At 45.2% G+C, this 141959-nt stretch overlaps 5 protein-coding genes and 2 long non-coding RNA genes across 14 annotated transcripts in view; 6 read left to right on the forward strand and 1 right to left on the reverse strand.

Moving 5' to 3' along the window:
- The first annotated feature begins 615 nt into the window (after positions 1-615).
- fam219b (family with sequence similarity 219 member B) lies at positions 616-8809 on the forward strand. 4 transcript variants are annotated; one of them, XM_027032068.3, is made up of 6 exons: positions 620-817; positions 1664-1775; positions 2057-2138; positions 4975-5046; positions 5396-5441; positions 5873-8809. In XM_027032068.3, exons 1-6 carry the CDS (start codon positions 746-748, stop codon positions 6020-6022), a joined length of 534 nt encoding a protein of 177 aa, XP_026887869.1. In that variant the 5' UTR covers positions 620-745; the 3' UTR covers positions 6023-8809. The 4 variants fall into 4 exon arrangements, with proteins under 4 accessions (XP_081572255.1, XP_026887869.1, XP_081572256.1 ...); XM_081716130.1 differs by having other exon boundaries at positions 649-788; XM_027032069.3 differs by lacking the exon at positions 620-817 and adding an exon at positions 857-1466.
- A 797-nt stretch (positions 8810-9606) lies between these two features.
- Positions 9607-42947, forward strand: LOC113591534 (AT-rich interactive domain-containing protein 3B). 2 transcript variants are annotated; one of them, XM_081716132.1, is made up of 10 exons: positions 9607-9806; positions 11120-11788; positions 24882-24956; positions 25156-25228; positions 35079-35262; positions 35836-35919; positions 36023-36294; positions 37147-37416; positions 37639-37728; positions 37981-42947. In XM_081716132.1, exons 1-10 carry the CDS (start codon positions 9771-9773, stop codon positions 38157-38159), a joined length of 1932 nt encoding a protein of 643 aa, XP_081572258.1. In that variant the 5' UTR covers positions 9607-9770; the 3' UTR covers positions 38160-42947. The 2 variants fall into 2 exon arrangements, with proteins under 2 accessions (XP_081572258.1, XP_026887867.2); XM_027032066.3 differs by lacking the exon at positions 35836-35919.
- A 134-nt stretch (positions 42948-43081) lies between these two features.
- LOC113591539 (semaphorin-7A) lies at positions 43082-53598 on the reverse strand. 2 transcript variants are annotated; one of them, XM_027032073.3, is made up of 14 exons: positions 53090-53598; positions 52633-52778; positions 52095-52136; positions 51626-51724; positions 51351-51426; positions 50531-50638; positions 49924-50063; positions 48800-48978; positions 47979-48093; positions 47631-47808; positions 45592-45707; positions 44990-45135; positions 44036-44079; positions 43082-43737 (listed from the first exon to the last, which is right to left on the reverse strand). In XM_027032073.3, the coding sequence occupies exons 1-14, from the start codon at positions 53196-53198 to the stop codon at positions 43388-43390; spliced, it is 1848 nt and encodes a 615-aa protein (XP_026887874.2). In that variant the 5' UTR covers positions 53199-53598; the 3' UTR covers positions 43082-43387. The 2 variants fall into 2 exon arrangements, with proteins under 2 accessions (XP_026887874.2, XP_026887873.2); XM_027032072.3 differs by having other exon boundaries at positions 51351-51429.
- A 141-nt stretch (positions 53599-53739) lies between these two features.
- Positions 53740-98340, forward strand: LOC113583413 (uncharacterized). 3 transcript variants are annotated; one of them, XM_081716131.1, is made up of 15 exons: positions 53740-53896; positions 57099-58096; positions 62790-62958; positions 63156-63322; positions 81600-81742; positions 82832-82912; positions 93351-93403; positions 93703-93837; positions 94190-94327; positions 94498-94631; positions 94782-94902; positions 95009-95148; positions 95266-95301; positions 95431-95466; positions 96458-98340. In XM_081716131.1, the coding sequence occupies exons 2-15, from the start codon at positions 57182-57184 to the stop codon at positions 96632-96634; spliced, it is 2445 nt and encodes an 814-aa protein (XP_081572257.1). In that variant the 5' UTR covers positions 53740-53896; positions 57099-57181; the 3' UTR covers positions 96635-98340. The 3 variants fall into 3 exon arrangements, 2 of the variants coding, with proteins under 2 accessions (XP_081572257.1, XP_026875559.3); XM_027019758.3 differs by lacking the exon at positions 53740-53896 and adding an exon at positions 55149-55588 and having other exon boundaries at positions 96458-98338; XR_014124226.1 differs by lacking the exon at positions 53740-53896 and adding an exon at positions 55152-55588 and having other exon boundaries at positions 94782-94832; positions 96458-96523.
- LOC145658663 (uncharacterized) lies at positions 71797-77883 on the forward strand. The gene is made up of 2 exons (XR_014124356.1): positions 71797-77481; positions 77677-77883. It is a non-coding gene; the product is annotated as an uncharacterized LOC145658663 (long non-coding RNA).
- Positions 98341-118649: 20309 nt separating the features above from the next.
- Positions 118650-123088, forward strand: cyp1a (cytochrome P450, family 1, subfamily A). The gene is made up of 7 exons (XM_027021200.3): positions 118650-118745; positions 119297-120186; positions 120301-120427; positions 121145-121234; positions 121461-121584; positions 121670-121756; positions 122148-123088. Exons 2-7 carry the CDS (start codon positions 119347-119349, stop codon positions 122455-122457), a joined length of 1578 nt encoding a protein of 525 aa, XP_026877001.2. The 5' UTR covers positions 118650-118745; positions 119297-119346; the 3' UTR covers positions 122458-123088.
- Positions 123089-140486: 17398 nt separating this feature from the next.
- The window catches only part of LOC145658588 (uncharacterized), a 6187-nt gene continuing 4714 nt past the window's right edge, over positions 140487-141959 (forward strand). Inside the window, exons 1-2 of the long non-coding RNA XR_014124196.1 lie at positions 140487-140742; positions 140967-141340. This is a non-coding gene — a long non-coding RNA (uncharacterized LOC145658588). The remainder of the gene's footprint in view (positions 140743-140966; positions 141341-141959) is intronic.

Here is a 141959-nt window from a genome sequence, read left to right on the forward strand (position 1 = left end):
GTGCGCATTAGTTCCACCTTGTGGTCATCCTTTGCAAAACACTGCTTCCACTTCAAATTCGTTTGGTAGTTAAATGTTTGCTAAACGTTGAGCTATGTAACTTAGAATCACATCTAATCGCATATTTTCATTTTTATTTCTGATTATATTTGATGAATTCATATATTAATAGTGAAAATTATACACATTAACCCAAATAAATAAAGATTTAAAATTCCATCATGATTTCTAAATTCATAATGACTTATAGTTGGTATAAGATTCTCTAATTATTTTTTTTTTTTCATTTACAATTTTTGCAAGCCTAATACATTTTTATATATCTTTGTTTACGGAAAAACTCACGCAAACAAACGCAATTTAAAACTGGCCTCAAGTAGGTGTAACTGGGGTCAGGCAAAGCCATTCAAAACCTGGCATTTTATCCAACTACAAGTGATTCTTCAAAAGCCTTAACCACTAACCATAAACTACAAAAATCTCTTATGCTACGCTGCATTTAGTATTACATCAAAGTATGTTTGGAACAATAAGTAGTATTTTATACGTACGGTAGCCAGCTAGGCTAACTTGCTTTGGTACTTTTAATTTGAAAATACACCTTCGCGGCCGCCCTGTTGGAAAGCTCCTGTTTTCATCACGTTTCTGGTTTTAGTTGACCTGTGTAAACATGACATGCATTAGGATTATATGAGACATGACTTTTGCCTTTGGGGTTTTTTTTTTTTTAGTTTTTGGCTGAAACATGAACGATATCATGGAAGAACAAGAGACAGACAATCTTGCTGGTGATTCTTCGAAGTCGACGCGAATAACGGTAGCGTTAGCTAACAGAATCTGACTAAAATCATAACGGTAGCGTTAGCTAACCGAATCTGACTAAACTCATAACAGTAACGTTAGCTAACCGAATCTGACTAAACTCATAACGGTAACGTTAGCTAACCGAATCTGACTAAAATAACGGTAGCGTTAAGTAGCTAAACTCATTTTTACTGGCTCGCGAGCTAACAGTAGCTAGCCTAATTTGACAGTCGGCTAACTAGCTGTATATCTAGCCAGCCAACTAGCTGTCAGACAATCCAGTTTTTCAGCCTTGATCATTGTTGAGATGTATAGGTTAGCTTTGAAGCTAGCAATGTCAAATTATATCTAAATCTAGAACTATGTTGTTTCCATGAACCGCCATACGTGTCGCTGGTTAGGTTAATTAACCGCTAGCTTGCTGGCTAGCTAAGTTAGCTATTTTGTCAAACAATGCAATAAATTGTAGCTAGCTATTTGTAGCAAACAGGCTACTTGTTGATTTCATTTCCAGCGTCCAATTTGTAATGAGTAATATGCGAAATACATAGCTAGCGTTAATTATTTTTATTCTGGTTCGTCAGTAAACTCGTAAAGCCCTTATGTGCGGTACGCCAGACATTTTGTCCTTGCCTTCCATGTCATCATGGATTGATTACTAGGTAAGATAGATAGTTATCCAGCAACTCATGATGTAGCTACTTAAAAAGTCTGACAGACAACCAGACACACACACACTTTTCTACCTTACCTGGGCTAGGTTACCTTAGTACGTCCTACCTTGCCAGAAGCAGCTATGATTTCGATGTCGCATTGATATAATGAAACAAAGTATGTTGCTACATTTCTTTACCCGCAGAACGCGGGTTGTGGCGACAAACCCAAGGCCGTTCTAGATGGGGGAAATAAACTGGTTGAGAAGAGAGGACCGTATCTTATGTCCAAGGTTCCAGCTATACACATGAAACTACGTGAGGAGTACTTCTCTGTTATTGCAGAAATAGCTCAAATAACAGCTAAGCTTCCACTTCAATAGAGAGATGTCCCCAGTCGCTGCTGGCATTAACTAATTCAAGCCTGTTTGAATGTTATTCCTTTGTAAATATACTCTGCGTACTTAGTTAATACAACCAATCACTTGTCTTTCTTAAATATGAGATTTTCTGTAGCATCTGGGGACTGATTAATCTGATTAAAATAGTGTTTCTTTGGTTGTTCTGCTGCTACTCTGTCTGTATATGAACATGTGCAGAGAAACACAGAGAGATGGCGAGGAGAGCGTTAAAGAAGAAAGGCAAACCCCTTGTACTGCCACTCAGGCATGGTGCTAAAACGTGAGTGAATTCACTGTTGTTCAGTGTTTTCCCAACAACCTTTTGCTTGTCACATTAGTTTTGCTAAAATTTACATTAGTTTTGCTAAAATGTGCTAATTGTCTTAACATTGCTTGCTTAAGATACACTGGACAACAACAAAAATGCTTCTGAATTAATAAGGTGCAATTCTTAATGATTTCAATGTCCTAAACACGGATATAACCATGAAAATTAGTTATTGGCTCTTGTTTTAAAGATAAGTCCATGTGATCCATAAGAGACATTGTATTAGGTCCAGCTATAAGATACAATTTTTAATATTTCAAAATACTGAGAAATATTGTATCTCATCATGATGATCATACCCAGGAAGGTCTGTTGCATCACTGTCTGACATAAGATTACGCAATAGGGAGATAGATAAAGCAAGACACCATAGGACAAGTAATTTATTTCTGTTACTTCTTGTGCTAAGCGTAATGTTAGATGTAAATTCAGCTGCGTTAGGTTAAATGTAATTCCAGCTGTGTTATAAACACTACTGAAGTAATTCAGATAGTGTCCATCAACAAGTATCAATGGCTCATAACTGTATCAATATTGTGGACAATTCTTGTTACATTTGTGGAGAAGTGACTTTTTCAAATCAGAAGAAGGACATTGCTTCAAATGCAAAAGTGAAGAAGGCATATCATCTGTATTTCGGATGCAAGATCGGTGACTTTGGCCCCACACATATGTTGTTGTACGTATGCAACAAATCTGTCACAATGGATCAATGGAAAAAGAAAGTCGATGCTCTTTGCCATTCCGATGGTATAGAGGGTGCCCAGCAATCACATAACTGACTGCTACTTCTGCATGGTGCCTCCTGTTTCTGGAGGCATTACAAAGAAGAAGAAGTGGGCAATAGCATATACAAATATACCTTCTGCTATCTGACCTGTTCTGCATGGCAAAGGACTTCATGTTCCCGAACCTCCGACAGAAGTTTCTAATGATCCTTCAGACGATGACAATGGAGACTAAATGACTCTGGAGTTTCCTGGACCTTCGACGTCAGATGATCATCAGGAAACTGATCCTGACTTCAGTCAAAGTGCATCAACTGCACCACACAGAATAACACAGGAAGAACTGAACAATCTCGTTAGTGATCTAGAGCTGTCCAAGAGCAAAGCAGAATTACTAGGCTCAAGATTTTCAGCAATGGAATCTTCTTCAGGAAAATGTACGAGTGACATTGTATCGAAAGTGGCATCTGCAGTTAGAGCCTTTCTTCAGAAAGGTAGATAAGCTTGTGTTCTGCTCTGACGTCAACAGCTTGTTGAATGCCCTCGGAATCCAACGTTACCCGCAAGAATGGTGATTGTTTATAGACTCTTCAAAAATGAGTATAATGCAATATTGCTGCATTATAGAAATCGTCTTCCATCTATTCTTGTCTGACACGCCATGGATATGAAAGAGACATATGACAACATGAAGCAGCTGCTGGATTGTCTTGAATACAGTAAGTATGGCTAGCATATCTGTTCTGACCTTAAGGTAGTTGCTCTGTTGATGGGTCTGCCGCTGGCATATACAAAGTACTGCTGTTTTCTATGTGAATGGGACAGCAGAGCACGTTCTTTGCACTATGTGAAGAAAGAGGAAGTCCCTGAGGAAGTCCCTGAAGATTGGAGAGAAGAATTTGCAGCATTCAGCACTGGCAGAACCGGACAAAATACTTCTACCACCCCTACACATCAAACTCGGTTTGATGAAGAACTTGATAAAAACCATGGATCGGAATGGATCAGCGTTTAAATACATGTCTGAGAAATTCCCTCTGATCAGCGAAGCAAAATTTAAAGAGGGAATTTTTGTGGGTACTCAGATCCGTCAACTCTTCATAGACGAGAAGTTCGACTACCTGCTTAAGGGTAATGAGAAAAAGGCTTGGGATGCCTTTCGTCTGGTGTCAACTAAACTTCCTCGGGAATGTCAGGGCTGGAAACTACAAGGAATTGGTTAAAGACATGTTGTCAGTGTATCTCAAACTTTAATTGACAATGTCCTTAAAGATCCATTTCCTTCATTCCCATTTGGAATTTTTCCCTGAAAACTGCGGCATGGTAAGCGACGAGCATGGCGAACGCTTTCATCAGGACATTTCAGCATTTGAGAAAAGATACCAGGGGAAGTGGTCCACTTCTGTGTTGGCTGATTACTGTTGGGCGCTAGTCAGAGATGATCCTGAGCAGGTCCATAAACGACTGGAAAAGCAAAGTCACAAATAGACAGGACTTCTCTTATAGTATGTGTTATTTCATATTTTTTCTAATGCATAAAAAAACTGAATTTCTAAGAAACGGTAGCCAAGTCAGCATTTATATTGTCAAATTCGTGCTCAGCACCTTCAACCTAATTAAAATTGGCTAATTTTATCTCAGAAGCATGCCTTTTGTAAAAATTTGTTGTCCAGTGATATCAGTCAAAACTGGCCTTTTTGGACTTCTGAAATTAGTTGCTAAACTTTGTTCTGCAATTCAAGTACTTTCATTATTTCGATTTACCAAATTTGTGGAAATGCAACAAAAAAGCAATAGCAACTGAAATTACAACCAGGAAACATGCCACAATGTTTTTTCTTTCACAGACAAATGTGTTCAAATGGTTACATCCTTTAGCAAACACACAAAGAACTGATGCTTGTTAATGTTTAAACAGAACTGCACTTAACACTTAAGTGTTTTTTCTTCACTTCACAAAGCCACCTGTACTACAATAAAAGATGAGTGAGTTTAGATCAGTACGCTTGTTTTCTTTTCTCAGTAATGAGGTGAATGATGTTTCTGGGTTTCCTTTTTAGTGTGAAGTTCAATAAGGGATATGCAGCACTTAGCCAGGATCCAGAAGATGCGATGTCTTTGGAATCGGACAGGTATATCAATAAGATACACTGAGGTGCTTTAATGACCTCACACTTTAAGATCCACATTCACTGCATGAAGCAATCATGGTGGCCTTCCAGCTTTGAGAGTGTGAACTTGCCTACTTCCTCATTACTGCTGATACTGGTAGTTGATGCCTTCAGTACTTTGCCAAGAACAGCCAGACTTCTCTTGTGAACACATCAGTGTCTTGCATTTTGGGGAAACCTGTACTTTCATACAAAATCCATTAACATCCAATCTCCAGTTGCAGCAAAATTTTGAAAACTACTGTGTATGTGCATCCCCGTGAAAGTAGACTTCTGTTGTGTCTTTCTGATGTCCTGATTTCTCCTGCAGTGATGTCGAGCTGGAGCAGAACTCATCTGGATACTCTTCTGCAGAGGTGGGATGTGGTGGTGAACGGTTCAGATAGTGATTAAAAACCACTCAAATGAGAGGGATGATGAACTCACTAACATACAGCAGCTGGTATTGTGTGCTGGCACTGTGGTCAGCTGGAATGCTAGGGTTGGTTGGTTCGATAGTGTGGTGTGTGCTTTGACCCAGATTCAGCTGTAGATGACGAAGGACTCCAAAAACAACTGCCTGAGAACTGCTTTTCACCTGGTGACATCTCAGAGACTGGTTTACAAAGCCCAGTTGTGTAGTACATGTTGTCACTTTAGCGTGGCATGACTCAGTGATGAAACAGATAACAAAAATAAAAAACAACAAAAAATAACACAGCTACTGTGTGAGATTCCCATTCCAGCTTCACCCATCCCCACTCACCTCCTTCCTTTTCCCATTCTCTCGTCGCCTCTGCTCCTCAAGGTGCACCCGGAGGTCAGTCGGCAGCTCCTGCTTGATGGCTATCGGCTGGATGAGATCCCCGATGACGAAGACCTGGACCTTGTGCCTCCCAAAACTGTTGCTTCCTCCATCTGCTGCTGCCTGCCCCACCCGTCCTGCTCCATGCAGTGAGCCCTGCTCCACCAGCAGTGCCCTTAAGCCTTGACCTTAACCTTCAGCCCGTAGCCCACTGTGCTGGCCAGCACGGCCAATGTTCTGGTCAGGATTGTCGCCGAGGCAGTGTAAATCCTAATGATTTGCTGTGTAAGGTTCCCAGAGCCTCTGTGATGATCTCGGTCATCTCCTGTCTTTTTCCAAAGATCATGACTGAATAGAGCTGTCCTCTTTGTGACCCTTAATTATGCGTTTCTTCTTATGATGACTTTGCATTGTGCTTCTGGTGACACTTTTTGGAAAAGCATCAAAATGCAAAGGTCATTGTAAGTTGGCAGGATGTGTGCAAGCCTTCAACACTAGCCTTGTCTAGTAGGTGACACGTTTTGTTTTTCTTTCTTTTTTGGGTACAACAGTCACCTCAGTAAACTTCAGCTTTGATCCAGGTTACATGTCCTCCTCAGGCTAGCTCATAATCCCTCACCACTCTGAAACTGTTTCGCCATCCTTGACATTACCAAACATTTGTTCACAAACAAAAAAATGCGTGGTCGTCTTCCTCTTTTTTTTTTTTTGGTTTGTTTGTTTTTACAGTGACCTTTCAAGGGACTGGTCAGGTAGCTCGAATATTTAGGTCAACTCAAGAGAGATTTTGTGGGGATTTTCACAAGACACCAGAAGTCTCATCGGCTGAGGACTTCACGCTTTGCTCATTCCTCTGTTTCTGCTGAGCAAACGCATCTTTGTGATTTAAATGGAGCTGAATCGGGCATGTCAAGTCATGGCAGGCAGAAATGCCATCTGACTAACAAGGCATCACTAACAAGGTTATTTCATTAGTGAGTGGGTTTTGTGCAGGGTTGGAACACTTACCTATACACGTTGGCCTTCGTACTAAAGTAGCCACATCGTAGGCTGTCTTCTCCCAACTCAGTCCTCGGAAACACTGATATAGTCCACGTCTTTGCTATGTACGAATTGTGCTCTTGATTGCTCATATCAGCTGGGATAGATCAAATACATTGACTGTCTGGGTGTCCCTGAGGACTGGACCGGACAAATGTCCCTCCTTTTTGGACAGTTTTAACCAGGTTGTAAAGCGGAGTTCTCAGTCTGCCACCCTGCATGGCTACAGCCCAGAGTGCTGAGCAGATGTGGCAATCTGATCTGGGCATGGTAGGGAAGACCCTACACAATCACATCTGCGACGTTCAAAGCCTGGAGCTGCACAACATTAACGGTGACATGGAAGGAACACGCAGGGCCCTGCCTCCAAAAAGATAATCTTAAATACTCACTCTGCTGTTTTATGATGCTTTTGGGAAGCCCAGCCCTGATCTGTTACAAATGTAGTGTTATGTCATGGCCTGGACACTCAGCCCGCATACTACATGTTTCTGTCATTTTCACCTGTACTTGAGGGAAGACACCTCGCTCTGCTCAAGCATGTAAGGCTGTTTTCTCTCCTGGTCTATGCATTTATATTACACAAGCTTTACTTTTTAGCTTGATGTTAAGCTTTAAACGTTTGCTGTAACACTAGCACTTTTATTTCTTTTTTTTAAGGTTATGCGAATGTGAGATTCTCATTTTTGCCCTGTTGAAAACCTTTGTGTGAGTACACAGGGAGGCGTGCTCCTGCCCCCGTGTGTAATACTGGACGCTGTGTAACCCAGAACAGCAGGGAACTATATTTTAAAGCCTCTCTACAACAGCATGAATACCAACATGGGCTGGCATTGAGTTTACCAACACAGACGGCCTGTAAATGTTAATCTTATGTCCACCGCAGGAGATCTGTTACTCAGAAGCTGCTGGAGTTTTGAAAAAACAGCTGACCACCTGCAGTGATTTTGGACTTTTTCTGGCAGAAAACAGCTGCTTGCAGTGATTGACTTGAGTGCAGTATTTTATAAACGCACTGTGTTCTTAAGGTTTAATTGTTACTGGTTTGTGGGGAAGCAGGTCTAGTTTCTTTCCTTTTGATGATGTTATTCACGTACTTTTCGTTTCTGTCCAGTTTTGTGAACACTTCTTCATCTCCTGGGTTTTTGAAAGTAATGGGGCATTTCTGGGTGCAGCACACGTATTCTCTGAGTGGAACGTGGTCGGAGTGAGCTAAACCACTCTCCCTGCTAGAGCAGCCAGAGTCAGCACAACGCAAACACATGCTGCTCCACCAGATGGACCCCACCCCCTGACAAAAGAGGGAGAGGAACTGTTGGATTTGACTTACAGCTTCATACTCTTGGCTGTAACCATTCCCAACATTTTACTATTATAAAAATAAGAATGAAAAAGAGGGAAACCAAGAATTAAAGGTATTTCCAAGGATTTGCCAGGTGCTAGCTATTGTCAGGAAATATGGAGTCCATCTTATACGATGTGTTACACATATAACTTGAGAGGGAGGCTGGTTTCATGGTATGTTTTAAGTTACTGCAGGTTTTGGATGGAGAAAAAGAACTTTGACTCTGTAGCTACTGACTGAAATATTATTTACTGTGTGTTCTGTGAAGGGGTGCATTTTGAGTAGGTGACTTGCACATAAATGTTGCACTCAGACCACAAAACAGTCTGTTACACCACTGTTCTATGCAACTAACTGGACAATCTGTTCACATAGCATATGGTGACTGCTAACCAATACTCGGTTTAAGATGCAATATAACGTTTTGTTGGGGGGGGGGATTTGTATCTAAATGTAACCATATTTTTGGAATAATAACACACCTGTGTAGTATCTGACCGTTTATTGTAAGCAAACTGATAAATATTCCGTATTAAAGTTTACTTCGGATTCTGTTTATGGGTGGAGCTGTTTTTCTCTCTGCGCTGCTTGAGGTTTATATTTAAGCAGTCTTTCAGAACCTATTACATGTGCACACTACGTGAAAGTCGAACAAGTAAGATATGCGATTATTACCTTCGTTTTAAATTTGCGCATTAAAACTTTTAGATTCGTCTCGTCAAGTTTGCCACGTTTAGGTTGAGTGTTATCCTGCACCTTCCATGTATTACAACTAGGTGGTGAACTTGAGCTACACGAATTGCTAGAAGCCCGCAAGCAAACCTATCCATACCTGTTCAAGGTGCTTAGGGTTCGCTCCCTTTCCACACGTGAATATGACATGTTCAAACCTACTTTCTGAAAGTATTTCTGCTCTTCGTGAAACAAATGCAAAATTATTAATTTTGTTGATGGCGCTTGACATCACACGGCACGCTTAGTTCCATAATGCCTCAGCTGGCGTTTGTGCCTGTTGCAGAAATGACAATACAGCCCTGATCATAGTGAGACTAATAAAAGCTGGAACATGTCGAGTACGCTGCTCATATGCTTAGATAAGCAGTAATAGCCGTAACCACGCCGTTCGCGGGGTCATGCGTTTTGTAACTATTCACCAAATTAATCCAGCGCAGGAACTCTGGAACTTGTTGCTATCACTGGGCGGGTCCTATTGATGATGTGCGCTGCGGCCGGGGGGGTGCAATGCAAGGGGAAGAACTAAAATCGAGTGAAAAGGAGTCGTAACCTGAACGCGAGCCGTATAAGATATGTGATCGGGCTCTTTTCGTTTTCTTCCCCCCCCCCCCCCCTTTTAAACACAAATCAACGTCACGAAAGCCGATTTTGGCGTCCGAATATAGTTGGTTAGGATTTTGTAACGGAAGACGTTAATTGTATGCACGCTTTTCCGACGCGTTGTTGGCAAGTGAGAGAGCGCTCGAGAAGGGAGGGAAAGGATAAACCGAGGAAGAGGGGATGGTGGACAACTCCGGCAGCGGAAAGGCACAAATGGTGAGTCGCCTACCGCGACAAGCTCTGGCACCGTGCCCGGCACGAGTGATTTTTAACTCCCTCATGTGCACGCGGTTTTTAAAACTCTATCCCCGGTGTCTCCGAATGAGACCACATCGGACTTCATTCAGAGATTTGCGAAAATGTTCCTACTCTGGCGAGAACTTGTAGACTGCACTCGGTGGCGCGTGGTTCACGATATTATTGTTCTGTCCTTTTAAAACTGAACACCGCGTTACTACGAGCTAAAAAAAAAACAGCCAATCGACCGGGATGGCTATCTGAAAGTAATTTTTTTGTATGTCTGTCTTCCATGTTGTCCAGGTTTACGGACTAAATGTATTCTGTGGCAGTTGCGCACATCATTGAGCTGTTTGTGGTCATTCATACGCGCGCGCCTGGCGCCCCGCCATATGCATTCACTCAACGTAACGCATGTTGCTTTGATTAAGGGCGAGACAGGAGACCTTCCTTTGATCGGACCCGAGCTTTTAAACAAAACAACGTTACCGATGTTACGTGATTTTGGAATCATACACATTTCTAAATAGGCTTTTAAAACTGTCATAACTCAACTGGCCTCCGGCGCGCGGGGCCCCATGTCCAGTTCAAGGCTCGTGGCCTCGAGAGCTGTCAGATGGTTTTTAGGCTTCGGAAAGCGTTTCTCGATCTCGCGTTTGCTTTAGTGTATGAACTCTGCTTAGTTTCTAAAATTTGCACCAAATGCATGTTTAAGTTGTTCTGCGATAAAAGGTGGTCATATAATTTATTGCCCCCAGTCTGTGGAAGGTTTGCCACATGATTAGGCCCACGCCTTAGCGAACGGAAAAGCTGGTCGGTCGGCCCTGCTCTGTCTCGCGCATTAGATCAGATAAGCTGTAAGACTGCTTCACGGCACTCGGCAAAGACACGGATATATTGAGCTCAGATCTTCTGGCGCTGGGGTTCGTGTATTTGGTGTGTCGGTAGGCTTTGTCAATAAAGAACGCTTGTCTGTCGTTGGGAAAGGTGTGTTATGAAAAACGGGTCTCTCGGATACTACGCTCGAGCCGTTTTAATTGCTGTATTAAATATTCTTGTGAGAAGACCGTAATGTTGTTGTCTCCTGACTTAAAGCAAGGGCTCAAATACACTCATTCAGAAGTGTCCCTTTTAACATTCACCAGCTCAAACGCGACCTATGGAAGCTGTCCTGTGTAATTGCACCCATCTGCATTAAGAAGCTCAGCTTCCAAGACGTAATTTGACTTGTGCTTTTATGGCAGGTCATTGATGTCTTTGTTGTTTCCTCTCTCTCACTCGCTTGCTCTCAGGAGGGCAGTTTGGGGGGTGGTGCTTACCCCCAGGGGGGTCCGGCGGGGGTGAAGCTTGAGGCCGTGATGGAGCAACTGCAGAGGCAGCAGCAGGCGCGCCTGGACACGGAGCGGAAGGAGCGGCGTTTGCGGGAGGCTCACCTCATGTACGCGCAGCAGGTCGCTGCCCAGCAGGCCATCCTGGCTGCCGCCAGGGTGTCCGCGGCCAGTACGGCTGGCAAGGCGCAGAGGCTCGGGGACGCAGGTCCAGCCCCCGGGGCCGAGCGTGGCGCCAAGCAGCAGGACGACAGGGGCCACGGCGGGCGGGACTCAGGTGACGATGACGAGGATGACGACGACGAAGGCGCCGAGGAGATGATGGAGGGGGACGGAGGCAGCGAGGATGAAGAAGAAGAGGAGGATGAGGAAGAGGAGGAAGAGGAAGGGCCGGTGAGCGGCTTGGAGTTTCTGAGGAAGCAGACCCTGGCTCTGCAGCAGGGCGCGGCGAGGTCGCAGGGGCCAACGTTTGGGAGTTACACCGGGAGCGCAGTGCCTGGGCCGCGGAGGGAGCCGTCGCCCCCTGTCAGGGTCAAACAGGAGCCCGAGGACGGCCTCTCTCCGGCGGGGCCGCCCTCTGCCACCTCCCCTAACGGTCAGGCTGACTGGAGCTTTGAGGAACACTTCAAACAGGTAAGGGAAGGAAACTCCATCCTCCCCACACCTTGATTAGAAGGGCAGGCTGTTGGGACACGATTTAAGTCATGTTTTAAGTCATGTTTAAAGAAGTGCTTTTTTTTTTTATATAGAAATAATGGTTTTACCTCTGATGTAATTCGTGACCCCAGGTGGGCTGACAGCGTTTTTTAGCATGTCACCTGCCCTCCTGTCTCGACTGGGGTATAACTCTGTACCCGTGTGTTTTGAAACTCGAGTGTGTGTGAGTCCGAGCAGAGAGTCTGAGTCATGCTAAGCTGTTTCCATAGCCATTCTGCTGTCAGTCACCAAAACCTGGAAGTGTGTCCTGGCAAGAGGCCAAAGCTCGACATCACTCTTTCGCTTTCTCTCTCTCTCTCGCTCTCTCTCTCTCTCTCTCTCTCTCTCTCTCTCTCTCTCTCTCTCTCTCTCTCTCTCTCTCTCTCTCTCTCTCTCTCTCTCTCTCTCTGTTTCCTTTGCTCTTCGTAGAGGTTTAGTTGTACTTGGCTACCCTCCAAAGTCTAAAGAGATTTTGGGCTAGTTGTGACAGTTATGGGGTGAGCATGCAGTACTGTGCATGTATGCATGTGTCTGCGTGTATGTCTGTGGTTTTGTGTGTGTGTGCACATGTCTGTGCGTCGTAGTTGGCAGCCTGGCCCAGAGTTCAGTGTCCGTTTTAAACAAACTAAATTCTAGTCTACAAACAAGCGAGTGAATGGTGCCCAGAGCCGAGCCCGGGGCCTAGAGGGCTCACCTCCACGAGCCTGGAAATCTGACGGCTGCAGCCGCATCGCCATGGTGACATCATGGACAGGGCTGTGCACCTGAAGGATCAGGGCGGAATTAGTTCTTAAAAACAGTGGGTGAGGCCAGTCCGTCTTGGGGCATCCTTCCCAGCGTGCACCAGGCATGATGTCGGAGAAGTTGCCAGGCTGGTTCAAATAACTGAATCAATCCCTAAATGATCTAGTGACACTACCACAAAATGAGGCACACTTTAAAAAATATTTCCCAGGGAAAACAGCAGCAGCTTCGTGACAAATAACCAGGTGGAACTTTGTCAGAAGATAAAGCTTTTCGCTTCTGTCTGGCAGTAGGATCCGGTGCTCAGTCTCGTGTTGGTAAAGGTGTGGCCAGCAAGGTCCCTGTCGCCAGGCATCTCTGGCTCACAGGGTTGCAGCAGCTCTGTTGTACAATCAGAAACAGTTTAGATGGTTTTGGGGTGGTTTTCTCTCTCTGTCTGTTTAATGGCTGGCTGTTATATCACACGTCGCCGGTTAATGATCCTCAGCACTGCCCCCCTGCCTCTTTCTCACTCATTTCTCTCTCTCCCCATCCCCCATTTCTGTCTCTTCTCTCTTTCTCTCTCTCTCTGTGTTTTATATGGTATTGACTACATGGCGGTCTCCGTGAGGCCCCCAGATGCCACAGATTCCGTTCTGAAGTGAACGTTTGTATAAAAGTGGCAGTTGAAGGCGTGAGTTCCCCCCCACCTCACCCCCCCCCCCCCAACGCTAATGGGCCTAACCTCCGGGGGAACTCGCCAGCTAGGGCACTGACCTCCGGGGGAAGCCAATTCTAGGGCACTGTTAGCATTAGTTTGTTAATGCTAACTTTTAATACAGCTAACTACTTTATGCTAACTGTCACAAGATTCTCGTGGGATAATGTCCGTCATAGAGTTTTTGGTTGAAGTCTGTGCATGTGCACCATGAATTGGAGGCTGTCGTTTGAGGTATTGATTTATGTCCTGTGACCTCGCCCCTTGTCTGACCACAGGAGTACATAATGGTCGAACAAGCAGGAGGGACAAAAGCAGAGTGTGCCCTGGTCACCCAGCTGTTGGGGTGGGGGGGGGGTCTCACCCAGCAGTATGGGGAGCAGTACAAGCTTTTCCCATGGCAAGGCGCAATGGGGCAGCCAACTGACCCCGATGACCCCCTGTCTCCTGTCCCCAGGGTCCTCTGCGGTCCCCCCGCCTGCTGGAGCTAGTGCTACCATTCTCTCTAATCCCACGCTGATTAATAGGTTTTTAATCATGGAGGAAGGGGGTGGTGTATGAGACACACTAACTGCACCATATGTTTGTGTGCATGTGTCCAACGCAAAGTTTAGAATGATGGAATTAGATTTATAGTAGCGATTAACGTTTGTCCACTTCTGGTCTTGAATCGATCTTGTTTTATGATTTTATTATTCTCCAGCCCTTGATCGCTATACCTGTGCCCCGGTGTTTGGTCACACACCTTTCTCAGTGTGCCTGGAGTGGATTTTTCACTGTATGAAAAATGCATGGGAATTTCATATGGGAACATAAATGTCCTGTTCCATAATAAAATCTCAAAAGATTTATTTCTTGCTCAAATTTAACTAAAGATAGTTATTTACAAATAATCTAGAACGACAAGAATAGAATGTCATGTTGGATGTATTTTTTTCCCTCTGCTGTGTTGTTGTAGTAAATATGGATATTAGGAACATATAATAATCCAAGCTCAGTCAGCCCTACCTGAGTGCCTAAAGAAATGCCCCCAGCTGCCCTGCGTATCTATGGTTTTATCCCAGTATCAGCCTTACGTCAGCCCCTGACGACCCTCCTCCACATGCTTCCCTGCAAAGAGATGCGAAGGCCAGTTTGTTGCATAATTTAGCCATCTCTGCGGTAACGGGGGCTGGGGGCTCGTGGTGCAAGTGAGGAAATCGATGGGGCTTGCGCAAGAGAGGACAATTGGCCTCATTTGTCCCTCATCAATGATGGATGGAGCAGGGAGCAGGAAAAAGACTGCAAATGATGAGGCCCCGCCCCCATCCCGAGACACCCCGGCTGCCAGAACAGGGTGTTTTAATCTGCAAGGTAGACTGTAGATGTGTGAACCAGAAATGGCTGAGGTCGCGACAGCCCTTGCGGTTTCCACAGAGTAGGTGTTCCTGTTCGAGTGTGTCGCAGGTGTGTCTTCTGACCTAGTTGCGATGCCTCCAATGCCGAGCGCTCGCGCCGAGATGCAGCCGCGCCACACGTCGTTTTTCCAGTCGGGCGTGCTCCTCGGCACCCCACCCCACCCCACACGACAAGCTACGTCTGTCATCCGTGCACCGGTGCAGAGGCATCCTTTGCAGACACCTACCAGAGGCCTGACCTCTGCATGAATGAACTGGAAGGGTGCAGCTGATTCAGAACATGAGACAGCATGTGAAGGCACTCTGAACTACTGCTAACTCAGCATTGAGCGTTGATGTTTCTCTCTTTTTTCCAGTATAAAATTTCAGCATTCAGTATTTTTATTAAGGGGTTTTGGTACGATGATGTACCAGCTGGTTCCAGTTTTTGGTACTGACAGGTTATTTTAGGGTTGCTTTTTGCTGGTTATTTCAGGGTTAGGCTTGGTTTTTGGTGGTGAGGGGTTATTTTAGTGTTGGGGTTAGCTTATGCAGCTTTGACATCACGTTGCACTGGCCCTTTAGTTTTCCCGCAGCCAGTCAGGATTACGGGATCATTTTATTTTCTTAGGCCGAGCCTTTCGGAGGTCGTCCAGCAGCACCTGTGCACTGCAAGTAACAGTTTTTGGTTTTGGAGGCAGACGCATCATTAGCACGTGCCTCACTCCACTGCTTCGCAACGCCTACCCGCCTCCATAGCGGGGGCGGAGCCTTCGTCTCCGAGACCAGCTTGGCGCCCTTGTTCTGCGGGGCCCACCCACCGAGCGCATCGCTCTCAGATGTTTCTAGAAAAGCGATGTTTAGAAGCACACACCCACGTGCAGTCCCAGGCTTGGAGAGAGAGAGGGGTTCACTGATCTGTGAAGATTATCCAAGTGCGTGCTTGCTGTGCGCGTGCTTTTTACAGTTGTTTGTATGTATGGTGGTAATACCTGCACTGCGTGCTTGTCTCTTATAGACACGGTATTGGCCTGCAGCCTGTCCAATTCTGCCCCTGACATTCACTTGCTGGAGATTCCTCACAGCCAGAAATAGAGGTATTGAATGCAGGAAGATGATGGCAGAGGGGGGAGGGGCGTTGGGAGGGCGGTGTGAACTCGGTGGGGGTTAGAACTGAGGAGTATTGCTGTGTTTCAACACTGCCCTGCCCCACCCAAGGCAAGCATGCCAGAATTAAAGAGTTAACTCTTCAAACAGCAGAGCGCTCAGTGTCTGTGTGGCTCTGCACAATTGCCAGCCAGCTTCTATAATTCTGGGATTCCAGGTTCAGGCTGTTGCCGTAACAACACACGTCCAGTCTGCTTGCTTCCGTAACACTGAGTAGCCGTTAGCATGTGGATGTCTGGTTAGCCATATGTGTCCGATATCTCCACTCCATGTAGAAAAGTCCAACACATGTAATGTATTCATTTTCTCTAGTCAGAAAATAAGCTTGCGCCCATGTTTACATCAGCTAGTAAACATGTGGTCCTCAACCAGCATTCCTCGCCAGTCGGATCGGCTGACGGGCAGGGAGCTAGCTGGCGTTTTCAGTCTGACTCGGTTACGTTGCTTCTTGAAATGGGAGCAATTGAGTGTGGTGAATGATGGGATGGTTAACTGCGGAGCACAGGTATGTGCTGTTGCAACGCCTCCATCAGTTGTCATGCCGTTGCCATGCAAATAAAATACCTGAATGCTTAGAGATCTCAAAAGTTGTTGTTGTTGTTGTTGTTGGTGTTGTTTTTTAAACTCTCCCACACTCCTCCTCTGCTGCGTTTTAAATAGTGTCCTGCTACCATGTGGCTGCATACTTCTCCTGAGTCTCGCGCTTTACGAGAAGAGGGAATCTTTCGCTATATCCCAGTCCCAGCTGTTCATTCAAGCTGTCCGATACATTTGGGCGCGGGGGGCTTGCAGAGAGAGCAAGGACCCCATGGAATGGAATGGAATGGTCCACGCGCTTGTTACCAGGGCGAACGTGGTCATTTGGCACACGTGCACTACCCAGTCCTTCAACGCTGGTGCCACTTTCAGATACTCAAAGCGCAGTTCTTATTGCTCACATCGCATCATTCAAATCTATATTAAAAAGTACCATACTGGTTTCACCTGCTCATTTAATCTCTCTGGGAGATGCTCTGGCAAAAAGAACCCTGACAAATGGACTTCCTTTTGAAGAATGTCAATGATCCCACGTCCGTGCTGGCCCGCACCTCACCATGTGCGTGTTCCGTTCGTGTGAAGCTCGGGCTGCCCCCGGTTGGACCGAACCGGCCCCTGGCTCGCCGGCGGCGCTGGTAGTCTAGCGTGGCCCGGCTACCCCCCTGCTGTGTGTGATCCGGAGGTAGGGTGACGCTGATTGCTGGATGTGGTATACCCCTCTCGCCCACCTGTCCCATGTCTTCTCAACTTCCCTGGCTTTCATACGTTTCATTCTCTCTCTCTCTCGTGCTCTCTCTCTGACCCCGAGACACCTCCCCCGGGATGGCTCAGAGTAGGCCTGCATGTCTCGTGCGCCACATTGGCAGGCCTCCAGTCCAGTGGCTGCTTTTCTGGAAGCACTACAGGCTTGCCTGCGGTGCGGGTGGGTTGGTGGGTGGGGGCCTCGGCAGCCTGGTTTGGCCCGGGGCCACCAGCTACTGAGCAGACGAAAGAAGGAAATGTTTCATTCCATTGGCTTCGTGTGACATCGACCCTGTCGTGCTGCCAGCCTTGCTGAGTGTGCCAAGAGCTCCCATGGAAACGAAGCTGCTGACTCAGAGTGGGAGCGCAGCGATTTTTGTGTGTGTGTGTGTGTGTGTGTGTGTGTGTGTGTGTGTGTGTGTGTGTGTGTGTGTGTGTGTGTGTGTGTGTGTGTGTGTGTGTGTGTGTGTGTGGCTGGTCATATCGATGTTGAGCGGAATGACGCATTTTTCACCAAACACAAAAGTGAAATGCTTGTGGAGTGATGTCACCCAATGCACAGTTCATAGTAAAAAAAACAAACAAACAAACAAAAAACATTCCTGTTTCAGCGGTGTCTCGGCTCATCAGAACTGCGTTGAGCCAGTGTGCCCAGGACACTGTGCTTGTGCCTGGCTGAAGAGGGATGGCTCATTTGGCACTGGTGGCACTGGGACACAGTCCGAGTGGGACTGGGAGGAGGAAAAGGTTGTCCTGTGCTGAAATGATCGCAAAAATGTGCTCCCTTTTCAACAACACTTTAATAAAGTTAGAAGACAGGAACTGCTGGTTTAACGTGCGTGCGTGTGTGCGGTTTGGGGATGCGGGGGAGGTGGCATCTACCCACGCACTAGCATGCACAGGTGTGTGAATGTCTGGGTGTATGTTTGGGGGGCTGTTTGAATCTGTTTGTTCTGAACAGAAATTTCACTGCGTTTGGTCACAGCGGTGTCCAGAGGCACTGCATTCTTCACACAGAAACATTTTTGAATTTCTGTTAACATCAAACGTACAGCCCTTTTCAGTGGTTGAGTTTGTCGATAGATTCTTTCCTCGCTCTGGAGCGTTTCAGCGTGGGTATAGTAGGCCCACCTGTGCTGCCGGTCTCCAGAATCTTCTCAGTCAGTAGCCTCTGGTAAATCGGTGGTGAATTTTGTCTCCTACCGAGGAACTTTGCTGCTTGGCCTTTGGAGTAAGTTTTAGTGGTAATGTTTAGAGACTTCAGTATGTCTGGTTTTTCCTCAGTGCTGGGTTTGGGTGTGGTGGTTTTGTTTTTCTTTTTTTCTTTAGATAGCTGAGAGACACACACAATGTATACCCCTTTGTGAAGAGGAGGCCCTCTTCCAGGAAGAGGTGTAATGTACCTTAGCCCTTGACAAACAGATGCTGGGCTCCCAAGATGGGTCAGTGCCATCAGTTCTAATGCTAATATTGATGAAGGTTTCCGTTTGCGTTTAGCAGACACTGTTCTCCACAGCAGCGAAAAAATAGCTTCAATATCCAGATTTCGACATCTGTAGCAGTCTCCTAAATAACTACAGTGTCATAATATCTGTTTTTAAATGTAATGATTTTTATTTTATTTTGCAACCTCAGGTACATCATAGATTTTTAGATCTGAGAACGTCTTCTTGAAGACTGCTCAAAGAAATGTCCTGTTGTACTTTGTGCGCGTAGTGTAAGATGCGGGGCTGCATTGAGAGTCAAAGCTGTGGTGTGTTGAATGGTGTGCTTTGACTTTCAGACTGATTAACGACATGAAATGGTAGGGTTTGTTTGTGAAGCGTTTTAATGAAGCATCGTTTTTTTCCTGTGTGTGTGTGTGTGAGTGAGAAGGGATAGTAAAACTGGTTAACCCCTTTCTCCTCTTTTCTTTTGGACCGCTCTGAAGGACCCCTGTCCGTCGGAACGTCCTGTAGTGCACAAGGTTTTCCTCTTTGGGAATGCTGTGCACTACCCTGCAGTGTTTACATATTTTACAAATTGTATATATAGTACACAGTGTGGCATTTATGGTCATGTATGTATATGCTGAAAATGGTTACATAAGCACACTGTCCTGTTCCTGTCCGCTACTCCTGTGGCTGTAGTATAAAAGTAGAACTCCATACGGAGGCTCACGTGCACGTCCACATGTGCACTGCTCACATTTACTGCCTTGGCCTATGTTTTGGGGTTTTGGTTTGTTTTTTTTCTCATCGTAACAGTGGGGGTACTTTTAAGTTGGTTTTCATCAAAGAAGCCACAGACCTGAGGTGAAAATGTTAAATAGAAAATGTAATAATATAATAAATAAATAATTTCGACGCTCGAATCGTATCGGAATCGAACCTCTTGATTATTCTATAGATGGCTGAGAATTTTCTCTTTGTATCTTGCTTACTTAAAGCATTTGACTTTTCTGCTGTAACAGACTTGGTGGTCTGCCTGGCAGGGCCAAAACCCCAAACACGCTTTCAGGGCCTGGATGAATGTGTATCCCCGCGGCCCCATGCCCATGGAGTGAGTCAGGGTCCCGCGCTGTGGCCCGGGGAGCTTTGGGTAGAAGGCTCCCTCTCCCTGCTCCGGAGTTACTGCTGTTAGGCCACCAGGCTAGGGGTCGGGGGTCGGCGGTCGGGGGTCGGAGTTTGTGTGTTTGTGTGAGGAGTGAGTGAGAGAGAGTGCTCGGGTGAGTGGGGGAAGGGCTATGGAATGTGGAATCTTGGTGAAAGAGGTTAGAACTGAGCAAATGTGGCGAGTTTATTTGGCCTGGTTGTGTTTATCTGGCTCTTGTTGGAGCTGTTTGAGAGAGCTCAACAACTGCCCCCCCCCCCCCCCCCCCCTACTGGTTACTGGCTTTCTCTCCTTCTCTCTTCCCTTCGTTTTCCTCACAGCCTGACTCTTGTTCTCTCAATATCTGTCCAGCTGAAATGTAGCCGGGAGGTCGTGGGGTGTGAATCACTACAGCAAGAAGCTGCATGCAAGTCTGTACAACCCCTGTTTGAAAGCGCCCCCCCCCCCCCCCCCCCCCAATACATACACACACACACACACACACACCATTCTCGGGCTCTTGCGTTCTCTCGCGTTTTTTTTTTTTTGTTTTGTTTTGTTTTTTTTTTTTGTTTTTTTTGACCAGGCTCACCATGAGGCCCTTGGTACCAGTTACGGGATAAAGGGTCTTGGCCCCCCGTCCTCTGTCACTCTATAAACTCTTCCATGGGGAACCCAATTAGGGCATAAAACCCCAGTAATCTGACCTGCACTAAAGACTACAACCCCCGCTGTGAGCGCCAGGCGGAGCAGAGGAGACCTGGGGCAGGGGCAGTCTGGCCCGCTACAGCCCTGGGGCAGGGGCCGTTTTTTCTCTCTCTCTCTCTCTCCTGTTTTTATCATTTCTACTGGATTTCAGATTATTCTCATGCATTTATATGTACAGACCATATAGTTTAGTGTAGTATTGTGTTTAAAAGAAGCACATAACCTGATATTAACTCTGGAGACTGAGCAGTCATGGTCATGCATGCGTTTAATAAACTGTCCTGTGGGGTTCTGCCCCGCGGTAGCCGGTCGTCACGTTTGACGGAGCCTGGCTGCGTTCCAGGAGCCTGCTCAGCTCTGGCCGTTTGGCCCTCGTGGCCCAGAAATAACCCCTCGCCCGATTACGTTACCACAACCTGTGCGTGCGTGCGTGCGTGCTCGCGTGCGCACTCCTGACAGACTCCCCGAGGAGTCCGCTGTCTGACGGGTAGTAATTTTACAGAAAAAGATTAGCGCAGCAAGGGAGAGGATTGGGGCACAATCCCAAGGCTATTATATTTTCTCTCTCTCTCTCTCTCTCTCTCTCTCTCTCTCTCTCTCTCTCTCTCTCTCACTGGGTGTTTTTAAGCCCTCTATTCCTGTCATTGCTGAATGGTGTTATTAAAGCCCCATTTGAAAGATGTGTGTGTGAGAGAGCAGAATGAGATGGTAAAAAAAGGGTGTGAACAGAAATCACAAAAACAATAAAAGCAGTTTTATTTTTAGATGCTTCTTCTTAATGTGTGAAAAGCACCCATAATTCCCAAAGGTTCCTTATGGTGGATTTGACTTTGGCCTTCGGAAGCACAGGGTGTTCCAAGTGCTGGAAGAGTCTGTGCATTGACAAAGGCAGGACCGGCTGGCCGAATGGTTGGGTGGGGGGTGTGTGTGGGAGGGGGTGCGTGCGCGCGAGGTGGTGTGTCTAGCCTGCAGTGCCAGTGACCGGGTGGTGGTGGTGGTGAGTGGAGTAGACAGGAGTGTTCGGGAGGCTCCTGCTGTCGAGTCATTATACACACTGCTGCTCGAGGCAGGACTGACCCTGTGGGGACAACCACACACAGGAAGACAGTGAGAGGAAGGGAGAGAGAGCAAAAGAGAGTCGGGCCCATTTAGCTTTGTCAGCAAAGAAGGCTAATAGTCATTCAGTGCAAAATAAGAACTTTACTGTGGTCATCTCTCTCTCTCTCTCACACACACACACACACACTTTTCCAGCTGTAAGCGGCATGAGGCAGTGTCCTGCTTCCCGCTTACTTTTGCACAAACCTGTGCAGGTGTCCATATGTACTTGGTTAGGCCCGCCTTCTTCGCTCCTACTTGTGACGTGGTAGTCAAAGCCCTGCCCCCTCTAAGGTCCAGAGGCTTTGACCCAGTGCAGTGCAGTGAGGCCACCTGAGTTAAGAGCCTGCTCACGTCTGGGGTGTCGGGGAATGACTCGTGTAAAAGCACCATGGCCGTTCCAGGCTGCCTGACTGCACCCGTCAGAGTTCCCGCTCAACACAACGTCTGCGTCACCAGAAGATGACAGCAACTCTCTACTTTCCTGAAGGCCCAGAGAAGAGGTCAAAATGAGAGAATTAATGCCCCGACACATTGAGTTTTGGCTTGAAGTGCATGCCATCAGGGTTCAGTAATATGCACTAGCAACCTTTCTGAAGTGGCATGTGGGAATCTGCCCAGTAGCTTGTAATGCAAATCCTATACCTGTTCCCAGTTTTTTTTGTGTGTGTGTGTGTGTGTGTGTGTGTGTGTGTGTGTGTGTGGGGGGGGGGGGGGGGGGGGGGGGTTGTTTTTTTTTTCTTTGTTTGTTTGTTTTTTCCCCTCCAGGTTGGAGAGGAAATGTGGCTTGGTGTGTTCTGGAGGATGATTTAAAAAAAAAAATAAAAATAAATTTCCCCTCTGTGCCGTTCACAGGAACTTGTATGTAAAGAGAGGTGACCCATGGTCCTCTGCTCACACAAAGGCCTCACTGAGAAGCTGCAGGCAACTCGCTGAGCTGTTTCATACTTACTGTAATCCAGTGAGTCTCTCGCGCTCGAGCGATTTATGGTCCCAATAAAGCAGCAGCTCCAAAGCCTGGGGAGAGGAAGCTCAGCTAGTGCTGGTCTACCAGCTCTCTCTCACACACGCGCACACAGAGGATCAGACGGGTCCTGTTGGCCAGTGTGTGGTCTTCCTGTCTGGTAGATGAGGGCAGGGACTGTTTCCTCCAGGGCCACAGTTTGGAGAGATTCCTGGGGCGGGGATTGAGGGAGTCGGATAACGATGTAAACCCGGTCATGCCAATAAAGAACTAGAAAAATAAAATGGAATGAATACAGAGAGAGAAGGAGACAGACAGACAGAGCCACAGGGCAGTGGGAGCTCAGTGGTTAAGGTACTTGACTAGTAATCAGAAGGTTGCTAGTTCAAGCCCCACCACTGCCAGGCTTCCACTGTTGGGCCCCTGAGCACGACCCTTAATTGCTCAAGCTGTACTCAGTTATAATTGTAAGTCGCTTTGGATAAAAGTGTCAGCTAAATGCTGTAAATGTAAACAGACTTTCTAGAATATCAAGCAGGGAGTGTGGTTCTGTCCTGAACCTCCTGATGGTGACCTGTGACCTTTGCCCTGCGCACTGCTGGCCACGTGCTGTGCCCCTTTTGGTGCGGCTCTCCCACAACAGCAAGTCATTGACCTGCCAGTCAACATGTGACATCATCTGGCTCCTCCCACAGTCAGGCTTCGTGAAGTGGAAGAAAAACAACTCAGTGTTGCACGTTTGCAAGATGCGTGTGTATGTGTGCGTGCACGTGCATGAGGGATTTTTCATTTCCACATAGCCATATGACCCCTCGAAAATGAATTACTATACAATCTAACAAGATCTTTTATATCCTGTGACTTTCTGATTTTAATTTAGGAGTTGCAGGCATGTTGATCTGATGTGGATGACCTATAGGGACCAATGAATCTGTTGGTTAACCCTGATTTATATATATTCTCTCTCTCTCTCTCTCTCTCATCACAGTCCACCGATCCATACCTCCCCCTTTCGCGGTGCGGTGTGTGCTTATCTGCGCTGATAGGGTGGTCCACACATCGCCCCCTCGTTTGCTATAGCAGGTGATATGTGACTGGTGAGCACGTGGTACATTTCAACCACAGGCTGGGATTAAAGATTAACCCTGTCCGCGCCAGGCCGCTCTCCTGCAGTCTGGGTGGGTGCGTTTATGGAGGGTAGGCTAGGGCCTCCAGGCAGTGAAGGAAGCATCAAACGGGCTGTTAAATAAGCGGGAGAGAAATGATAGGGACGTCATGGAGGATATCGAGGGCAGGGCAAGGCTGGCAAGGCTGATCGCGGCACAGAAGGACCCACTGCTGATATGATTAGAATCTGACTTTTCTGGCCCAAACGCATGGGATGTGGTCCTGGGGTATGGGCAGATAGCCTCTTGGGTAAAATGCACTTCAGGTGGTTGATTGGTACACCCCCACACACCCAAACGCGTGCAGCCAATGCATATGTAAACATCTTTTAACAAGACGTCCCTCGGCGCAGATTAAACTGTTTACATTTACTCCTGAACTGCGTAACGTATATGAGCACACTGACTGTTTTTGTTTTTTGGATGGTTTCGGGGGGAGGGGGATGTGGTATTCTTCCCAGTGCTCACACTGTCTGAATGACTAAGCAGTCAGATGATCCCACCCGTGCCAGTCGGTCTAAGGCTTGTGGGGTTTCACTTCCCCTCATCGGTGTCCTAGAGCCTTTGTACTCCGTCATAAGCAGACCCTCCTCTCTGGCTCTTCCCGCCTTGACACGCGGAGGCTTGGTTTTTGTTCCCAAAACTTTATTGCTGCTTTGTTGGGCAGAAATTCCTCTCCGGAACATTCCGCGCACCTCCGGCCCTTATTTTCTTTTACTTTGCCTCCTGTGCGGCCACCCGCTATGAGCCCCTTCAAAGTGTGTGTGTGTGTGTGTGTGTGTGTGTGTGTGTGTGTGTGTGTGTGTGTGTGTGTGTGTGTGTGTGTGTGTGTGTGTGTGTGTGTGTGTGTGTAAGGAAGGGGACCACTTTTTGACCCTCACCCCCCACCTACCCCTGATCTTTCACAACAGCTCAGTCCATGAACTTGGACTCTCTAGGCTGCAGTTGCTTAAGGTTGAGATTCTGTGTGTGTGTGTGTGTGTGTGTAGGGGTGGCTGCAGATGGCCCAGGTCAAAACGGGGGGAGGGTTAAGAGGTTGGACGGCTTTATTTACCGTTTCCTGGGACAAGACACCTGTGAGAGTGGATCTGAAACACGTGTGTTTATGCGCCAGTGTTCTGTGTATGTGCTCGAATGGATTGTGGTCGTTTTGAAGGTTGAGTCTGGAAATGAAGTTTGTTTTAAACTGAAGGTGCATCTGAATTGTGTTTACTCATGTATGAGGGCGATGATGATGATGACGACACTCTCCTCTTTGCAGAATGGCAGTGGTGTGTGGACTGAGGAGTCGGACGGTAGCAGAGGAAGAGGAGAGGCCTCCAGAGACTTCGCCAAGGTGAGGTGGTCTCCTCAAACCCCTCCAGCATCGGGCCCCTGAAGCTCACTAGAGCTTCTCAGAGGTTTAACTGAGCCGCGCGCTCATCTGTTTAGTAATCGGTCGTCCATCTTTCAGATCTTCCCAGAGACTTAGACCTTCCACACATGCAGCATGCTTGTATCTGATCGTAAGCTGTCCTTTCTGTCTCACGCTCTAGCTGTACGAGTTGGACAGTGACCCGAACAGAAAAGAGTTTCTGGATGATCTCTTCACGTTCATGCAGAAGAGAGGTAAGGGACACGCTTCGCTCACTTCTGTCCACTGATGGCCCACAGCTGGTGAGCTTTGAATCGCTGGTGAGCTTCGATTTCTTTAGCCTTGGTTCGTTGTTGAGCTCCGGCTCTGTGCAGGTGTGTGTATGTGTGTGTGCGTGTGCGTGTGCATGCGTGCTGGTGGCTGTTATTTAGTTTCAGGGACCTGAGCTGCTGATGTCAGAACTTCTCACCCTTTGTGGACCCAGAAATCCTTCACAGGCCATTTGGTGTCTAGTCAGGAGATGGTCATGCACAATGAAAACACTTGCACGATCTCTCTATCTCGGCTTTATTCCCCTGTGGAGCACACGTCAGGGTACAGTATCACTCCCTATAAATCAGTGCCCTGGTGCTACAGGGAGTGAGAGCTAGTCTCAGGTTAGTCTTCATGTTCTCTGATGTCACTGCCTATGATGTGCAAGCGTTTTGGCAGCAGAGGGCCAAGTTGCTGCTCAGGTTTCACAGAAGCCGGAGTGGGCTGAACCCGTGGGCTGCCTTGGTGGGCTGCCTCCAGTGTGGTAGAGGCAGCCTACTGTGGACACTCCCACCTGCACCTCCTCACAGCTTGGACAACCAAACCCCCTCCTTTTGCTCTGTGGACATCTGTTTAACACATCGCCAGAACCTGTGGGTGGGTGTGTGGGTTTTCTGGAAGCTCCATCCTGGACAGGTTCAGTGAGTGTGCACGTTTTTGTTTTGTTTTCATGGCTTGTATTAAAACTTCAGTGATTTCCCACACATGTCTGAGCACAAACCTGAAAAGCAGGTTTGACTGTTTGGTGTGAGCTGAATGCGTCGAATCTCACATGCCACATTACTTTTAGGTATGGTCTTGGGCAGAATAATGCAGGGAAAGCTTTAACCAGAGACATCGTTGTGTACTTTCTCACATGTCAGTGTTTTATAGCAGTGACGTTGTAATGGGTTGTTTAGTCTGACCTGGGCAGCCCTAGTGTAGTGTGATGCTTGTAGCAGCCTTAGGGAAGCCAGTGATCCGAACTCAATCCCCTTCTGTGTGGTATAAGTGCTAATAGTGTTTGGAATGAGCTGGTGTGTTATGGAGTGGCAACATTAGCATCAGGTAGCTATTCTTAACGCTAATGGATGGAGGTGGATACCCGAGTGTTGCCCTCATGGGCTGGTAAGTTTGTTGATGTAGAAGTTGGCCATCAGGCCAGGGTGAGTATCTGGTGGGGTGTGTTTGAAGTGTGACAAGTTAGGCAAGGACATTGTGTGTGTGTGTGTGCTCTCACTCCTCCACTGCATTGAGTAACAGAAAAATGAGTTTGAGAAAAGCAGGTGGGGTGGTAGTGGTGCTGATGGTTTTGTTTTTGGAGGGCAGTGGGTATGGCCGTGGGTAGTGGTAGCTCAGCAGTTAAGGTACTGAATTAGTAATCAGAAGGTTGCTGGTTCAAGCCCCACTGCTTCCCACCGTTGGTCCTCTGAGCAAGACCCTTAACCTTCAATTACTCAAGTTGTGTTCTGACATTAACTACAAGTGGCTTTGGATAAAAGTGACAGCTAAACACCATAAATGTGCATGTGGGTGTGGACTGCGTTGAGCACTGGCTATTTTAATATCCCTTTCCTTTATCATTTTAAAATCATTTTCTTTTTACCCAGAAACGTTCAGTTCCTTGCTCACCCTTGCCGGCTTTCGCGCGTGAAGAGATGCACGCTAACTGAGTGATCTGCATCCGTTTCTCTTCCCGGCTCGTCACGGTCTCCCTCTCCTTGGAAGGTTCCCACCCTCCGCTGCACGGAGCCACGTGTCCTGGGCGAGCGTGCGGCAGGCTGCTCTGCTGTCGGTGTGGAGAGTTCAGGCATCTTGCTGTTGCTCCGAGCTCTTCCCGAAAGCGTTAAACGATCCCCGCTTACTCGCTCTTTTGATGCCTCCTCTTGCTTCTCTTCCACCCTCATTGTTTAGTGCTTTCGTTCATGTTACCTGATATAGGGTACCACTCTTCTATTGTTTCATGCTCTCCTTTCATTCTGTAATTCATCTCTCTCTCTCTCTCTCTCTCTCTCTCGTTTGTGTCTTTCTCTTTCCCCTCAGGCTTCAATCACAGTGAACAAATTGCTTGGCCAGCTTCCTGCTCTGTGTGTGGGTGTGTGTGTTGGAGGATGTAAGGCATCTCACTGTTGGGAGAAATGCCCCATGGTGTCTAGGAATGTCCTGTCTCTGTCTTTTCGGAAACGAGGCCAAAAGAAGGAAAGTTGTTAGAGAATCTCACTTCTGTCCTGAGTGCATAAATGGAAGGAAGGGTGTGTGTGTGAGAGAGAGTGTGAGTGAGTGAGATCAGGGCAGTGGAATTTCACCAGCTGTCTTAAACAGTCTCTTTGGGGCCATAGATGGGGCCCCCTGTGTAGACATGCGCTTAACCTGGGCCTGAGCTTACCTCCCGGCTAACTAGCCCCCCACTGCTCCTCTCCCACCCCCCACCTCCCAGCTGTGTGAACAGCCAGCTGACCAGTATAGATGTAAAGCAAACGGTGTGGCAGTTGGTTTGTTTTTTCCCAGATAGGAGTGGAATGCACGCTTTCTCTTGCACGCACGTGCTCTTGTGTGCTCTCTTGCTCGCTCTCTCTCTCTCTCTCTCTCTCTCTCTCTCTCTCTCTCTCTCTTCAGTGGACAGGAGAAGACAGTGAGATGTGAGGCTTGTCTGTGCTGTCCAGTTGAGATGATGAATGCTTCCCTCGTCACTTTGACAGACAGGGCCCCCGAGTGGGAGACGTCTGTTTAAAACATCAGGAGTCGGGGGGGGGGGTGGAAGGGGACTGTGTGTGTGTGTGAGTCTGTCTGTCTGTCTGGTGGCAAAAAAGGAGAATACGCAGATAGGTGGGGTGAGGGTGGAGAACAGACACGTGGAGAACAGACAAAACCAAGTAGCACTGTTGGTGGTTTGGTGCAGTGGGAGTTGTAGTGAGGTCACTTCCTCCCTGCACGGTGCCTACGTAGTACACACCAGCACCCGCGCACGGCCTCCGGAGCATGCTCTCCAAGCGCCACGGAGCGAAGCGCCCACGCTGGCACACTGAGGAGCCACGTGGCTCCCTCGTACCTCAGGTGACGCGGGCTGCATTTGGGCAGGTCGCTGTGCGAGACCTTGGCAGGAGTCTCCGGGACTGGACCTTTTTTGTAATTCAAGTGTGCCCAAATGGGCAGTTCTGAGTGGGTGTGGGGGGTGGGTGTGGTCTCTCTGATGGGGAGGGGTTGGATTAGGGGGCCCCCCCTCCCATCCCTCATGGTGATTAATGAGGTTGTAAAACGCCGGACCCTCCCTAATCTACTGCAGCAGTCCTGAGCAACTCCAGACCAGAGAGGGCGAGATGAAAAGAGCATATGGAGTGGAGATGGAGGGGATATGTAGATGGAGACCGGGGTGGGTGGAGGGGGAGGGGTGGTGCTGCCAGCTTTCAGACAACGAGACGACGGCTTTCCTTTGTTCGGGAAGAGGGCTTCTCCAGGAACGGAGTGGAACGGTTGGAGCTGAAGCTCCGGAAATCAAAGGGCTGTTGGAGTGACGTGCTTGTGTCTGCGGAGGGATCAAAGACGAGAGACGTTACTGCCGTGGAGAGAAGAGGTCCTAACACGCCACACACACACGAAATCATGGGGACCCCAGACGACAGGAGTGTCTCGCTCTGCTGTCTGATTTTGAAACATTTTGTTTTGCATGTGGTTTTGACCGAGCGCAGCCATAGAATGCTTGTTGTGTTCTATCATCATGATCTGCTCAGTGTTTCCTTCCCAAAAAGCGGACAGAGGCCAAACAGCACAGCAGTAGTTGCGTTAACCCTCCCCAGTGAAAAGGGCACATAAAGTTACAATAATTGATAAAGATTCTGGATTTGTTGAAAGGCAACATGTCTGAGTCATTTTTGAGCACTGAACTATGCATCTGGGCGCTGGCGTATTTTCCCTCGACGGGAGTCGTCTTGGAGCCAGCGAATAAGGTGGGCCTGCAGCGCATCATGGGAGGATCTGAATCTGGCCAGACAAATGAAAGAACTTGACAAGAAATGGGCAAGATTGCTTGGGAAGGTTTAGACTTGGCATAAGGCGTCCCACGCTTCCTCTCTCCGCATTTCACGTGTTCCTCCTCCTCCTCTTGCTCTGTCACTGCAGAATGAATGGGTGGGGGCTCGAGGGTGGAGGGAGTTGGAATCTTCACTCTCCCCCCTCTGACCCAGGGGCACCCGGCTTACACAAACAGTTTACAGATGACCCCCGGTTCTGTGCCGGCCCACGGGAGGTATGCTGGTGTGCTCGAGTGACCAAAGCGCGGTGAAGACAATCCAGGCTCTGTTCAGACGAGCAGGCAAACCTGATTTGTTAATTTTATTTTTTTTATCTCCTTTTTAAAATCCATCATTCTTGTCTTTTCACGTTTGACAGATGCACTTATCCAGAGCGACGTTATCCAATCAGATCCTTCTTCCAGCTTAAAACAGGTGTGTCTCTGTTCAACACAAGCATGTTTAGCCGAGGAGCGTTCTAAACCCACAGATCCAGTCGAGCGCATTAAAGGATTTGGTCCAACTGGTGTCTGAATGTGACCCTGACTGCACAATAAGGAACGAACGTGAGTTTTCCTCTCGGCACACGCGCGTTCAGGACCTACTGGAGGGCTCGGGGAGGCTTCTTGAGCTTGGCTTCCGGTGCTGAGGATCAGGACGTTTTTCCCCTGGCTTCAGGTGGCCTCCAAGAGCCAAAGCTCAATGACTGATCCCTCGCCATTGAGCTGCTGATCTCCAACCCTGCGGCTTCCTAGGCCTGCGAGCCCACGTATCGATCGCACTCGTTAGTTGTTAGAAGGTTTGGGGGAGGGGTGGGGGGGGGGGGTGGAGATTTCCAAGGAGAGACATTTCTAAGCAAGAGTCAGTCGGGATGGGGGTGGGGCGTCGGACACGTTCTCCCTAATGGCCCATTCTGACAGCACGCTGTGGTCAGTCGTCACGGTGACTAAGGAAAAGATTGGCTCGTGTCTTTTTAGAGAAATGGCAGTTAAGTGTGTGTCTGGTGGACCGCGACAGTGCCACACACCACCACTCACAACATCTCCCTTCAACATGAGCCTCAAAGCCTTCATGAATAACTGCACACGCTGTAGACCCAGGAGGGTCAGCCTTCCCCGTCACCTCCACTTAATCTGGTGTGCCGTGTCAGAGGATTAAGCAGTGCCGTGCGCACACACACACACACACACACACACACACACACACACACACACACACACACACACCCCCCTCCTCTCCTCCTGTTTCGATGAGGTGTTGATTAGATTGCGATCAGCTCTGACCAGCCAGTTCCCCCGAGAGCCCAAAGCACTCCGGTTACGCTCAGAAAGGCCTCCTCACTTTTCACGCCTGTGAGCCTTCTCTGCTCCTCCCTGTCCTCTGATCCTCTGGTCTCCCCCTCTCCTCCTCCTCCTCCTCGTCCTCTCTCGTCTTCCTCTGTACAGGTGACCATCACTGTGAACGGGAGACGAGCGGCTCAAGTTACCACCCCACCCCCTTCTGTTTTATTTCCTTTAGGGTTTTTTTGTTTGTCTCTTAAAGCTTTTGGGTTTTGTGGCAAACATCATCCAAAAAAATGAGCAATTTTGTAAACTTCCCAGCCCAGTTCTACAATGTACTGCAATAAAACTGAATGAAAAGTGTTTTTCTGCATGTGCCTGCGCACAAGTGTGTGTCTGCTAAAAGTGTGACTGTGACACTGTGTGTGTGTGTGTGTGTGTGTGTGTGTGTGTGTGTGTGTGTGTGTGTGTGTGTGTGTGTGTGTGTGTGTGTGTGTGTGTGTGTGTGTGTGTGTGTGTGTGTGTGTGTGTGTTCCTGTGACTACATTCAGATAACGCCACCTGGTCGAGATTCAACCCCATCACACCCACTTGACTCACTTAATTTCTCAACTAAAACGGTTCCACATGTTGCTCGTGAGGCTTCTCTGCGGGCCAGGTGAGGAGCCGTGGCTGGTGTTCACACGCCTGCGCAAGTCACGCTACATCCACTTATATTTTCAGAAAAATCCCTTGTGATGTAATTTGGCAGATGCAGGTGTCTGTCAGCCTGTGTGTTTAATGCAAGGCTGAGTCACTGGGGGTGGTGCAGTAATGAACTCGTGTCAAAGTTATTTTTTAAAAGGGCTCTCTGCTTAAAGTTGGAAGCTCTGGGGGGAGGCGTGGCGCAGGGTGGTCTTGCGTGTCGAGTGTTCACGCTCGCGTGGTCAGACAGCTGCCTTATGTACAGCTCGCTTGCTGGCATGGGAGGGAGTTTGTTCATCACGTTTACTTTAAAAGTACAGCGCGCCTGAGGCCAGGACAGACGCGTGTCTGCTTGCAACCCTGGCACTGAGAGCATGCTCTCACGTGCACACTTGGGCACACAGAAGGAGTGTTTTTATATGGTTTGAGAGGGGGGCCTCCTTGCTGGTTAATGGAGGCGCTGGAGGGAGGTGGAGGTCCTTTTTTTTTTTTTTTTTTTTATGGAGCAGATTCTTCTCCGGTGTACTGAGGTCTCTCCTGAATGATGACAGCACTGGGACCAGCGCACAAACCCTGACTGACGCCCCTTGACCTTCACAGGTGTGGAGGCCATGCCGTTTACCTTCGTGCGAGTGTGTGCGTGTCGGTTAATGTTTCTCACCTCAGCGCTTCTCGTGCTCACCATAACGCCCCCCCCCCCCCCGGCTTCCTTCCTTCCGGCTCTTTCTTCCTCTTTTTGGGAGCGTGGAGGGGGGGGAGGGGCACAGGACTTCTGTGAAACCTCACACCACTTTGGCTGCAGTGACCGCACAATGAAAAATTTATTCTGCCCTTCACCCTGGCGGACACCTCCAGCAGATGCCTAGCGCTGACCCCCGCTAATGATGAAATTAAAGAATGGCCAGCCACAGTGTGAAATCATTTGGTATTTAATGCACTGCACCGGTATTGGTGCCCTGTGCCCTCACCCACTGCCCCCCCCCCCCCATCTCTGGGATTATTCTAGAAGCTTCACAGCAGCCTGTTGTAATCGGGTCAGGGGTCAGCACCTCTGACATTCTACCTGCTTTCCTTTTAACGTCCTCTCGTAGTTCCACACAAGTGGACCGAAGAGAGCGAGGCCGTTGCCCAGCATGCCCGCCGCCTGCCGTTCTGGCCTCCGCTCCCAGTGCCTTACCCCGCTGCACCTATAAATGTGTTGCAGTGTTTGACGAATGTCAGGCTGTAAACGTTCAGGCCACATGATGTCTGATGCACAGTACACGCCTTCAGCTGTGAACCTGCCTCAGCGCAGTCCATGCCTCGCGCTCTCTCTCTCTCTCTTTTCTTTTCCTAATCTGTCACTATATTTCTTTCTCATTGTCTGTCACACGTGCTCACAGGCACACATCTTTTCACTCTTCTGTTTCTCTCTCTCTCAGTAGCATTAGGGTGTTCTTTCACTCTGTAAAGTTGTTCCATGCGCCCCCTCCTGCTGCAGAGCATTGCCGTGGCTCCCGGGCGGGGCCTCATCGGTGGGGGTGGGGCCCGGGCCCCTACCGCACTGCTTCCCACCCACCTGACCTCCGACCCCAGCTGCCATTAATCTCCCTGCTCCTGATCGGTCTGCACCCAGGGGGAAAATCAGGCAGGCAGGGCATGATGGGCCAGAAAGCCTGCGGCCAATTAAAACGGCCTTCTCTGTAGTGCTGGAGGCCCATTAACCAATAGTGAACTGTTAACCCGTACCTGCAGGAGGTCCCACTTCTAAAGCAACTGTCTCCATAGCAGACACTGTAAGTGTGTGTGTGTGTGTGTGTGTGTGTGTGTGTGTGTGTGTGTGTGTGTGTGTGTGTGTGTGTGTAAAAGGGTTGTCTGTACAGCCGGAAGTTTGGCTTGATGACTAAAATTCTGATGTAGGGCTCATTTGTACGTGCAGAGCGTAGACTTGAGGCCAAACGTTTCCTATAAACTATAGGAAATCATTTTTACGAAGACCAGTTAAACTGGTCTGTATGTTTTATGCAGTTTTAAATCGATCGTAGATCATGCAGATATTTGTCGATACTCAATGTCAATACTGCACTTCTGGAGTAAACCTTTCATCACAGTAGTTGTCTCACGTGGCGGTGTTTAATTCTAAGTAGTCCATACCCGGATGGCGTCTGGTCCACCACGGATGGCAACAAAAATGTATTTACATCATGCTTACGTCAGAATGATTGGTCTTTTTCTGTATAACAAGGTGACCATAAACACAGATCATACCAATATACAGTGGATGAGGATGAAGGCTCACAGTAGGCAGTGTGAATGCATAAGTGTGTTGCGTTGGGAGGTGTGTGTGCGAGTCGCCTGTGCGTGTCCGTGGGTGTGGAGACCTTGCTGGCGGCCGACGGCGTAGTGTCCTGCTGACCTGCAGTTTAATTCACACGTCAATAACCCCCCCGAGCTGACCTCTGACCCTTTTGCGGCCGCGCTAATTGTTTCATGCGGGAGTGACGAGTCTCTTGGCACAAGCGCACTCTTCCGGCGCCGCGGAGTGTGTGCTCCGAGTGGTTGGACATGGCGGCGCTTGTGCCCAAACACGCACGCGCGCTCACACGTTGCGCTAATGACTTACCCCCCCCACCCCTCCCTGAAAATGACTCTGATATGATGTCACCCTTCAAGTAACAGGGGAGGGGCAGACGACACATTCACAGGCTTTCTGCGTTACCTCCTCAAACAGTAGTGTAGAGATGGGTATCTGCAGACCTGCATCTGTGGGGGCAGGGTATCTATGGAGCAGTATCTACACAGGACGATTGTTAGAGAGTGTAGGTTAATGTGACCATTTCCGAAGGCAACCGAGGCGCTGCGAGTCCCGTGACACGGTTGTAAGGTCTCCGTTGTACATGGCCATACTTAACTAGACGGGTTGGTTGGTTTGGTGGGTTTTGGTTTCCAGTGTTCAAGTACCTCATAGCAGCCTGTGTAATAACACTCAAATCCTTTTTAGGTTGAATGAATGGGACCCTGCAGAGATGAGATGTCTGCCCTTGGCCCCTGTTTAGTGGCTATGACTAAGACTGCTCCCTCTGCATTGCGTAGGCGCACGTGCAGCTACACGCCAAGGGCAGAGAGGGGTGGGTGCGTGTGTGTGTGTGTGTGTGTGTGTGTGTGTGTGTGTGTGTGTGTGTGTGTGTGTGTGTGGATTTAATATTCACAATCCTCCAGATAAGGCCCATTTATAGCACTCTCTCCTCGGGTCCGCCTTCGGGCTGCGGATCGGCGACGCCGCTCGATCCTTATGTAATCTACGGTGCCAATGGGGGTGGACAGGCGGAGCAGTGGGCTGGAGAGGGTGGGGCGGGTTTCTGCCCTGCCCCTGCCCCTGCCCCAGCTCCTGATGACCTCACTGTAAGCTCCTGACGCGATTAATGCACTATCAGAAGTCTGATGCGTGACCGTCACAGTCATTAGGGCCTGTTCTCCAGGTCGGGCCTGTTTTGGCTAAAGCATTTTTCAAACGTGTTTCTCTCCTCTTCGCCCCCCCTTGCTACAGGGTAGCTGTCGAGTGGTGCTCTCGTATGGGAACACCCAATGCACACCTGAGGCAGAATCAAAGCAGTTGTTTCCTTCATCTTTCTGATTTGTGTCTGAATCATTTGGGCTGTGCAAGGATTCCTCTGAAATACCTTCGGTTGGGAGCAGGATGGACATTTTTTGCAAGTCGTGTTTAAAAAAATGCGCATGATTGTCTGGACAAATGTTATGGTAATTATAGCATTTTAAAAAGGTCAAGTTCTGATGTTTAGGACGTGCCGCTGCTCCAGGTGTGTGCCGGCGCGTGAACTTGTGTTGCGCTCATGGGTTTGCAGGGACACCGGTGAACCGCATCCCCATCATGGCCAAACAGGTGCTGGACCTGCACATGCTGTACAAGCTGGTGACAGAGAAGGGAGGCCTGGTGGAGGTTATCAACAAGAAGATCTGGAGAGAGATCACCAAGGGCCTCAGCCTCCCAACCTCCATCACCAGTGCCGCCTTCACACTCCGCACCCAGTAAGGAGACGCGCACAGAGTTCCTTCTGTTTTCTCGCACTTTCTGTGTCATTCTGTTTTTCATTTATTTTACATCCTACTGGAGCGGAGTATTGATGGCATGGATGTATTGATGGCATGGATGTATTGATGGCATGGATGTATTGATGGCATGGATGTATTGATTTCATTTGGCCAGTGTTTCCCATGACTGTGGTGAATTGGACCTGAGATAGATAGAGAGAGGGAGACGCGCGCACTCACTCACACACTCTCTCTCTCTCTCTCTCTCTCTCTCTCTCTCTCTCTCTCCCCCCTTTATTACCTCTCTTTCTTTGTTGTGCGTGTCCATTCCCCTGATCTAAAGCACTGGAAGCTCTGGGTATTGATCCACTGTGTCATCATCCCTGCTACACACTCCAGAAAGCTCATGATTTATGAGGACACGAAAATGACAATTTCAGAAACCACAAAGCAGTTTTAGCTTCTTTTTTTTTTTTTTTTTTTTTTTAAGTCCTACTCAAGCAGTTTCCATGACAATACAGTCTTTCAGATGTGAATTATATAGTAATCATGCACTAATCATTGTTATAGTCATCTCTGTAGCTACCCGTCTTCAGATAGCTGGAGTTCAGGACTTCCATTTAGAAGGCATCCCCAGACTGGTCAGCGCCGCGAGTGAGTCAGTGAAGTAAACGACTCCTCCGGCACGACTTAGTCATTGAATCTCATCAAAGCATCGTTTGCCAAGTGTCTCACTTGCATGTGCATGTGTTTTCAGGTACATGAAGTATCTGTATCCGTACGAGTGTGCACGGAAAGGCTTGAGCTCCCCCACCGAGCTGCAGGCCGCCATCGACAGCAACCGGCGCGAGGGGCGGCGCCCCAGCTACAGCAGCAGCCTCTTCCGCTTTAGCCCCTCCCACAGTACTGCCCCCCACATCCTCTCCCCTCACAAGATGCACCTGCCCCCGCTGGGTGCCGGGGCAGGGGCGTCGGCTTCGCTCAACGGGCTCCAGGTCTCCCCCGGCCCCTCCCTGAAGAAAAGTCACGGTGAGTGAGCGTAGACTTTTAAAACAGCTACCACACCTTTTAAAGGGGGGAGTTGCCATAGAGCGGTTTGGTTGCCAGACATTGCGTTTATGTAGTTGGTTTCATTTTGTATTTTGGCAATTCTTGCTTTACGGTCTTTCTTGGCAGGCAAGAGGTCCGCATTTATCTGGTGAAAATTCCCACTGTGTCATCGTATTTGTGAGTTGAAGGCACGTGCTCGTGATCATGCGTTAAGTTTAACTGCCGTTTATAACAAGGCCGCGCTGGCCGCTGCAAATTCAGTGTGTTGGACAAGAGCGCCCTCTGCTCCGCAAACACTGGTAAATGCAGTGTGGCTCACATTTGTTTTTCCCAGTTTAGTCCTGGAATCCTGATTTGTAATTAGTGGGCTCTCAGTCCTGCAACCCCACCCTCAGTATGGATGGGTGCAGAGGTGTGTGTGTGTGTGTGTGTGTGTGTGTGTGTGTGTGTGTGTGTGTGTGTGTGTGTGTGTGAGAGAGCTGAGAGCCTGAAGGCGATTCTCTACAGCTAATTATAGTGCGTTCACAGTTCCAGCCCCAGACGGGTCCCACGTCTTCACCCTGGGGATGGCTGTGGGGATCGGGGCGAGGCTGCTCTGTTTACTTTGGCTCTGAGCTGCACGTTTATGGTGTTAATATGAAGAGAATGGATCCATTTCATTTCTTTAACTTCTTAATGCTGTTTGCAAAGTGATGTCGCATTGATTTGGTATGAGACTGGTCTGATCACTTCATTAAACATGACCTTTACTGCTTATAGAAATGCAGTAAAAATATTTCTCTGTCTGTATGTCCTTTCTTTCTCTCTGTCTCCATCGTCCTCTCCCCCCAGAGGAGGCGTCCCCCTCTCTCCTCATGCAGCGGGCCCCGTCCATCGCCCTGGCCCTGGGGCCCCAGGTGGCCGGCTTGGCCCGGGCTGCAACTCTGGAGCAGCTGCGGGAGAAGCTGGAGACGGGCCCCGGGGCACCCGAGGGCCCCGAGAGGAAGATGGCCCGGCTGGCCGAGGAGCAGCAGAGGCTGATGCAGCAAGCCTTCCAGCACAACCTGCTCGCCATGGCAACCCACATGCCCATGAACCTGCGCCTGGGAATGCCACCAAAGGGTCAGTACCATCTGGGGGTGGGGGTTGTACCACGAGCTGGATGAAAGGGGACAGGTGATGGAGGAGAGCAGTTTGTCCCACTGGATGACAGAGTAAGGGCGGGGTTGTTCCATGGGATAACGGAGGATGGGGTAGGTTTATTCCACCCGGTGACGGTGGAAGGGGGTTTGTTCCACCAGGGTTGACCCCTCAAAGCTTTGTTTGTGCTTTGGATTTCCGCAGACGACAAGCACGACCTCGCTATGAGCATCTCCTCCACCGGAGCGGCCAGCATCAGCGTCTCTGTGGAGGTGAACGGCGTACTCTACTCAGGTACGCCCCACATGCAGCACCGGACATCAGCGTCCAGCCCCGGCCTTCAGCACTCTAGTTCAGCGGTATCTTGACCTCTAACCTACTGTACTGGGTATGATGCATTCTGTGAGGAAACGACAAAGCACTTTTGTACGTCGCTCTGGTTAAGGGCGTCTGCCAGACTCCGTAAATGTAAAGAATGACACGGTTCACTTTCTGCTGTCATACTCATGCCAATAAACGTGTTCATGATATTTTTTTCTCCCTCAGGAACGCTGTTTGCACAGAAGTCCTCAGCAGCGGCTGCGAGCGTGTCCACGGCAGTGGGCGGGGCGTCGGCGGGCCCTGGATCCGCCTTCAGCTTCCCCAGCCACAGCCCCTCCCCCTCTTCCTCTTCCACTTCCAAGGCCCCCAGCTCTGCGGAGCCGCCCACCGGCAGCTCCCCCTAGCCCAGGCGAGACACTCCAGCTTGGCGTCGTCTCCGGAACAAACCAGTCATGGATGTTTGGAAAATCGTAACTGTTGCACAACTAGTACCTCGTTTTTGTCCTGTCAGCCTTGGCTGGCTACATACGCTCAGACATATTTGCCATACTTAAGCAAGCAAGCAAGCAAGCGCGCACACACACTCTCACTCACACACACTCTCACTCACGCACACACACACAATCACTGTGCTAAGGAAAACGCTAAACACAATCAGGGTGTTGAGCCAAAATCAACTGACAGGTGTTCATGATGGAACTTGAAGATTTTATTTAGGAAATGTTTTTTGCTGTTTGACTTCTGATTCTGAATTTAGGGTTGTTGTGGGGTTTGTTTGTTTTTTTTCCTCTCTCGAGTTTTCTTACATACCTCAAATGGAGCGATCCACAGTGGTTGAATATTATCTTTACCTCACAGATGCTTTACCTCATAAATGCTTTAGCTGAATTCATTATTTTTCTTTTTTAAGAGTCTTTTTGAATTTGTCAGGATCAGGTGAAGAGGTGTTTTCAGCACTCATGTTGCTATGCATGCGTTACCCTCTCACGGCACGTAGATGAGACACCACAACGCTGCACTATAGTGTTCATAGGAATGCGCTCTGCTCCGCCCACTGTGGTGTGCCTCTCCGGGATGGGGCCGCCCCTCTGGCTGAAGTGCGCCACATCCAGCCGCGCTCCCGGACCTCGCCGAAACCTGCCCGGTCACGTTGCCACCCGACCCGTGCCGTTGCGGACGTCGCCAGGACGACAGCAGCTGACCGAGGCCGGATACGGCATTCCCCGCGTCTCTTCCTGCAAAAGGGCGTGGGATTTGTGTGACGGCGTTTTAAGGTTCAAGTTTGGTTTCCATTGAGCCATTCAAGCCATCTCGGGTCAATGTTGTGGCTTAGTGGGGAACAGGGACCCAACGGAGACTCGGGAAGGACGATAGGCTGGGTGAAGGTGTCGCGATCCGAAAGATTTAGGGCACGCCGCCTAGATGCTGGGGCACCTACGTGATGTTTGAGCAGTCAGTGGTTGCTGGAGCAACCAGCGGCTCCCCTGTCCATCACAGGTAGCCGTTTAAACCAGTCTGCTGCGTTAGGGTGTCTGAGCCTAGTGCAGGTCTCGCACCAGAGCAGGGAGAGAGTCTGCTTTTCAGGGTCAGCCATGCTGTGGTGAACGCCTGACCTCCAACCTCAAGGATATTTGTCTCTGGCGACATTCTCAGGAAGGATTGTGACGTCTTTCGTTGGAGTCACATGGTCTTTTTTTAAATTAAAAAAAAAACAAACAATCATTATTCAGAATTATGCACAAAAGGTGGATGTTTTTAAAGGATACCTCAGGCTGTGTTTTGGAGAGCTACACTACGTACCCCGTGCTGCCATGGCAACAATAACCATGGGAAAACATGCGGACTGATCCAGAACTCAAGCCTCACTCCAGATTGCCTGATCGGGGCTCCAAACTCCAATTTCTTTTTCTTTCTCTGTCTTCTGCCCCACCGATCTTTCCCCTTTCTCTCCACCACTCGGCGTGCGTCAGACATGACTGTTACGTGCTGCATTTGTACAATCAGGTGTTCGTTTGACACCAAATTTGGATTGCCCTGCTTACCTCGCACTGCTAGAAACCAAAGAGCAGCTCGGCCACTTCCCTATGCCCCGCCCCCCCCTCCCCTTTTTGTGGGCACAGGACTGAAACACTTTTCCTTTTAGTTCATTGGAGGATGTTACCCCCCCACCCCACCCCCCTCCACCACCTCGGTGAACTGCCTGCACTTGCATGGTTTAGTACAGCGCAGTTGGCCCTGGGGAGGCCGGAGGGCTGTATGGTTCTGTGTTTTGACCCTGCAGTTAATCAACTGGGTGCATTTTAACAGGAACGACATGGGCGTAAGGTACAGAACCCCTGTAACAGGCTACATGTAGAGAGATTTTGCTGTTTGTTTTTGTTTGTTCGTTTGAACAATAAAATATTATTTGGTAGGAAGCCAACCAGGATCTTTTTAAAGGAACATAGAAGAACTAAGCGAACAGGACAGTGATCATATACCTTATGCAGCTGTTTAATGAGCATAAAAACGATGCCTTTCTTAAGCTTCGCCAGACTGTCTGGTGAGTCAGCGCCTGGGGAAAATGGAAGCACAATGCAACGGCAGGCGTTTGTTGAGGGACGACCCCCCCCCCCGTGTTTGTTTGTTTTTGTTTTTTCCCTCTCTCTCTCTCTCCTCTCTCCCGCGTTATGCCGTCAGGCTTGCATTCGAGGCTGCCTTTGGGAGATGACCTGAAGCTCTGTTCCCAAGTGTATGAGCTGCCACATGGTGGCTTCCACGATCATGAATATTCATAAGCGATGCTCACGTGCACTTGTGATTAAAAGCAGTGAAATTCCCGCCGCATCGGTAACAAAGTGGGTGGAGCTGCCTTAATTGCCAGGGAGCTCAGAACGGGTTCCAATATTTCGCCAGCATGGAATGTCGAGGCACTCTTGGGTATTTAATCAAACTGAAGAGAATTTGACCTTTTTAAGTTTGACCACAATCAGGTTTACATATGATATCAGGCATATTTATTTTCATTTTTATGAAATACTGAACCCAGATTATACAATTTATACATTTTTGAATTCCTTGCTCTAGAGATCTCCTGTGTGTGGTGGTGGGTGCACATTTGCACATCAGATAATCGGGCGATGTTGAAACTACTGGTTACGTTTGTCTCTGGGAACGTCATCATTCACTAAATGTGTTCTGGAAAAATCACCACCGCGTGTTCTATATAATGATCGCTGTGAGTGAGGGAGACCAAGAGAAAGAATGAGCTCCTCTGTGTGGACATTGCTTAGACTTATAGTGTAACACTGAGCCACAGAATCTTCCGAGTCCGAGGCGAGATGAGTTTCAGCGCAGTGTATGCTCTCGTCCAGAAGGGGACAGTGCAGTCTCGCTCAGCTGCCGTTCTAGCGCTCCTGTTTTTATATACTTATTCTCTGTATTATAGATGCATATGCAAGTGGTTACGGAATACCTCATTTATCTTTTTGGTTTATTTGTGGTATTTTTTTTTGTTTTTTGTTTTGTTTTTTTGTTAGTTTTTTTTTGTTGTTTTTTTGCTTAAAGTTGTACAATGCTCCATTTGGAAACTGAGCAGTGAGCTTTGTGCATATTTTTGTACTGTTATTACAATGTTATTATTGATGTATTAATAATATTACTGATGTTGGGTTTCTCTTCTAATTAAACAAGATTTAGGACAAAACCCATGTGAATGCTCGTTAAACTGGTTTGTGTTTGATTGTATTTAAAAGCGGAGCACTTTTGTTTCCCCTCAAAAAGGTGATTTTTTTTGACAGTTCAGTTTTGTTCACATCAGTAATATTAAACTCTATGGTTCTCAGGGCTTTCCACAGTTACATGATAAAGTTTTACTTTATATCTTGCTCTGGTGTGTGGTGTGGTGTGTTGTTTTGTTTTTCTCTGCTCTTTGGTCTGCTAAAGCAAGCGTGTGTTTTTTAACGGAGTCACTGTTCTGTTGACTTCAGACTGACCAGCAGTGCTTTTGAAACCATCCCACAGTCCCTCCCATGCATGGGATCAGCAGACTAAACAGGAGGTAATTACAACATATTAGCTGACATCTTCATCCAGCGACTTACAGTTGACAGAAAACAACTGAGGGTTAAAGGTCTTGATCAGGGCCACAACGGCAACTTTAAAGTGGGGCTTAAACTGTCAACCTTGTGACTAATAGTCCAGTACCTTAACCACTGAGCTAGCCCAAACCCTCTTTACAGGATGTCTGGGTGGTCAGTACTTTTGTGTCCCACCACTAGGGTCTCGCTTCACATCTCCCAGCCGGGTGGAGTTTTCACGTTCTCTCAGCGTGGGTTTCCTGCAGCGTCTCCAATTACCTCCCACAGTCCAAAAAAACCATGGTGGTCAGGTCAGTTGGTTTAAATTGTTGCTGTGGGGGTGTGTGTGTGTGTGCACCTCCATGTCCAGTGGTAGATGGTGCTCTGCCCTGGGTGTTGTCCTTCTTCCCTTTCTTGCGCCGGACGCTGGCCCCACAGGGGGCTGAGCTCTCTGGTTGAGGGTACGTGAAAGGCAGGCGCTCCTCACTGGTGTGTGTCGGTTAGATGTAAAGTTTTAAAGTAGACTTGATTTTGTAAAGCATCCTTTACTTGTATAGTAGTAATAATAAGAGGTTGAGAAGCATTCTGTTATGTTCACATCAGTAATGTTCTATTTTTCTCAGAACTGAACATTTGCATCTTTTGTTGAGGTTTACTTTATAAACAGTCTTTGACGTGTGCTTTTGCTTTGGGTTTTTGTTCACCTCTGCTCTGCATCTTTGGACTGCTGCTTTGTTCTCATGTTAAAGTGCATGACTTTTTAAGTAACTTCCGCAGGTTTTTCACATTTTGCTTCCCGTTATGTAGTGCCACACTATGCATGCTGGTGAAAAGGAAGTGTTTGTTTTTTTCCCTACCAGGGTTGGAGGGCAAATCTTCTCCCAACACACACTGTAAATGAGCTCTTAAACAGGAATCAGTGGTGAGACGAGAGTATAAGGTGCGCCTTTTCGAGGGGATTATTTGTGGTGCATTGTGGGTCATGGGGGGGCGGGGGGTTTCCATTCCCCAGTCTGCCCCCAAAACCACAAGCAGGAGCCGTTGCACTAAGCTGTGGAGGCCCAGGTGATGATGCAGACCACCGGTTCACAGTGGTGTGAAGGCTCTATGGTTGTGAAATTACATTTCCTTACCATCATAGTGCATCATGCTTTGACACCATGGCCCTGCATCAGTGCTCTCTCAAACACAATTGGTGGATATTTCTGAGAACACCCACATGCTCTGAATACGAGAACCCAGTGGTTTGTCACACCACCACACATCCAGAAGGTCAAATTAATTTATTCAGCGCTTTTTACAGCAGTTGTCACAAAGCAGTTGTCTCTCTCCACCTATCTTTACAAATGCCCGAGTCTGAGACCCCAGCGTGCAAGCCGGGAGCAAGGAAGGTGCCATTCACAGGCGCCGTTTGGGGGAAACGTTGTGTGGGCAGTTGGTGGCAGCACTGGTGCACTTTGGGGAAACGGGGGGCAAACGCAGTGCTCAGCGCGGCCGACGCCACGGCGGTTTGGTTACAAAGGGACTCTTCAAATACACAGAAGTGAGTCCCAACTGCACTGGTTCAGACAGTGCTAGCAGATCACAGAGAGCAGGAGCAGAAGGCATACTGACACCAGAGGAGTCGCTCTCGCGCAGGGGCCGCTGTTAATGCTAAGCTTGTAAGAGGCAAGCAGAAGGTTTTGCCCGTTCTCGGTGGCGAGGCAGCGGTAGGTCCCCTGGTCTTCCTGGCTCACGTTGGCTATCACTAAAAGGCAGCCCTGCCGAGTGGAGAAGCAGAATCTCCTCCTATTTCCCTGGTACCAAGTGTATGATGCATGGTGGGAGAGTGCAGGACAGTTCAGGTGGACTTCTGAGCCTTCTGTGATGATCTTGGTTGGTGGTGTATTTTGGGGTTTGTCCTGCAGCAAAGCTTTGGAGGGCTCTGAGAAGATGAAACGTATGACAAATACCCGTCAGCATATCAAGTCAAGGTTATCAGTCATCACACACTGTATGGACATCCTGGAGAAGTATCCCTCACACCCACTCATGCGGAACTGCCCAGTAACTCGCTTCTCTGATCCCGCCGACTAAGGGCTTCATAACTGGCTTTCACACTTGTGACCGTTTATGAACATCAACCTATATGAACATCGGTGTATTTTTGTCACCAATTCTGCACGTTCTCGTTGACGCCTTGGTTACAAACCTGGCAGCACCTGTGGGAACACTGGACTCACCTTGACAAACAGAGCAGTTTCCATCCAGGTCCTGAATTGAATGTCTATTTTAAAAAAAAAGATGCAGAAATTAGTTTGTTGTCGAGTTTGTTGTATTAGGATGCACTTCCGTCACGTCTGATGCGTCTTACTCGCACACTTTCACCTTTCAGCCCGTGTGTCATAAATTCCTGTGTCCTTATAGTACTCAACTCCAGGAAACTAATACTCTCTGTGACGCATTTTAACATGTCTGTATTGGACACTGGCATCCGGTTACGGATATGATTTGCTATGAATAACAGGTGTGCAAAACAAACTTTACAGACAGGCTGACAAAGTGGGATGAAGCAAGACTTTGAGTGTGGCAGGTAAACGTGGCGTGCTTGTAGAGGAAGGAGTGTATCTGTGGTCTAAATAACAGGACCTAACGATACTGACAAACATCAGTGTGGGTGTAAGTGTTAGTAGGTCATATGAATAAACGTCATCTGTTGAGTCTGAACGGCTCTGGGTCAAAGGAGCTGTTCATTACTCTCGACTTTAGATGTGCAATATAGTCACACTCCACTACCAGCATGTACGTGGGGATACTGTGCACTACAGCTGTGACCTTTTTGGTTTTTTAAAACACAAATGTCCTCTCAAAACAGAAATAGTGCACGCATGAACTTTGTTACTACGGTGCAGACTGCCAGTGCTGCACAACTTCCTCTTTTCTGTAGCTGATGCATTTCCCTACAACAGAGGAAGGAAGAAAAAACAACAGCAGGCCACACACTTACCACAGAAGACCCTGCTTCCCCTAAACCTCCCTGCTCAAAAAGCCCTGATCTTCTAATGCTGTTCTGGAAGATGACAGCGTTTTATTTTATTACACACACACAAACCCACACGCTTTGGCTGTTCCCCTTCTCCTCGAAGACCTGCTTTAAAACTGGAAAAAAGTGTCAGCGGGTGTAGGTCAGAACTTACTTCTTAGCGGGCAAGCAGCTGGATGTGCTCCACCCACAGTAAGGGTCTCGGGCCAGTACGCAAGAGCAGCACTGTGTGCCGTACAGGCTGCAGTTCCTCAGCTCCACCCTGACCACCTCGCTGCTCGAGCTCACGTACAGCTGCTTCTGCAGGAAGGACAGACGGGCAAGCTGAAGCCGGCGCGGCCGGCCGTGACGGGAGAGTGGCTCGCCTTTCCGGATGCCACCTTTCCGCTTTGCCCGTCGTTTATACCATGACGGATAAAAACTCATCCGGCGGCCTGCGCTTGCCCGCCACGTTAAGGAGGTGGTTTGGGCGACCTCGGGTCGTTACCATGCCTCGCCTCCCTGGTTAAAACGTGTTAGCGGACTTCATAACGGAAGTGAATTAGATGGGAAATGGAAGCAGCCCAACAGTTTTTAAAATGTCTCTCTAAGCTGTGAAGCATCCAGGTATATCAGAAATAAAATAAAATGTATTATTTCCTATATTGTTTTGAAACCGTATGGATGTTCTGCTGGGTTTTTGGTTTTTTGGTTTTTTTTGCACGTAACCATAGCAGGGTTGAGCGTGTTGGGTCACGTGAGAGCGGAGCTGCTTACGGTCAAGCTGTCCAGCAGCATGCTCTGCACGCGGGTCGGAGATGTGAAGGGCTGGTACTCAGCAATGAAGAAGGCCTCCCCATCCTGCTCCAGGACCTTATGGACCCTGCCGCTCTCTGAGGTGAGGAGATTTTTTTAAAAAGAAGAGAAAAAAACAATTAAGAAAAGTTGGCAAACCGTCCCGCAATCACGTGGCCCTGGGCCCTGTCCTTGCATGTCCCCCAACCCCCGCAGGGAGACAACTAACACGTACTGAGCTGGATCGGTTTGGGTAGAGTGGGCACACCTCCCCAAACAGAGAAGCATTACTCTGAAAGGTCCCACCCTCTACTGATCACCCATTACAGGAAGTAACTAAAGCAATAGTGCAAGCTTCAAAGGTATAGAACAACAGAATTGATATATTTATGTATTTATTTAAATACTTAACATCATTCAGTTATCATTCGTGGCTGAAAATAATTATGTGCAATGAATGAATGTTCTTGTGCGTACATGCTGGTGTTCCTCAAGGAACAGGGTAATATCCGTTTATAGTCGCACCTTTGTACACATAGACTTCTAAAGAACAATAACTAAAATAACCTGGGCAGAAATATGACTTTAGGTACTTTTGGAGAGTTCCAAAAACCCCAGATGTGTTAAAGAACAGAACTTGGGATTAAAAGGAAAGCCAACATGAATACTGTTCCCATCAATGAGTTAGGTCTGTCCTGGGAAGACTGACCCTAAAGCTGTGAAGGAACACGAGATCTGGGCATTGCTTTCACCAGTGCTAAGATTGTATCTCACTTTTTACATAAAAGAGGTGTGTGTGTGTGTGTGAGTATTCCAGGAAATGTTTTGAATAGTTAAACAGGCCTTAGTCCGAATGTGAAACCCCACATGTCCTGAATACATAATTGTTAGGCGATGCACAAATCAGTTATTGTCTTTTGTAGCTCAGTGTCACTGGTTCATGTGTTTCACAACCATGTGATTTAGCTAATCACTCGTCCATGTGGACGTGGGTCATAGTGGGACTGACCACAGTTTGCATTGTGGCCTTTTGTTGCTTTTTACAACACTGGGTGGAAAAGCTGGAGTCAGCTGTTACTGGCTAGGATTACAGAAATAAAGCCTGTGAGTGTGTGATATAGAAATTCTGGCTTGTAACTTTTTTGATCCATTCATTTGTTGACATCAACAATATGCAATACAGGACTTTTTACACTTACACAGCTGGTCACACATCAGTCCTCACCATACCAATGACAATCACATAACGACCACAGTCTAGAAGGTTGGCGTTATGAAAGAAGGAGAGCTTTCCCCTGTATTCCAACAAGTGACCTTGCCGCATCTTTAGAATATAGTTAGGTCTTCAGATCTCTAACCCTAGTCCAGGAGAGCTGAGGAAAACACACTGAAGTTCCCACTAAACATTATCCAGCGAGATGTCAACACTGAAGTGTCAGTGTTGTGATGTGCAGTGTCATTTGAGCCCTTGCATAAACAACAAAAAAAACATATCAGCCTTTTCCCATTTTTGTGTAATCAGCAATTTTAGTTTTTCGTTTCATTTTAAGGTCCCTGGTTCAAGCTCCACCACCACCAAATTGCCACTGTTGGATCCCTGAGCAAGGCCCTTAAACCTCAGTTGCTTCAGTTGTATTCAGTCATAACTGTAAGTCGCTTTTGGATAAAAGCATCAGCTAAATGCCATAAAATGTAAACCTGTGAGCATTTAAAAATAAGTCTTACAATAATGCTTTATATTATTGTTTTCATTTGGTAGAATGTGGGGGAAAAAACAGTAAATGGACATGTAGAGTTTTTTGATTCAAGGGCCCATTTGATAAATAAATCCTCTTTTGCACCTCAGGTCTCAGTGTTCATGTGCCTCTGTGATTAAACAGAGACCAGCACACGACATGACCAGTAAAACCTGCTACCGGGTGTCTTCATCCTCTGCGTCCTGCCCCGCGTTTCTCAACCACAGTCAGACATCATTACACTCACAAGACATGTCACTCCTGGATGTGGGAAGGGTTCCCTACCTAGCGCAATGACGAGGACGGTCCCTTTACCCTCCACATGGTCCACCTGCAAGTGGGTGTATTGGTGGTGGTGGCTGATCAGCACAGCGTCGCGTGCCGGTCTAACCCAGTCCTCCATCTCCGGACGGTTTTCCATAAACTTCAAAAAGTTGGGAGGGAAATTCTTGCCTGGGACACACTGTTAGAAACACACAGACAGCTGTGCTTTCAGGGATCTTCATACTGCCACGTGTGTACTCTTAACAAAAGTTCTGCTAGAGTCCGACTTGAAACTTTAAAATTCAATATAGACTGTATATAATGTAGATTCTGTTGTACATTGTCTTTGTACTACAGACAAGGGCCTACCTCTCCAGGACGGTGTAAGTTAGAGTCAGGCATCTCATCCTTCTCTATGAATTTGGACTTTGCGAAAGTATAAATGATGTCAGCCATCTTGTATACACAAATGGCACTTAAGTTGCTGTGGATGATATTACCAGTTTTACAGACAGACACACACAAACACACACTCATTCTTTCAGGGTTTAATTTTGTCTGTCTAAGGGAACAGAAAGAAACTGCTACCAGCAGCACAGTCTAACTGAAATGAGACCATTCAGCTAGGCACCGTGTCCATACAGAAGACATCCAGCTGGACACTGGACCCTATTGTAGGGTCTGTGGTCCTTTCTCGATATAACTCAGCTTCGTGAACTCGACATAGTAAAGGAAGTGTTCTACTTCCCCATCATCTACGTATCACCTTATCACCTTAACAGTTATTTTCATTGTTATTCACTCTGATAGTGTTTGCTGGTTGTCTTTTAAATAAAGCAAATGAATGATTTACTAAGCTGAAGAGAACTAAGAACTCGACAGGCCACAGACGCCACGGCCACCTGGACCCGTGGATGACACTTCGGTCTGTCCAACGTTATGCAAGCAAGTCATTGCCACAGTGACACTGTTAGATGCCAGTAGGCTACACTCCAGTTTAAGAAAGGGCAGCTTGAGTAACCCCCACTGGATCTTCACAAAGAACTGGCACTGCAAAATCGTTTCACTAATCGTTGCATTTGCTTGAATACATTGGGAGTTGCGTTTGAGAATGTGCGGACGAATTATCTGGGGGCCATTATCGGGAAAGAGCTAAGGAGCACGTGTAATGTGTAACCACATTGTCTTACTATTCATTTCTGAAGAGGGCATAGATCTTAGTGCTGTTCCAGTGTTCCGTCTCCACCACGGCCACATCCAGCAGCTCTGTGAACGAGATTCGCTTCTTCGCGTCTCCGCAGAACAGGCGAGCGGTGAGCATCGACGTCCACCGGAACTGCAGTTGGTTTTTAACGCCACCCTTGTCGTCCTGGTAGAGGTGCGGAAAACATTTACAGCAGTCTAAACAAAGCAGAGTGTCTTCAGAGTTACAACCAATGCTTCTCCGGATCCTGGACCGGAGGTACGCCTGCGATTCAGCGCCTCGGTGCACCCGAACACCAGACCGTTAAGCACCTTTAGCAGTGGAAGCACGTGTGTTCCGGGCGAGAGCAGAAATGCTACTTGAAATATAAACATGCTTGAACTGGCCACCATCTGTGTACAGCACAGCTCTATTAAGTAGGTGCTGATTCATTCTAAGGCCTATTCTAGCTCTGTTCATTGCTAATTTAAGTTGCAATATGAGTGTTGGTGCAACACTCTTGGAAGTGTGGACTTCCAAGTGAGTATGTGGTTATGTAATAAAAAGTTGGGGAAAACTTTTTGTTGGGGAAAAGCTAGTGTAATAAGAGGTGGGAGTTCTCTATAAAGCAGAAAACCTAGGGTAAAAATGACACGTTCTAGAGTTAAATGAGTACAACACTGCCTATTATGGGTTCAACTCTGGAGTTTCTGTAAGTTTCTTTTCCTTATAAGTACAAGTACAAGCATGAGAAGTTCCTGGTTGAAGTCAATACAATAATACAGTGACTGAAAAGAACTTGATAGTGGAAATAACGATCACAAATCAGCGGATCTTGAACTAATGTCACAATCAGTTACTGATAAACCATTACAGGAATACAGAATTGAGTAACCTTATGAAATGACTTCACTATGTATCACCTATACACTACAAATGTGGAGTGGCATTAACATACACTCCTTGAGGAAACCATAGAACTGTGGGTTAAAATATTTACATCATTGCATAAAAAGGTTTAGAGTGTCTTTTTAAGGGGATTTTTTCAGTATATTGTATATCTCTATAAAACTAAATGGAACAAAAACATTTGGATGGAAACCAGTCTCAAAATATACACTGACTTCTCACCATGCAGATCTGAGAAACTCTGGGAATCCAGAGTGGCGTCTCAGGGTCTGGGTTGGTGTTCTTCTCTATGTATAGGAAGTACAGTTTACCCTTCAGTGATCCGCTGCCTCTGTCCGCTATGATTTTTATGTATCTCTGTTCTGAATCCCAATGAAAGACAAAAATTGTCATGCTTAGTTATCTCAAAGATATTTCACCAGAAGATGAATGCTACTAACTGTCACTTACAGCATTTAGCTGATGCGTTTATCCACAGCGACTTACAATTATGACTGAGTAGCAATTGAGGGTTAAGGGCCTTGCTCAGGGGCCCAACAGTGTCAACTTGGCAGTGGTGAGGCTTGAGCCAGCAATCTTACAATTACAAGGCAAGTACCTTAACCACTGAACTAACACTGCCCTGCTACCAGGAGATGAATGCTACTAGCTACCAGGAGATCACCGGGAGATTAATGCTACTAGCTACCACTCTGCATAGTGCCAGCGACTTATTTCAAGGGCATTTGAGTATAGGAGGTTCCTTCAGTAATGACGGCCTGGTTGGTCTCTTTATGCCAATGGCAGACGGCTTGCAGCTTCTGTCTGGGAGTAAACGCAAGCTTCTCACCCCTGTCGCTCGACGACGGCCAGGTATAGCTGCTGTTTGTGTATTTGTAGAGTCCAACAGAGCCCTGATCATCACTCACTCCAGAGAAGGTGAAAAACAGCATGCCACCTGCCATGCGACACACATGAAGAGGGAGAACACAACTTCAGGCAGAGACCGCTATTCTTAGAGATCTGTTAAGGCTTTAGGGCTTCAACGGTACTAGGCATTTTTAATACAGCTGCAGGGGAGCTTCTTTATACATGTTGGTTATTATAGACATGTATTTTTTTTTAAGATTATGGCCCCTTTCGCATATATTTTATACATAGCTCATTACATATAGTGAGTCGTTATATTTCAGTATTTCATAAAGACTGTGTACTGTGTAAATAAGAAGTGTCTTGTACAGTCCTACTATATTGATTTGCTAATCTCTTTTCTCTGTATGCTTACTATACACATTTAAAGGTTATCGGGGTACAACACACCTAAAATCACAACGTTCTGAGAAAAAAATCAAGATTCACTCCCAGTAATTGTCAGCGAATAAGACAACCTATTAACTGCTCTTCCGTGCCCTATGCCGTATGACTACTGTAAGCTAGATGTGTTGTAGCCCATGTTCCCAGATCCCAATGATTATCGTTTAGCCTGCTGGAGGACCTGTTATATCTACACAGCTGAACAGCCAATCAACAGGATCTACTAAACGTTAAAAAAATCCAATACTACCACCTCGTCAACAAGTGGGCAATTTACAGGATTCACCCTTCCAACACGTAATTAAAAAAGGAAACACTCTATTCTGTGAAGAAGTTACTTCTGAAAGTTTCCTTACCAATATGCAAAGATGGCTCTTTAATATGTACTCTAGTTTCCATAATGAAGCAGTCCACATGCTTATGGTTTGAGTTCTGCTGTGAAAAAAAAATAGCAGCATATTGTTAGTATACGAATATTCATGCGGTTGATAAAGGCTGTTAGAATACAAGACCCAGTCAAGGATCAGCTTCCGTTCCACTTTAATCACAAAAACACAATATTCACAAAACCAAACCCTATTCTGAGATGCTACTCTGCCCTGTACTCAAAACTACATCGCTGGGTACGTACCACATTGCAGCATTTCTTCACATTCTCTCCCGTCCAACACATAAACAATGAATTCCCGTTGGTCCCTTCGTCCAGGACAGAGATGATATACTCACAATTCTAAAAATGACCATGGCAAAAATTAAACAGTGCACAGCAATATTTTATATAACCAAATTTGTTGGATTCAGTGCTGGTTTGGAAGAAAAGTAATTTCTTGGAGTAAATTTATTTCCAGACCAAAAATAGAGCCTGATGCTCTCTGAATCATGTATACCTTCACCAAGTACCTAACACCTGCAGAACAACGATTATTTGACCTACATGTGTTGCCAATGACAAGAACAGGAACTGGAAGACTGGGCTGAAATGTTAGACTAGAAAACCCCCAGACCACAGATCTTTACACCACCATATTATTCAAAGCTGTAGTTCTGTAGTTACCTGCACTTTCATTACAAATGAACTTTTATAGAATCTTAGAACTTACTGGCTTGCCATGGCAATCACTCTCAAATAGTGGCATATGTACCTGGCATGAGAACAAGAGATAAATATATATTTAGTTTCATTTGTGTAAGAACATCTGACGCATCCCTTATATAAAAATGGACAAAACAGACTTCAAGAAAGGCAGTTAGGGGCAGTGGTGTTATGACCAGGCGCTGTCTACAGGACCCATGGACCTCTTGTAAATGTTTTAATTAAACCGTGCCATCATGAGCTGAATATTCCATACCCTTTAAATGGTTTAATTTTATGTACCACAAGACCAAAATTCACACAAAGGGAAAATGAGGTAGTAGGCGTTTTTCTCTTAGCAGTTCCGGTGCAGGTAATCAGACTGATTTAGAGAAATGGGCCCTCCGATTATTTTCTGTTCTTAAGTGTGAGTGCTGGCTTGGTTAATCTCAATACTATATATACATCCTGGAGTGTTATGCAGAGCTGCATCATTAAGAATAAAGCAATGTCCAGAAAGCACGGCATGGAGGGGGAAAAAAAGACAAATGTTGATATTGCTTTACCGGGGCCAGCTTTCCCGAGTCACCCTTAAAGATGTATAAACCTTGGGGGCTTCCTGCATATATGTTTGTGCCACTGGGGTCCTTGACTAGTTTCACCATAGTGTTGATCTGTGGGTTTGGGAACTGTAGAGTAGGAAATGGCATATCTAAGAGAGAGAGAGAGAGAGTGGAAGAGATAGAAGTGAAAAGAAATGGAAAAAGAAAAAGAGTGAGCCATAAAACAGTTGTCTAATGTCGCAGGAGTGCTGCGCACGGCAACAATCTTGCCGCTCTCGACAGTTTAATTTTATATCAAATTCTAACGAAGTTCTGAAGTGAGACATTTCAGAGACAGAAAGAGATAAGTGCAATTCGTAGACCACGTCTCAACAATCAAGTCAAGTCTATATTCTGTTTTATACTATACAAGCACTGAGTTAAACCTGAAACAGATATGTATAAATATAACTCTGCTTACGAATATGGTTGACTTTGATCCTCACTTCGCTATGATGTCCGTCGTGTGTGGAGATGCAAGGTGTAATCCATAACACAGACAGAGATACGCATAATTCTGGGAAGGTCATTGTGGATCTAAAGCGCGATCGTGCTGTCAGGCTTCTTTCGTAAAGGAGGAAACTGGTTTTTACGACACACTTTGACACGTCAGACTGTTTGTTTGTTTGTTTGTTTGTTTGTTTCTATTTTTTGCATCTAATTTCGTTGTTCGATTTTCTTTTCAGAATAGAAAATCAGTTGAACAGAAGTCGCACTGACCGTTTCTTTGGCTCTGAAAACAATTTTCAGAAAAGTGTCGCACCCCTTGAAACATTGGATTACTTTTGGATTCTCATATTCAAATGTCTCAGACCAAATTTGAAATGACAGACGACCTTTTTAAAAAATAGAATATAAATAATATAAATAATAACTCATAGAAATAATAACTAGAAATAGGAAACAATAACCGACGGAACGTACACGACCCCTGTTCATTTACGACTTCTACAGCATTCTGCTAAAGATGGAGCAATATCGCACATCCTCTAGAGGGAGACGTTGTCCATGCAAAGGCGCGAACAGGAGGAATGGCGCACACGAGCAGTAAAACTGCACAGCCGATCTGTTTAATCAGACTGTCTCATTTGTTGAAGAACAAACCCTTTCAAAACGTTAACAAGAAGTAGTGTCACTCAAAAATCTGAAAACGACTTCCATAGATTCACCAGTCCTCCATTCATCATCATCGTCATCATCATCGTCGTCATCATCACCAGCAGTTGAGGTATGTAATATTTTTTTTTTTTAACCACCACCAGTGTTTTGTCTCCTTTTCTAGGAGTGGTTCCTCATTTCCTGTGAGTGTGTTGTATTCGACAGGATCATGTTCCATATGTCGGTGTCTGAGTGAAAGGGTTTGTGTGTGTGTGTGTGTGTGTGTGTGTGTGTGTGTGTGTGTGTATGCTAGACGTATAAATAACTAAATCAATTCAGCAATAACAATTATTTAATAAAAATTCTTTAATAATTGGCATTTGATAAACATTTTAAGTCTCATCGTTTATAAGGTTGAAGTTGCTTTTTTTTTCCGTGTTAATTTTTTGGGGGGGTAAATAAGCACGCAAAAGACGACGCTCCAACATTTTCTAAATATGACCTTCACCAAATGGGGTTATTCTGCTTTTGAAGTTGTTCAGACTCGTCGGGCCGTATGCTGACGTTCCCTCTTTACACCGAGGTCACCCCTAATACATGGCAGGCCTCCCCACTAGAGCACCAGACACTCCAGGTCGCAGAGACAGACATTCCTTAGGATGTGGACGGTGCTCTTAGCTCTCACCATGTTCTTTTTTAGTCTATGTCATCTTAAATGGACGAGGTTGCGTATTTGGTTCTTTTCTTTTGTTAATTTGTAGGCACACACACACGCACTGTGTAACAATAACAATAATATCAGGCTTATTCTATTACAGATATAGCTGCATTAGCCCGAGTGCGACGTTTTGCAAACAGACATATCCTCTTATATTCACGGCAGCAGCACAGCCAGTGAGACTGCAGTGGGCCCGAGAACTCTTATCAAGCATTAAAAGTTCGTCTAGGAAGGAAGAAAATAATTAACAGCCGCTTTGGCTCTAGATGAAAACCTTCAACCCTTCGGGGAATGAGTAGGTGGACATAAGAAACGTGAGTGAAGCTGTAAATAAGACGTGAAACACTGTCGTTGTTCCGTCCTAAAGATGGGAATCTCCCAATACTGCTGGAGAGATTTATTGGGACGCATTGCAGTATTGCAACCCAGAAACAAACGGATCAAATAAATCTGGTACTGCTAATAGCTGAGTGAGGGGGGGGGGGCGCTGGGATGAGAGAACTGGCCGGCGCGGAGAGGAAAAAAACGTGAATTTCTGGTACTGCTAATAGCTGAGTCAGGAGAGAGAGAGAGAGAGAGAGAGAAAGAGAGAGAGAGAGAGAGAGAGAGAGAGAGAGAGAGAGAGAGAGAGATGAGAGAATTGGCCGGCGCACAGAGGAAAAAAAACCGTGAATTTCTCTTTCCATGTCTTCCGCGCGCCGCACTTTCTCTTAGTCCGTTTTGGCCCGTGACTAAACGCATCAGCCCACTAATTCAGCTGACTAATTCAGTTTTCTGGCCCGTGAAATCTGGAGCCGTGGTAAGAGCATCGGTCAACATTAGTTACAAATCCCAGCCCACACGCTGAAAAGCGCGAGTGACGCGGCGCTGATGGGCCGCTGCCATTGGAGGCTTGACCGGAGCTCGTGGTTCGGTTACCGGACTGGAGCGAGCGCACAAATCTGAGCTGAACATCATTCACGTCTGTGATAGCCGCACGTGATGCCTGCAGGACAGTGAGCGCCCGGGGCAGATATACCCGCACACCGGACCGCGGGAGGGGGGAGTCTTACTATTACGCTGTCTCAGGACGTGCGACCCGTTTAGCTGGAACGATGCAGGACGGTATGGGACTTTTTGCTTCTTATCTGTATATTTACTTTTTTTCGACGTGTCTGTTTTGAACCATTGAACGTTAATGTGGTTTGTTTCGTGTTCAGCTTTCCAGATGAAGCAATGGTTATTTAATTAGGATATAACGATTACGGTTGTTCACAGTCGTTCCAGTGGTAGCTTCGAGTTAATCGCGAACCGTATCTTAAGTCATTTATTACTGCTTTCTTAATATTAAAAATTAAGTATTTTTATTTAATGGCGACATAAAGCTTTAAACCCACAACTTTCCTGCATGACTTTAATTACACAACCGCAGCGCTCTAAATTTGTGCCCGTTTATCTATCTTGTGCCGGGTCCCCGCTTATCTCAGGCGCTTTAAGCGTTGCGTAAGTCAAATAGAAGGGTTTCCACCTTGTAACACGAGCTAGGACATTACAACAGGTTTTTCTCACTGCAGTCTACGTGAGATACGCAATTCAGCATGCAAATAAATACAGTGAAAATATGCACCTGGTCTTAGAGAACTAGTGAAAAGCACAACTGGATTTTTTTTTCTCATCTTACGAACTCGACTGAGTTCAGGTTTTGTTTTTGTTTTTTTAAAATGAGTGGATTAGCTGACTAAGGTCATATGGAGCAGGACAAGAGCAGAGCTGGATTAGCAAAGAGCGCCTGCATATGTCAGCATACGTCTGGATGACGCTGTGTGGATGGTGCGTGTGGCGCGTGAGGTGATGGCCTTGTGAAGAACAAAGTATTGATAAGTTATTGTTACTAAAGCAAGCGCGTCGTTACCGGAGGGCTTATCGTGCCCCGAAGTAATGGTTTTAATTTTGTATGTTTTTATTTGCCCTCGGGAAAAAGTTGGTCTGCATTAAGCAAAGCAATGACTTCGTTCTCCGATGTGCGCAAAAATAAATGTCTGTTGTCAGATTCGTCTTTAGAAGGAGAGGAACAACCTGTGTCCAGCGTAGGTCACATGGCGGCTCTGTTTTAGATCAAAGTCTTGCCTTTACCGGCTCCGCCTTCATCTCGGAGCAGTTAGTCGTGATTATGACCGGTGGCAATTTCCTGTGTCCTCTAATCAGACGATGAGCGATGAGCCGGCAGGAGGAGACGCGTCGGTGCTAAGCACGAAAACAGCGCCACGCGCGTCGTGAAACTCTCAGGCGAGCAACTGCCAACGCAACATTAGCGCTCCTCGTGCTCTTTGAGTCATCGCTGCTCGTGCGCCTCACTTTGCTTCTGCAAGTCCATCTGTGAACTCTCAAGAAGTCTGGAGAACTTTATCCTTGGCCATCAGTATTAAAAAGACGAGAAAATGTTAAGCATTAGAAGATTAATTAAGGGTGTGGATTGGTGTTGCTGTTTTGGTTTTTGGTTTGTTTGTTGGGGGGGGGGGGGGTTCGTGACTGGTTGTCGGTGCATATTCGATCAAATTTTATGTAGCTGTAAAGGCAAGTTTGTTGAATGTTTAGAGAGAATGTATGGTGTGACAGTTGTTTGTTTGTACATCAGTTCATCTGCAGACCCTACTGGCTGTCGCCCTGGCCATCATCTGCTTCTGCCTCGTGATAGGCTTATGCATTTGCTGGCGACGAATGAAGTCCCTCCCTTCTGATGAAAAAGAGGTGGGGTTTTCATCTCCCTCAGCTCCAGTGGACCTCGTGACCGTGAACCTAAACTCCTGCCCGTCCATTAACATCCTACCAGTCAAGCAGCAGTACGAAGAACTGGAGGGAGACGTTTTTGCCTACCCGTCTCAGGACAGCAGCCTGTCGCCCTCCGATGACGATGCGAACGCTCTTTCCCACACCTCGCCGGAGGCAGTGGGGCCTCAGAAGCCTCAGCTCCCCCTTCGCCGCCTGAGCTCCCCGGTCGTCCCCACCTCCTCCTCCACAAAGATCGTCCGCAGCCGCGCCTCTCTCCCTTCCATACGCAGGCTCAGCCTGGTGGTCAAAAAGAACCGCCTCACCGAGCGCCGTTCCACAGTGACCAGCGACAGCTGCTTGTACACCGAAAGCAGCCGATTGACTGGCACCGCCGACCTCAGTTCGCCCTCCAGCCCCCAGGGGGAGCTCCAGCCGTCTCAGTATGGCTCTGGCTCCGGGCCCACGCAAGGCAAGCAGCTGCCCTCGCTCCACTTCACTTCGTTCTTCTCACCAGCGAAGAGCACTCTTACGGTCGCCATCACGGGGGTGTTCCGGGCCTCCAGGAGGGTCAGCGGAGCTGTGGTGCGTGCAAGTCTGCCTCTGCCCTGCCCCGGGTCCCTGCAGGTGGCGCCGAAACGCAGACAGAGCCTGAGCGCAGAGCCGCAGCCTCAGGTGTTCACGCTGCAGGCTGGATCGTTGGAGAAGCTCCAAGCCTGCAGGTTGCTACTGGCTGCGTTCTGTAAAGACTTCTCCGGCCTCAGGGAGACGTCGCTGGGGGAGCTGGAGCTGGTCTGTTCTGACGTGGAGTGGAAGCCAGATACCACCATCACATACCAAAGGCAGCTCACTCGCAGGCTCAGAAAGGTACCGCGCCCTGGAGAACCAGCTAACATCTTTCACAATAGCAATCCTGATCCTCACCTGCCAGTAATGTATTATCTATAACCATACAAATGTTATTTAAGCAATTTAAAATCACAGAAAACATTTTTTTGCAAGTGTGATTCAGGCAAGTTTTAAAAAAAAACAACCATCAAACCAAACAAAAACAACATAGAAATTCTTTGCCTGAACGTTTGATCATGTGTCACCAACCTCATCTCCAAATTAAAACTTGTGAGGTTAGGAAAACTCCAGGTTGGATGGAAAATGTGTCTCATGTAAGTGAGGGAGGAGGTTGGAAAACAGGTCAGAGGGAGCACTCCGCCCATCTGATTCCGCCGGAGCCGCTTGGACGAGCGCTGGGCTGCGTAATCAGAGCGGAGCTCCCGCGGGGCATGCCACACTTTCCACTCAGCGCCGGGAGACGTTAATAGGCCCCCGCACTGAGTGAGTGGATGGCAGATGAGGGCTGGCGTGGTGCCCACATTTTGCCCTCTGCAGAGGACAGGAGTTGTGCCTGGGGGGGGTGTACAGAGAGGGGTAGTAGAAAGAGTAGATGAGAGTGCAGAGGGGCTGCGGGTGTGTGTGTGTGTGTGTGTGTGAAATGAAACACAGGAAATGACATGAGATGTGGTCTCTCCTGTTCGTGAGATCTCTTGGACCATGAGTCATGCAGCGAGAGGTATTACTGTAGTCTTTGCCTGGATGTGTGAGAGGTATTACCGTAGTCTTTCCCTGGATGTGTGAGTGGTATTACCATAGACTTTCCCTGGATGTGCGAGAGGTATAATCATAATCTTTCCCTGGATGTGCGAGAGGTATTACCGTAGTCTTTCCCTGAATGTGTCAGAGGTATTAGCATAGTCTTTCCCTGAATGTGTCAGAGGTATTAGCATAGTCTTTCCTTCCACATGGGAGTGGTGTTACCACAGTCTTTCCTTGGATGTACGAGAGGTGTTATCATAGTCTTTCCCTGGATATGCGAGAGGTATTACCATAGTCTTTCCCTGGATGTGCGAGAGGTATTACAGTAGTCTTTCCCTGGATATGCAAGCGGTATTAGCATAGTTGTTCCCTGGATATGCGAGAGGTATTAGCATAGTCTTTCCCTGGATGTGCAAGAGGCATTACTGTAGTCCTTCCCAGGATGTGTGTGAGGTATTACCATAGTCTTTTCCCAGATCTGCATGAGGCATTACCCTAGTCTTTCCCTGAACGTGCGAGTGGTGTTACCATAGTCATTCCTTGGGCGTGTGACAGGTATTAGCATAGTCTTTCCTTGGATGTCTGAGAGGTATAATCGTAATCTTTCCTTGGATGTGTGAGAGGTATTAGCATAGTCTTTCCCTGGACATGGGACTGGTGTTACCGTAGTCTTTCCCTGGATGTTTGAGAGGTATTAGCATAGTCTTTCCCTGGACGTGGGAGTGGTGTTACCATAGTCTTTCCCTGGATGTGTGAGAGGTATTAGCATAGTCTTTCCCTGGACATGGGAGTGGTGTTACCGTAGTCTTTCCCTGGATGTGTGAGAGGTATTAGCATAGTCTTTCCCTGGATGTGTGAGAGGTATAATCGTAATCTTTCCCTGGATGTGTGAGAGGTATTAGCATAGTCTTTCCCTGGATGTGGGAGTAGTGTTACCGTAGTCTTTCCTTGGATGTACGAGAGGTGTTATCATAGTCTTTCCCTGGATATGTGAGAGGTATTACCATAGTCTTTCCCTGGATGTGCGAGAGGTATTACAGTAGTCTTTCCCTGGATATGCAAGAGGTATTAGCATAGTTGTTCCCTGGATATACGAGAGGTATTAGCATAGTCTTTCCCTGGATGTGCAAGAGGCATTACTGTAGTCCTTCCCAGGATGTGTGTGAGGTATTACCATAGTCTTTTCCCAGATGTGCATAAGGCATTACCCTAGTCTTTCCCTGAACATGCAAGTGGTGTTACCATAGTCATTCCTTGGGCGTGTGAGAGGTATTAGCATAGTCTTTCCCTGGATGTCTGAGAGGTATAATCGTAATCTTTCCTTGGATGTGTGAGAGGTATTAGCATAGTCTTTCCCTGGACATGGGACTGGTGTTACCGTAGTCTTTCCCTGGATGTGTGAGAGGTATTAGCATAGTCTTTCCCTGGACGTGGGAGTGGTGTTACCATAGTCTTTCCCTGGATGTGTGAGAGGTATTAGCATAGTCTTTCCCTGGATGTGTGAGAGGTATAATCATAATCTTTCCCTGGATGTGCGAGAGGTATTACCATAGTCCTTCCCAGGATGTGCGTGAGGTGTTACCCTATTCTTTCTCTGAACGTGCGAGTGGTGTTACCATAGTCATTCCTTAGGCGTGCAAGAGGTATTAGTATAGTCTTTCCCTGGATGTGGGAGTAGTGTTACCGTAGTCTTCCCCTGGATGTGTGAGCGGTATTAGCATAGTCTTTCCCTGGACATGGGAGTGGTGTTACCGTAGTCTTTCCCTGGATGTGTGAGAGGTATTAGCATAGTCTTTCCCTGGATGTGTGAGAGGTATAATCGTAATCTTTCCCTGGATGTGTGAGCGGTATTAGCATAGTCTTTCCCTGGACATGGGAGTAGTGTTACCGTAGTCTTTCCCTGGATGTGTGAGCGGTATTAGCATAGTCTTTCCCTGGACATGGGAGTGGTGTTACCGTAGTCTTTCCCTGGATATGGGAGTGATGTTACCGTAGTCTTTCCCTGGATGTGCTGTTGCAATGTGCACAGACGTCCTGTAGCCTTGTTAGTAGATCTCATTCTTTTCTTCGGTAAATGAGTGTAACAACGGGGGAGAGATGAAGGTGAAGGAGTCCTTGCTGATGAAAGAGCTTCATCTTGAGTCGCAAAGTGAGTCAGTCTCCAGGGATTTTAATCTGAGGCTGGAGACCATGTTTTTGGTTACTCACAGCTTCAGGGGACAAGAATTATTAGGAAGCCATGGCCTAACATTCCAACACTGTATTTAGAATTTCTCACATTAATCCATGCAGAACCTGATGTTAATCTCCTTGGATGGTTTATACACATTCTACACTTTGTACACACTGGAGAAAGTAAGCCACCCCACAGAGGTGCAGAGGTTGAGCAATGCTAAAAAAAATATGTAGGCGAAGTAGCTTTAAAATATCAGTTTCATTGTCTAAATATGGTATATTAGGAAAAATCATTTTATTTTTTCTGACTAAAACTGTCATTGTTAAATCTGCTCATGGCATAATGATTAGTCAGGATTATAGTCATCAAGTACAATGTCCCTGTAGACAGTCGTCCTTTATGGAACACAAACTCCTTCCCTGTGATTGAATTATGAGAGCTAGAAGGAGAAGGTGAAAAGATTATATAAGTATTATAACCACAAACATGACTGATATAGCAATCAGTGTGTGTGTGTCTGTGTGTGTGTGTGTGTGTGCGTGTGTGTGTGTGTGTGTGTGTGTGTGTGTGTGTGTGTGTGTGTGTGTGTGTGAGAGAGGGAGAGAGAGAGAGAGCCGCTGAGTGTGACTTATGATTATATCTTGGCATTAGATAAGCCAAGAATGAGTTACACTGGCCAAACTCAGAGAGCCGTGAAATCCGAGTCCAACACTCTGCCTACTCTCATGGTTCACACATTACCACTGTCACAGAACACAGCTGTCAAGAAAACAACAAGAAATCAAGCAAAAAAGCAAATGTTTCATCTGAGAATCAATATGTGTCACTCAGTGAGAAGGCAGGGAATTCAAATGAACGCTACTGCTTTAACTTCACAATAAACAATTAAACAGTATATATACCTAGTGCAATCCATAAGTATTTATAAGTAAAAGTAACACAGTTTTGATTTAGCTTTGTATTTGGGCTATAGCACAGTGGAATTTAAATGTTTATCAATGAGTTTAAGGTTAAAGAGCAGAATGTTGTTCTAATGTCGTTGGTATTTGCATATATAATTTGCATTTGCATCTATAACATATCAGCCATACAGTACCCAATGCCTCTTTCATACATAGTCAACTCATTTTAGGGGACCATGATTAACTGTAAAAATAGTATAGTGCTACGTTTGTCATTTACAGTAGTCCTTTGCAAAGCCTGTCTTAAAACTGGCCCACAGACATTTCTTGACACCGGATCTTTCCTGGCAGTACTCCGCCTGGCATGCCTGTACCGCAGTCATTCTCAGCATCTTGGGGAATTGAGTAGGGTTCATTACTCTGTGCTCTTGGGCCACGTGGTCTTCAGTTTTTCCTGTTTTAAAAGTGACCCGTTTCAGTCCAGTCTTTGGTACAAAAAACAAAACAATTACCTGGTTCAGTGGCATGACTCAAGATAATCTACTTGCTGCCATGGTAACGTGATGTCTGTTAACCTGATGTTAGGCATTTGGATGAATCTAAACCAAAGAAAAGGTGTCCAATTATTTATGAACTGCACTGTACACGTAAATCTTATGTATGAATCTTATGACAAGTCCAAAACTTAATCCGTTATCCTTTAATGAATTTTTCAGTAAAACTATATCTTGTACATCAGTTTGTAGTTAACAATGTCATAATAAAAAAGATTCCCCATGTAAACTATTCCACCGCTCCTATAATAATCTGTCTGAAGTTTTCAGGCTTTCTCAGACCACCTTAATGTGATTGGCTCTTTCTTTGTCCCACGCTGTCCTCATTTACATTTCAGAGCACGAGCAGCCAATCACTAGGTGTGCGAAGGGCGTCGACATGTGACCCAAGGTCGCTGGGTCAGCTCTTCATCCTACTCCAGTACCAGTCCCAGGCCCATCGCATCAAAGTGATGCTTCGCAAGGCCGAGGGTCTGGCCAAGCTGACCAAGATGCCCGGAGCCCCCAGTGAGTTGACGTCCACGTCGCCGATCTACAGCCATTACAACAAAACTGCAAACGTCTTCCACAGTGATGACTGGATTACTCAAAACTGGAGTTTATTTAGGATGCTTATTAGTGAAGACCCACTAGTGACAACAGAGAACAAGTTAAAAGATGAGGTTAAGGGGCACTGTAACGCTTTGTGTGTTTCTTTCCCACAGATTACCACGTTGTCATAAACCTGCGTCACGGCGGGAAAGTGATCAGTACTAAGGAGACGAAGAGAGCAAGTGGCCCTAATGCGGTTTGGAACGCGCCCTTCCTGTTTGATCTGCCAGCTGGTGACATCACGAGGCTCCCACTGGTCTTGGAGTTCATCGTCGTGCAGGTAGGGGGGAGTGGTCTAATGGAATGGTATTTGCATATCTCAGTTAATTGATTTAATTAACATTCTCATTTTCATTTGTCTTCAAAAATAATATACAGTGCTGTGACTAAGGATTGGCATTAATGCTCTAATAAAGTCCTGCCTTTGTGCATGTTTGTAACACTAAAATGTTTCAGATTCAAAATGTAATAAAATATAAGACAAGGAAATACCAAAACAGGAAAAAAAAAACAGGTTATAAATCCTTAGCAGCAATTGTCCACTTCTTATAACTGGAGATGGTTAAGTATGTCTGGAGGAGGTTTCTTCTTTGCGGAGTGACACTGGGGAGCTTCAAAGTATGCCCATTTAAGGCTCTGCTACCACTCAGGTCATAACCTGTAGGAGCAGTGGCAGCTCAGTGGTTAAGGTACTAGTAATCAGATGGTTTCTAGGTTGCCACTGTTGGGCCCCTGAGCAAGACCATTAACCCTCAATTGCTTAAGTTGAGTCATAATTATAAGTCACTTTGGATAAAAGCGTCAGATGACCCAGAACCACTCCTTTCCTGTCATTTAGCTTCTTCTGAGCCATTCACAGGTGGGCCTTCCTCTTGTGGTCCTGATGGCTGCCTTGCTGCTTAAGCCAGCTGTGTTCTTTAGCTTCAGGTTAGGCACTGATGACTGGAAATACTGCTGTAGCGTTTTCTTATAGGCAGCGGAACTGACGGTCCTGTCAGTGACGGCATGTTGCCCAGATCCTGAAGCAGCAGAACCTCCCCACACTGTTGCACTACCACCGCCCAAAGTTCCACTTTTAACTCATCCAGAAAGCTTAGGACTCATAAATGTGTTTGTTTTTTTGTTTGTTTGGTTTTTTTTCACAAATGTGAGCCAAGCCTTTGTGTTTGTCTTAGTTAGAGTGGGTTTCCCCCTACAGCTCCCGTGGATGGCCTTATTACACAGTCTCGCACTACTGGAGGGGTCATGCGCACTGACCTTATCTAAAGTGGGCAGGGCTCGCAATTCTGGGATGATCGTCTGTGTCCTTTTGGGTCATCCCAGATGAGTCCCCACTGCACTCTTGGAGGACGTTTGGTTGACCACTGCTATTCCAAACATGTTCTCCGTGTGGGGATAATGACTCTTACCGAGCTCACTGTGGTCCCAGAGCTTTAGGGCTTTAGCCATGGCTCTGTAGCCCTTTTTACACAGATATATTTCAACACATTTCACACACTCTTTTTTATAGTGTTGTTTATAGTAATGTCTTTTATAGTGAAGTTAGATTCAGCAGGTCTGGAAGTAATGAAGCCTGTGTATGTCTAGTCTTCACATTTATTTGATAATTGATCTTAATTATCAACTAAATTTGATAACTAAGAGAACTATGTTACTATGCATGAATAAAGTTATATATTGCCTTTCTGAGAACCCAAGGACACTTTACAATCAATACACAGCTTTTACATCCAGTCAACGGCAGAACTCTGGACCGGAAAACACAGCCCCTCAGGGGACTACATCCATTACTGGGCATGCAGACACACAATCTTACACACACACACACAATTTTTATTTTATTTACTTTGGGAACAATTACTTTTTCACACCGTGGTGCTGGTTGCATTTTTCCATTAACAAATGAAAAAACAGACACAAACAAACAGACAAAATAGATAACATCAAGGGGGGTAAAAACTTTTCAAGGCACTGTAATAATATCATCCTCATTAATGTTAGCACATTACCATGGTACTAGGTATTAAATGGCAGTAGTAACAATAAGAATATTCTTAATTACTGCTGGTATTATACTTTTTGAGTGTCAGACCACTCTCAGAAGAGCAGTATGGTTTTGTAGTGACATGGTTTGGGGTGTTGGGCTGGTGTAGGTGTATGAGGCTCAGCAGGCCTGCTGGGGTCAGTATCACTGCTGGGTTGCGAGTGCGCCATCATCCAAAAGTATTCTGCCAAGAGCCATATCCTATGGTTAGAAACTGACCAATCATAAGCCCCCAGAGGAAGGCTAACAGTTTAGCATAGCCAACAAATGGGCTGTACGCAGATAGGCTATGATGTTTCTAATAAAGTGTATGGTAAATATATACTTCATCAAGCTGAAATGTAATATAGTATGCATTGAAGTTAAAGTAAATCTAATTTTAAAGTAAATTAAACTCTGTGGGGCTTTTACATGAGATAAACACAATATAAAGTTCTGAGGCTCTCTCTAATCACTGACTCTGTTTCATAGGGGCGGTTATATATGAAAAGCACTGCACTGGGCCATGTTCTGATTGGTTATGAGGGTCCGGAGGCGGGGCAGCAGCACTGGCAAGAGATGTATAACCGAGGCCAGATGGAAACCGTACGCTGGCACGCTCTCCAATCAAATACACCTTAGGATGATGGACACATCCTTTATCCAGTGAGAGTTTTGTCCGATCACCAATGGCCTCCCTTGGGCCTGTACAGACATCGATAAACTGCCAAGCTGAATATCATGCGAGTGTCTACCGGTATGAAGTGTATTTAAAGAATGTATTAATGTAAATAATTCCATCTATTTTTGAAGTTCCCACAGTGGAGTGCCAAAATACTATTGTGACGAAAAATAGAAACAACAGAAACAGAAATAACGTGTTATCAGAGGTGAGTAACCACACCAGTTGCTAACATAGACTGCTTCTGAAGTTGTTTGTGTGTTGTTTCCTTGGTCTTTGGGACTAGTACTGTCTTGTTCTTTATTTACTGTGTCATGTGTTATTCCTGACTGAAACTTTCTAACCTGTTCGCCACCATGTTTGTCTGGGTGGTTTTAAAGTTCAGCCATCAACTGTATACGTTTCTTGGGACCTGACCAACAGCAGGGACACTGATTGCATGACATTAGAAGTGAATGTCATTTACTGTGGTGTGGCTGTGAAGAAGGGTAACATTACATAGAAAGCCACATATGGCAGCCGTAGCCGTAAGCAACAGAGCGTGTCTGCCTCAGTGCTGTGTTTGATGCTCCACAGTAAAGAGCTCGTTCAGGAATACTGTAATCAGATAAGCTGTGTTTATTTTATTTTTTAAGTCGATGAGGCATCGATCAGTGGGTTTCTGTCCTTGAGCTCAGCATCACAACACAATGCCCTGATGGTGTAATACAGTGCCCCGGGAGCATGGAGTTATTATAGTGCTCTGATCCTGTATGTGAAGGCTCTTATGTCACTTATAAAAGATTTGTCTTGCAACACAACTCTGTCCTAAAAATAGGATTGTTTTATTTTGAAGCTAAGTAAACACAGCAGACCATGTTATTTTAGATGTGAAGGACAAAGGCAGCTGCCAGCGGAAATTGCATGTAACAAAAGAACAATTAAATTAAATTAATCTAACAGTTTATCAGTCTTATTAAGGATGGCAGGTCAGACATGCCGGTAATTCATGGTGGAGTTTGCCAGTGTGGCATTGTTTTTATTAAACGAAATTTCAGTTGTCAAAGGCAACAGTCAGGTCTTCTGTTGTACAGACGACTGGAAGCTTCCTCTTCGATGGACCTCTTCGAGAGAGGCATTAAACATTATTATTAAAAGCCAGAACACTGACCCCTAGAGGCAGAAATTGGTGTTGTCGTTTGATTCCGTCATTTATACAATAGAATATTGCAGTTTGTTGGGTAAGAAAAGGTAACATTCATTGTTTTTTGTTGTCACCGGTGTGCTTCAGATACATTATAGTGACATTACAACAATTCTATAAACTTCTAAAAGAATTAAGAATTTGGAATTAAAAAGTGAGCAAATGGTTAATAATCTGTATTAATCTACAGAAACACTGGATGTTCTTTCTATTAGTCCAGCACAGACTAGTTCACTAACTTTACATCTAATGTAACATAATGTTGTTGACATTATATTAATGCCTTTAGTGAATGATGGTGAAATTTGATTTATGTATTTATTGCATTGTATGCTTTTGTTGCCCATTCTTGTATAAGAGTGTATAAATATAAAGAAAGCACTAAAGCAACAATGGGTGAGATTTGTCACAGCACATTCTTGTATAAGAGTGTGTAAATATAAAGAAAGCACTAAAGCAACAATGGGTGAGATTTGTCACAGCACAGGAAGCCTTGCAGGTCCAAGTCATTGTCAAGCAACTGCAATTAAAGAAGATCCTTTGAAATAAGCAGGGACTGATATATTCAGTACTCCAGCAGGGAATGATATATTCTGTATTCCAGCAAGGATTGATATGTCCATTGCTCCAGACTCCAGCAGGGACTGATATATTCAGTACTCCAACAGGGACTGATCTATTCAGTGCTCCAGCAGGGACAGATATATTCAGTACTGCCTACATGTAAGAACACCATCTGAAGAGAGGTTCTTTGTCACTCTGCTGGCTGCAGGGTCTGCTAGGCTCGTGATGACTCACTTTACTAGTCACTTCAACCTTAAGTGTCTGTGACAGACTCAACAACCCTGACATTTATGGTGCGTCTGCCCCCTCGGTTTCTCCACCTAACCACAAAGCATTTTCTCTTCTTCAGGGCCTGACACACTGACCCTGCATCACATGCTGCTCATTGTTTTGTTACTGCTGAAGCAGGGGGCTAGGACTCAGCCAGGAAGGAGTCTTCTCTGAGTTTCTCTGAGCATATCTCAGTCTCTCTGAGCTTCTCTGAACATCTCTCAGTCACTATGAGCTTCTCTCAGTCTCTCTGAGATTCTCTGAGTTTCTCTGAGCATATCTCAGTCTCTCTGAGCTTCTCTGAACATCTCTCAGTCACTATGAGCTTCTCTCAGTCTCTCTGAGATTCTCTGAGTTTCTCTGAGTGTATCTCAGTCTTTCTGAGCCTCTCTGAGCATATGTCTCTCTGAGCTTCTCTGACCATCTCTCAGTCTCGATGAGCTTCTCTCAGTCTCTCTGAACTTCTCTGAGTCTCTCTGAGCTTCTCTGAGTCTCTCTGAGCATATCTCAGTCTCTCTGAGCTTCTCTGAGTTTCTCTGAGCGTATCTGTCTCTCTGAGCTTCTCTCAGTCTCTGAGCTTCTCTGAACCAATTTTGCTCTGCAGTATTGGCCTATGCAGTGATTATGGTGCAGGATGCATTATGCAAATGAACTTTCTAAACAGGTTTCTTTATAAAAGTGTGTTCTGTGAATCACGTTTTTCACATGATCCAGGTGTTAAAATAATCTTTAATAAGGCCAGTCTTTAACCAACAGATCGATGTTCATTAGTTTATATTCAATACTGTGCAAGCCATCTCTCACTGAACGTGGGGGTGTAATGCACATGCCACTGGTGACTCAGACACACATGCTGCACGTAATGGTCAGCCCGAGACACGGTAATGGATGGCCATTAGAACACAATCACACATCGTTGGCCATGATGGGCACTCTGATCAGTTTAACCCATTCCCAGACTTGGATGGCCTTACCTGTACACCTTGGTGATGGAAAGATGTTTATCATGAATGAAGACAACACATACGTCATGTTTGCTTTATTGTGGCTTTTCTGTGCATTTCATCAGACTTGTTATAACTGCTACTGCAAATATGATCTTTGATTTGTGCTTTTGTATCTCACTTTAAACTTTGTCAGATGCTAAATGTGTAAATACTAGTGCCCTCTAGTGGTGGGAAAAGAGTGACTTCCAAAATGTATCATTTCATATTTATTCTCCATTTCAGTTCAGACCCCTCTACTTGTTGTACACTTGATTGTATACATAAATACAAATGCACATTAATTGGGGCAGTGGTTAAGTTAACTACTTGATTAGTATTCAGAAGGTTGCCAGTTCAAGCCCCACCACTGCCAAGTTGGTCCCTTGAACAAGACCCTTAACTCTCAGCTGCTTAAGTTGTTTTCAGTCATAATTGTAAGTTGCTTTGAATAAACGCATCAGCTACATGCCATGAATATAATCACACCTAATGATAACATTTTAATAGAGTTTCAAAATAAACAGAGATCTCCTATTCAGACCTTCTATTCATTACTTTGGATGGGGTTTAACTGCATTCTTAGTCTGAGAGGACACTCAGAGCCTTGTCTTGAAGCCACTCCAGGGTGTTTTGCCTGTACGTTTCAGGTCATTGTCATGTTGTCGTGAACTGTTGTGCCCGTCTGAGTTTACATGTGCTCTGAAGGTTCCCTTCAAGTATGCTCTTGTATTTAGCTGCATTCATCCATCCTGCAGTTATTACCGCACTCTCTGTTCCTGCCACTAAGAAGCTCCTCAGAGCAGGGAGTTCCTACCATGTCTCAGCACAGGGGTGGCATTAGCCAGGTGATGTCACAGACCTTTCCGTCCTGCCCCTGCGCAATAAAGGCCTGATTTGTGAAGCGCTGCGGAGTTGGTTGTCTGTACAAGTTCCCTCATCCCTTCACAGGACATTTGGAGCTCAAAACAATGGGAAGGTTCAAGCTTGTGCCAAGCTGCTTCTATTTAAAAATGATTGAGGCCACTGTGGTTCTGGGAATGTTCAAAGCCATAGATATTGTTTTATATCCTTGTGCTGATCTATTTCTGACCACAGTTCGAGTTTTAGAAACATCCTAAGGAGAATCAAAGAAAATATGATACATCTTACCACAATCTGGAGCGCCACAACAAAACAAATAAGACTATTTCTGATTTTTAATTTAAGCATTCTCAAAACTCTAAAAACATGTTTTCAGTTTGTGTGTTATTCACCCCCAGTGTTGGAGAACTGCCCAGATTCTTTTGATTAAATTTTTTTTTTGTGTGTGTGTGTGTGTGTGTGTGTGTGTGTGTGTGTGTGTGTGTGTGTGTGTGTGTGTGTGTGCACGTTTGCGAACAATTTGTAAATGTTTAATTTGTTTAATTACATGAACAGGAAATTATGGAGCTTGAGAGCCATAATCCTACTGAGTGTACTTTGAATGCCAGTATCTGTTTTGTCTACACAATCATCCATCCAGACCTTCTAGCTTTTAGTAAAATTGATTAATCAGAGGCAAATAACCTTTCTGCATATGTAGTTTAGTTGAGTGTAGACTTCACACTTCAGCTGCAAAGCTAACAACAGCAACAGAAACATAGGAACAAAGTAACACAGGAATACAGGGACACAGAGACATGGACACAAGGACTCAGGAATACAGGGACACAGAGACATGGACACAAGGACTCAGGAATACAGGGACACAGAAACTGATGGAGGGGCTTAGCAGGATGCGAAGAGGAGCTGTGATACACAAAATGACGTATATCGACACAGAAGACAACGTAGCTCTAAGGCCATTGGGGGATTAAACACTGACAATACTAACGTTTACACAAAGGACTTATATACGCTCGCATTAACACAGTGAGGAGCAGCTGTGAAACCCATGGGGGCGTGGCCATGGCCACACACACACACACACACACACACACACACACACACACAAGGGTAGACGTTTGGGGGAGGGGCCGTACCGTAACAGAAACACAGGGACACAAGGACGTCTCTATGTAGAGCTGACGTAGGCTGTCTGTCTCTATGCAGAGCTGATGTAGGCTGTCTGTCTCTATGCGGAGCTGATGTACGCTGTCTGTTTCTATGCGGAGCTGATGTACGCTGTCTGTTTCTATGCGGAGCTGATGTACGCTGTCTGTTTCTATGCGGAGCTGATGTAGGCTGTCTGTTTCTATGCGGAGCTGATGTAGGCTGTCTGTCTCTATGTAGACCTGATATAGGCTGTCTGTCTCTATGCGGAGCTGATGTAGGCTGTCTGTCTCTATGTAGAGCTGATGTAGGCTGTCTGTTTCTTTGTAGAGCTGATGTAGGCTGTCTGTCTCTATGTAGAGCTGATGTAGGCTGTCTGTCTCTATGTAGACCTGATATAGGCTGTCTGTCTCTATTTAGAGCTGATGTACGCTGTCTGTCTCTATGCAGAGCTGATGTACGCTGTCTGTCTCTATGCGGAGCTGATGTAGGCTGTCTGTCTCTATGCGGAGCTGATGTAGGCTGTCTGTCTCTATGCGGAGCTGATGTAGGCTGTCTGTCTCTATGTAGAGCTGATGTAGGCTGTCTGTTTCTATGTAGAGCTGATGCAGGCTGTCTGTCTCTATGCGGAGCTGATGTAGGCTGTCTGTCTCTATGCGGAGCTGATGTAGGCTGTCTGTCTCTATGCGGAGCTGATGTAGGCTGTCTGTTTCTATGTAGAGCTGATGTAGGCTGTCTGTCTCTATGCGGAGCTGATGTAGGCTGTCTGTTTCTATGTAGAGCTGATGTAGGCTGTCTGTCTCTATGCAGAGCTGATGTAGGCTGTCTGTCTCTATGCGGAGCTGATGTAGGCTGTCTGTCTCTATGCAGAGCTGATGTAGGCTGTCTGTCTCTATGCAGAGCTGATGTACGCTGTCTGTCTCTATGCAGAGCTGATGTACGCTGTCTGTCTCTATGCGGAGCTGATGTAGGCTGTCTGTCTCTATGTAGAGCTGATGTAGGCTGTCTGTCTCTATGTGGAGCTGATGTAGGCTGTCTGTCTCTATGCGGAGCTGATGTAGGCTGTCTGTCTCTATGCGGAGCTGATGTAGGCTGTCTGTCTCTATGCGGAGCTGATGTAGGCTGTCTGTCTCTATGCGGAGCTGATGTAGGCTGTCTGTCTCTATGCGGAGCTGATGTAGGCTGTCTGTCTCTATGCGGAGCTGATGTAGGCTGTCTGTCTCTATGCGGAGCTGATGTAGGCTGTCTGTCTCTATGCGGAGCTGATGTAGGCTGTCTGTCTCTATGCGGAGCTGATGTAGGCTGTCTGTCTCTATGCGGAGCTGATGTAGGCTGTCTGTCTCTATGCGGAGCTGATGTAGGCTGTCTGTCTCTATGCGGAGCTGATGTAGGCTGTCTGATTCTATGCGGAGCTGATGTAGGCTGTCTGTCTCTATACAGGTTACACCATCCGTCATCCTGGAACAGAACTAAAAAGCAGTCAATGACTGCCAAAGTGTTTGACACCCTCTAGTGGTTGGCTGCAGTACTGTCTCTAACTCCTCCCGCGCCAACAAGTGAATGGATAAAGTTTGACCTTTCAAGTTGCCCGTCCAGTCAAATCTATGGGCAACTGTGGTCTGTTAGTTCCACAAGTTCTGTTCAAGTTCATATCTCCCCAGTTTATTTATTTAGTTATTTTCTTTTGATGAACGGGTTTTGATGGAAATCATGTGATATTTAAAGGAGCAGTAAAATGTGGTGATTGCCAGCTACAAAGCAGACAGCACCGCAAACAGGCAGCCACTTTCTGTTACATTACTTTATAGTTTTAAAGGAGCAAGAAGTCATTTTTACCACCAAAATGTAGCAAACAATATTTCCATCTTTTCTGTAAAGCTCAAGACATCCCCAGTGCTGCAAATGCAGAAGGATGCGTGGCCTTCCCTTGGCAGGCGGGGCGCTGCATCAGATTACGCTAGTGTTAAATGGGCAGAAGTGGAGTCACATTTAAGGTAAATTTGCATAAAGCAAGAAGGAAGGAATGTGGTGCTACATTACATCAGCTCTGGTGGCGTGTCCGTTGGGTCTACTCTTTGGCCGTCCTGTTTTCCTGAGCCTCTTTCTCTCCAGATGTAACCATGCGGAGCTTTGCCTGTCAGGGTCTCTCTGCTGCTGCGGTTTTTCCTAACTGAAAGCTCTGCATCTTTCTCCTAATAAAAGTGCTCTCTGCCCTGCACTCTAGGAAACTGGTACTCTTTGTGTGTAACCATTACTGAGCCACTGTTCCATCCTTCTCGGCCTGTGGTGCAGTGAATGCTGGACTCTTTTCTGGGAAGACCTGGGTTGCCATGTTACGATAACCAAAAAATGCAGGTCATGGACACCTGTCCATGTGGACCAGGTCTTAGTTACTACCCAAGAGAAATCAATAAGATTTAGTGTATCAGGTGATCACAGTGACTAAAAACCGGCTTTGCTAAAAGTAGTAGGCTGTGCGTTGGTCAGAGCAAAGACAGTAACACACAGAGTGCACTGAGCAAGGAATAAGGCTTGTCACAGACATCCGTTGTTATCGCAATAATTGTAGTAATCATAATAATTGCTGCCATTATTGCGTAGCCCTGTAACTAGGTAGCTAATTACTGTCATCCTATTATGAATTACTGTGTCATTGTCCTGAGATGCACCTAAAGACTTTCTCTGTAATTTCACTTCACTGTGTGAGAGGTTTCTGTGCATGCACTTCCAGTCTCAAATGTCCCCTTGCCTGAAATGCCTTTTCATTCATTAATCCTAATGGGCAGGGCCACCAGGCAATTACCAGGCCCCTCAGGAACAGAGGCTTGTGTACTCCAGCATACAGAAAGGTAATCCACACAGAACCTGGATATTCCGAGGCAGGCATGAGGACGCTGGTCTATATGAATGTTTAACTATTTACCACAACCTTTGTTCTAAGGCCATGGACTCCCACTGGTTTTCAGAGGCATGCCACCAGGAAGGCATTCTTTTGTTACTATATCACTAAATAAATTCTATACAAATAAAGTATGTATCAAAGTGGTACATTTGTGTAGCCTAGCGTAACAGTAGTAATTATTACCTGTTAACTAGTTGGTCTTTGGCTCACCATTGAAATACACCATAGAGGAACATGAATGACACAGATGGAGAGATTGTTGCTTCTTGTTTGGCTAAACTCAGTGTTGAGTTTGCGCAAAGCATCATGGGCATGCATGTGTGTTCAGCGCAACAAGAGACTGGGGTTTTCAGAGCCGTCAGGAGCAGTAAACGTCTCAACAGGACGAAAGAAGAGATTTATCAGATATAACAGTGACTGCACTAACCTACAAGATGGCATGCTCACTTAAATAATGCGTATTAACATATTCTCTGTCCATTTGCTCAGAGGGGGTCCTATGCTGACCAGAGCACTGATCTGAAGTCAGTTCTCATAGCTTTTTTTAAATGACTGGGCTCGACAAGCAGGTGAGTTGGGGTGAGCACTGGCTCAAGGTGCAGGTCTAATGGAAGATGACCTGGTGCTTTTCATTTGAACTTTTCATGCAAGGACAAAACACCCAAAGAGAAATTCTCCTTGCTTTTCTCTCTCTCTCTCTCTCTCTCTCTCTCTCTCTCTCTCTCTAGCTCTGTGTGTGTGTGTCTCTCTCTCTCGGTTGAATTCTGCTTTTAATTTGTAAAATGTGTGTGCATGCATGTGTGAGACGCGCTCCTTACATCCAAGCCTAACTAATTCAGTCCAACCATCCAGTTTCATAGACAGAATGCTGATGACGACATTCCTGGCGAGACACACGTAAACTTTCCTGTTTCTAAGCCTCACTGTGTAATGATGATAAATGCACACACCCACACTCAGGCAGCCATCTCTGACCTGTCCATGCTCTTAGCCTGGGTCCAGTCAGCCACCATGGCTCAGATTTCCACATGCCGGGTCTCCCCAGCTGCTGATCTAAAGCTCACCGGATGAAAAGAGACATAACTGACAATTCAAGCAGCCTGTTAAGATTCAGTACATATGCAAAATGGAGTAAATGCCTAGTTCTGTCAACCAGAGCAGATTGGGATTCCAAAAAAAAATTGGATAACATACAAAATTGGGCATGTGATTTCACCCCCCTCCCCGTTTCTCTCTCTCTCTCCCTCCCCCTCTCCCTCCCCCTCCCACAGTTGGCCTTTGCTAAAAAAGATATGCCATTTGACTCCAACAGAGGTCTGCTGCAGATATACATTTCCAACTTTGACTGTCTGGACAATAGCAAAGCTGATCTGGGTTTATCAGATCTTAAGACTGCAAAAAACTATAAAATGATTAATAGGAGACCTTATTTTTCTTTTGAATGTATTAATTGGTGCAATTTTGTCAGGTGACGTGTGATTGTGTAAGGCAGAAGGTCATTTGCAACTATTCCAAATGCTGATGCACTGTGCTTTAATGAGTCCGTCTGTGGAAGCGTTGTTTGGCAGTTAGAAGCTGGCCTGAGCATAACTTTCTATTATGATTGCATTAAAAAAGATTTTGGCTGGCTGAGTTTATTGGGAACACAATTACTTGACTGTTCCTTTATTCCCAAGTCAAAGAGTTTATACTGTCAAGTCTAAAAATTGTGTAAATCAGAAAATGTTTGGATCCATCACAATGTTAGCCACCTCTTTGTAGACACATAAGTAAACAACTGTTGCATATTAAACATATTAGTTAAAAACACATTAGTGAAACACTGTCATTAGGGATAGAAATATCTGTAGGTATTTACTGGAAATGCCATTTCTCTGTTTCTATTTGTGTCTCTCTCTCTCTCTGTCTCTTTGTTTCTCTCTCTCTCAAACGTTATGTCTTCCCCTTCTTCTTTAACGTTGCTCTCACACACATGGTTTACTGCTTGGTAACCAAGCTGAACTTTGATTCTAAATTCTGTGACAGATTTAACGCTCCCGATAAATACTTCCCTCTGTCAAGAGCCTCTGAGGAAAGTTTTCATCCCTGGCAACAACTCTTCCACTGCTACAGTGGGTCCTCTACCCTCTCCGTATAGTGTAACTACACAGACATGCATATTCACTCATGCACACATCAGAGTGGAGCACACAGATGCTCCACATGATTCCCATCAGGCCCTGTGAGCACTCTGGTCCAATGTGCGAGCACCAGGCACACTCTGCCTGGACCGGTGCGTGTGCATGGCGTTCACACATCCGCTGGGTGGATGCTGTCTACCTTCGTGTGCTTCATGGGAACCACGTGGTGTGGACTGGCACGTGGTGTGAACCCAGTCCAGTGCGGCTGAGCCATGATGTGTGGCCGCCCAGTGTGTCCTGTGCTGGAGTAGATGAAGTGTGGGCACCAAGGGGGGGTCATGGGGGGGCGTTCCTCTTACGAAGGTGTCCAAAGCTCCCACTAAAGGTTAGCCGCACCTCCAACACACACTCTGTGCCTCTGTGTCCAGCTGTTTGTAATTGCTTTGTAAAAGCTTTCAGAGATCACATCAACTATTGTTTAACCTCACGAATGCGTTAAGACCCTGTGCGCTTCGTTTGCAATCTATGAGACCATTTGTTTGGTGTTTATTCATATTACAAATACTATCAGATTTTTTATTTTTTGGTAATGGTGGAAAAGATTGTTTTTTAATGAATAATTAACAACTCCATCTTGTTTGGATTTTTCATTCTATTCATGTCACTGATGAGTTTAAAGTATAACCCTGGGAAAATTACCTCCCTGTTGTGAAGCCAGGACACGTGTTCTGAGTCACAAGCTGTGCTGAAACAAAAAACTAATATTGGCTCAAACTTTTATGAGATCTAAAGATCAACTTTAACCTCTTGGCCTTCTCTTAATGAAACGGCTCAAATGTGACCTCTGAAAGGTTATACCTCATGCAACGTTCTGACTCAGTGAAGTCATCCAATAGTGTCCAAGCTGGTTGCCCATGCACTAACAGTACACACTCATGCAATGGCAGCATGGTCATGTGTAGCACACGGTACATAGACTGTGGTTTCGGTGGAAGCCTTGGACTCCGTGTTCTCCGTGTCTGCGTCTGGACACGGGTTCTCGTCCACATCGGGAGAGCCACGGGAGACCTGCTTGCAGTTATTCAGTATTGTTTCCACTTGTGTGACGCCAAATGAAACAGAACAGAGAATCACCTGCTGGATAGACGAGAGCGCTGGGAGTTTGAATGATAAATCACCTTTCCTACTGCTCAGCTCCACACTTAAAGGCACACTTTCCCTCACTTACGAGACACCTCCCCATAGTTAAAGGGACACTTTCCCACACTTAAGTGGACAAAATGCATATAGGTGCTTGCAGTTCCCATCATATAAATTATTCAATAAATTAATGGTCAGTACTAACTAGAAACACCTTGCTGTGCCTTCTAGAAACTAGAAACACTTCACTGTGCCTTGCCCAGTTTGTGACAGCCATCCTCATTTACTCTTCATTTATGGTCCAGACAATAACACCCATGTTTTTTGGGGGGGGTTTGTTTTTTTGTTTGGCAGGTTACTCTCTAAAAACTCCGGCAACCCTGTCATGGTTGGTGTATTACTGTCACTAACATATCATTTCTGAATTTCTATTGGTCGAGTAGCCAAATAACAGCCAGTCATCAGTGGTCCTGTGGTCAGCAGGGTAGAGGTTGAAGAGAGAATCCTTCATAGCAACACGGACTACATCCTATAATCTATAAAAGACAGATCTGCCAAGGTACCTTCCAAATTGTTTAGCCTTGTAAAATAAATCACATCTATTTTTACATCTGGTTCTAATTATATGTATATCTGACACCTTGTCATATATATGGAAAGTATGGCGAAGTCAAAGATAATGGTTTGTATCAAATAGATGCTTATCTCTAGATCTGTAGCTCGAATAACAATATGTTTGTATTTAACACCAAAGGGGAACGGCATTGCTGAGACAAACTCCAGATGTTGCCTGTGGTAAATTCGGTCAGATCACTCTACCCACCATATGATGATGTGACTATAAAGACTTCTTTGGCTACTGTGTAAAGAAATACAGCTTGTCTTCCTCTGCACAGTATAGGATTACTTAACAATGCTCCATCGATCATGTGTACACTAATACAGCACCATTAAAATAAAATACATGTGAGGACATTATTTATTTGTGCAGCCTAGGGGACCGCAGGAGGTGGAATGTAGCCTGATATATCATGCATGGTACAGGACAAGATTTCCAGCCTTGTTAACATACAAAGCAAAGCACTTTATACCGTGCTTGTGGCTATAACTCCTAGATTTGCTAAAGCAAAACCCTGAACTTTTAAAATCTTGTTGCATGGTACAGGACAAGATTTCCAGCCTTGTTAACATACAAAGCAAAGCACTTTATACTGTGCTTGTGGCTATAACTCCTAGATTTGCTAAAGCAAAACCCTGAACTTTTTAAATCTTGTTGAAAAGTTAAACTTTTTAAAACTTGTGACATTTACCACTGTGACATTTTATTTCTTGTTGTTTTTCTAAGCATTTCTCAAAGCATGATAGGATTGAAGTTTAAAACTCTCACTGTGCTAAGAGGTTCATCTTATCACAACAGTAGACTAACTCTGAAAACGATCAATCTATCACAGCTGTAGACTAACTCCGTGGAAACAATCGATCCATCACAGCTGTAGACCAACTCTGTGGAAATTATCGATCCATGGTCCAGGGTTTCAGCTTTACCTTCTAAAGCGTCAAGACGCAATGACTGAATTCACATTTCAAACCGATTCTCTTTTTGTTGAGTGCAGTAGCTCAGTCTTGTTTTTTTTATTGCTGACCAAACAGCTACCCAAACCCTCGTCCACAGATAGAGCGACTTCGGATTCTAGTCTGAAACTAGTTGAAACATGGTATTTCTTCCACTTACCCTCTGCTGATCTGTGCACCAGTAGCACTTGGGTGGGGGGCAGCGGTATTGAACCACTTGGAGTACATCAATGTCATTGGCACTGCAAGAGCAAATGCAGGTTTTCCATGCTGTCATCTGTCCTAGCTCACGCTTCTGCTTATATAGAGTATTTTACATGTGTGTGTGTGTGTGTGTGTGTGTGTGTGTGTGTGAGAGAGAGAGAGAGGCGGGCGGGGGGGGGATATTTGATTTCCAGTGATCACACATAAAGAGAACTGATTTTAAGGAAGTCAAAGGTCAAACCTTTACAAAATGAAGCTGTAATGGTCTTATATGCAAATCAGTCCCTTGAACGGCCTACTCCAAACACAAATGTCACTAAACTACAGATTCAGACCTGCCATGCACTCAGGAAATGAAGGTTATGCCAAATAAATGGTCCTTTATAAAACTAATTTAAAAATCACCAAAAAGCCACACAGACCTTTACATATCAGAGCAGGTGTGATTTTTAGGCCAGTTTGTTGGTGTTCATAAAGATAATTTTTTGGTTTAGCACTATATTAGTGAGACGTCTAATGTTCCACCACTGCAAAGCAACAGCAACTAAGCGTATATCGATACCAGATTTTTTTGGTAAGCATCAGAGCACTGGGAAACGTGCATGCCAAACCTGCTTCGAGGCATTATCCAGCCACACTGCTTTCAGATATAGGAGTCATGCTGGAAGTGTAAACCCATCAGGAAGAGGACGAGAGCACTTTGTCCATCTTCTTGAGCCTAATGCATCGTGATCTCTGCCCATATCACAAGGGGTCGTGTTGAGCAACACGTGAGGCTACCCAAACCCCAAAAGCGCCTTATGTTCTAACAACAAAACCAGCCGCACAATCCAGCCATAAAAATGTAGAGCCTGATTATGTAAGCTGAATAAACAGACCATAAACATTTTCACCCTGGAAAAAAAAACAAAAAAACATAGACCTTATAAATTTGAAACCCACATGAAATAGCTGGACAACAAGTAACATCAGTGGAGCCAACCAGTGGATTCAGGCTTTAACGGCTCTGTTTTTCACAGTAATTTAGTGGGGGAGATAGTTAGGTCATATCACCTCCTTTCACTACCAGCTACACTCTACCAGCTGTGCTTCTTACTGTTAAATAACCCTTCCAGTTCCAGTTGGCGAGACTCAACCCAAACTCGCACTTTAAAAGCCAGCCTGTCAGCGCTGACGATAACGCAGCTGCCCCAGATGTGCCCATATTTGCATGTGCCTTTATCATACTTCTAAAAACATCTGTATTTGTCAGGATGTCATAGATATGGTATTTATGTACTATATCTGTACAAGAATGTTGTGTTTGTGCATGCACGTATGTATGTGCGCATGTGTTCGCACACACATACACGTGCGTGCGTACGTATATGAGTGCAAGCCTACTGAATTCACAACTGGCTTTGCCAAAACACATTGAACAGGGCTAAAGGTTAAACTGAGAGAAGTAAAAAACCCAGACTGAACCAAACTGAGCAGGGCAAGGATGGGAACTGCACAGAGTTCGGCTAGTGCGGTTAGCTCAAAGGAACCCACAGCTGTGCCGTTTCCATGACTGCCTCTGTCTGTGGACCTTCGGTACCCAGCCTTTAGGTTTTTTGTAGTGGGAGCAAAACAAAGGGGATTTTTAAACTTCAGTGTGTTTTTGAGAGGGAAGACGTTATGGTTATGGGGGTGTAGAGTTGGGATTTGGGTTGTCACTCTGGTTCACAGATCGTGAACGGAAGCATCTGGTTTACTGCAATGTCATTGGGAAAACGTTGAAGGTTGCTTAATACCATTGTTATTAGACACAGCTGAGCAGGCCTACCATATGCCTATGTGGTAGCTATCACTTATGGCCCATTCTTAAAGCATTTAGCATGCTGATATATAGCCTAAATCCAAACACAGTTTTAAAAAAATATTATTACAAGGAGTTAAGCAATGAGTTCAAGAAAACCTTTGAATTTTTAGCAGAAAACCACAAAGGTTCAGCTAAGGATTGCTACTCACAATAATAAAATGCTATGGCCGTTGTTGACACGTGAACACAGCTCCTCACTGCCAGTAAAATACACATTTACTCTGAAATAGCCTGTTTCACCTTGATTAACGTTTGTTTTCTTGAGCTTAATTTCAAAGAAAAAGCCTACGAGATAGAAATACTTAAGAGATCAATTTGTAAGTAATTCTAAGCCAGTTCCTGAGAGATTTGTTGTTGTTTTTTCTTCTGTAATTTCATGAAGGTAATTACGTTGTGTTTAAGTTACTTTGGACAGAAAGTGTATGAAAAGGAACAGGTTAGCTGCTCTATGTACGTGCATGACTTGTTTGTTTGTTTGTTGGTTAAATTGCTTTCCTGGATATGAATGAAGTCACCAAAGGCCAAAAATATTTTCAGTTCCGAATTCTCTTTAAATGCCGCTCACTAAACCCAAACGTTTACGAAAGAAGTCGCCATTCTGATAGTACCTATCTGGTTTTAGAAGTTAAATGGGTTGACGCTCGATTATTTTAAAAATTTACCTCAACTCTTTATTTCCGGCGTGACGCTCACCCCGTTTTACACGGTCGCACGAGTGTCGCAGCTGTTCACAAGAGAAGGTCGTTTTTTCGTCACGGCCACTTCAGGACAGGAATGCAGATCCAGCGGAGATGTACGTGCGCGCGCCTCCTCACGCGCGACGGCAGAGCCATGCAACACAGCTGCAGGGGATGCATCAGCGTGCAAAGGGGATCGGATGCATCAGCGCGCAAAGGTTTAGCCTGTCCCGCGCGCGCGAGGGGCACTAACACCGAGGCGACCGGCTTGACAACGTTTAGGGGTATAACGCATAATTAGTTCCCAGGTTTCCAAAATGCTCCTGTAAAAACAACGACCATGTAAGTTTACGTCTGTCCTTTTCCTCGGAGTGATTGCAGACGTTTTCTGGTGGCCGCGACGCGAGGGACATGACTCGGCTTCACCTCGCGGCGGTCTTAACACTTGCTGTCTTCGGCTCCGTGGTTCTTCGCGCGAGCGGTGGCAGTGCAGTGAACGCACGGGATGGAGTTGACATCAGCAGGTAAGCGCGCATCTGAAATCTCACGGGATTTCAAACTTGGTTTATGGCTGAACAGCGTTACCCGAGGTCCGGTCTACTGACTCTATACTCCAGCGCTCAGTTCAGAGGCGTGGGCTGCTGACAATCTTCCTCAGTCCTAAAGGAGAGCGCTTTGATCCTCACTGGATCATTTGTCTCCTGCAAATAGGCTATTTGGGATTTTTTTTATAGAAAACAAAAAAGTATTAGCGATAACGACTGCTTTTTAAAATAACCCCCCCCCCCCCCCAAAAAAAACATATTTTTATTATTAGTACCATTGTTTTGTGTGCAATGGCACTAATAATAGTACTAACAATAGTACCATGGTACTAATAATAGTACCATAACAAATGTACTGACTGATGCCGTGTAGTGGTGCAGTAGAAATGGTTCAGTGGCTGGTAGTTACACTAGAATCTTTTTTATGATATGAATTCTTATACATGGCTAAATGCAATTTATATATTTCACAGTATAACAAATCATTATGCGTTGCTCCTTGACCTCAAGTCACTCTTCTGCATCGCTGTAATTAGCTTTGAAGTGTCTTCCTGTTTCTGACATTTCAATCTCTCAACAGTCCCTAATCAACAACCGTTCCTTACTCAAAACAGCACAAGATTACTGTGTAATTTATCTGCTCTCTCGCTCTCTCTCGCTCTCACTCTCTCTCTCTCTCCAGGACTGTATGAAAACTGGGCAGCTAGTGAAATTAGAATATTAAATTAAAGAATGTAAAATAGGTTATATGAATTTTTATAATGTTATGCCCCCCATAGGGTTCTTCTACAAAAAAATGAGTACACACATAATACAGACAACACACGTTATAGTTGAAGTGTGTGTGTGTGTTTGTGTGTGTGTGTGTGTGTGTGTGTGTCTTGGACTGCTATATCCAAGCATACACCAAATTAATTAAATCAATGGAGGTGCATATGTATAAAAAATTGTGTGTGTGTGTGTGTGTGTGTGTGTGTGTGTGTGTGTGTGTGTGTGTGCGTGCGTGCATGCGTGCACATGTGTGTGTATGTTTGCGTGTGTGCGTGCGTGCGTGCGTGTGTATGACAGAGAGGAATGCCCAGATAATAACATCGTAACAGTGGAGTATGCCTGTACCAGAGCTGGAGGCCAGGCCGGCACATGTCTCAGGTAAGATCAAGCCTGCCTTATCTCAGTGTCTCTCAGACCTTTATCAGCATTCTATTCAAACCGCATGGGCAGGTGATGTTAAACTTTTAACACGATATAAAGGAGTTTGCTGTACCTCATCTTCTGTCAAGTACACTTTCTGTTTACACCTTGTTGGTGTTGTGGAATTTTGGCAAGCTACACTTGGTCCTTCATTTTAATGAAAGTAGAGAATGTGTGAAGGTTTTGAATGGTAGTTTATGCTTTGCTTGTACTCCCAGGTGAATTAAGAGTTATGTATTGCATGTAAGCAGTGTGAAGAGGACACTTCATCCTTATCCCTCTCATCTCCTTTCCTGAGTCACCTGTTGGATAATGTAACATCTTATGCATTTATGTGTGCATGATTCTGTGCACTTACAGGAGGAGAGTCCGCACTCTTGCTAGGTCAGACCTGGGTCCTGTGGAATAGGGCCAGTCCTTGTTACTCTAAGAACCTATCTGATCCTGGTCAGACCCGGGTCAGACCTGGATCAGATAGGTCTGCCAAACGTGGCCCATGACAAAGCTCATTTGAGAGCCTCAGTAATTCCTGCAGCGGGAGCAAAAGCAGACGTCTGGAAAGCGAGACCACAGCTCTTTCCTCTCTCCCTTGCTATCGAGACTCCATCTCCTCTCCAGTCCAAGTGTGACGGTAGCTGGCACTGAACACTGATGTGGGAGGCGGATCACGGATGTGGGAGGTGGCCAGAGGAAACCAGCCTGCTCACGGTCAGGCTTAACTCCAGAAAACCAGTTACTCCTTGCTCAGTCAGATTGGGACCCGTGAATGAAGGCCTGCAGTCTTTTTCTCTCATGTTCACTTTCTCTCTCTCTCTCTCTGTCTCTCTCTCTTTCTCTCTGTGTCTTTCTTTATCTTTCTCTCTCCATCTTTCTCTATCTCTCTCTGTCTGTTTCTCCCTCTCTCCCCTCCCCCTCCCTCTCACAAACAGTTGACTGCTAGGTCTCAACTCAAGCTCCCTCCAGTTTCACTGACAATCATGAGAGATGCCTGAATAAACAATCCCATCAGAAAGACACAGGTCTGTCTGCAAGAGAGTGAGACAGCCAATGAGACGTAATGAGCTGTGTCTGTTGCATGGGCTGTGGGTCCAAGGAAGCTCCACCGAACCTTCTCACCCAGTCTGCTTTGGGGGTCGAGAGCATTTAGGGCCAAGCCAAACACACATGCTTCATACAATGTTTCTTTATTGTGTGTGTGTGTGTGTGTGTGTGTGTGTGTGTGTGTGTGTGTGTGTGTGTGCGCATGTGTGTTTGTGTGTTTGTGAGCTCAGCTGTGCTGATACTCCACAGAGAGAGAGAGAGGGTACGATTATTTGATTTTTTGGATGCCTTTAATGTGTTATGCACCAAAACCTTTGCACGAGCGTATTCCCAAGTTCACATTTACACAGGTTACAACACACAACGCCCCTCAAAACAAAAGCGAAGCATGAAGAAGTTCTTTTCTGACATCAGGACACTGGTGATGAGGTGTGCAGAGAGAGATGAGAGAAATTGTAAAGTGAGAAATTACAAAGGTGAATGAAAGCAAAAAGGAAGAACAGTGGGAGGGAGGGAAAGAGAGAAAACAGGCTAGTTCTTACCATCGGTTTCTGCGAGACATTAATTCATTAAGAAGCTGCATGGTCTGTTTACTTTAATCAGACCCTGCCAGTTTCTCTTAGATCCATGAGAGCAGTTACATAAAAGTGCCATAAAGTGGAGTAGGGAGTTTGACTTGGCCTCCAGCTTATGGTAAGACTTCTGAGTAATGGCACCCTCATCTTAAACGTGAGATCGTTTACCTCAATCACAGCACGGGCTTATGTCCAGCGGGACCTTCCAAAACACTCAATATATAGCAATGAGAGGAACATGATTAGATCCATATAATATTTTAAAAATCTGCGGTGATAATTTTCTAAGCATCTTTATCCAAGAAAAAAGTGTTTTAGGTATGAGATTGGGGTTAATTATGCTAAACTAATGCAACATAATGCATGATGTAGGAAGAGCAACGGTAGTGAACAAAGGATTGACAAACTAGTTAAAGAAGCAATAAGTCATTTTTACCATCAAAACATAGTGAACAATATTTATAAAAGTGAGTAATTTCTGTAAAGTGCAGTCAACATAAGACAAATAATCAATTTGCTTTGTAGTCCTCAAAATAACCAGTTTATGCACCGTAGAGCGGGTCCCCCACGTACTGGTGGCCATGTTAAAACAGGTTTAGTACAGAAACATCCAGACCACTAGGTGTTGGTGTCATAATGTGGAGAAGAATCAATGGGGAAAAAATGACTTATTGCTTCTTTAAGTATGAAGGCAAATCTAGAATATAACAAATGCTGAATTGGGAGGTACTAGAAATAGGCATATAGAAAACAGAACCAGCAGGAAAAAAAGTCAGATATTAGTCAGTACAATACTAGTACAATAATGAAACACCAGTTGAATTTACGCATTTAATCTACGAGCTGTTTAGCATGGACCGAGCGCCGTCAGCTGAGGGTTGGTCACTCCCATTGGCTACTGTATTCAGCATGACTGGATGGTGCACTGGATGGCTGGGACTTCAGGTTGTTTTTGTCTTTACAGGATCCAGCTGCCCATATGCTGGTCCATACGTTGTAGTATAACATTCATCCAAACGTGGTCCCAGCCTCCCTACTCTGCGTCCCACAGCTCTTATGAATTACAGTGGAGGTCCCAACCAAGTTCACTTCACTTTTCAGTACTCATGGATGGGCAGATAGAGGAGCCTTTCTGCAACTCTAAATAGAAGCCAGTGAAAGCATTGTATTACCCCATCATGTGATATGAAAAGTACTTGAATGGTTCTAAAGGTTTTGTCCGATTTGTTTGATCTAAGAACAGACATTTGTGTGTCTGCCTGTGTGTGTGTGTGTGTGTGTGTGTGTGAGAGAGAGAGAGAGTGAATGAGAGAATGAGAGAGAGAGAACAGGAGGGAACGAGAGAAAAGGAACATTTTGTGGCCAGTGGAATTCCCCATTTCTTTCAAAATGACTTGTGCGAATGTATTGCAAACCCTTCTCAGCCTGTGATGTCTTAATATTTCTGTGCATAAATTTATCATCCATCTTTTATCTGACACATCAGGGCCAAGGTCACAGTTTTTTGAGGGGTTGCTGTAGGGAGATACTGGGAGTCTCAGCGCTGTAGTGAGAGACTGGGAGATATGTCTTGTGTGTTAGGGTCATATAGTCCTTCACTCATTAACAAAAGAAAACATTTGTTTTTTTCTGTGGAGTCTATGGTGTGTGTTACACCAGTACCATCACACCAGTGCCACACCAGTGCCACACCAGTGCCACACCAGTGCCACACCAGTGCCACAGCAGTGCCTCTTCCTGGCAGGGGGAGGTTGCGTAAAACCAGGAGGTGCTGCAATAAGGCACTCCAGACAGGAAGTGGGAGAGGAAGGAGTTACCAGCGGTAAACGTCCAGGCTTTAATGTGGCTTTATGGGGTGTCTCACACCGTGGGCTGACTCGGGCGCCGAGACTGGCGTGGAGAGATGTCCTGACATGAGAAAATAGAAGGTGTTGAGAGGAAGGCAGGGTATTCGGAGGCTCCTCAGACCTTTCTCATTTCTAAACCTCCTTTGTGCTTTCTCTTTTCTAACTTCCTGCCATTTGCTCTGATTGGCAGAAGCAGTGTTGGCAAATGAAAACTCAAGTGTAATAATGTATTTAGGACTTTCACATTTTTCTGATTAGTCAGCAGACCTGTGGTGACTCTGTGACTGTGACTCCTCTCCTATCCCGTCACTGCCAGGCCTTTTACTGCCAGATCTCATCTTCACCCTTCTGCTGCCAGACCTGTCTCACCGCCAGACCTGTCTCACTGCCAGACCTGTCATGGCAGCTATTATATCTGTCACTGAGGTGGAGTGTGGGTGCTGTTGGAATCAGTCGAATGTGCAATAGTGGTGAGATGAAGACCAGATGTGCATTTGTGTGTGTGTGTGTGTGTGTGTGTGAGTGTGTGTGTGTGTGTGTGTGTGTGGGGGGGGGGGGGGGGGGGGGGTTCATTATTTTGCATTTCAGATCTGCTGACTGAATGCTGATATATAAATGGATTTAGGGACAATCATTTCCAGTATCATTTCCTTCAGGCGGTTAATTTTATTTATTTATTTAAAAGAGAGATTGTTCTGTGTCTCAAGTGGTATGAATCCATTTTTTAGGGTCACCTGTGATCATGTATGAATTAATCTTCATTTTGAGTAACCAGGGGGTGTATGTGTGTATAAATGGTGGTGTGACTGTGTGTGTGTGTGTGTGTGTGTGTGTGTGTGTGTGTGTGTTTGATCTGTCATTAGAATTTAAACGTCTCCTCTCTGGTGATCTGGCATTAGTTTGGACTTTCTGTCCCCAGTGCTTACCTACACTCAGAGCAAAACGCCCACCAGATCCCTGGGCTCCTGTTCACTCTCCACACTGCTCTCATTGGTGGGCTCTTGTCTTTGATCTGTCTCCTAGTCTCTCCCTCCATCATGCGTATGTGTGTGTCTGTGTGTGTGTTTTGCTAAGGGTCACATTCCAGTGACAGCGGGATTAACAGGGTCATAACCTTGCTTCGACACATCACTCATTGTCAGAACTGATGCAAACCGCTCACCTAAACTGAATTGCATCTGATTTTTCCAAAGCCTTGATTGAAAGTAATTGCATAACCTAGACAACAAGCAGCAATACATAGTTTAATCCTTTATAGTGTTTTGAATACAACCCTGAAATGACTTGATTTTTAGTCTCCCTAAAATGTGAAACACTTTGTGGGGAAACATTTTAAGAAGCACTTGCTAGTTTCTCGAGTATGATGTGAAGCGCAGCAGTTCCATCACAGTGTGACATCCTGCCTGTGCCCTTAGTTGTGGCGCGTACAACCTGTCACACCCTGTTTGCCCGGTCGCGCCATGACATCACACTCGACACTCGACAAGTGTTCTGCAAGCTCCCTCACTGTGACTCAAAGACTCTTATTTTGTCAGGCTGCTGCTGACTACTTCAAAATGGAATAATTCTAGTTAATGTTTGCTTCCAAAAGATACTTGACAATGAAGCTCTTATACTGTAAAAATGACTGCAGATCCCAGTGCAACCTTCTAATGGACAACACCATAAAAAGTAAAACTCTGACATACTCAGTAAACTAAAACTGAAGAAAAATGTTTAAAATATGACATCTATAAATTCACTCCTGATGAGTTTCACACAAGACCATCTACATTTATGGCATGTTTATCCAAAGCAACTAACAGTTATGACTGAGTACAACTTGAGCAATTGAGGGTTAAAGGCCTTGCTTAGGGGCAATTTGGCGCTTGAACCAGCAACCTTCTGATTGCAAGTCAAGTAAGCTAAGCTACCACTCCCCTACAGTTCAGACATTTCCAAAGCCATTAGGGCCTCAACTACCACAGTAAAATTTTTAACTGTAATTAAATTCAACTTAAATTAAAGGCTAAGGCTTTTAAAGACTCTTTTAAATAAGCAATTATAAATTATTCAAGGTTTCAAATTTTGATGCTTGTTTTGTAGATGTGTTACACAATGTAATGTGAACTGATCAAAAACTGTTAATGTCATGATGACTTTGGAAAATACTCCCTGAATATAACTAATAAATCCATGTGTTTGTTAAGGAAAGATCACCTTCAGAGATGAAAACAGAGCAACACAAAGATGGAATAACAGCTGTATTACCATAACGATGAATCGTATTGAGTATTTCCAATTCAGTGATGGATGGCTGGATGGACTGACTGACAGATAGGTTCTGTGATGGTAGTATTTCAGGAGTTTTAGAGGAGGTGGAGGGTGAAGGGGGTGTGTCCCTGCGGAGAAGCTTTAGTCTCACAGCTTCTCTTTCCCATGAGCCCCTGAGGCAGTGACCTGGAAGTGCACTGACAGACCAAATAAACACAGGCCTTCATACACAGACAGTTTAACACTTTCACACACACTTCATCCGTACACATACACAGACACACACACACACACACACGCACACATTTACATACACGCATGCATGCACGTGCACACACAGACACACACACACACACACACACATCTACAAGGAAGCAGAAGATAAGACGCAGGACACACAGTCTTTTTGTCCTCGTGTGTTTGTAGGTCGTTGACCTGTAGCTGTAGTTTCTGACATGTTCTGCCTTCCATCTCTGCCCCTCATCTCTCCATCTCAATCTCAACATCTCCTTTCTGTTCCCTCTCCCATCTGTTTCAGCGGTGACCATGGGGCTCAACCCTCTTCACTTGGGGAGCCCTAAACACTTACCAGAGGATGCAGCTCTCTGTCTACAGGGGATTCAATCCGTGCTTAGCAGCACTCCACAGTGTAGTGATTTCACTCCACAGTGTAGTGATTTCACTCCACAGTGTAGTGATTTCTCTTAACAGTGTAGTGATTTCACTCCACAGTGTAGTGATTTCACTCCACAGTGTAGTGATTTCTCTTAACAGTGTAGTGATTTCACTCCACAGTGTAGTGATTTCTCTTAACAATGTAGTGATTTCACTCCACAGTGTAGTGATTTCACTCCACAGTGTAGTGATTTCTCTTAACAGTGTAGTGATTTCACTACACAGTGTAGTGATTTCTCTTAACAGTGTAGTGATTTCACTACACAGTGTAGTGATTTCTCTTAACAGTGTAGTGATTTCACTCCAGTGTAGTGATTTCTCTTAACAGTGTAGTGATTTCACTCCACAGTGTAGTGATTTCACTCCAGTGTAGTGATTTCTCTTAACAGTGTAGTGATTTCACTCCACAGTGTAGTGATTTCTCTTAACAATGTAGTGATTTCACTCCAGTGTAGTGATTTCACTCCACAGTGTAGTGATTTCTCTTAACAGTTTAGTGATTTCTCTTAAGTGTAGTGATTTCACTCCAGTTCTGTACATCTACATGTGTCTGGTTACTTTCCCCCTTTTCACTTTTTTTGGCAACCGGGTTGTAGATTCTCTAATTTACTAAGAACTTTCACATCAATAAAAGAGTTCTCTGTGATATTCAGTTTCTGTTACAAAACTTTTATAATAAAAAAACTGTCTAAACTAACAGAAGTATGTAGGTATTTATTCTTATGTGCCAGATCTGACAACCCAAACTTTTAACTCTGCTCAGTTTTCATTTGTGTTTGGAGTGTCTCATGCATTATGTAAGTCTGAGAGCAGGCATGTAGGCCTGTGCTCTTGTGTGAAAGACCTAGCAACCCACAGTTCTGGTCATTTTCAGTTTGTTTGGATGGAGCATCTAATGCATTATGGCAGTCTAACCATAAATGGAAACATAACGTTTGTTTGTTCTCACACACACACACACACACACACACACACACACACACACACACACACACACACACACAGTACATTCATAAAGAAAAGGGAAAAAAGATGCATATGGATATTACTCCACATTCCTTTTCCTAATGGGTAAATAAATAAATAAATCAAGCCTGCATTAACAGAAAACAGAAACAACGTAATCACCCCCCCCCCCCTCTGGACTGTGTAACATGCTGATAGTGGGGGGGGGGGAATGTGTGTGGTACCCAACACCAGGGTCATACAGATTAACTGGATGTAGCCATGCTCATTAGTGGGGATCATTCATGCCATTTGAGTTCCCCTAATCTGTTAGATAGGGACATGTGCAGCTGGTTTTGATTTGGACCTCCTTCCGTAAGGGGTGAACACACAGAGAGGCTGCTGGCTCACATGCCGGAAAAGCCAAGCAAGCTTACACACACACACACACACACACATAATAAAGAAAAATTGTATGAAGCATGTGTGTTTGGCTTGGCGCTAAATGCTCTCAACCCCCAAAGCAGACTGGGTGAGAAGGTTCTGTGAAGCTTCCTTGGACCCACAGCCCATGCAACAGGGTGATGGACACAGCTCATTACATCTCATTGGCTGTCTCACTTTCACTCTCTTGCAGACAGACCTGTGTCTTTCTGATGGGATTGTTTATTCAGGCATCTCTCATGATTGTCAGTGAAACTGGAGGGAGCTTGAGTTGAGACCTAGCAGTCAACTGTTTGTGAGAGGGAGGGGGAGGGGAGAGAGGGAGAAACAGACAGAGAGAGATAGAGAAAGATGGAGAGAGAAAGATAAAGAAAGACACAGAGAGAAAGAGAGAGAGAAAGTGAACATGAGAGAAAAAGACTGCAGGCCTTCATTCACGGGTCCCAATCTGACTGAGCAAGGAGTAACTGGTTTTCTGGAGTTAAGACTGACCGTAAGCAGGCTGGTTTCCTCTGGCCACCTCCCACATCAGTGATCCGCCTCCCACATCAGCATGCACACACGCGCACTCTTAAACACACACGTGCGCGCGTCCGCACACACGAGCATGCACATGCTGCCTCCTCCTTTCAGTGTGAATACTAAGTTATAACGTGGTTAGAGCCAGACATCTCATCTCAACAAATATTCACGTGAAGCAGTCAAAAGTACAATCGTAGAAAGGCATTTCCAAAACATCGCGGCTTCAGATGTTTCCCTATGGCATATGGCATAATGCTATGTAATGAGACTTTTGTTCTTCAGCAGGAAAGATATATTCGGGAAAATGGATTTCACAGCAGGAATCGAATGATATTATATATATATATATATATATATATATATATATATATATATATATATATATATATATATATATATGTAGAAATATAAATCTAGTCGAAAGCATAAGATTCTTATGATTTCATTTTCGGCGCAGAGCCCATATAATAGCACGAGAGGAACTACCGCTAAGATTATCCTTCGGTGTTTTGGCACTTTAAAAGGCTGTTGGATTTCCTTACGCTATTTTTGTCTGGAGCCCTGAGCCAGCCTGTCCCAAATGTTTACCGCTGCGCGAAAGAGTCAGAGCGTGACGTTGGCTGTACATCTCTCCCCCCAGTACCCCTTATACGTGTACCAAAGCCCGACATCCGCCACACACTATCTTAATTCGAATTACATATATACACAGAATCGCAAATCTGAGTTTATAAGTTATGCAATGAAGACCTTTTTTTCTGCGTAAAGCTAAGCGCTAAGAGTCTGAAAACCCTTTAACGACTGATCAGTATAGTCACAGACTATAATTTTATACAGACTGGAGATATGGAGGGCTCACTATTAGCATGACCGCAAGCAGATTCCTTTGGATATTATTTTCTGGTAATGCTTCTGTTGGAAATTTACGAGAAGAGAAACCGCTCCACGATGGAGCAGAAACAAGCAGCTTTTAGCCACAGCTGCCCTCGTGTGTGCAGTGGTTTCATCTGAGGGGAAAAGAGCCTAAATGAAAGACAGAAGCAGTGTCTTCCACGGCCTTCCCGGAGTCTCCTCGGTGTCCTCCACGTTCCTGTATCCGCTTCGCTGTTCCGTGTTTGGTGCTGGATAAAGTCACGTAACTGTCTGCATTAGCCAAGACTAAAACTCATCATAACGTTGTACCCGGTTGACTTTATTAGAACGCCAAGACGAGAAAAATATGGCAGGATGACAGGCGTGCCAAAACCTAGCAAAACTCATCATTTTATTTATTTCGACATTGTAAATTTGGTTGCAACGCTGAAAACGCTTGAAAAGTCTGGTGGTGTAAGGCCGGCGTAAGGAAACCATATGTCTCCTTTCATCGTCGTTTCCAAAAATATGAGGGGAGCAGTAATATCTGTCATAAATATTCTAAGTGTAACATGCATGTTAACAGCTGGGTTTCTGAAACGGATGTCAAATATGGTATGAAAAAAAAATATACTGATGTCTGGAAATTTGAGTGGAAAAGTATGGAAATGGAAAATGTAGGAACCTTGTTCGTTGGTTCGTTCGTTCGTTTTTTCTCTCTGTTTGTCTGTCTTGTTCCTATATATGCTCCTTAGTTTGTAACACACAGTGGTTTGCAAAGTGGTGATTAATTGATTGATAAATTAATTGACTGGCTGGTGTGTTGGTGAAAACGCTTGAGGCGTCTTGCAAATGATCTTTTATATGGTTAAAAATCGACAAATATAATGCCAAAACTACCAGCTGGGATCGATTTTCATTTGATACGTTTTACGTTCCCAGCAATCACACGCAGAGGTCATATTCACCAATGCAGAGGAAAGGTTGTAATGAAGGAGTAACGGTTTGTTCTGAAGACCATGAACGTGTTCAAAAGTTTTTTTGGGGGGTTGCGGCACTCTACAAGAATGGAAGTGTTTTGGTTTGGTTGTTGACCTCAGTTTAATACAGCAGATCCCTGATAATGCATCTGTTCAAGAAAAGAGACAAACTCAGCTGATGTTTATTGCTTTTTCTTTGCTTTAATGACACTAATATCATTAAAATCTAAACCTCTACACCGCTGTCTCTCCCTCACCCCAGGAGGAAATGCTGTAAAGGATTCAGGTTGGTGATGGGACAGTGCATACCAGAAAGTAGGTAAAATCCTGCCTTTTGTGTTTGTTACTTCCAGTGAATCACTTTTCCTAGTCACTTCTCTATTTTAGTAAATTATTAACTTTCATTTATTTATTTATTAACACTTATTTTGTTTTAGTATATTTATTAATCTATTGATGTTTATAGTTTCCAGTCAGACTTTTCAATTGACAGTTCTAAAACTCTTGGGACATGCTGTATTGTTCTTTGTCGACACTAGAGGGTGCTGTGGGCCTTCACATATTTCGTGTGTTGATTATGTAATAAATCCAGTGTCTTGCTGGTGTGAGTCTAGGTGTAGATGTGTGTGCTGGCTCTCCCTGCGAACAGCAGTGTACAGATAACTTTGGCCGGGTGGTATGCACCTGTTACCATGGCTACCGCTTCGATCGGGAGAGACACCGCCAGCACCTGCACCCATATTGCTTAGGTAGGTGTGGTTTGTTTGTTCATTTATTTTTTGCTTTGTTTGTTTTTGTTGTTTGCTGGTTTGTTTGTTTGCTGCATTTGATTGTGTTCATTTAGTTCCATCTCACAGTACCATAGCGATAAATAAGTTACCTTACTAAATGTCTGTCTGTCTGGGACCATAAATTCTAAAATATAATAAATATTATTGTGATTACTAAAGAGTGGCTTGTGGGTTCTTTTACATTTTTCACACAAATTGGCAGCACTGGCAATATTGAATAATTTCTATTTAATATTTATCTATTTTTATAGTAACTGTAATTCATTTTTTTATTTAGTAACCCCTCTGTGTGTGTGTGTCTCTGTCTCAGATGTGGATGAATGTGAGGAGTCGAATGGCACGGTATGCGAGCATGCCTGTGAAAACACACCTGGCAGTTTCCGCTGCCTTTGCAGTACTGGATACACACTGACTCCAGACCAGCGCTCCTGTGTACCTGCACACAACCGTGAGTGTATATGTGTATGTATGTTTGTGTGTGTGTGTGTGTGTGTGTGTGTGTGTGTGTGAGCATGAAGGTGTGTGGATTAAAACTGTTTTTTTACATTTGTTTCATGTATTTTAAGTGTGATGGTGGGCCGTAAAACCGTACGTGTGTGTGTGTGTGTGTGGCTGCAGTCTCTCTCTCAGGCTCTGCAGGTCAGTCTGAAACTGCTGGTTCCTGCTCTCTCACCTGCCAGGACATCATGGACATGAGAACCAGCCTTCAACAGCTCAAACTCCGGCTCGGACTCGGCCACTCACCTGGACAGGTATAGAATATGTTAAACCACAAGCTGACCTGAACAGCATACAGGGCGCGCGCACACACACACACACACACACACACACACACACACACACACACACACACACACACACTGCCCTGGTCCTAGACTCTCTCTGTTTTGTTTTGTGTGTAGGTGCTGCCCCCTGGCTTGGACAACAGCAGTGAAAAACCACTTCCTGGTAGGGTGGGTAAAAGTTCCGATAGCCACAACCCCCTGGGTCCCCCAGGGGCACCTGGACCCCCAGGCCTGCCTGGTACAACACACGTTTCTCTCATTTTTGTCAGAGCTGACGTTTTTAAAAGGCACTCAGTTAACAGCCTGGATGTTGGTTGTCCTGACTAAGACTCTGATGCTGACAGGACATCCAGGGCCTTCAGGACAGAAGGGGGAGCCAGGAGCCAGGGGCCAGCCAGGCACCCAGGGCCCCCGCGGGAACATGGGCCCTATAGGCCCCCAGCCAGACCTGGAGCACATCAAGCGGGGACGCAGAGGCCCTGTGGTAAGCTCTGTATGCCCCCGGGCTTGGAATCGAGATTCCCCTTAAAGGACTCTCACTGCTGTGAGGGTTCACCTGGTCTACTCTTCCTTACCTGGAGTTCTGCACCTGCTTCCACAGGGACCACCGGGAGCACCTGGAAAAGATGGCTTTAAGGTGGGTGGGTGTGTGCGTGTGTGAGAGAGAGAGGATTAATATTCAGTGACTGAAGGCTGATGAAACAGTTAATTTTAAAAGCTCTGTATATAATGTAAAATCATTAGCTCACTGTTTTTTCCTTCACAGGGAGACAGAGGTCCTCCTGGACCCAGGGGCCCCCCAGTGAGTTCACCCTTTGGCTTCTAGGGATCAATATATTTAATAAAGACTGATCTAGGATCAGTTACCTCTCCTCATATTTGTGGGATGCCCTTTTATAATTTGGTTGTATAGACTATACATGTTACATTTAAAGAAATATAATTAAGGCTTAAAAAAAACAACTAAATGAGTAGTTTGCTTTGCCTTATAGTTGCTTGTTTGAATGGTCATGTCCACTGTTGGGAAGGAAATCAGTCCTATATATGTACTTCTGTAAAATTAGGCCTGCTCTATTTGTAAACTCGTAATGTCTTACTATTGTCAACATAGCTACAGGCTAAATGAAGACGTTATTGGCTACACGTTGAAATCAAAAACTTGTAACCTAGATCTTCTTTCCATACCAAACCGCACTTTAAGAACTGAACATAAAGGACTTGCCCTTTGAGACAGTGTAAGTGAAATTGTCATGAAAGGATATTTAATATTACGTTTGGGTATGAGCTGTTATTGATTGATTGAGGCTGACTGACTATAGACGATCACTGTCAAACCTGTTCTGCGTTGCGTTCGCTGTCACGTCTCTGCAGCCCTCATAAATGCAGCAGGCCTACTCACTGAGATTAGCAACATCGTTCCCTAAATACAATTAATTACACAAACAGTTTTGCAAATAATGTTGGGTCAGGCCTGTAACATCACTTAAAAAAAAAATCAAGAAAATTACTATTGAATGGGATGTCTGGGGATGGGTTTAGAAGACAAATACAAAACGTGATTCACAAGGTATTAAAGCAGACCTCATCAGTGGAACTGGACGAATTTAAATGTAACTAAATACAATGAAATGTAACAGACCCCGAGATAGAAGCTGGATTTCCTTAAAAATGTTTCATCTATTTTGGTGAGCGGTATCAATCTAGTTGCACAGGCACATTATGTAAGAGCAGCTCAGATTGGTTTCATCAAAACAGCTGGCCGCGTTTGTGATCTGTGTACGTTTCTACTGTAGGGACCCCCTGGTTCGTTTGACTTCCTGTTACTAATGATGGCGGACATCCGTCAGGACATCACCGAGCTGCAAGAGAAGGTTTTTGGTAAAAGGCAGGACCTGTCCCTGGACACACCCCCACACTCCTCAGAGGAGCCAGAGCGTGACGGCTGGGGCTCAGGACAAGTCGACATGTAATGTGTGACTACTCTGGAGGTGTGTCACATGACCTGTCAGTCAACAGCAAAGGGGGGGGCGCCCATCAACTATTGAGGTCCTGAAAACTGAACTTTGTCCTGATAAAAAGTTTGGACCTGATATGATAACGAAAATCTGGACTTGAAATCAAGCCATCGAAACATAAAAGGGAGGCAAGATCTGGTCTGTGGACGAACTGTAGATGGCGCTAGAGAGGATGACGGAGAGAAAGTAAGAAGGCAGAAAAATGACTGTTAATCTCAAACCACTGTAAACATTTCCTGTTCCTTTGTAACATATGTGTCACATGAACTGTGTGCATTCATGTATGTGCGTTATGTATATATGCGTTTTTAAAGTGACAGGAGAGTGACATGTTGGCTTTGGAGTAAAGAGGCTTCTCAGAGCTCACTTGGCAGGGTATGAGGCTACAACAGTATGCGTGTGTGTGTGTGTGTGTGTGTGTGTGTGTGTGTGTGTGTGTGTGTGCGCGTGTGCTTGCACTTTGTGTAGCATGGGCCATCCCATAGTAATTTGTCCATAATAAGTATGGCTGTTTTATTGTGAGTTCAGAACATCTGCTGAACCTTGCATAATGTTGACCTATCATGGTGCATCAAAAAGTTAGTGGCCATAAAAGATTCATCCTTAAACTACACCCATAGCAGCACTATCTTCCTCATTTGGTAGAGAAGGTTCTAGCAACACCAAAGTCATGGGTTGTTTAGTCTCAGTGGCACTGTATAGAGTAATATGAGCCAAGCTCATGTAGAAATACTGTTAAATCAGTGAACAGTAACAATGATCTTCACCTTTACATGTCTGTGTTTCATGTTTTCTGCTGTTCTGCAGTATAAGGGGTCGTGGTTAAACGCAGGAGGTCAGCAGTTAAGAACTGGGAATTTAACCATAAAAAATACACCGGGAATTAGAAAGCAATGACATTACATAACTGAGTATGAAACTCTTCTTTCAGCTGGTCCTGTTGGGGGTCGCCACAGTTGATCATTCGTCTCCATCTTGTCCTGTCCTGGACATCCTCCTCCGTCACCCCAACCACCTTCATGTCTTTTGGCACCCCATCCATAAATCTCCTCTCTTCCTCTCTGATCCTCCTCTCCTCTCCTTTGGGCACATCCCCAAACCATCTGTCTCGCCCCCCTTAACATTCCGCTTTGCTTTGTACACAGTTTGCACAAACTCAATCTAAACTCATCCACTTTCATCACCTCAGCTCTGTGCTTCTTATTTTTTCTGCGGCCTTCCCTCTCATTCGCTCAATCCTCACCTCTTTTCTCAACTTAGTCTTATCCAGCAGAGGGAGACAAAAAGACACTCATCATCTCTCAAAAGGGAAAAGAGGCGAGGCAATGCAAGAGACCGGCTCTTCAACAGGACCGAGCCTAGCTTGGGTCTGCCGGGCTTGATCTCATGTCTAATCTCTCTTTAGATATTCAGTGTTTTTAACAGAACTCTCTATTAGCACTGGGATAACAGGACCTCAGGACATTCAAGACCTTGCTTAAAGCCCAACCTCAGCCTTCTGTTGGCTGCACTCAGGTGTGTCTGAGTGGGTGTAACTCGTGCAGTTCTGCAGGGGGTTTTTAAGCCTTGTTCCAGGTATCACCAGATGAGGGTCTGTCTGAGTCACACTCACTCCAGCACAGCACATTCAGCCCGTCAGAAAAATCACCCACCACCGAGAATACAAAGGTCTGTGCACTGGCTGTTTAGGATGGCCTAATGACTTTCAGTGCAAAACTGATTGAGTTTGGTCATGGACAAATCATCATGCTTAGGAGGCAAGTCACATTTTTTAAAGTGGGTACCAATGCACTGTAATACAGCATGCACGCATGCACGTACACGGACATGTAATCTCAACATGCGTGCATTCGAAAAGTCCATCTCCTGTCAGGCACACCCTCTTTCATGCAGCGACAACTTGTGTTGTCATGTTGCCCGGCAACAGAGCATGGGAAAACATACATGCATCAGTCCTAGTACTATGTCAGACTATGAGAATGGGCGATGAGCTCATATCCTCACCTCTTAGCCACCTTCACCTACAACACTGCAATACAATCTGCTGCCAACAGGGGGTGGCAGGCAGAGGTTAAACAAGTTGACGGCTCACTTGAGAGCCGCTGTTGGTGACCTCACCTACAGTTTCGGGTGTTTGTGTAACTTGAGGTGAACTTCAAGGGGTGAAAGCGTCTTAGTGCTTTCCCCTGCGGTGATCCGATTATGGTCACATTTATAAGATGAATAGGGTATTGACAATGAGCCTCCAGGCCCGTGCAGGTAAAGTCACCAGCTTATAATTAAGTGCCACGCCGTCACGGCTGGTCCGCTGCCCATCATCTCATGTGTCGCATGCCGAAAAGCACGGCAGCTACTAACTGCTCCATTGTTGTCTGAGAGCTGATGTGTCACCGTTTTGTGTTCTTGTATCGTTCTTTGAAGACTGTAGTATAAACTGAGCATCGCGGTGGAAATCAACAGAAAGTTTCACCTCTGTTGGCATGTCAGATTACCCAGTTTCATTAAAGTGATCACCAGGTCATGGCCGACGTGCTGTCTCCAGGAGAAGCAGCAGTAGCTGCTGGTAGAGAATGACCAGGAGAAAGCTCCTTAAGGGGACCAGGGGTGTGGCACATGGGAACAAACAGCGAGAACAGGACATGTTCAATTTTTCACGTCCTCCCTTTAGGAATCAGGTGTGAAGGTGGAAAATCACTCACCACAAACGTGTGACTAAATGCCACTGTTGAGGAAAACACAGGCAATGCTTGACGGGGGTGGGCGTGCTGGGCTGGTGTGTTTTCTCCCCTCATGGCTGTGAGGAGCTGCAGAGTGAATCTCGCTGACTCCACGCTGCCAATTGTGAGCAGCAGCGTCTGCGGGCAGCTTGGGGCAGGGTGAGGAACCGAGCCAGTGCTGGACAACAGCCAACAGAGACAGAGAGAGTGCACGCGCGAGCGCATCTTCAGCTACAGAACACATTCCACTGACGATGATATGAGAGATCATGTTGCACAGTAACTAATACATACACACACACACACACATACACACACACCACTGAAACTTGTTGTGATTAGAAGAGTTATAGGATGTGTGTTTATGGTTACAGAATAATTGGGAAAGTCCCTTGTGGTTATGTTATTGTGTCAATCTTTTTGGGGGGGGCAGTGTTCACTAATCAAAACATGGCACCTGCAGACACGTATACTGATATGAAGGTCATATCAGTTCATCTTATTATGAACTGATGTAATACATGTTGTACTAAAGCTGGAATTTCATCTACAGATTTTAATCCTTGGTGTGTCCACATTACTCCTTTAGCTATGCAGGTTGATCCATGTATGGTAAAGCAGACTTTTCCTGCTCTATGCAAATGCTAGAAATCCTGATCTGAGCCCGGATCCAGAGATGGTGGCTGCATTCGGATCCTGCACCGTTCTGGAGTCAGAAACAGGTCCCGAAGGCACTCAGCATGCACGTCAGAGCAGCCCGCACAACCTGCGTCTGACATGCCATTTGACACACGGCTGTAGAGGCGCAGCTGCTCTGGACACGCAGCTGCTCTGGACATACAGCTGTAGAGGCGCGGCTGCTCTAGACACGCAGCTGCTCTGGACATACAGCTGTAGAGGCGCAGCTGCTCTGGACACGCGGCTGCTCTGGACATACGGCTGTAGAGGCGCGGCTGCTCTGGACACGCAGCTGCTCTGGACATACGGCTGTAGAGGCGCGGTTGCTCTGGACACACGGCTGTAGAGGCGCGGCTGCTCTGGACACACGGCTGCTCTACAGAGCTGTGGAGCACAGATGGGGAATCCCATCGGAAGTATCTGCAACTCCGGCTGCCTTCTGTTCAACAATGGTGTTCACATCTGAGGCAGGCCGGCTTTGAGATGTGTTCGGTTCCTTCTGGTTCAAACAATCAAATCCCAGAAATCCTGTAAATTATATTCACTGAAAACTTCTAACTTTTCGATGCAAGATGGATTTACCTGATTCCGTTTCAGCATGGGAACCTAATTATTTACCTGTATAATCTGGATCATTCTGAAGGACACTATTGCAGGGAATTTTTATCTAAAGCCCCTGACATAGCTAGCGAACTGTGCATTAAAACAAATGACATCCCGCTAAAAGCCTACTGCCAAGTTAGTATTTTCTGATTATTTATTCCTGTAAACAGATACAGGAATACAACATACCGAAACATTTTTTCGGTAGCTAAATTGTTTTTTCTTTGACTCATTACAACCATTCAGCTAATGGTTTTGCATAAGCCATGAAATCCTTTGAAATTCGCTAATATCTTTAGTAAGCCTTTTGGCTACTATATATCTAAGTGCATATACTTATATTCACTGGAGAACATTTGATCATCTTTCGTCTGCACGCAGCAAAACCCTTTTGAAAAGCTTCCCAATAACGAAACCTTAAATATTATGAATAGAGGAACACTCGAGGGTAAAGCCCCACTGCATGCCGAAAGGTGTCCGTTTAACGAACAGACTTACGTAAACTGGTATGATAAGGGAGGTCAGAGTGTGGGGTTTCCCTGTCCGACACACCTGATTCAAAGCAGCAATGCACTGTGAAGATGAATCGGGTGCCTTCGGGCTTGGGTTGTGCTAGCGCTGCTCTCGCGCTTTCGCCTTTTCCCCCCACGAGCGTGCCGCTTAATGACCTAATCAGCTGGTGGGATGAATCACTTGCGTGCGCTCTTGTGAAAGCGCCAACGTACTCCACGGGATATCGCACACTATTAAGAACAATATATGACTACCGCAGTGTGGTACTTAAGTATGCGTTTTTACATCAAACAAGAATTCAGTCGTGCAGGCGTTCAGTTTCTGCGTATTCAAAGCGCATTACAGGCTCCGTTACAGTGAACATTTCACACTTCAGAGATGTATTGCGTTCTGTTTTTAGGACACCTAAGAAAACATATCAGAGAGAGAATGACCATGTAAATATTTAGCTGTATCCAGGGCTGCATAGTCACTGAAGGCATGTGTTAAATCACAGGTGTCTGTCACAGCCAGGTATGCAGCTGCGTGTGGACCAAGAGGAGTGAGTACATGCAGCTAAGATATGCACTCTCTCTCTCTCTCTTACCCCATCGTCCGTCCGCACGAAACGCAGGCATGCCACGGAACACCTGACGAGTGCGGGCGTGGTGTGCGCGAGACACGCCATGTTCACTCGAGACACGCTATCTTCACACGCTAACTCATTCTTAAATCTGCTACGTGGCTTCGGGCAGGAAAAACCACAGTTCGTTCTCGTTCTCTCGCTCTCTCTCTCTCTCTCTCTCTCTCTCTCTCTCTCACACACACACACACACACACACACACACGGTACTGAAGACCAGAATTATGCAATTAGAGCAGCGGATAATACGGATAATTTTCTTCTGTTTTCCAGTAGTCATGAATGTTTTCAAAATAATACCTATCCCACAGCTGCGCGCGCGTATGTGTTAAATGTAGTTTAGAGCCAAGGTAAAATTCTCAAATATTTATCCAAGTATATCATTTACGAACCCACAAAACGTTTTGTCACCTTGCACTGTAAACATTTCCTGGAGAATATGCCATTTTCACATAAAGCTTGCGCTCTGAGGACACTGCACAGTTCGAAGGGGGTGGATGACTGCCGCGCCGCTGTGTAAACTACCTTAGCCCGGAGCGCTCGACTCTGCACCTCTACTTCCGCTCTCTTTTACAAGACGTTCGCATGCACATCCATCGGCAAGAATCGGCAAACCGGCCAGACAAGTCTGCAAGAAAAGGCCGAACTCACATTTTCTTTTTTCTTTCTTTCTCTCCCTCTTTTATTTATTTATTTATTTTTTTGTTAAGGGTGACTTGCCCGCAGGTCTGACGCTGCCTAGCTTGCGTGAGGAGGGCCGCTTTATCTCAGCGTCTGTAATGACCCTTCCACCTGGCCCTTTGACAGGCGGCATGTTTACGACCCGTTTCTGTCTCGCGCTTGAGGCGCCCTCGCAAGTTTTTGCAGGCAGCAGTTTCGAGGTCACCTCCGTGCTAGCCGAGGTGTGCAAACAATCCACCTGAACTAAATTTATATAAGTTAATTTAGTGATTTCCCTTTCTGGAGCTCACCAATTTGACTGCCGTTCAAAAGCGCAGAATTAAGCGTGCGCTTTCTTGATCCCGTGATGTAGAGTACCTAGCGTGTTAACTTATTAATGATTAGTATGCGTGTGTAAGTGTGCTCATCAGTGTCTGATGATCTTACTCAGGTCTGTGCCGGGATAAGATCTAGATTATTGCTTGTGCAAACACATACGCCACATGTTTCATAAGGGGATTGCCAGCTTAATGCTGGTTTGAAAAAACCGCGTGATGTTTATATAGAACGGAGAAAAGGGAAACATTTAATGACATATCATTTCACGACTCTGACAGACCTCACGGAAAGCACAAGCTGTGGCATGTAAATGTATTTCATCCCATTTCGCTACACTGCTACAAAACGGCTATTTAATTCGAGCAGTTTGCGCTCCAAAAACTGTCACGAAACGGCAAACCAGTTGATTAATTGGATCCCAGTTCTTGACTGACGTGAGAATAACAGGGTAACGTGATCAGACCCGAACGGTTGTATCGCTCGATAATGGGGACACTTGAGGTCAGATGATATGAGATCATTTTACAGAGAGGATACTGAAACAACACTCAGAGGACAATCCTTGAGCTGTTTATTCCATCAGCAATTCATGTTATTACAATACTGTGGTAGCCTGTCGAGCAGTAACTATAATAGTAAAGCATACCATTGCTGTAACTTTAATAGACAACATTAATATTAAACCAATATTAATAGTACACCACAACAGAATGTTAACCACAATAAATAATTTCCAGAATTTTTACATTTGAAATCATTAAGAGCCAAAAGTCTACATTATCCAGCAGAAGGATAAAAGACATTCACATTTGACAACCCTAACTTTGGGCTTAAATTATTTATCATAATGAGAAATCTTGTTTTCTGAAATACCTCCATAAGAGACCTTGGGTTTGGGAAAGGCTCCATGTAAACGGAACTTTTTATTCTGATTATTTTCAGCATGATGATGCATACGTGCAAATCTACAAATAATGCGCACACATCATTCCCATCAGATTAAGGTTGTGAAAACAACAACAAAAAGCATAAACAAGGTATTTGCTGGTAATTTGTTGTAACAACTTTGTCAAGTTTGCAAGCTGTCAACTGGATGAGGACATTCGCTTGGGATGCTCACCCAGTAAGAACGCTCTCGTGCATTAACAATGACGCTCTCGTGTCATTAACAAGAATGCTCTCGTGTCATTAACAAGAACGCTCTCGTGTCATTAACAAGAACGCTCTCATGCATTAACAATAACGCTCTCGTGCATTAACAATAACGCTCTCGTGTCATTAACAAGAACGCTCTCGTGTCATTAACAAGAACGCTCTCGTGCATTAACAAGAACGCTCTCGTGCATTAATAATAACGCTCTCGTGCATTAACAATAACGCTCTCGTGTCATTAACAAGAACGCTCTCGTGTCATTAACAAGAACGCTCTCGTGCATTAACAATAACGCTCTCGTGTCATTAACAAGAACGCTCTCATGTCATTAACAAGAATACTCTCGTGTCATTAACAAGAACGCTCTCGTGCATTAACAAGAACACTCATGTCATTAACAAGAACGCTCTCGTGCATTAACAAGAACGCTCTCGTGTCATTAACAAGAACGCTCTCGTGTCATTAACAAGAACGCTCTCGTGCATTAACAAGAACACTCATGTCATTAACAAGAACGCTCTCGTGCATTAACAAGAATGCTCTCGTGCATTAACAAAAACGCTCTCGTGCATTAACAAGAACACTCTCATGTCATTAACAAGAACGCTCTCGTGTCATTAACAAGAATGCTCTCGTGTTACATGAGCTGGCTACCAAGTGACTTCAAAGACCTACAAAACATCCACTGTGAGCCACCTGAAATGCAGCACTTCATTTTAAAATCAAGCTCCCAGTGGACATTTGGTTAACGGTCATGTGTTCGCGTTGAAAGATGTTTTCACTGCTGTGGCTTCAGTGCTGTTCAGGGTTGTCTCAAAACATGATGTTTTATTTCTCATTTCTGCTAACATGCTATGGCTTATGATATTTGTGCTGTGCCCCTTCCTTGGTATGTGGTCTTTTTCTGGTGTGCAATTGCTGTTTCCTACAATACTGTTAGTCACTTTATATTATATAGCAACTCAGTAGCATCGAGTTAAGTCTTATGGACTCTAATTAGGGCATAACGTCTTTTTTTACTGGCGCTCATGTAATACTGGTGCTCTGCCTTTGCGTGGCCTATCGGAGCCCTGGACTGCTCTTAGTATACAACATTAGGATCCACACCTACATGTTCAAATACAGCTGCAGTTCTCATTTGCCCCACCAGACATCAAATCTGTCCCACACGACACTCTGATAGTGTTTCTCTTACAAAGCCTGTGGCACTTTCATCTGTCACGTCCTGTGTGTGGCCCACCTCTTGCTCTGATAATGGTTTAACCCAAAACTGTGTACTGGGGCCTTTGTAAAGCCCCACCCTATCTAATCTGTCCATTATGTCTTGCACCTGATTGGACAAGCCTGTGGCCCATAGTTTTTTGCCAGCTCACGCATCTTAAAATTGAACGCTCTTACCAGGGATAACCTTCAGCAGGGAAACGTACAAGAGAAAACACATCAATGCCGAGATCATACCAACACCAAATGTTCATGTAGCTCACCTAGTATTTCAGGTAGAGCCAGGTGCTAGAAGGGTCATGGGTCTGATGTCCAGAGCTCACCTGCTGTCTTACTGAGACGAAGAAGAGTGTATGTCAAATGATGCAAATATAAATGCCTCAGCACTGCCACCTAGGTAAAAGGACTTGATGCTCAGTTTTATTAGTTTATTTTATTATTTACAGAATTAGTAGGTTCTAAGTAATTTGTGTACTGCTGAGTGAGCTCATAGCATAGCATGACTAACTTTTACTGCTGGAATTAAACCACTGACTTTACAGTGCAGTAAAGAATTATATGAGAGTTTGATGATCATTTAATCCCTGGGCACACTAATGAGAAACCTGTAAGACTAGAAAAAGAGTTAATTGTATATAGGCCTACACTGGGAAATATGGTTCCATTTTATGGACAGCTCCTGGATCCTGTGATGGGTTTTCTGCATGAGTCAGGTCACAGAGCTCGCATGTGATTTCCAGCAGGTGACAGTTCTAGTCTGTGGCCCTCCCTGTTGACGTGGAGGAGGTATCCTGAACACAGCGCAGCTGATCTTCCAGAACACAACATCTTCACCTCGTTCACACCCTGTAGGTCACATCCTGCACCATCTAATCCTCTTTGCAATTCTGGGCCTCGCGCACAGAATCCTAAATACTCCGTGGTCACAGTTACGCCATTAGAAGGGGAAAAAAGGCACACTTGATTCCAACATACCTGACGGAGAACAGCAAGCACAATGGTAGGGTTTATTTACTTGTAACTTGTCTTACTGACACCAGGCAAACTTGTGCACCAGTATGTAGGGAAGTCTCACCCAAACAGCCCGGGGGCTTGTGTTTTAAACGCCACACAGATGAAACGCACGCAGAGGAGCACAACGAAGGCTCTGGCGTGCCAAGAGTGGTACGAAAATTCCCCAGGTTGAGAAGCGCGTAAATCACAAGGCCTTTCAACTGTCAGTAAATCATTTTTATGCGCGCGTGCAAAGCTATCCTCCCCTGACCTTGTCCCGCAAAGCCTTCCTCCGAGCAAGCGAATGAATAAACGAACAAGTGCATCTCCGACCTGGAAGATCGCTGTTCCCTCGACAGGAAACCCAAGCACATTTCCGTTCCTTTTTTTCCTACAGGGATCAAACACTGAGTGTACTGTGATGCGAGGTGTTTTATGTGCAAGATCAAACCAAACGAACCTATATCTGATGTTTGGTTCCACCACATCCGTTTTTCCAATGCGTGGGGCCCCAGAGATAAAGGGGTCCCTGCTGGCCACAGCAGTTGGCTGAAAAAACAACAACAACCAAAAAAAAGCATTCATTCTTTCATTGTTTGACACCAGAGAGATACTGTAACACACCAGTTAGCTATTCAGAACCCTTGAACGTAACCATAAAACGCTCATAGCGGCATCCAAAAAAAGAAAGAAAAGAAAAATATTGTAATTTTGTAAATATTGTATTTTGCTGTAAAAAAAATTAAAATGTCTTTGATTAAAGGTCCCAGTCATAACTTTGCTTTGGGGTGCCAAAAATGCCAGATCTCCCGCTTGCCTATACGAGCAACGAATAACCTACAACAGAACCGAGTTCAAACTCGAAAAGTGGAAGCCATTTAATGAATTTCTAACACCCAGATGAGTTCATTCAAACCGGAAGTTCTTCCTCCAGGGTGTGTGATACTTAACAAATGCAGTTGGAACAAAATCCTGTGAAGTATTTTTCCTTTCCGAACCTGAACTATCTCTCCGTTTTCTGTCTTCTAACTATCCCATCTCTCCGTTTTCTTAGTTTGGCGAGGTGGGAAAGTGATTAGGGCTTGATAGCTTTTAATAGTGGTTTTAAGTCAGTTGGTGTTATATTTATTTTGGAGATTTCCTTAACTCGGATTGTACAGTCTCCGTGATGGAAGCGGCCTGTCAGTATCCGTGGTTTACTAAAAAAAAACAAACAAAAAAAAACCCCAAAAAACAAAAACGTATATAAAACAATGTGTGTGAGTCTTAGATTTATAAACGACGAAGGCTGAGCGTTGCGGTACCATTCATGACATGACAAACGTTTTACATTTGCTCTTAAAAATACTCAAACATGGGCTGTTTACAGCATCGTCGTTTGGAGAAGGAATACCCGACCGTCTCTGTCTAGTCCGACACAGTGACTGTACGGAATGCCACAGCTGAATCCCTGCCGGCTAGGACATGTCAGGACTGTTCCAGGGAGATATGTGACGGTTTGAGGGATGAAAACTACTGAGATGCACGTACTGACGTTTGAGTGAGAGGTTTAGTTTTTCTTTTTTTAAAACCGGGAACTGTTTTCGAAATATATAGACTAAAGTTGCCAAGGAAAAACAAACTTGGCTCAGCAACTCATGAAAGAGTAGTGTAAAGGCATAAGAGTAACAGTGAATGGGCACTGCAGCTCTGAACGGGGTTCATGCTTACCCGCTAATATAGGTTATATGCTACTGATATGGTTACGAAATTTAGGGTTGGCGCACTTGACGGACGTTTCGCGAGAATTTAATTGCATCCAGCTACACGCTCATAACCGCACAGGAGAGACAGGAGAGGATCAGCATTACAACTTATTAATGGCGCGTCAAAAACATGACACGTTAGGTTCTACACATGTGCAATCATCGCGTTGGTAGTACAGATTGGAGTGCATAGATAATTTACTTCTCTTTAGTTCTATAGTTATGTAAAGAATCTTAAGGAACGTTTATTATCTAATTATCTGAGACCACTTCTGCGCGAAGGCATCACTGCATTTTTTTCAACTTTGTGCAAAACTGATTCAAGAAATCTGCTGACAGCAAAGCCATTCATTAGGTAATTTAGGTGTGTTAAAGCGAGTACACCCTTACTTCAGGTCAACAAGTCTGCTCGAAATGATATTTTTAAATAGTTTATCCAGAGAAGTAGGCTGCGTGACCTCAGGCCCTGTCTGCGATTACAAGCACTGTAGTAGGCAGTCAAGGCATGTCAAACATGGCTCTTTATTTCTGCAGCAGTAATTTCATACTCTTCTGGGCTACATTTATCTTTTTAAAGTTATAAAAACCTCCCGTGCTTTCAGTGTGAAGTCCAGGCGAGCTTGCAGAGACAACGAGGCGTTGCAAATCAGAATCCACTGGAACACACTCACACGTGAGAAGCGTTTTGGGTGTTGCGCGTAGAGCGACGCGGACCGAAAGCATGGTGTCGGAGGGCGTGCTCCGTGCTGTCCCCAGACCAGCTCCTGTTTTCCTAGCGCCACTGGTCGGGCTCAGGTCTGAATCAGTTAACGGGTTTGTAAACCTGGAGTATTTTCCCCTTGGTTTGGTTTGTTTTAACACATGGAAAAATCCAAGCCCACCAAAATGGTCACAGCAAACCATGTGAGAACATTCTCTCTGCTTATCGGTCAGACCTTTTTGGGGTGGGCACAAGACAGTAAGAAGGTGCTGTGTTCTGGATGCAGTTTAACATGGAGCAATGAGCATGGAGCACAGGCGGCATTTGTTCATAGCTGTAGTAATTATTTTGGAAATACACCTGGTTACAGGAGCCTTTCAGTTCAAACTTGCGGACTACACCGGACAGTTGGGTCGGATCAGGACCACCTCTCTTGGTGCAGTTGCTTTGGTCCTCATCCGAGTGCGATTAGTGCATTCAAACCTACCCAAACGAGTCACACCAGAGTGGAAATGAACCGGAGTCTGATTTAATCAGACTTAAAAGAGCAGGTATGAAAACACCTTAAGACCCTATGCGAATCAGTTTAGCTAACTGGCTTATTACAACCGCCAGATTTTATCATCTGTTCTCAGTAGTTTGTAATTATTGATCAGGCACATTATTGAACAGCTTATCTGGAGACCCAACTACTTTGACATTGATATATATCTAGCAGACCAAATAAATTGCATGATCACAAGCCTCATATATTGTGGACCTTGTCTGGGTAGAACATGTGACTTCAAGATGTAAAATTGTGCATGTCCACAGACACATGGTTACACACATAGTAAACATTGAGTTGCTTGTAAATGCGCAGTTTCTTAGTTTTCTCAATCAAATAAAGATATGGCCACTGAACTGGTGACCATTTTGACAAATTATCCTCTCAGTTTACTATTCTGTAGATATTTGGGATAATTCTCCTGTTGGTAGGGTGTTTGTTCATATAACTGATACGATCCTGATCGTTTAGTTGAATCAGACAAGGACGTGCAGTAGATTCTGTATTCATTTCAAGACCTTTATTTTGAAGGATATTGTTATTATATGCATCATCACTGTGTAGGCATAAAAGTGGAGTAATCATTTCACACACATACCTACAATATCGTGAAATATCATGTTTTATTAATTTAGCATTTAAGGCTTAAATCTCCATTGCCAACATGCATGCATAACGTTTTTGACGTTACTCCTGAAACCATCTTAATTTTTAAATATCATGTATAAATTTGCCCATATTGATGCACAGCGGACGGAGAAAGGCAGTGAGAGAGAGAGTCTGTGCGTGAGGGGCGGGAGAGGCTAATAAAGAATGATTGCATGTGTGTGAGAGAGATGACTATCACTACTTTTGTCATTCATAGTAAAGAGCCATCGTCTGCTGGATTGTTGCCTGTGCAGAGGGAGTGTCTGTGTAGTTTAGTCTGTCTTTGAAGTGCCTGCGAATGTCACGACACCCAGTCCTTTACCTGGCCAGAACACCCGGCGCACAAGAGCAAAGTACACACGCACCGAGAGCAACCAAAGAGCACACGCTGTCTTCTCCTCTAAGCCACGCCTTTCTTCATTACTTAATATTCCAGTGACTCAGAGCTCTGCTGAAACTAAGGCCAGTGTTGTATGACCCAGTTATCTGGTATACCTGCTTATCCACACCATTTTAAATAATGTGGTCTGTTACTGGTCCAAAGGACTGTAAAAGCTACATAGTGCAGTTTTCAAAAGCTAATGAGTCATTTGTGCATGTTTATCATAAATATGAATATATTCTTGAAGGTTATATTCTTGTTTATTATAAATAAAATCAGTGTTTGCTCTTTTTTTTTTCTTTTTGTCACAAGTAATTTGAGAGTACCCTTTAAAAGGCTAGCCTACTGAACAAACTGAATTTTAGTTTTTACATCTTTGGGGGGGGGTAAAAATGAATTCACTGTCATAAGCAAACTGGCCTGAGTGGTCCTGAAGAATTAACTTTGGGTTCTGAAGCCATGAATTGTGACCTTAAAGGCCTGTTCTTGGATCAGTGTCTCCACTCTTCTCAGTTCAGCAACATTGTTCGTAGCTATGCATTATGCACTAAGTAATCTTGATCTCTGGCCTTACTATATCAGTGAAAATTATGTAGACTCTCTGTGTGTGTGTGTGGGGGGGGGGGGTTCTGTGTATGTTTATGTGTGTTTGTTTGTGTGTCTTTGTGTGTTTGTGTGTTATCTACAAATTATACATTCACACATGGTGTGCGTGTGCAGCGCACTGTTTCCTGAAGCACAGAGCAGGTTCCACTAATTGTTTCACACCAAATACCAAACACATGAATAAGCTTTCATTCTGTGGCCTGAGTGTGGTTCCTTCTGCCATGGCTTATACCACTGCTGTTCAAACAGTGGGTTGTTATTGTCACCAAACCACTTTACATGTGTTTAAGTCTTATATGCACTGCAGGCATTAAGTCCTGTGTGACACACCTGCCAATTTACTAAACCCTCTTTCTGTAAGTGAAACAGAAAGGAGCCAATCAGAGAGCGATGCTTCACACTAGAAATGCTAAGGGTGTTTGCAAGGCCTGAAATCTAGTAGGGCCAGTTAACACAAGCCATTTGCACAAGCCTCAATTAGTTTTCTTTCAGTACTGGACACATTAGCCTTTGTCTCTTTTAATACAAACTACAATCTCTTCTACCAACTTTTTGACTGTTGAGATCTAATATATTTTGGTGCTGACATATATTGACATACGTAGCTGTTCACTCTGCCAGGATGCTCTTGGTAGAGTTGTTTCATTTACATTTATGGCATTTAGCTGACACTTTTATCCAAAGACACTTATAATTATGACTGAACCCAACTTGAATAATTGAGGGTTAAGGGTCTTGCTCAGGGGTCCAACAGTGGGAACCTGGCAGCAGTGGGGCTTGAACCAGGAACCTGATTACTAGTCCAGTCCCTTCACCACTGAGCCACTGCCCCTGTCGCACAGCTTAGGCACTGATGTCACCTTCAGCGAAGTCGAAACTCAGCCCGGGACTCAGCAGTGGCCCAGGACTAATCACAGCAGTTTGCATGTGTCTTATCATTGCTGTGGGTTCTTATTGGCCACAGCAGGCTGCTCCTTCTCTCAATGCCATCCTATCAGAACTGGCAGTGAACAGCCGACACGTGCGATAAAATGGAGCCGGTGTCAGAGATCTTTCACACGTGGCAGTGGTTAAGCACATGGGGAAAAAACACACTGAACGACATCAAAACACTTAGACATCCACGTCTGAACTGGTGTGTGTGAGAGCACTCCCTCCTGTAAGATGTGGTTTGTCTAATGTTTCAGTCTGGCTGGCATCAGTCTAGACGGTAGCGGTGTATTAGGAAGCTTTTTGTCGGCCGACATCCTGAGGCGGACACGCGAGGTGTTTAAAATGATGGGCCTGTGGGGTTACTGTGAGTCAAAGTCAGCTGGGGGTGGCAAAGTAGGGGGTGGCAAAGTGGGGAAAAGTGTGTGAGAGACAGACAGTGAGTGCGTGAGGGAGTGAGTGAGTGAGTGAGTGAGTGAGTGAGTGAGTGAGTGAGTGAGTGAATGAGTGAGTGTGAGTGAGTGAATGAGTGAGTGAGTGAGTGAGTGAGTGAGTGAGAGTGAGTGAGTGAATGAGTGAGTGAGAGTGAAAGAGTACATTCTGAGAGCTTTCATCTGCTCATCAATCATCTGCTCTTCATCAATCATCTGCTCTTCATCTTCATCTGTCTTTCTCTTCCTTTCTTCTGCTCTCTCCATGCATCTATCAGCTGCCCTTTTCTGTCTTTTCTCTGCCAGTTTAATGTCTTAATTCATTTGGTTTCATTTATATTGCACCTTTCTCATATCAAAGGTCGTGTTACAGAGACATCTTTGAACAATATCCTCAAACGTGCTTTATCACATCAGGGTATACCTGACACCTGCCTCTGTCCAATCAAAACACTGGACAGATCACATAGATGTCTACATTGGACAGATCAGATAGATAGCCTTTACACTGGACAGATCAGATAGATGTCCATTACACTGCACAGATCAGACAGATGCGCATTACGTCAGACAGATCAGATAGATGCCTATCACACTGGACAGATCAGATAGATGCCCATTACACTGGACAGATCAGATAGATGCCCATCACACTGGACAGATCAGATAGATGCCCATTACACTGGACAGATCAGATAAATGTCCATTACACTGGACACTGGACAGATCAGATAGATGCCCAATACAATGGACAGATCAGATAGACGCCCATTACATTGGACAGATCAGATAGCTGTCCATACACTAGACAGATCAAATAGATATAAATTACATTAGACAGATCAGACAGATGTCCATTACACTGCACAAATCAGATAGATGTCCATTACACTGGACAGATCAAATAGATGTGCATTACACTGGACAGATCAGATAGATGTCCATTACACTGGACAGATCAAATAGATGTGCATTACACTGGACAGATCAGATAGATGTCCATTACACTGGACAGATCAGATAGATGTCCATTACACTGGACAGATCAGATAGATGTGCATTACACTGGACAGATCAGATAGATGTCCATTACACTGGACAGATCAGATAGATGTCCATTACACTGGACACTCAGCAGACTCACCCCTCTTTCCTGCACACCAGGAAAATATTCCACTCTTCAAAGAAAGAAATTTAGAAAGAAAGAAACGGGGACAGCTAGAACACTTTGTCTAGACAGCAAAGCCCTCTGAGAAAACTCTGCAGACAGAATACCTTTTAGGTGCAAATAAACCTTTGTCAGTTCGAAACTGAGCACAGGGAGCACTTCTAGAGGACAGACAATGCTTTGTGTGTCAAACACCATTGTACCAATAAGTATCTGAACCCTGAAATGATCTGGATCTTAGTATGAATGGCTTTGAAAATTAACATGATATCATTTGCTTCTGTTCTAATTCTACACACACACACACACACACACACACACACACACACACACACTATTATATACTGTTATAACAGAGGACAATATAACAGAGTTATAACAGAGGGTAAGTCAGTTTGGGGGAGGATTTGTTTGACTTATAAATCAACCAACAAATATACAAACAATAAATGTTTGCTTGCTCTTTAGAGCAGAATTTTGTTCAGTACAAATGATAAGAAAAGTTACACATAAAAGTAAACGTTGTTGCACCATTCCAAACTTAGACAAACTTTCATTCATACTGGTCGAGAATAAATCTGTGCATATTTTTGACTTTCAGACAAATCAGGAGGGAAAATGAATTTTTCACTGACTTTCATAGAAACGTAGAAATTTATACTCATAATCTTTATACCACGAGAGAGTTGCGGCTAGTCACATAAAGCATTTGCGAATGTGACATTTAGTCGCTGTAATCTGAATAGCTCGTTTTTAAAACACTTGGTCTTTTTTGATGTGGTTTCTCGTTTAAACCGGCAATTTCTAGGGAAAAGGATAACTTTTCATAGTCACTGCCAACTTTGGTATTTACTCAACAGTAGCGTGCCTGCAAAAAAAATCGCCTGTGATTGTTTTGATAAAAAAAAAAAAAGGGCGAACGGAGAGGCTGTCCAGTTCCCCCCACGCGCCCTTACTCCACCCCCTCCCCTCTCTACACAACCTCGCGACCCTTGGCACGGACCGAGCAAACACTGTCTGCACGCGATGCCGGCCCCGTGGCACAATGATTAACCCATAGATACGCTCTCGTTCCCAGTTGGAAGTCTAAAAGAGAAGGCACGGGGGAAAGGTGGAGAGGGCCTATTGTGTTTAATTGTGTTGAATTGTTTCGCATGTCAAATACATATCCTCTTTCCAAAACCCTTCTCTGGGTCCCTCGTTTGGTCTTTGTGCAACCCCGTCCCGCTTTGTGCCCCTTTCTATGCCTTAGTCCGTGGACAACTCCTTGGTGTCCGAGAGGCGCGAGGTGACCAAAAGATGGAAGACCCGCACGCAACTGTCTCTGAAGAATCGAAAGGACAGGTTACTTTTAGAACATTTGGCGTGCTCGTGTCATGAAAAGCAAGGTGTGACAACGGATTCCTTTCCCCGGGTTTATTTGGGAACAGAGCCTACAACAGGAACAGAGATCGAAAGCCTTCACTTGTGTGCTTAAAGAGCCAAGAAGCTCAACAACCGCTCTACAAATCTTGACTGCTGACCTCATTTACCCACTTAAAGCCCGCGCTCTCTTTCTGGACTCTTCTGGTTAATAATTTCAGTGGCATTGGCGCACACGGACGGGCGCATACTCCTTTTGGCACCAACGTTTTTTTTTCCTCGCTGTTACGCATCACTTTCAGTTTGTGGATGACTGATCCTAATAAGCGTAGCACTTACCTAATTTAAGCTGTGTGGAGCATAGCACTGTGTTTTAGACGCATGGCCTGAATTCCAGCGGCTGAGAAGAGTCTAGTTCCCTGGCTGTGTGTAGAACAGAATGAAAGGAGGACTGATTTTGTGCTGTTGTACGTTATATGTGTGGAATAAATCAAGAGTTATTTGTTTTCATGCTTAAACGACATGTTGGCCATAGTATGTCGAAAACCGTGTTAAAACAGTGATACTCTTGTTTTGGCCAGTGGCTTTAGTGCCTTTTAGCTGTATGTTGACTGATACTCTCAGTACATTTACATAAGGGTTTCTCAACTATCTCAATCACACACACACACACACCCCCCTGTGTAATTTCAGATGAGCATTAAGACACAACTTCTTCCTGTTGCAGATGTTGGTACATCCCAGTCCACGCGGGCTTGTTGAGCAGCCCAAGGGACCCCCTATAGACCAGGAACTGACACTGCACGCACACATGCCCAGTCGCAAACACGCATACAGAAATGGATAGCGCAAATGTGCGCGTGCATGCCAATACATCATGTCTGAGCCACCCAAATACGTATACAGTCGAATGAGCACGTTCACGTACCTACAGACCGACGTACGGTCGTGCAACCTCAACATTCTATCACTATCGTTATGTATGCACCTGCAGGTATGTATGCACGTGCATTCTCTCACTCTCTCTTTCACACACACACACACACACACACACACACACACACACACACACACACACACACACACACACACACATACGCCTGAAGTATAGGGTCAGTGCGTCGGGTGCTCCAGTGTGGCGTGCTGAGAGTGCATGTGCTATCACATGTGTTTGATTTACATCTTGAACCTCCCAGGAAGGTTCCTCCAGAGACGTGAACTGAGAGTAAACCAGGCACAGTGGATGTTTGGGCCAGCTCTACGTATGGAGTGCACACACACACACACACACACACACACACACACACACACACACATAAAGATTATGACGCATGCGTACTGACCTAAAGTAACCCACCTATTTAATTAGTGCTACAACACCATATACGTGAAGCACTTTAGTAAACTATGGTTAGGGCATGCCTTCATTACAGGCTATAGAAAATCTTACAGCGGCACGTCGTCGCGTGGTGCACTTACATCACTGGTGTCAGACCGTTTTGGCTTTTAGGCTTGTACGTGTAGCACTCTCAGATTTTCATATATCAGAATTACAGTTTTTTGAAAGGATTATAGTGGATTATAGAGGATTATAGTGGTTGATCTGGCTGATGCCACCATTATCTTGCTTTCTTGGTTTCGTGATTAATTTGAAATCCTTAATCCAAAATATCGCCCACTTCCAGTTCGCACGCAAAGTTTCCCGCGTGAGACGGTGGCTATTGCTGTAACGTGGATTTACGTGATTGACTTCGGCAGCCGCTTGCATGACTGACTGATCGCATAATACCGAAACTCGGGATCTTCGCTGAGACACCAGATGCAGCGCGCAAATATTGGCACCTCCGAGACCAACTGGAGAGGACAAGATTTATCACTTCGCGCTGGCGTTGTTCTTAAAGTTTAAGGCCTTCGTGTCTCTGCAGCGGCTACCTTCGCGTGACTGTCCGTCCCAATCCCCTGAACGAAAACTCCGCTTTCTCACGCGAACACCAGCACCGCAGTGATGCAGTGCAGTTCGATGCGCTGGAGGCGTATAGACTTACAGGGTGGAAACGTGTACCATATAACTGCACTGATTTCAAGGAGTCCAGGAAAACCTTTATGTGTCAGCTGAAGTGTGATTTCGCGAAAGGTTGACTCCGAGCTAAATGATGAGGCATTTTAAGAGTAACTTAAAAAACACGTAAATCTGCAATCACTAGAGCAATTTCTTCATAAGTAGGTCAAGGCCATGGAAACACCTCTGTGTTCTGCAGTTTTGATCAAATTTATTAAATTTATGATTTAGTACAGCCTACCGAAACTCTTTAGGAGGTTAGCAAAATGTATTTATTAGTAGGCAGTTTGATTAGGGCACACAACCAACCGAAAGTCATCTATCGTAGCAAAAGCTTTTGCTGTTTTGACAGATTTGTTTTTTAGCTCCGTGATTAAAAAATAGGAGGAGCAAAAGTTAGCCAAAAAAAACAAAACAAAACAAAAAAAAACCCAGTTGGTTTTATCATCACGAATGTCTGAAATGTGTTCTATATTACGCAAAGAGCAGCTTACTATACTCCTTAGGTAACGTAGCCTAACCAGGGCTTTATTGCAACCGAAGACAAGGATTGCTATTTCCATTTGAAATGTCCCAGCAGTAAGTAATGAGTGAATTGTGAACTCCGTGCACCCCCTCCCATCCCCGTTCAGCCAGAGCGTTTCCCCTCCCAGCATCCTCAGGCGCGCGCTGGGACGCGGAGTGCTTTGGTCCCAGCGCTCTCACGCAACCTGGCCAATCTTTAACCTGCGCGCAGGTGCACGCACGCGATCGTATTGGGCCAGTTTATTGCGAGTCTTTCAAAGCGTGACGCATTTCTAAAACGATGAATCTCTTCGCAAGAGGGAAAGAGGGGTTACCTTACATCAAATTATTAATATGTAATTTAAGGGCATCACCTTAAAAATAAAACCAAAAAAAAAAAAAAAACAGTAAAACAAAAACACTAAAAGTAGTGGTTTTGGAGGAAAATAAATGTAAAGGTTTTCCCGTTTGCCGTGAGTGAGATCTATCAAACTGTCAGGGAAACTCCTCAGAATGCACTCCGGGGGCCTGAAGCTCCCCCACCCGAAACAGACGCCTTTGCACGCGATCTCAACCTGTTGCTTAATAAAGGAGTTCTTGCCAGGAGGAACATGACTTTACAAACCAATGCAAAACACGCCGGTTTTATTCATTGTCAAATATTTATGCAATATTTATTAGGTCAAACAAATGAAGCACTCTAAACATTGTGGGTAGTGTAGTTAAAACGTAAATTCAATGTGCCCGAAATGCTACAGGAGTTTTAGACACCACGTATTCTTGCTGTTTCCATATCGTTTGTTTTTTACCATTTTTTTCTTATCTTTTCTTTCCCCCTACTATTATTGCCTTTAATAAACACATTTTAAACAAGTGATTTTTATATTTTTAAAAATGCCTTATGTCATATGATTTGGCCCAGAATCCACAAATGCAACATATTATAATTTATTATGTTGCAAAATATTTAGTGGCTTGTATGTTTATTTATTTATTTAATTGTTTGTTTATTATTAAATTACATATACTATTTTGTAAGCCGTCGTAGCAATTATTTTCTTTAAAGAAGAATGTCGTTTACACTATGCCGTTTCGAACCATAGACTGTATGTGTATAGATATATGTTTCAAACTCGATATTTTAATATTTTATTTTACAGAAATATGAATTTTAGAGTTCACAAGTTTTTGCAACAACCTGGTTCTGTACTAGGGCTATTTATGCGATTTTTCTCTTTAGGCAATGAAATAACTGATCTCAAATATTTCCTCGCCGATATATGCCATTCACAATGTATCGCCGTTTATCTTAAAAGCTCCGCCGCGCTTTCGTCACCCAGAGAGCAGCCAATAGCACGGGGGGCATCCTTATAAAAGTTTTATCCGTTCACGTATTGCAGCACTTGACAGAACTCACTGGCATCATACTATCCGCTGAGCATATACATTCATCACAAATTAGACGTTCTTGTCTCGCCTTTTAAGGTAAGTTTGTGACACTTTCCTCTGCAGCAAATTTCTTCGGAGTTAGATGGACAGCCAAAGCTTTTTGCACATGCTTTTCCAAAAAGTGTTTAATTTCCTTATTGTCCCTTTAAGCGATTTACTACATGGAATGTATCCAAGGGTTGCGTGCGCTCTGCGCCGCCGGTCAGACACCAGAGACGACAATAAGCTTTGATGACTCCGCTAGTTGGGTGCACTGCTCACTTTACAAAGAATGCGCGCCGCATTATTCTATCACTGATTAACGCCCTCCAGAACAATCAACGATGCAACCGCAATAAATCAATAAATTGCTGTTAGGTCAAACCACAAATTTGAAACCCAAACAAGTCAGGGTTTTGTTGTTGTTGTTGTTGTTGGATTTTTTTTTGGGGAGGGGAGGGTTGTTTGTTTGGTTTTTTGGTTTTTTTGCACAACATTACCTCACTAATCAAGTAGTTGTCTGAATAAATGTTTAAAATGCTTTCCCTCTCACTCTTTTTCACTTTCTCTCTGATGCCAATACCTGTTTGCTGGCATGTCTTTCACAGGTGATTTCTGTCTGCTAACTGCTAAGGGCACTGCAGAAAGCATCTCCAATATGCCACAGGCAGTTCTACCACTCTTGGGCCCCATCTCTGTCTCAGAGAGCCTGGTGGCCGTGGTAACTATATGTGCCGTGTACCTTCTTCTGCGGCTGATGCGTGTTAGAATCCCTGAGGGTCTGCAGCCCCTGCCAGGCCCCAAGCCCCTCCCCCTCATTGGCAATGTGCTGGAACTCGGCCACAACCCGCACCTGAGTCTAACGTCCATGAGCGCCAGCTACGGCCCCGTCTTCCAGATCCAGATTGGCATGCGGCCTGTGGTCGTGCTTGGCAGCGGCGAGGTGGCGCGGCAGGCGCTCATCCGTCAGGGCGAGGAGTTCTCCGGGCGGCCCGACCTGTACAGCTTCCGCTTCATCAACGACGGCAAGAGCCTGGCGTTCAGCACGGACCAGGCGGGCGTGTGGCGCACCCGCCGCAAGCTGGCGCACAGCGCGCTACGCTCGTTCGCCACGCTGCGCAGCCCGAGCGGCCTGTACACCTGCGCCCTGGAGGAGCACATCTCCAACGAGGCCACCTACCTGGTGGAGCAGCTGCAGGTCGTCACGGCGACCAGCAGCGGCTTCGACCCCTTCCGCCACATCGTCGTGTCCGTGGCCAACGTCATCTGCGGTATGTGCTTCGGCCGACGCTATGGTCACGATGACACGGAGCTGCTGAGCATCGTGAACCTGAGCAACGACTTCAACCAGGTCGCCGGCAGTGGCAACCCGGCCGACTTCATACCCTTCCTTCGCTTCCTTCCCAGCAAGAGCATGAAGAAGTTCGTCCACATCAATGACCGCTTTAATGTGTTCATGCAGAGAATCGTCCGAGAGCACTACAACACCTACGACAAGGTCGGTGGTCTCAGTGTGTGTGTGGGTGGGTGGCTTGGTCAAAGGTGGTGCTTGGCACGATATGTGTCCATTGATTTAGGTATGTTTATGTTGTATCTTCCCTCACCATTTCAGAATAATATTCGCGATATCACAGACTCCCTCATTGACCACTGTGAAGACAGGAAGCTGGACGAGAACTCTAATATGCAGGTGTCTGACGAGAAGATTGTGGGAATAGTGAATGATCTTTTTGGGGCCGGTGAGTACGTAGACAAGTGTTTCCAGTAAAAATATTACTTTCAGGTTTGGTGGTAATGATATTGCAAAGAAAATATGCCATAGCACAGGATACAATTATATTACTGAACTTAAGTACCATTTTTTCAAATATACAGTTGTTTAGTTAAAAACGCTTGGTTAAAAACACTCTGCAAGATACTGGGGTGCACTTTCCAAAATCTTCATAATGCTAAGAACTTCGTTAACTTGATCTTGAAGAATGTTTGTTAATTAATGATTTTTTTTAGTTAAGCATATTAAATTTTAGGGCAGAAAAGTAATCACAAGTATACTCACCTTCAAATATCGCATTTATCTTCAATGTGGTACATATATGCTTTACTTTTAATTATGCTTTTACTTACGATACTAAGGTCATTTTTAAATCTTATTATATAGGTTATTTCTACTTGTACTCATACTTGTAGGTGAAGAATTTGTGTATTCTTCATGTGAATCTGATGACTCATTGGCTTTTTCTCAGTAATAATAATAATAATAGGTTTAATTCATGTAGCTCCTTTCTTATACTCAAGGTTGCCTTTCATAACCCATATATTAAACAAATGACACAAGACAGTCAACAAATCAAAAACAGTATAGGATCAAACAGAGACATAATCAGAAAATCACTGAAAAATTAAGCCCTTTGGAAATATCCATATGCTCATGTATCTCTGCACTCCCACCTCTCCAGGATTTGACACAATCAGCACTGCTCTGTCCTGGTCTGTGGTGTATTTGGTGGCCTACCCTGAGATTCAGGAGAGACTTCACCAAGAGCTGAGTAAGCAGTCCACGTTATCTCTGACTGGCAGAACAGAAAAGATTCACCTCAGTTCCACGTACAAGCCTCCATCTTCAAATGCATCCTCTGTTGAATGAATGAATGAATGAATGAATGAATGAATGAATGAATGAATGATTTAATTAATTAATTAATCAGTGACCCAATGAAACAAAGCCGTGTGTCCGTGAATGAGTCAGCAAAAGTTCCGCTTTCACTTCTGCAGAAGAGAAGGTCGGGATGGTCCGCACACCCCGCCTGGCGGACAAAAACGACCTTCCATACCTCGAGGCTTTTATTATGGAGATTTTCCGTCACTCTTCCTTCCTGCCCTTTACCATCCCGCACTGGTGCGTCACTCGCATATTTACACACTTTTCCACTAATACACTCCATGGTTTAGCAGTAGCCAATAACACATACTTTCTTCTACAGCACCACGAAAGACACATCACTCAACGGATACTTCATCCCAAAAGACACGTGTGTGTTCATCAACCAGTGGCAGATTAACCATGATCCGTAAGTTGGCCATTGTTTTATCATTCCTTCATGAGATGGCTCAGTATATAAGCAGCGTGGAGATGTTCCTGATATTATGCCAGTAGTAATGTGCAGGCTAAAACAGACTAACAGGCTAAAACAAAATGTGTTTGTTTTTTTTATTTTAATTAATGTCACTGTGTCACTGTGCACTTGAGTAGGACATGCAGCAGTACCCAGGGATAGGAACATCTCCTCTGCTTAGAGTTACAAACAGCCTACAGACAAATGCTGACTTCCATGTGGCTAGCTCAGATAGCAGCGTCCTGCGTGTAGAGGGAGCTGGTGAACTAAGAGAGTTGCTGGCCTCTGTTTTTCATTTTCTGATCGAGCCCAATAGCAAATTTATCAAGCCTCTTCGTGTCTGCAGAGAGACGTGGAAGGAGCCCTCCTTGTTTAACCCAGACCGCTTCCTCAGCACTGACGGCACCAAACTCAACAAGCTGGAGACCGAGAAGGTCATAACCTTTGGCCTGGGCAAGCGACGCTGTGTGGGCGAGACCATCGGCCGCTCCGAGGTCTTCCTCTTCCTCGCCATCCTCATCCAGAGACTGAAGTTTAGTAGCCCGGCTGGTCAGATCCTAGACATGACCCCAGAGTATGGCCTCACCATGAAGCATAAGCGCTGCCTTTTGCAGTCCGCGCCGAGAGACGTGCTCGATGCCAAGGCGGCGGTGTAAGGACCCCTGCCAGCTGCCCTCCAGACTGTCCACCTTCCCTTTACACATGAGTCAGGGGTGGCAAAAATGTGCCCGACCAGTTACACTCGTCATTTAATCAGCTAAATCCAGGACCAGATCTAGATTTAAGGCCGAAATTTGAATCCCACTGGTATAGACACTGTTGTTTTAGGAGATTTAACATTTAAACGTCTCCTGAGTGTGGCAATAGTTGTAACATAGTGCTGTCGGTGATAGCTGACAGTTTATTGACTGATGTAATGTTTGAAAACAGATCCAGATTTAGAATGTTGGCAAATGTCTGATAGAAGAGGAGAAGTCTGTAATCTTGTAAAGTTCACATTAAGTTGGTAATTACACTATGTCAGTAGTGAGTATTTTAGAGACGTTTATAACACGTGCGGTTGGGGCTCATGGTTATTTTTATTAGCTGTTTGTGGTTGTACTTCAGGTTTTGCTGCAGTGGCTATAAAATGATTTATACAGCTTGTTCCATAATGTACAAATATAATTTTCTTACTAAGTCTAAGTTAGATCAAATGAAACAAACTTGTCAACGTCCTTTCAAAAAGTAGAGAAATGTGCTGATTATTATGTGATATTTCTAATGTTTTTGTACTGTTAGAACAGTCTTGGCAGTCCTCCTGCTATAGTCAAAAAAATGTCAAGATAATATTTTATGTCTTGCATTTTCGTTACATGATGTACACAATCAGTTATTTGAAAAACGCTGAAGTTATTTTGCAATAATTAAGCTTTGTCCCAAAATGTGATCCATATGCTGGCATTACTGACAGACTGTTTCAGCCTGTATTGAAGTTTTGTATCAAGACTTTCTTTACTTATCAATACTCTTTGATAAATAGCATTAGGTATTGATAGATCTGCTACACTGCATTTTAACATCCTTGTTTCTTTGCTCTCATTTCGTTTTATCACTTTTTATGAAGGAAGCAAATTTAAATTTAGGTATAACATTTGAAGTAAAGAAATAAGCTATTATTAAAAATATAGTAATAATTGTAGTGTTTGTACTGTTTATATTGTTTTTAATATCTCTAACCAATGACAAAATAAAACTGAGAGAAACAAATAGTTCATTCCCTCTATTTTGGTGTCTGGAGTGTTTATGAATGGCCAGTTTATGATGTGTAATCATCAGTCACTTTGTTATTAGAAGCATCTAGGCCTGCCTTGTACTTAACGACATGTAAGTGTGTGGCTGCCCAATCCAGAAGAGCTCCACTGCAGTGATGGGTGTTTGAAGTGCAGTGATGGGTGTTTGAACTGCAGTGGTGGGTGTTTGAACTGCAGTGATGGGTGTTTGAACTGCAGTGATGGGTGTTTGAAGTGCAGTGATGGGTGTTTGAACTGCAATGGTGGGTGTTTGAACTGCAGTGATGGGTGTTTGAAGTGCAGTGATGGGTGTTTGAACTGCAGTGGTGGGTGTTTGAACTGCAGTGATGGGTGTTTGAAGTGCAGTGATGGGTGCTCCTTCCCCTGCCCTCTTTCATTAGATCATTGCATTTTTATTTTAATTCAAAACTACACACTTTTGAAAACAACTGCATCACATTTAACTTGCACCCTTAGCTACATTGTTAGCCTATGTTAAGGGACTTATTTTTAAGTAAAACAGTTACTATGTTATACATTCAAAGAAGTTATCAATTTTCCATGACCATGTTACTGATTATTAAATAAAATATTTAGATTTATCAATAGCAAGAGCTATTAGCAAGAGAAAGTGAGACAGGTAGCTCAGAAAGTGAGATAGGTAGCTCAGAAAGTGAGACAGGTAGCTCAGAAAGTAAACCAGAAAGGAAGCCAATTGCAAATGACCTCAGTTATGTTTATGTTCACAGTGCAGGAGAACTTTAAAGAGGGCCATGTTTTCTTTCTGGCCACCTTTAGCACTGATGAGATCTCACACCACGTGCTGTTCACTTTTTCATAAAAGCTTGAAATTACATACACTTGTACATCATATTATACTATATAATATATATTATATTATATTATGTACATTCTATCATATTATATAAGATACATCATATTATGTAATGCCCCTCATAATATAATATGTAATGTACATCATATATTATGTAATGTACATCATATCTCCTGACCCAAACATGATAACATTGAAAAGATGATGTCTACCCCTGTGTTTTGATGGTCAAGAATTACAATTACAGATTATACATTATAAATCGCTCAATAGTTCATGGTAACATAGTGACAAGGAAACCACAATATCTAAGAACCTATAGGCTAAACCTCATTATATCATGTCTGTCTCATGCATGCCATGTAGAGTTTTAAAAGCTTAATCCTTCTGTTTGTTAATGTCACATTCTTAGGCTACATTTTCTGACACTGTCTGACTTCTGACCATACCTGTCATGACTGGTAATGTTTTGATCGTAGTAGGCTAATTCCCTCAGTCTTCCTATCTCATCCCCTTTTGTAATGGTTCTAACTGAGTGAATGGCTCCCGTGACTGTTATACAACTGCAGAAGTGTCAACGTGTCATGTAGCTTGTGTTTGTTTACAGAGCGAAAAGGTGCACCATGCGCTCTGTTCTCTCCTGGGGGGTATTTGGGGCTTTTACTTCATTCCCTTGGATTTTGAGCCTGGAAACAAAAGTTGTCACGGGACGCGCCCCCCTCCCGTCAGGTGGTGCATGGGGGTTCACCCTATTTGTAGCCACGCCCTCCGTGATAGGACGCACCTGCACGGGGTTTAACGTCTTGGGTTTTGTGTCTATTTAAACCTCTGCTAGTGGGGTTGGTCGTGTTGGTTATTGTTTGTTCGCTGATGTATGTAAAATGTGTGTGCGGTCATTGTTAAATAGTACTTTAGCGTGTGAGTAGTTAAACGTATAAGTCATATACTTCGTTAATGTTGTGTATGAGCGCCACTGTTGCGCCTCCACGCTCATCGGCACTCGGGCCAGCGGCAACGGTACAGTGTACATTTGTGAGATCTTTCTTGTGCGATTCATGTCTAAGTAATTATCTTGATTGGCTTTTTTTTTTTTAATGTGTTCAGTTGACAATAAATTGCGGATTAGGTGATCAAACAGCCAGTCATGTTTCTCATGTTATGTCCCCCAATCACGTGGTCAGCTGCTTTTAAAAAAAAAAAACTTCTGACACTCCATCTTCTGTTTCCTGGAATACCTCTATTTTGTGTCAAAGTTTACAAATCAAGTTTTGGACATGGGAGATTCCCAGTCTCTGTGTTGGAGAACCCAGATAACCCAGACTTGACTTGCTCATAGATGAAAGCAAGTGCCATTTTTTTTTTAAGGTAAATCCTCACTGAACTTTGAGCAGAAAATAAAACTGCAAACACTGTTGATGTTCAGGGGTTGTTTACAGCCCACCTTGATCGCTCCAAACTGGCAGAAAATTGCACTGAGACTGATGATGCAGTCAGTCAACATACCACATGCCACATGTTCTCACCAAGGAAGAAACTTATTGAGATGCCAATACACAAATAATGCCAGAGGAGACCATCATTAAACCAGCCTCAGGAACATGGGTAGTGCCAGTAGTCATCAGGCAGCCCAGGTCTTGTGTCAATTTGAAGGGCCTTAACTTCACTGCTGTGAAGAATTTCTCTCCACTGCTTGGAGTTAATGAAATGTTAAAACATCCTAGCATTTAGAGAATTCGTTTCCACCGTTGACTTAGCCTGAGGATATTTGCAGGTAAGTCTGGAAAAGAGTGAAAGTTCGAAAACTGCTTCTGCGTCCCATGGTGGGTGATTCCAATTTGAAGTCGTGCTCTTTTGGAGATGTGATGCACCTGCCACAGTTCAAAGGGTCATGAATGCTGACTTGGCATACCATGTGTACAAACGCTGTGCTGCCTGTCTTGATGTTGTGGTGATTGTCTCTCCAACATTTTATGGGAGGTTTTACTGAGGCTTCTGACTGCTGCTCTTTCCCGGAAATTGGGGAAGCTCTTTCCTCGGGGCATCCTTCCTGATTTGCACAAGGAAAAAAGGTATATCAGCATTCCCAGAGCCAGCAGGGTTGGCTGTTTTGGCTGACCGATCAAGTCAGAGGAATAGTGCCACTGCATGCCAGCAAACCACAGGAAGCGACTGGTGTTGCCCTGTGTGCCGGCTGGAAATGCATACATCGGTGTTAGTTGACTATCGCAGCAAATAGACGGAGGTGAGTGCAGTTAGAGTGACCACAGGACACTACAAGTAAGTTTCAATGCCATGTGTTTGCCCATCAGAATGCTCTCAAGGACCTGATATCAGACTGTGGCACCCCATTTATGAGCGAGGTCTTCAACCAACTGGTGGAAACCTTGGGATCAGGACGTTGTTTCGCTTCTTCCTGAAGTGAAACCGCCGATTGTATTTGTTCATAGTGGTCCCTACAGAGTTGTACAGAAGGTTTCTGAGAACAGCTATAGACTGATACAGGTGTGATGGAAATCTCCAGTTCTCTAATAATGACAAGCCAAACATGGTGGGTAATGCAAAAGCAAATCTAATTTCTTGTTTGTCTCAGCCTGAGGGCATCACAGTTACATACACAAACGAGGTGTCTGTAAGGGAGAAGCAGCTTCCCTTTTTCCCTCTGCGCTTCTTAATATTACAAAAAAACACCGCAAGAGGGTTGCAGTTGTTTTGCTCCCTGCTAGCTAATCTGCCCGGCAACAGAATGTTTCTTCTCAGAAGCCAAATTAGCAGATTATACTAGGTATGGTTGTTGTGATGTTCCAGCAACGTGCACAGAGTTTGGAGAAGAGACTGAATGCTCCACGTTCTTGTGACACAAATGCAATGTGATTTTCCATTACACCAGCATGGGAGCAGAGCGTGTGGTCAGGATAGTAGGTGCCTGCATCCCAGCACTCCCAGGTCATGATGTGATGCATGGTATAGGTGCCGATGCGGACCATGCAGGTGATGAATGCTACATAGAGACCTAATAGTGTGCACTGTGCAAACGCTTTTACGCAGACTGCATTATCTGATAGAAGAAGTAAATATTGTGTGTATTGTTAATAATGCATTTCATTACTTATGGAGCACTAGCATTGATGGAGCTTGTCTTGAGTTGGTCACAAAGAAAGGAAAATGAATACAGCAACTCTCCCCCCAATTAAGCATGCACTGGTGCAACACTTCAGAAGAGAAGTGTACCAAGGAGGGCACTTTTGGAGATACGAATCTAAGGTGGAACCACCTGCAAACAATCTGAGGCTGGATGGACCACTGTGCTCAAAGAGTGTGAAGGAGACAGTGAAGTATATGTTCAACAACTACAACAAAACAATCACACACAAAAAAACAAGTTTCTCAAAGAAATGTCCTGAAGCAAACCTTTGTGTTTGGCAAATTCTGTTTAAGTTGTTATGGTCATACAGAATCTACTCTTTTGGATGAAAGTAGCTGTGATGCACTGTTAAACTGTTAATGCGCACTGTCAGTTCAGCTGGTGAACCTATTTTCTAACTATATATTGGCAATTTGCAATACATATTTCACTTTTCTGAGACTTCTTAACAAGCTGGAACAGATGCAATGCATTGGAAAAAACGTTTGAAAGCTTATGAAAAACCATGAGAAAAATGATGTTTGTATTCAACAGGTATAGAACCACAAGGAAAACTCCTAACTAAACAAATACAATGACACTAACTACTTCTGTCTTTGCATTTATTTTTGCTTTTATATATGTTGCTTACAGGCTCTCTTTTTAATGAAACATGCTGTTTTTAAGTAGTCTACACACCAGAATTGGAGCATGATCAGAAAGTGTTTTGTGAAAATTTATTGTGATAATGACAACATATCATCCTAACAGCCAGCCTTAGGGTTTTAAAATCATTAAAGAATTCATATTTTAATTTAATGTTTTTACCTACTGGCAGATGGGTTGGTGTTCCTGCATGCCCTCAGATGTATGACATTTAGGTGGAGTTCCAGCTAAATAAGTGGTTTTGCTTTTCATTTTTTGTTTGCGTTTGCAAATTATTGTTTGCAAATTATCGTGGTAGCTTTACATACGTTGTTCACATACATATTGCACAAGTCACAGTAAAACATTAAAAATGATGCATTTCCTTTTATTGATTGCATTCCCAACAGTCCCCACGTTAAGTCAAGGGTCAAACGCTGGGTTGGCACTCTGCTGTCATTAGATCACATGCACCCATGCAAATGAGTTAGAACTGTTGCGTTTCATCTTCTGCACACCGAAGGTGTTTATTAGTCAACGGAAGTGAATTTCACAGGCGCCGTCGTTCAGGCCCTCACATGTGAAAGCCCACAAGCCCAAATCATAATGCCAGGACAAGTAATCACAGTGGGAATCAGAGCGCAACTGTGTCATGGTTTGGCTCTGCTGCCTGCATATATCAACATGATTTCATGCCATTCATTAGTGAGGGAGATGCTGTTGATCCAACACACTTTAAACTCAGACACCGAAGGCCTTATGGGAAGTTGAAAGAAGCACAGATTTGCGGCGTAATCTTTATATTCAAACAACCGCTGTGCGCTTTCAGTGTCTTGTGTTTACATAACATAATTGCTGTGTACTCAGCTTGCTTTGGCACACACACACACAAACACACACACACAGACACACAAACACGCGCGCACACACAGCCTCTCTCACGATCACGGCATTACGAACTGGAGGACTCTTTGTTTAACTTTTCTGTGTGTGACATGAAAGACAGAAATGTGAAACCACATAGATTACTGTCAGCAGTGAGCCCTGTCTTGATCCCTGGATCTTGCAGTTTTGTCAGCAGGTAAGTGAGTGAGGTTTAGGGTGGTAAGGGTGGTACAATATATCAGCCTATTAAAAATATCATGATACAAAGCTTGTATATCATTGCTGTCTGATAGGAAGAAAAAAATCTATTTTTTCAGGAACACTATAAAACTGTACTGCTCTGAAAGTAACCGTGGAAACTAATCCCAAACAATGTAATTTGTTGTTAATGTAATTAGAAATGTTTCTGCATAAAAATGAAAATGACGTCTAAAGTGTACGAGCTCATGTTTATAATAGATTTATATCTAACATGCAACATAATGTTACTCACATGAACTGATTTGGCTTGCTAGTGCTAGCAGGTAATGCTAGCCAGCTAGCCTCTATATAACCTGAAAGTTAAACTGTTCATATGTAAAACATGCAGACACTCCACTGAAATAACTAATGAAACAGAAAAACAGAAAGTCAAATATTACTTTGCAAAATAAAACTATACAGCTAGGTTTTAAATCTCACTTTGATCGTTTGTATGAACCCAGTGCAACAAACATGGTTCACTTGCAGTGTGTGTTTTACATACATTCTCAAGCAGCAGCAGATATTCCTTTTTAATAGACATTTCTGGCAGATTCTAGACATACAAGTTAAACTAAAAGTGTGTTTTTTGTTACATACAGTGATGTGTACCTCAGACACAATTATGTGTACCTCAGACACAGTGATGAGTACATCAGACGCAATGATGTGTACATCAGACATAGTGATATGTAACTCAGAGGTTTTTTATTGGGCATGTTGAAGTGAGATTACAATATGGAAAAAATGGTTAGAAATGCAATTACCTTTGCATTTTGTTTTGTAATTAATTTTATTGTCATTTTTTCTGTTATTTTTGTGATTTTTGTTATTTTGGACTGTGTGTGTGTGTGTGTGTGTGTTTGTGTGTTTGTGTGTTTGTGTGTATGTGTGTTTGTGTTTTTGTGTATGTGTATGTGTGTGGGTGAATATGTGTTAGGGAACTGTATTGTATTTCCAGTACTCTAGAGGAGAACTCTACACGTTTAACTGTGTTAATTAGTAGGTTAGTAGAAATGACCAGAAGGTGCCAGTTTTTAAATAGAGGAGTGTGGAGGTCCATGTCAAGGTCATCGGTGTCCCATGTGCAGACACACATATACACACACGCATACACACACACACACACACACACACACACACACACATATACACACATACACCCACACACACACACACACATACACACATACACACACACACACACGCATATACACCCACACACACACACACACACAGGGCTATCTTCAGCTGGTATTGGTATTTCCTCACAAATGCTGATAGGAGGACTAAGGCGGTCCTGCTGCCCTGAGATTCCCATAGCGTGCTAACGGCCTGTACCCTAGTTCCTCTTTATAATGTGTGAGTGTGTGTGTATGTGTGACTAAGATCAATAAACATTCCTACTCGTGCTGCGTCTGTTTCTAAAGGTTATGCAAGAGCTGTGTTACGTGCTTTTGTGTCCCTCCATGTTTCCTCTCTGTTTCCCCCCCTCTGTCTCTCCAGCTTTTACATTCTTTTTCCTCATCCCCCTCTCTATCTTTATCTCCCATGACTTTCTCTTTCTTCCCCTTCTTTTACAGTTTCATTCTTTCTGCCACTTTCTCTCTCTCTCTCTCTCTCTCTCTCTCTCTCTCTCTCTCTCTCTCTCTCTCTCTCTCTCTCCCTCGCTCCACAGGAAATTGTCCATCCTCCTGCACAGGAAGTGTGGGGAGTCCTAGCAAGCTGAAGTGTACAGGACATATTGACTCTGGGAGATGTGTTTACTTTTACCTTCTTTTAAATTCTAATCTGTTGGCAGTAGGTCAAGGGTCAGTGCTCTACCCACGCGCTGGGCAGATCGAGTGCCAGGGGCTGGGCAAGCCTTTAACACGCAACCCACCCGCTGGCACAAAATGTTTGTATGTGTGTGTGTGTGTGTGTGTGTGTGTATGTTTTCAGGTATGTGTGTGTGTGTGTGTGTGTGTGTGTGTGTGTGTGTGTGTGTGTGTGAGTCTATGTGTGTGTATGTTTTCAGGTATGTGTATGTGTGTGTGTGTGTGTGTATGTGTGTGTGTGTGCATGCATGTTTGCATGTATGTATATTTGCAAGTGTGCATGTGTGTGTGTTCGCAGGTGAGAGTGCCTGTGTGTGTTCGCAAGTGTGTGTGTGTGTGTGTGTGTGTGTGCATGCAGGTGTGTGTGTGTGTAGGCATGCATGTGTGTGCATGTGTGCAATCAAGGAACATGTTTAGGGTCTGATGAGTGCACTTGTCTTCAGCACTTATCTCACATTCATCTTTGCGTGAGAGTTGACGACAGAGGGTTTTTGGACTTACTAAAGTATTTTGATGGTTTTATTAGAAGAAATTATTCCAACCACAGATGGGTAGTTAAAATGTTGTCTGTTTCTCTTTCTTCCAGTGCCAAAAAGTTCCTTAAATGTACCTCCCACTTTCCAACCTGGGAAGTTTACATAAGGTACTGCATGGATTTGGATGCCCCTTGCTTCATTAATCCATGTGCTTCCTGTAAAGGACTGCTATGCATCAGGGAGGTGTCAGGACTGACTGACAGATTTTTCCTTTCTTGTCAGTCCCGTCTGAGTGTGTGTGTGTGTGTGTGTGTGTGTGTGTGTGTGTATGGACTATGAGAACATTTCCCCTGTAGACCAATGAGCTGTCACTCTAACTCCTGACCAGTTTGTTTTGGAATTACTCTGTGTGTGTGTGTGTGTGTGTGTGTGTGTGTGTGTGTGTGCATGTGTGCGTGTGTATATGCAATTGTATGCATGCGTGTAAACTCGGTACACTGCTATCTTAAGCTTAATCTCTGTGTGAAAAACCAACCCATAGCTGTGCACAGTGAACAGTACTGGCATTGTAAAGGCTGGTCGTCGAGACTATGCAAGCAACCCAGAGCCATAAAGTCACAGTGTGTGCACCCGTCTGTTGGCAGCCCAGGGAGATGTGTGGTGACAGCTCCTCTATGACTGTCTGGGCTTGGTTGTCATGACTACCTGGGCCTGTTCATCATGACATTTGCTATGTGACTACGGAACTGGTCCTGACCTCACGGAGATCCTGAGATGCCAGTAGAACATCACCACCAGCTGAGAGAGCTTGCCGGTCTGAGCCGGAAGCCGAGCGCCCCACAGCCAACCAGGCGTGGGGTAAATGACAGCACAGACAGCCCAGCTCTGGGGTGGGATGCAGAGAACAGTTTTAGAATGGGGCCATTGGGTCTCCCCTGCAAGGGCATTCTTTTGCCCCAGGGCGACCATTACATGACGGCCAGCTTTATGTGTCTAGGAGAAAGTGCCAGGGACGTGCCATCCCTGTGCGGCACAACAGGTGGGCAATATTCGAATATACAGCTATTATCCCAATCAGTTGCACATGCATTGCACAAGGCTCTTTTCGGAGCATGTCGCAGGTAAATGTTTTTCTTCCACGCTGAGCTTGTTCCAACTTGTTAGCAAACCTCAGTAAAACAAAATATATAACACAGTATGACATGGAAAGGTCTGCAGTCCGCCAGGCCCGAGAAGAATTTCTGTTGTCCCCGAATGGGCCCGAGACCATAGACGGGTGTGTGTGTGTGCAGTTGGAGGAAGCGGTGAGCGGAGCGTGCGGCTGCCGTACGTGCATTGCGTGGCGGTGTCTGGAGTCGCGTGCGAGCTCTGCAGGGCCAGCTGAGGCTGGGGCGCTCGCGTGCGACTGCTCCGTTCTCACTGGCTTGGCGCTAGCGTGAGAGCCCGGCACGGTCGTGCTTGCACACCAGGTTTTTCTGGATTTTTCAGTTCTCCGTGCCGCTTCTTCCTCCGTGTTGTTGTGCTTTGAGTGCCCATTCTTGTGCGCGAGGCTGCCGGCACGCAACTACCGGGTTTGGGTGGTGGTGGGGGGGGGGGGGGGGGGGGGGCGGTGGTGGGGGTCTAGCCTTGCACACGGAGCCATGAGATCCCCTCCCAGCCGTTGTTATACGATACAGCCGATAGCACACAGCACATTTCACACTGTGCACGTGCGTTAGGTGTTTGTGAAGACTAGGAAGAGCTCACTCCAGAACCTCGACCAAACACAATCCACTCTGTACTGAAAGGCAGAGCTTTATCATCTTTGCTAGCGTGCAAGTTTGCTGTTTTTCTGATTTCACCCCACAGGATATCTTCCTGTTCCTGGAAGTTCCCTTCTGAGTGCAAGTCTAAGGTTTTTCCCATCTTCAGATAATACATTTATTATCTTCATTTGTAAACTAAAAATAACTGAAATTTACTTTCTTGGCAGATGCTTGGTGACTTCTTGTAAAACAAGCACGCACACAATTTATTCCCCCTATGGCAGTCGTAGCCAGAGCTCAGCGCTGTAGGTATCAGCTTACGCCTGTGTACTTACCCATTCTGCTTGCCAAATTTGGTTCTCCGCAACCAAGGAGACACCTGGCATGGCTGGCACATGGCGTAAGTGCGGCTGGAGGTGCCATGGTTGGTGAGAAGGCATGGACCCTCGGGAGGGTTTTGTCAGGAGGGTTGTGTTGGCAGTCACCTGCTTCCTTGGGAGGGCCGTTCTTCTTTCCCTGGAGGACCTGATGATAGTGTAACCTTACTGTAGGTCACTGTAGTCCAACAGTTAACTTTATGTAATGGTATGGGTTACGGTAGGTCACTGTAGTCCAACAGCTAGATCTATATAATGGTGTGGGTTACTATAGGTGACTGTAGTCCAACAAATGGCCCTATATGATGGTGTGGGATACTGTAGGTCACTGTAGTCCAACAGATGGCCCGATATGATGGTGTAGGTTACTGTAGTCCAACAGCTAGCTCTATATAATGGTGTGGGTTACTGTAGGTCACTATAGTCCAACAGATGGCCTTATATGATGGTGTAGGTTACTGTAGGTCACTGTAGTCCAACAAATGGCCCTATATGATGGTGTGGGATACTCTAGGTCACTGTAGTCCAACAGATGGCTCGATATGATGGTGTAGGTTACTGTAGTCCAACAGCTAGCTCTATATAATGGTGTGGGTTACTGTAGGTCACTATAGTCCAACAGATGGCCCTATATGATGGTGTGGGTTACTGTAGGTCACTGTAGTCCAACAAATGGCCCTATATGATGGTGTAGGTTACTGTCGGTCACTGTAGTCCAACAGATAGCCCTGTATGATGGTGTGGGTTACTGCAGCTCACTGTAGTCCAACAGCTGGCCCTATATGATGGTGTAGGTTACTATAGGTCACTGTAGTCCCTATGTTGACACCAGTGGACCCTGCATTTCAGTCAAAAGGATTTGAAGGGTTTTTTTGTTTGTTTTTCTTTCCTCCTGGTGAGTGTTTTTGTGGTATTGGCTTACGCATATACAAGAACTCAACTGCAGCGACAGATGTGGGCAAAGGAAGATCGAAGAGCAACCAGTAGTGACTAGACTAGAAGAGAAGGAGTGAAAGAGACGCGTGTGTGAAGTGTTTAGGGACTCTCTCTCTCTCTCTCTCTCTCTCTCTCTCTTTCTCTCTCTCTCTGGCTTTCCTGTGCCTCTGTTTTTCATTTCTGACTTTTAACCGACAGGCAGAATACTAGGCATTCTTCTTTCCACTTAACCTTTCACCTTTCACCTTTCTGTCTCTTTCTCTATCTCACCACATTTAGCCTGCTCCAGTGCTGAGGAAGACCAGGAGCGACAGCCTCGTGGGGGTGGGAGGGAGACTGGGACTCTGAGGGGAGTCTCCACGAGACCTCCAGCCAGAAGAAAAAGGAGCAGGAGGTTAGCTGGAAACTGTGGATCAGCACTGAAATACTGCACTGGTAAGAGGCATCTCTCACTCTCTCTCTCTCTCTCTCTCTCTCTCTCTCTTTCTCTCTTTCTTGCTGCCTCTCTCTGTCTCTGTGTGTCTCTCACTCTCTCTCTCTCTTTCTCTCTCTCTCTCGCTCTCACTCACTCTCTCTTTCTCTGTCTCTCTGTCTCTCTTTCTGTCTCTCTCTCTCACTCTCTCTCTCTGTGTCTCTCTCTTTCTCTGTCTCTCTCTCTCTCTCTCTTTCTCTGTCTCTCTCATTCTCTCTCTCCCTTTTTCTATCTCTCTCCATCCTTTCTCTGTCTATTTTGGTCATGGTGGCATGTGAGCTAACATGGTCGCAAACTAAACATGGCTCTTATTTTGTCCTTTTCCCAACCACTGATGCAGAACTGGCTGGGCTGCTAGCACACGTAGCCGTGCGTGTGATGCTATCGCCTGGAGCATCCGCCCACTGCCCACCCCCACCCCACCCCCTCCATTTCCACCCAGAGCTCCAGAACTGGCAGGGAACACTGTGACCGGTGGCTAAATATAGTCGCAGGAGAAACACACCAATCTCGGCAGAAAGCACGTGCTGTTGGGGAGCGACCAGACTCGGCTGTGCAGATGAGCCGATAGCGGCACACGCTGGGACTCCATGCAGAGCGAGGCAAAATGCCTCCCACAAGGACGCCACACCCAAGATGGCCGCCCTGGTCTCTGGCAACCCTGGAGTTTCCGCACTCAGGCCAAAAATAGATCAGCAAGCCTCAACAATAGATCAACAAGCCACCCTCGTGTCTTTTCTTAGGCTGCATCCACCCTAAAACACACACACAGACACATCCACCAAGTCGCAAGTATTGGGCCATTGTTTGTTATTATTTCTCATTCCTCTTATGGCGGTGTCTGCCAAACATCACCCACATTCTTTGAAAGGACATACCTCGGCCCCCTCATGCTGAGAAAGGACACACCTTGGCCCCTCGTGCTGAGAAAGGACACACCTCGGCCCCCTCATGCTGAGAAAGAACACACCTTGGCCCCTCGTGCTGAGAAAGGACACATCTCGGCCCCCTCGTGCTGAGAAAGGACACACCTCGGCCCCCTCGTGCTGAGAAAGAACACATCAAAATGTCCTTTTTGCTTTCATTTACACCACGCAGGACTGTATTCTGGGTAACAGAAGGACACCTTGCCCGAGAGAGAGTGAAAAGGAGCTGGCCTGTGGTATCAAAAAAGAGTGCATGTTGTGGGTGCACGTATCTGATCACTCTCTTCTCAAAGACAAAAGCTACTCTAGCTGCAAAATTAGGCTTGATCATTTAGCTGCTTATAAATGGAGAAGTGGGAATTTAGTGACAAAAGTGTTCAGAAAATTGTTCCTAATGGATACCAGCATACGCAGTTTTAGTTACCTGGGATTTGTGGGATTATTGGGACACCCGGGCAAGCGTAGTTATAATTGGAACTGAATTTTTCCTGCATCAGTGCTTCCTAGAGGTCTGCTAGCTCACCAGCTGTTCCACAACTCTATTGCACTGCTGGTTGACAAAATTAATGTTTGTTTTTCCGAAAAAAATATTTGTTAGCAGTGAAGAAATAAATATCATCAGGCATAATGACAAAACACGATGGGCCTTTTATAGCTACCTTAAAGCTAAGTATATCTCAGGGTCTGTGTGCAATACTTCTTGTCATAGGAATGATAATATTAATTGACACTGTATGCCAGAAAGACTCTAATCTAATAAACGTTAGAGACTATAATATAATCTTTAATGCTAACGTTAGAGACTATAATCATTGCTGCATGTAGCATTTGGTAGCTGGAAAAAACCTTTCGCTAACATTAGTTAACATTAAAGAGAATAATAATTTTAATAATAAATAATCAATTCAACTTGTTCAAATTCAAATTGTTTACATTTATGCCACTAACTGACGCTTTTATCCAAAGCGACTTACAATTCTGACTGAACACAAGTTGAGCAATTGAGGGTTAAGGGTCTTGCTCAGGAGCCCAACAGTGGGAACCTGGTATTGGTGGGACTTGAACTGACAACCTCCTGAATACAAGTACCTTAACCACTCAGCTACCACTGAAAATAATAATTCCAGGTGTAATCTGTAATTACTGCTTGCATTACATTACATTCAGTGACAACTGGGAGATGAATAACTGCTATGTTCCAGTGCTATTGTCTTAAAGGGCCTCAGATTCCAGTAGGTAACTCACGACACACAGTTCCAGCACTGTGAGTGATTTCCCCCGAGTTCTTCCTGGTAGATTCGCTTCAGGTTGCTCATAGAGAGAGAGTGAGAAAGCCGTGCAGAGTGATGGAATGAGTGCCATCTTCACACTTCAAGATGGGCCTGGTGAAGTCAAAGTCTTCATAGGTTTGTGAAGAGAGCTCTCCCTCTATGATTTGTTATGTGCAAGTGAGTGCCTGCAGGCGTGTGTGTGCGTGTGTGTGTGTGTGTGTGTCTGTGCGCGTGTGTGTGCAGGTGCATATATGTTGGTGTGTGTGGGGGGGGGGTTGCATACACATATATGCTGATGTGTGTGTGTGTGTGTGTGTGTGTGTGTGTGTGTGTGCATGTGTGTGCAGGTGCATATATGTTGGTGTGTGTGGGGGGGGTGCATACGCATATATGCTGGTGTGTGTGTGTGTGTGTGTGTGTGTGTGTGTGAGTGTGTGCAGATACATATATACTGATGTTTGTGCATGCGTGTGTGTGTGTGTGTGTGTGTGTGTGTGTGTGCAGGTACATATATACTGGTGTGTGTGTTTGTGTGTGTGTGCGTGAGTGTGTGCAGGTACATATATATTGGTGTGTGTGTTTGTGTGTGTGTGTGTGTGCAGGTACATATATACTGGTGTGTGTGTGTGTATGAGTGTGTGCAGATACATATATACTGGTGTTTGTGCATGCGTGTGTGTGTGTGTGTGTGTGTGTGTGTGTGTGTGTGTGTGTGTGTGTGTGCAGATACATATATACTGTTGTGTGTGTGTGTGTGCGTGTGTGCAGGTACATATTTACTGGTGTGTGTGTGTGTGTGTGTGTGTGTGTGTGTGTGTCTGAGCGTGTGTGAGTGGGGGGGTGCGTGTGTGCGTGTACGTGTGTGAGTGTGTGCAGATATACACATATACAGGTTTTTGTTTTCTGTACTGTAAGCTAAAGGGGCCCCGCCTACCACCCACACAAATGCTCAGTTTACATCTGACACTCCTCTCCTCTCTTCTCTCTTTCTCACTCCCCCTCTCACTCATTCACACTTTCACATTCACTCTCTCTTTCTCTCACTATCTCTCTTCGGCTGTGTAACTGTATAACAGTTTGCTGTGAACTGTACCATACAGTTCATATAACACGTGTGGCTGAGATTTTGCCCATGTTACTGTTTTGCACATGTAGTCTGTTCTGTCCTGAACACACCTTCCTCAAAGGTTCCGATTGTGTCACGTGTTGTTACTTATACAGTAGTAGTGTGATCTCTACGCCTGTGTGTTCTTCTCTGCCAGTTTGGCTCCTTGACACCGCTACGGCACCTTGGGGTTGTTATGACACTGCTGCTCACAGTTCAGGGGGGTGACGTTTGAGAGGTGGACGACTTGTGAATGACGATCTAACAGCAATACTGTGTGGCAAAGGTGTAACATTGAGAAATACTCTGTGATGTAACTACCATGTGGCATAGTACATGTTTGGGAGTGGAGAGGAGTGTGTGTATGTGGGTATGTACAGTGTGTGTGTGTGTGTGTGTGTGTGTATGTATGTGTGTGTGTGTGTGGGTGTGTGTGTGTGTGGGTGTGTGTGTGTGTGTGTGTGTGTGTGTGTGTGTGTGTGTGTGTGTGTGCAGTGCATTGTGTGTGTGTAGTTTGTAGCTTGCCAATATTGCTCACTGCCAGCACAAATTCACATCCTGTCCCACTCTGTAATTATCAGCTACACACTACTCCAGGCTCTGTGTAAACATCAGGATGCTCTCTCTTTCTCACACGCACACACACACACACACACACTCAGGTTGCACACTTGCAGGTTGAAACCTTTGCTCACTTGCAAGAACAATTTCAACTCACGTACATAACACAATCACGTCCGCACGTACACGTAAATACACACTTGTATGCTCAGTGACCCCTGCACAAACACAACAGAGTCCACATACACAGAAGTGCAGAAGTGCTGTATTAAAAGGCATCACCTCATATACATGAACACACACACTTACACACGTATCCCCACACGCACAAATGCACACACACATACACACAGTAGGCTTTTATAAACAGCTTTTCTTCTAACAGGAAATCTCCAAAATGCTGACATGATTCTTCTGTGGTGCCGTGAGAGAGCCATTGCTGAAGGCTCATGGGAACAATTACCACTGGGTCACTGCCAGCAAGACGTGCCAGAGCCATGTCCCCGCCCTTCTGCGTCCCTGGCCCCTGTGTCTCTCCCCTGCTGTGTCTCCTCCCTCACCTATATCGACCCCCTTGTGGCTCCGCCTTCACGTAGCCCCGCCCTCCTGTGTCCCCGCCCATCAGTGTTTCCACACCCCTGTGTTTCCACCTTCGCGTGTCTCCGCCCTCCCGTGTCTCCGCCTTCCCGTGTCTCCACCTTCCCGTGTCTCCGCCTTCCCGTGTCTCCGCCTTCCCGTGTCTCCGCCTCTCCCCTGCCCTGCGGAGCCACATCAGCCCCCGGACCGTGCCCCAGCGGTGTATGAGTCACTCTGGCCTCTTCATTGTCAGAGTCTGAGCTGTCTCCTTCGCTTCAGTGATTCCAGACTGCAGACTCATTCACTTTGCTGTATTGCATCCTTTCCAGAGCACGTAGCTTCACCGTGTCAGGGTCGGCCGGTGAGAGTGCACTCCTATTCATCACGCGTGTTACCACACACCTTTTACATTAGTGTCAGTGTAGCTACAGAAAAGGTCAGTAGTTACTGAACAGTTCACTGTAGTTGCTGAATAATTCATAGTAGTTACTACATAAGTCACAGTAGGTATGGCATAATTTACAGCAGTTATTGCCTAATTCAGAATAAGTCATAGTAATTACTGCATTTAGTAATGCTGAATAAGTCATAGTAATTACTGCATTTCACAGTAATGTATAATTCGAAGTAGTTAATGAATAATATACTGTCAAAACAATAACTAAATAATAACATTTAACAGGTTAAATGATTAAAGGTGCTGTAATCATAATGTCAACAAAGAGACAAAGGACTGAGCAGCTCTTTGACACTTTGTTCCAGCTCTCTGATGCTTTGTTCCAGCTCTCTGACACTTTGTTCCAGCTCTCTGACACTTTGTTCCAGCTCTCTGACACTTTGTTCCAGCTCGAGGCTGTTCTCCGCCTGCACCGACCAGCTTTAGGGGACAGACCTGAGTCTGGACAGTGTGAAGATTTAGCTTTTTTTAATTTTATTTTGTTAATGTAATTTAATATATATTATATCATAAGCTTTGTTGCCAGTGTGTACCGTCAAAGTGAGGCCAGAGTGCTCGGGGCATTGATAAATCCTAACCCATACGTGCGTGTTGTTTTGGACTGATTTGGGGGATGTGTGCACAGTTCTCCTGACGCTCGTAGGTGTTTGTAATGCCAGCAGATCACAGGACCAGGGTGTTCAGAGACAGTCCTGCTTTCAGCTCCTGTTCACCTTCTAAAAGAGTCAGTGCGGTTGCTAACACATGTCTGTAAAATATTAGTACGTTTTGTCTGAATGTGGAGTATGGTTTGGGCATTTGTTGAATGCTGTGTTTGTTATTTACAGAATTCGTCTTGCAAAATTAGGTGTTTATTTATTCCATTACTGATTTTTAAAAAATATTCCCAAATTTAATTTCACTGATCTTTTCTTCTTCCTTTTTTTCCTGTGTGTCTTCACAACTAAGGTGAAACATCCTGTGGAGCTGATGGATGCTGATAACCTTGTCTTTCATAGATGGCTGGTGTAACGACTGAACACACACAAGGAAGAGGATCCAATTGCAAGAGGTTTTATTACTGAAATCAAACAAATCCGTGGGGGTCAGGCAGGTATTCGCGGTTCTGAGGTCGGTAACACAGGGCAGAGTTCAGGGGTGTCCAGGGGTCAGGCGGGAAACAGGCAGAAGTCAAAAGAAGAAACAGGCAGAAGTCAAAAACCAGGAAGACAAACGAGATTCTAGAAAGCTCGGTATGCACCGCGGAGCAGCGATACTTTACGACGTGAACGCAGGGGACGGAAGCTGATAAAGGGGCCAGTAATGAGGAGATTGAGGAGCAGGTATGTGCTAGAGCTCTGGAGAATCAGACTGGGGGTGTGTGTGAGTAGACGTGGCAGTGCGGGGCTGAGTGTGGTTCCTGGGGTTGATAACAGGTGGAGGTTGCTGTGAACTTGTGGAGGTAGGGGAGAGAGGGACTGGGCTCCTTCTCCCAGACTCCCTCCACCTCTCCCTGCTCAGGCTGGAGAATTTCTCTCTCTCTGTCCTCTGCGTAAGCCTGTGCGTGTGCACGTGCACGTGCGTGTGAGCGTCTGTGGGAGCAGTGCGTTTGATCAGCATGCACGCGCTGCTCTGAATTTGGCTTATCGTGAGCAGAAGTCCGTTTCGATGTAGCGCAGGGTGTGCGCGCACACGCCTTCTGAAGGCTGTACGTGAACATTATGTCCATGTCCTACCTGTTTGTTGTCCTCTGTTGTTGTCAGTTTGCAGGTTTTCTCTGTTTTCCTTCCTTTGGCACACAGGCACACACAGACACTCCCTCCTCACGCCCATCCAGCTACTATCTACTCGTATCCTCCCACTTGCTCATCTTCTCTCAGTTCTCTTGTCTCTGGGCCTCACTGAGCATGACTTCTTGTCATGCTTGGAGGAGTTCTCTCCAGCACAGTTTATCTTACTGAA

This window comes from Electrophorus electricus, chromosome 6, assembly GCF_041902795.1.
Source record: "Electrophorus electricus isolate QZ-2024a chromosome 6, ASM4190279v1, whole genome shotgun sequence".
NCBI lineage: Eukaryota > Metazoa > Chordata > Actinopteri > Gymnotiformes > Gymnotidae > Electrophorus > Electrophorus electricus.

What these genes read in the sequence shown, in the direction of transcription:
- LOC113591539 (XM_027032072.3), bottom strand. Translation starts at nt 53,198, where the DNA reads ATGACCTTCCCAGAATTATGCGTATCTCTGTCTGTGTTATGGATTACA. An exon ending in TGAAGAAATGCTGCAATGTG is followed by an intron (nt 51,430 to 51,625) that starts GTACGTACCCAG and finishes TTTTTTTCACAG; the next exon opens with CAGAACTCAAACCATAAGCA. An exon ending in AGCTGCTTGCCCGCTAAGAA is followed by an intron (nt 44,080 to 44,989) that starts GTAAGTTCTGAC and finishes TTTTTAAAATAG; the next exon opens with ACATTCAATTCAGGACCTGG.
- LOC113591534 (XM_081716132.1), top strand. Translation starts at nt 9,771, where the DNA reads ATGGTGGACAACTCCGGCAGCGGAAAGGCACAAATG. An exon ending in GCCTTCACACTCCGCACCCA is followed by an intron (nt 35,263 to 35,835) that starts GTAAGGAGACGC and finishes TCATTGTTATAG; the next exon opens with TCATCTCTGTAGCTACCCGT. An exon ending in CTCCCTGAAGAAAAGTCACG is followed by an intron (nt 36,295 to 37,146) that starts GTGAGTGAGCGT and finishes CTCTCCCCCCAG; the next exon opens with AGGAGGCGTCCCCCTCTCTC.
- fam219b (XM_027032068.3), top strand. Translation starts at nt 746, where the DNA reads ATGAACGATATCATGGAAGAACAAGAGACAGACAATCTTGCTGGTGAT. An exon ending in ATGTCTTTGGAATCGGACAG is followed by an intron (nt 5,047 to 5,395) that starts GTATATCAATAA and finishes TTTCTCCTGCAG; the next exon opens with TGATGTCGAGCTGGAGCAGA. An exon ending in CTGGATACTCTTCTGCAGAG is followed by an intron (nt 5,442 to 5,872) that starts GTGGGATGTGGT and finishes CTGCTCCTCAAG; the next exon opens with GTGCACCCGGAGGTCAGTCG.
- LOC113583413 (XM_027019758.3), top strand. An exon ending in CTGTGTACCTGCACACAACC is followed by an intron (nt 94,328 to 94,497) that starts GTGAGTGTATAT and finishes GTGTGGCTGCAG; the next exon opens with TCTCTCTCTCAGGCTCTGCA. An exon ending in TCGGCCACTCACCTGGACAG is followed by an intron (nt 94,632 to 94,781) that starts GTATAGAATATG and finishes TTTTGTGTGTAG; the next exon opens with GTGCTGCCCCCTGGCTTGGA.
- cyp1a (XM_027021200.3), top strand. Translation starts at nt 119,347, where the DNA reads ATGCCACAGGCAGTTCTACCACTCTTGGGCCCCATCTCTGTCTCAGAG. An exon ending in ACTACAACACCTACGACAAG is followed by an intron (nt 120,187 to 120,300) that starts GTCGGTGGTCTC and finishes TCACCATTTCAG; the next exon opens with AATAATATTCGCGATATCAC. An exon ending in CCCTTTACCATCCCGCACTG is followed by an intron (nt 121,585 to 121,669) that starts GTGCGTCACTCG and finishes TTTCTTCTACAG; the next exon opens with CACCACGAAAGACACATCAC.